This window comes from Cibotium barometz, chromosome 25, assembly GCF_041138505.1.
Source record: "Cibotium barometz isolate CiBa-2024 chromosome 25, ASM4113850v1, whole genome shotgun sequence".
Classification (NCBI taxonomy): Eukaryota; Viridiplantae; Streptophyta; class Polypodiopsida; order Cyatheales; family Cibotiaceae; genus Cibotium; species Cibotium barometz.
Window position 1 is genome coordinate 53932738 of NC_141070.1, and position 127821 is coordinate 54060558.

The 127821-nt window shown below is 42.6% G+C and overlaps 1 protein-coding gene across 1 annotated transcript; it reads left to right on the forward strand.

Annotated features, from left to right (window-relative positions):
* The first annotated feature begins 28357 nt into the window (after positions 1-28357).
* On the forward strand, positions 28358-88846 carry LOC147624734 (uncharacterized). Its single transcript, XM_086819766.1, has 12 exons — positions 28358-28552; positions 28920-29048; positions 29265-29376; positions 65375-65508; positions 65615-65777; positions 65924-66102; positions 86673-86922; positions 87048-87137; positions 87256-87401; positions 87534-87638; positions 87734-87822; positions 87900-88846. Exons 1-12 carry the CDS (start codon positions 28484-28486, stop codon positions 88390-88392), a joined length of 1959 nt encoding a protein of 652 aa, XP_086675892.1. The 5' UTR covers positions 28358-28483; the 3' UTR covers positions 88393-88846.
* The last annotated feature ends 38975 nt before the right edge of the window (positions 88847-127821 follow it).

The following is a 127821-nucleotide window of genomic DNA, read 5'->3' on the forward strand; positions in this document are numbered from 1 at the left end:
TGGCTATGGTGGTAATCTTGTGTGCTTTTATGCTTCCTTGCTTTATTGTGTGTGTGTGTGTGTGTGTGTGTGTGTGTGTGTGTGTGTGTGTGCATGTAGGCGAGGTTCTCATTGCTTGCCTCTTCTTCGTCTTCTTTCTCTCTCTTCCCTTCACTCTTGCACACATAAAGGTATTGAGTAGGAGTTGAGCTCTCCATATTCTCTCTTTACTCCTCACTTGTTGGAAAGCTCCACTTGAGTGACACAATTGGTAGTGGAGTGAACCCATAGCAACCTCACATCAAGGAGTTAACTCTCATTAGGGTTGACTAATTGCTAGTCCCCAAACCAACCCTCGCATTGTCTCCTTTCTCTTATCTTCTCTCACTTGTGCAAGGAATCATGCTCATTTTGGTGAACAATTTGTACATTAAAGAGCTCGGTATTGTGTGGCATTGCAAGTTTTATTGGACTGGTTGCACGAACAATGGATGTATGTGAACAAATGGATGTAAAGCATCATTGAGCTCATGTGAACAATGGATGTATGTGAACAAATGGATGTAAAGCATCATTGAGCTCATGTGATTACATTGGAGTGTTCGAGAAAGTGGAGGACTGTTTTTGGATGTGTTTCTCATAATTTGTGAGCAGTGCCAAGTGATTTTCAACTTGTACAAATAATGGTTTTGAGTCCCAGATTCAACTGCCACATAAAATTATGGAATGTGTGGACCTCATTGGTGATCAAGCACATGTTTGTATGAGTGTTTGAGTTGATTGGTTACTATACTCAATGCATTGTGTTAAGAGATATAATCACGGTGTTGTGTGTGTGTGTAAAAGCACCCTAGAGGTGCAAGATATTGTGGTAAGATAAGAATGCCACATGTAATATTGTATTGTGTGTGAGTGTTGACCAAAAGAGTGAAAAAGGGAGTGCCACATGGATGATGATGTGTAAAGTGGAATAAGGCTGGAAGGCCTATACCATTGTATGGTTCATTGTTGTGAATGCAATAGAAAAGAGATCAAGTGTTGAGAGTGCAATCTCTCTCTCTCTCTCTCTCTCTCTCTCTCTCTAGTCATCATGGAGTTTTTAGTGTGGTATAACCCACCTTAATCTTATGCTTAAGCTTGTGTCTATCACCATGATCAATCCCGTTTTAGGATGGTTAACATGGTGTTAGAGCTTGGGTGGTCTCTTGGTCATGTGGTGAATATCTATGTATAGTTTTTCTTGGTGATGTGTTCATTGATTAAGCATTATTTTTAGTTTATTATGGAAAAAAATTTAGTACACTCATTGTCATTAGCATTTCATTTGGAGAGAGATTATGCTCATGGAGATTTGGACATTATGATGCTACCATGGAAGCTGAAAATGGAGATTTCAGCAAGTATGAAGGCTATGGAGTCTTCGGTGTCAACAAGAAAGCTACCAAGAAGTTTGTGGAGGTAATTTGTGAAGTTTTGCCTAAATGTTTTTTGGTTATTGAGAATGGGATAATGCTCTTGTGGAGGTGCATGCTTGTCAAGATGATGGCAAGTGAGATGGTGGACTCAATGGAGTTCACATGTGTGTGCATCAAGAAGAGGATGCACTTGTGGATGTTGCTCAAGGAGATGAGCAAAGTTGTGAAAGCTATGGGAACTTTCACAATGGTTTATGCACCTTGGTTTCTTGAGAGAAACTTTTAAAGAAGCTTAAAGTTTTGGCATGCAAGAGGAGAGCATGAAAATTGTGAGCCACTTGGGATCTCAATAAGGTCATACTGATGGCTATAGAGATCTCAATATGGAGGTTTGGAGAGGCAAATATTTGTGCATCAAGAAGTGTAAGATTCCTCCCCAGCCCTCATGATGTCCAGTATCTTCCCTTGTAAATCAATCCCCTCTTCAAAATAATAAAAGAACTTGTTTCTACCTATTTGGCTTAGAGAGAGAAAATATTCTAGAGAGAGATTATTCAATTTTTAGATATTTTTGGATTGAAAAATATCTCTTCCTATTAAAATAAATTCCCCCGAAACAGAAGTTCAAAAAGAATTTCAGAAGGTACATTAGAAATAAATTATAATCTGTTCAAAAGGTCTTATCCTAAGGATCCATATTTTTTAAAAAATTTAGATTAAGGTTCTGAGGGGCCAATCAGATTAATTCAAATGTAGGGAGGAGATAAATTGAAGAAATAAAGAACAACCCCCAAAAAATGAGTAAATACTGACATAAGATGAAGAGTGGACTAAGGACCAAAGGAAATACTAAAAAAATACATTTTTGACACCTCAGAGTGGAGATTCCCCCTCATGAAGGAGGCACCTATTTCACATGTTGGAGTTTTAAACTCTCAAATAATGAGATATTTCATCTCTCCTCTCTCTCCTAATTCAAGTCTAGTTCCAAAAAGTAAGCTAAACTGACCCAAAAATGGTCAAAAATTAACCAAACTGATCTGGAAAATTCTAGAATTAGTTTGCTTGGTTAGAGGCTCATTTTTTCCTATAAATAGAAGCCTCCCCCTTTGTAAAAGCTTAATAGTGTTTTATGCATTGTTACTCTACTCCACCCCGTAGCCAAAAACATTGAATTCATTAATAATTCACTTGTTTTTAGTTGTCTTCTCTATAAAGAATTGGTGGCCACTCTTGATCCAAGCAAGAGTAGAACCCTCAATCCCTCAAGCCAAAGGATAGCTCACAAAACTCCATGTAAGTTAGGAATTCTAATTTTTTCTAATTCTATTCTATAGTTTTACGATTTCTTGCTTCTTTTAATTTGAAATTGGATGCTATGCCTTGATGGAAAGGGTTCCCCCTTCTATTCATTGAATTCAGCCCTTCTTTATCCTAGATGTGTAATCAAATAAATAGAGTTGAACTTTTCGTATTGTTTACTCTTAAAAAATTGAGAATTGATTAGATTAGAGTGCTAAACTCATCTTGGGGTAAATTCTAGTAGATTTAGAATGTAAAATTTGAAAAATGGTCAGCCATACAAAGGAGGTTATGGCAAAATTTTTGTAAATTTTGTGGAAATAAGTTTTATCTTTATGTTATTTAAAAAGAGTAATCCCCTCCGTTTGTGTATTCTAAATGTGTTATTTTCATTCTATGCATAGAAAGATGCATATTGAAAATATTTTTATTATAAAAGTGTTACTTTCATCAATATTTATTTTATGCATAAAGTGATGCATAAAAGAATTTATTTTTATTATAAAAGTGTTACTTTCGCCAATACTGATTTTTATGCATAAAGTGATGCATAAAAGAATTTATTTTATTATAAAAGTGTGATTTTCATTAGATTTAATTTCTATGCATATAGAAAGATGCATATCGGATATTTTTTATTATAAAAGCGTGATTTTCATTAGATTTAAATTATATGTATAGAAAGATGCATATTGGATATTTTTTATTATAAAAGTGTGATTTTCATTAGATTTGAATTTTATGCATAGAAAGATGCATATTGGATATTTTTTAATTATAAAAGTGTGATTTTCATTAGATTAAATTTCTATGCATAAATAGATGCATAAAAGGATTTTCTTTTATATAAAAGTGTTATTTCCATTAAAGTTGGATTTTATGCATAAAAAGAGGCATAAAGAATTTTTATATCAAAACTAAAGTTCTCTTTGATTCTATGTTTAATTTCCATGAATAATCAATAAATGAATAAGTAAATACACTGTGAGAGAAAATTCTATTGTTTCATATTCACTCGGATGGTAATGAGAAAATTTAGAAAATCTATCGAAGTCAAAAATTTAGATAAATTGATTAATTTATTCCTCATAGGAATTCGTGATTAGTTTAGAAATCAGTTAAGTGAATATTCAATGAATGAAATTCCGTAAAATAGTGATTGAAATATCACCCCCCCCCCCTTTCGAGAAAGGTAATTCAGGAAGAACCTTACCCGACTCAGACCCAGAATCAGACTTTGACCAAGACCAAACTCTGTCAGTTTCAAGGAAAGACGATGTGACCAGTTCAAGAAAAATACACTCAAATCACCCACCAAATCTGAAACTAAGTTGAGACCCTTTGATTTTGATCTGAGGATCAATGTTACAAAATTCGAGGAATTCTGTTTGGAATTCAGACCTGTGATCTAGAAGTCTTGGATACGGATTTAAGATATACTCATTATATTCAAAGAAAATCAAAATGAAAAACTTGTATAGAAACCCTGTTTTCTTAAAGGATTGTCTTATGCTAGAATGCTAGAGGGAGCATTTGGTATATGTGTTTTTCTAAGGGAAGTTTGGTTGCAATAGCTGGCGGGGGGAGTGTTCAAAAAATGGCTCATGCGACAAAAACCTACCCAAGTCTTGACCAGCTTCGGTATGGTGAAAAATGTTGTGCTTCCAGTACGATGGGTGAGGGTCGATGAAGCAGTCCCTGAGTGAAGTGCTAGGACACCTAAGGAGGATCCTAGAGCGTTCTGACCAAGTGATGCACGGGCTCGCAGTGCTTAGGAAACCCATGCGTATGTTGTGGAAGATATATATGTATGATGATGAAAAAAATTATTGTAATCTGCTGGATCTCATTGTTGACCAGTTGGTTTCGACGGAGAGTCCAGAGTGATACCTGTTTTTGAGAAACAAGGAACTCGATGCAAATTTTAAGTTATGATATATGTTCAATGGATCATTTTATAAGTTCAAGTTTAAAGAGGAGTGTGTGCGTATCTGTTTTCTAAAGCTAAAGTTAAGAAAGGCATTCAATTATGGGTGGGTGAGTACTTGTCTAGTTCTACCAATTCCAATGGTTGGGCGGTGGCTAGGCTAGAATCAGTAGAGTTTTAATAATGAAATTGAGCAATAGAAATACACTTAGAACTCGAATAGTTAAATAATAACCTGAAGACTTCTCAAATGAATAGATCAATGATTGTGCCTGATTCAATCAGGAAAAAAAGTGTTGATTTCTTCCAGTTAAGTTTGTAATAGTTTTCCTTCTATATCTGGCTTAATCAGATGAAGGTTAGTTTAGTCTCTTGACCCCGTTAGAAAATTTGTTAAGAAATTTAAAAAGGTGGAATCATCCCCATTTTTCGGGGTGGAAAATTTTCTCGGTTTCGGTTTTCGGAATGACCACCAGCATAGTCTCGTGCCCGGACCTTCAAGGGTGAGACCCCGAGTGGGAAACCCTGCCCCACGCAAGTGGGAGCTACTTCCACTGCCAGCAATTCGAGAATCTGGTGCGCGAAGGGGGCAGTGGGATCTCACAAAATGGCTCTAGGTAGGATTAGAGTAATAATGCATAAACACCATTAAGCTTTTACAAAAGGGAGAGGCTTCTATTTATAGGAAAAATTGAGCCTCTAACTAGGAAATCTGATTTTAGAAATTTTCAGATCAGTTTGGTCAATTTTTGATCCTTTTTGGGTCAGTTTAGCTTACTTTTTGGATCTAGTTGAAACAGGATAGATGAAAATATCTCATTATTGAAACAGGATAGAGGAGAGATGAAAATATCTCATTATTTTTTAGTTTAAAACTCCTCCACACATGTGAAATAGGTGCCTTCTTCATGAGGGGAGATCCCCACACTGAGGTGTCAAAAATGCATCATTTCCTCTAAATATCTCTTAATTTTTAACTAATAGACCTTGTACTCAGTCAACTCTTCATCTTATGTGAGCATTTATTCATTTTTGGGGATTTTTCTTTTATTCTTCAATTTATCTCCTCCCTACATTTGGATTAATCTTATTGGTCCATAGGAATCTTAATTGGACCATAATCCAAAAATTTCTGAAAATCTGGACCCTTAGGCTAAGGTTCTTTTTACCTATTTTCAATTAATTCCAATTGCACATTGGAAGGTTCTTTTTGAATTTATGTTTCAAGGGAAACCATGTTAGACACTAGGAGGATTTTTATATCCAAAAATATCTCAATTTTGAATTATCTCCCTCTAGACATTTTCTCTCTCCAGGCCAAAATAGGGCAAAACCAGATCTTTCTTTTATTTCAGAGAGGGGAATAATTATAAGATCAGAAGGGGAGGTTCTTACACTTGCACACCTCAAAAGCTGGAAGGAGGAATCCCACATCCCACCCCACTTAAAAAATACGAGATGTCCTCATCTCGCAAAATTAGAGGGCAACTCTTTCCCTTAAGATCCAACTAATTCTGGGGTTTCTTATAGTCTGGTGAACCCAAGAGAATCCTGGGAAAAAGATCCCTTATATAGAACTCATCATCAGATAACACTTCACTCAAATCATATCATTCAAATCCTTATCACAATAATGATCCATCAGACCAAAATTTCCATCTGAACAGTCCTTCATGGGGATTTTCAATTATACAGATTTTTAATTTGACATCCCTTAACTTGATCCACTAGGTCAAGCGTTAACAATATCAATCTGTTAGCACAATCCACTAATCTCATAGTGATTTGCTGAAGTCATTAACGTTATTCCAGTTACGAACATCATCACAGAGACTTGCCCCATTCATCCTCATTGTGGTTTTGCTCAGCTTATTACATTTCAACCAAAACTCAGGAATCATCAATTTTCAATCAAAATCCAAATCAACTCATCAATTCTCAACTAGAATTTTTAAAATCATATCAACCACATTTGAATTCATCATCTAGATAGCATTTTTGCTTATAATTTCAAGTCTTAGATTTACTCGTATATACTGCTAGTAAAGAGCTACAGTTAAACCCTCGGTATATATGGTAGTCACGCGGTCCTTGGAAGTATAAGGTAAATACCATCATGTCTAGGCCTCAAGCAAGTCAATGATTCCATGCAATTGCGGTACTTCCATATGAAGACCCAATTACTAATTTATGAATTTCAGTCTAAATATCAATTTGTATGAATTTCATCACACAATTACAATCTTTTACTGCTACTTCATAAATTTTTGATATTTTTGGCTTCTCGGTTGATACACATTAGCCAATTTGCTCTGATACCAAACTGAAAGATCCCTGTCCCCATCGTGCAACGAATTCAGGGGTGCTAGCAACGGAAGTAGCACTTCTTGTGCGGGGCAGGGTCCCTCCCTTAGGGCCTCGCCCACCACCACACGGATATCAAGACAATAGATTAATCCCTCAATTCTTCCAAAACCAAACCCGAAAAAATTTTCCTCGCCCGGAAAGCACGAGCGATTCCTCCAGGGTATTTTTACTCTAACATAGTCAAAGGCCTTAACTAACTGAACGCTTTACGCATCTATTTATGCATAAAAATCAACTTCAATAGAAATAACACTTTTATAAAAATCCTTTTTTATGTATCTCTTTATGCATAAAAATCAACTTTAATGAGAATAACACTTTTGAAATAAAAATAAATCCTTTATGCATCTTTCTATGCATAAAATCAATTTTAATGAGAATAACACTTTTGAAATAATAATAAATTCTTTATGCATCTTGCTATGCATAAAATCAATTTTAATGAGAATAACACTTTTGAAATAAAAATAAATCCTTTATGCATCTTTCTATGCATAAAATCAATTTTAATGAGAATAACACTTTTGAAATAAAAATAAATCCTTTATGCATCTTTCTATGCATAAAATCAAATTTAATGAAAATAACACTTTTATAATAAAAAATAATAATTTTCATTATGCATTTTTCTATGCATAGAAATTGAATTCAATGAAAACAACACTTTTATAATAAAAATTTTCATTATGCATCTTTCTATGCATAGAAATTAATTTTAATAATTAATATTAATTCATAGGTGAATATGTACATGGAGTAAATTAGAATATTTCTTTTAGAATGCACAAACGGTGGGAATTACTCTTTTGGAATAACATAAAAATAAACTTTATTTTCCACAAAATTCTAGAAAATTTTACCATAACCTCCTTTGTATGGCTGACCATTTCTCATTTTTATCATTCTATTTTCAACTTAAATTAACCCCAATTAGATGTAAAGGACTCTAATTTACACAATTTTCAATTTCCAAGAGAGTAAACAATAAGAAAAGTTTAATTAATCTTTTTGTTAATCATTCTAGGATAAAGAAGGGTTGAATTGTAAAGAAGAGAAGGGGGTGGCCTTTTCATCAAGGCATAGCATTAGAATTTACTTCAATCACTATAAAACAAGAAAATTAAGAAAAACCATAGATTTAAATTTAAAAAGTAAGAAAATTTAGCTTACATGGAGTTGTAAGCTTTCCTTTGGCTTGAGGGATTGAGGGTTCTACTCTTGTTTGAAGCAAGAGTGGCCACCAATTACTTTGGAGAGGATTAAGCCAAAAACAATTGAATTATCAAGACAATTCAATGTAAATGGCTCTCGGTAGTAGAGTAGAGTAACAGTGCATAAACACCATTAAGCTTTTAAAAAAGGAGGAAGCTTCTATTTATAGGAAAAACTGAGCCTCTAACCAAGCAAGCTGATTCTAGAATTTTCCAGATCAGTTTGGTCAATTTTTGACCCCTTTTTGGGTCAGTTTAGCTTACTTTTTGGATCTAGTTGAAACAGGAGAGAGGAGAGATAAAAATATCTCATTATTTTTTAGTTTAAAACTCCTCCACACATGTGAAATAGGTGCCTCCTTCATGAGGGGAGATCTCCACACTGAGGTGTCAAAAATGCATCATTTCCTCTAAATATCTCTCTAATAAACCTTGTACTCAGTCAACTCTTCATCTTATGTGAGCATTTACTTATTTTTGGGGGTTTTTCTTTTATTCTTCAATTTATCTTCTCCCTACATTTGGATTAATCTTATTGGTCCATAGGAACCTTAATTAGACCATAATCTAAAAATTTCTGAAAATCTGGACCCTTAGGCTAAGGTTCTTTTTACCTATTTTCAATTAATTTCAATTGCACATTGGAAGGTTCTTTTTGAATTTTTGTTTCAAGGAAAACCATTTTAGACACTAGGAGGATTTTAATATCCAAAAATATCTCAATTTTGAATTATCTCTCTCTAGACATTTTCTCTCTCCAGGCCAAAATAGGGTAAAACAAGATCTTTCTTTTATTTCAGAGGGGGGAATAATTATAAGATCAGAAGGGGAGGTTCTTACACTTGCACACCTCAAAAGCTGGAGGGAGGAATCTTACACTCTTGAATTTAGAAAATTGTGTAGATTAGAGTTCTAGAATTCTAATTTGGGTTAATCAAGTTAAGTGAACAAGATAAAAATCAGCCATACAAAGGAGGTTATGGCAAAATTTTCCAGAATTCTGTGAAAAAGAAAGTTTGTTTTTATATTATTCCAGTAATTCCCACCATTTTTGCATCTAAAAGAAATATTCTAATTACTCCATGTACATATTCACCTATGAATATGCATGGATATCACTGATATTAATTATTAAATTTGATTTCTATGCATAGAAAGATGCATAAAGGAAATTTTTTTACTATAAAAGTGTTATTCTTATTAAATTTGATTTCTATGCATAGAAATATGCTTAAAGGACTATCTTACGCCAGAACGCTGGAGGGAGCATTTGGTATATGTTTTTCTAGGGAAAGTTCGGTTGCAAGCTGCCGGGGAGTGTTCAAAGGACGGCTCATGCGGCAAAGCCTGTTCAGGTCTTGACCAGCCTCAGTATGGTTGAAAAATGGTGCGCTTCCAGTACGATGGGCGAGGGCCGATAAAGCAGTCCGTGAGTGAAGTGCCAGGACACCTAAGGAGGATCTTGGAGGGTTCTGATTAGGAGATGCACGGGCTCGCGGTGCCTATGACACCCATGCATATGTCGTGGAAGATATGTATGATGGATGAAATGATTATTGTAATATGTTACTGAATCTCGTTGGCTGACCAGTTGGTCTCAACGACGGAGAGTCCAAAGTGGTACTGTTTTTTGAGAAACAAAGGATTGGATGAAATTTTTGAGTTATGACATCTGTAACCAATAATTGTTTGTCAATGGATTATTTTATATGTTAAAGTTTTAAAGAGGAGTGTGTGCGCATCTGTATTCAAAAGCAAAAGTTAAGAAAGGCATTCAATTATGGGTGGGTGAGTGATTGTTTGGTTCTACCGATTCCAGTGGTTGGGTGGTGGCTAACCCATGGGCCGGATGGGGTTAGGCTAAAATCAGTGGAGTTTTAATAATTAAATTGAAATAATAGAAAAACGCTTAGAATTCGAGTAATTAAATGAAAAACTAAAGAATTTCTCAAATGAGTAGATCAATGGCTATGCCTGACTTCGGTTAGGAAAAAAGCATTGATTTTCTCAAATGATTAGATCAACGGCAGTTGTGCCTAATTTTGGTTAGGAAAAAAGCATTGATTTCTTCAAACTAAGTCAGTGATAGTTTTCCTTCTATCTGGTTTAATCAGGTAAAGGATAGTTTAGTCTCTTGACCCTATTAGCGTTAAGAAAATCAAAAAGGTGGAATCGTCCCCGTTTTCCGAGCAAGGAAAATTTTTTCGGTTTTGGTTTCGAAATGACCAACAGATTAGTCTCGTGTCCGGACATTCGAGGGCGAGGCCCCGAGTGGGAAACCTTGCCCCGTGCAAGAGGAAGCTACTTCCGCTGTTACAACACCGCGAATCCCGGTGCGTGGAGGGGGCAGAGGGGTCTCACACATAAAAGAACGAGTCCACCTCAAAGAAAGGAGGCATGGTACACTAAGTGAAAAAGATCTAACCAGTCTCTCGACAAAGGATTTGATCAGGTGAAACTACTGTGAGACTAATGAAAAACAGGTAGAGGGAGAGGAGACACACACACAAGAGCAAACCCTGATGTATTATCAAACCCTAACCATAGAGGGAAGCCATCTCACTTCTCACACAATGCATAAAGCCATAATCCATAATCTACAACACACTACATGTGTTGTGTTCACACACTACTAACCCTAGCTAATGTCCACACACTATGACCAGCTGGACGCAGTCATTTATGTCACACATGTTACTACCTAACATGCCAGCACATAGTGCAACTGGCACAAGCTGACATCGAGTTTGAATCTTAATAGCCCCTCTCAAGCTCATGATGTACTGCCATAGATGAAGATGTAGATGAGCTTGGGCTATCAAAGCTCTCAACACTCCCCCTCAAGCTCATCCCATGTACTCCCAACATAGTACGGCAGTACTCAAACTTCTCCCTACTAAGTGGCTTTGTAAAGATGTCGGCCACTTGCTCTTCAGTCTTCACATACTGCAAATCCACTATACCATCCAACACTTTCTCTCTGACAAAATGATAGTGGACCTCTATATGTTTGGTCCACGTATTTAAAACTGGATTCTTGGCCAACTGTATGCTGCTCATGTATTTAAAACTGGATTCTTGGCCAACTGTATGCTGCTCATGTTGTCACACGTATTTAAAACTGGATTCTTGGCCAACTGTATGCTGCTCATGTTGTCACAATGAATGACAACCTTGCCATCAATAGGCTCACCCAAATCAGCCAAGAGACTCTTTAACCATACTCCTTCACATGTAGCAATGGCTGCACCCCTGTATTCAGTCTTTGTACTAGATAAAGCAACAGTAGGTTGCTTCTTGCTACTCCAACTCACCACTGCACTTCCAAATGTAAAGGCATAACCATTAGTAGACCTCCTGTCATACAAGCTACCTGCCCAATCTACGTCTGTGTAGCCGTGTACATCTAAGCCTTTACCATGTTCATAAAGAAGACCATAATGTGCAATAGTCTTTACATAGCGCATAATGTGTCTCACTGCATCCAAATGAGGTTTTCTGGGGCTTTGCATAAATTGACTTACTAGCCCCACAGCATAACTGAGATCCGGTCATGTGATAGTCATGTAAATAAGATTGTCAACCATCTTTCTATACATAGATGGATCATCCAACTCTTCACCAAAATAAGCCCGCAGCTTCACATTCTGCTCCAAAGGTGTACTCATTGGCTTACACCCTCCTGTCATCCCATATTTTGCCAACATATCCAATGCATATTGGCGTTGCACTAACCATGTCCCTGCATGGTCTTTGATCACTTCAATCCCAAGAAAATATCTCAATTCACCCGTCTTTCATATCAAACTGTCCACTCAATGCCTTCTTGACATGCATAACATCTGTAGCATGATCTCCTGTGACAATCAAGTCATCCACATAGATGACAAGTATAAGACAATCCCATGATCTGTTTTATTCACATAGAGTAAAGAATCTGCTAAAGAAACCTGAAATCCAAGGGAGATAAGATATCGGCTTATCTTATCACTCCAAGCATGAGTTGCTTGCTTCAAACCATATAATGCTTTCTTTAATCTGCATACATGAGTGGGGTACCTCAGGTATATATATCCTTTTGGCTGTGCCATATAAACTTCCTCTTGTAAATCACCATTTAGAAGTGCATTTTTCACATCCATTTGATGTATTTCCCAACCATTTGCTGTAGCCATAGAAATGACTGCTCTCACTATTCCCATCTTTGCAATTGGACTAAATGTTTCATCATAGTCCAAGCCTTGGGTTTGTGCATAACCCTTAGCTACCAACCGCGCTTTTTATGGCACTCAATGGAACCATCTGATTTGCATTTCACCTTATAAACCCATTTGCAACTAATGATATTTTTGCCTTGTGGTAAGGCAACCAAATCCCAAGTTTCATTTTGAACCAATGTGTCCATCTCAACATCCATTGCCTTCTCCCATACATGCTTCCCAATAGCTTCTGTATAGTATGTAGGTTCCACATGCTTCACCAAAGAGGTCATATATACGTAATGCATAGCAAAGTCATGATATGTCAACTTGTCAACTGGATACCTGACCCTTTGGGATCTCCACAATGCACGCAGATCACTCTGAACACCTGTCACTCTAGCATGTGGAGGCACATATCTATCCTGCCTGGTGTGCGTAAAACTAGTATGCCAAGTTCCTCATCCAAACTTTCTAAACAACTTGACGGCTCATAACCTGTAATGCCATTCCTTCAACCTTATTTTTCCCTTTATCCATAGCATTACTCCCACTGCTCACACTCTCATGTCTCAAGCATCTTGACCATGGATGTATAGTGTTACTCTCGGACTCTGCGAGCCCAGACATAGAAATAGAACTTACTTGTGGCAAGTTCACATGCACATCACCATCAACAGAATCAATGACACCCTCATCCTTTGCCTTGTACCAACAACTAGCAAGTTCATCAAACACCACATCTCGTGAGATAACCACTTGCCTAGTTTGTGGATTGTAACATTTATATGCCTTGCGATCCTGTGCATACCCAACAAAAATGCACTTTTCTGCCTTAGGATCCAACTTCTTCCTTCTCTCTTCCAGCACATGTACATAAGCTATGCAACCAAACACTTTGAGGTGTCCAATGTCTGGCCTAAAACCTATAAAATGCATCTCTGGCGTACTTCCATGTATGACTGTTGTGGGTGTCTTATTAAGTACATACACCGCTATGGCACACGCTTCTGCCCAATAATAATCTAGCATGCTCTTTTCATTGAGCATCGCCTTGGCCACATCACAAATGACTCTATTTTTCCTCTCAGCAACACCATTTTGCCGAGGTGTATACCTACAAGTTAATTGCCTTCTTATGCCATGCTTTCTCGAGAAATTCTCAAAAGTATGTGAGGTGTATTCACCACCTCCATCTGTCCTCAAACATTTTATCCAAGAGCTATATTGCTTCTCTACAAAAGCTTTGAAGTCCATAAACTTTCCCAACACTTCACTTTTCTCTCTAAGAAAGTAAATCCAAGTCATTCTACTGAAATCATCAATGAATGTCACATAATACAAGCTGCCTTTAACGGATGGGTTTTGTGTAGGCAGGACCCCATACATCACTATAAACTATCTCAAGTGGCCTGCTACTTAAGTTGCCTTCTTTAGGAAATGTCAACCTTGCTTGCTTTCCAAATTGGCAAGCATCACAGACATGCATATTCCTATCATACTTAAATCTAAGCAACCCACTAACAAATTCTCGTGATTGTATTTTCTTTAACCTTTGTATGTTCACATGTCCAATCCTTTTATGCCGCATGTCAATGTCCTGTACCGCATTTTGGCTTTTAGAGAACATGGCTGATTTCAACTCAGGAATCCCAATATCCAACTTAAATAACCTACCTTCTTTCTTGCCTTTGGCAATGACTCTACATCCATTTTTGAAATCCTCAACGAAGCAACCATGCTCATTGAAACGAACCTGTAAACCCTGTTCCACCATTTGACCAACTGAGGCCAAACTTTTTGTAATAGAACTCACATACAAGACATCTGCCACCATAGACTTTGTTTCACCATTGTGCATAACCAATGGTACACTTCCAACATGTGTGATAGCATGTTGGGTATCATCTCCTGTCTCCGCATAGCCTTTCACATCCATAGGCTTCATATGTTCAAACCATTCACCATGACAAGTCATATGGGTTGATGATCCAGAGTCCATATACCAAGTATCATCACACTATCACCATTTGTCATTATAGATCCCACAACATGTTTCATGGTGGCAAATAAGTGATTTGCGCTGCCATCATTATTGCTTGATGCAAAATTTTCACCATTTGCATAATTTCCACCATGTTGTACGTAATGTCCACCATGTTGTGCTCTTGCCAACGTCCTCTACCACGACGAGGATTACCTCTGCCTCTCTGAGGTGTATATCCACGACCACCTCTAGCACCATATGTAGGCTGAAAATTCTATTGTGGGTGACCTATCTTGCCATCCACGACCATTACCATGACCATGTGATGCAAATCTCCCCCTGCCTCTAAATCCCCTTTGTGAATAGAAAGCCTGATTTATGCCATTATCATCATGGGTGTTATATGTACATTATGTGTGGTATGTTATATACACATTATGTGTGCATATACTAGGAGGCTAACCCACATTAGGCTTGTGAGCATGGGAGCATGGGAACAAGCTCTAGTGGAGCATGGGTTAGGACTAACCTTAAGGTTTAAGGTTAGGGTCAGGCATCCAAGGGTCACACATGAGAAATGGAAAGTCAAGAGTCACTTGAGAGCCCTCCTATATAATAGGGGCATGGGGCACACTTAAGGGAGCTTGGGGGGCTTGGAGACTAGGAAGCTTGAGGCTTATGCTATGGTCTCTTGTGTAGAGATCCATATCTACTCTTCTACCATTTTACACTATAGCTACATGCTATTGGATTGGAGTTATACCTCTTGATGGTATGGGACATCAAGGTAGAGGTATGATGTATTTCATTCATTATTCATGTGTGCATCCCTTGGGCTCGGGGGTGTTGGGTGGTTGAGTTTATGCCTGATTTATGCATGTTTATGCATAACAATTATCTAGAGAGATCTTAGGGTTTTAACAGTGGTATCAGAGCAATCTCTATTTAATTGTTGTTGATTTTTTTTAGTAAATTTTAATATTTACTAATAAAATATTATTTTGTTGATTTGTGTTGATGAAATGCACATGGATCATCGATATGGTGATTGGAACGTGTGTAACTACAATTCAATAGACGAATCGACGTTGCGGGGAAATTCCGTGACTTAATGCTATTTTTCTCTATTTTTTATGGTTAAAATCAAGCATTAATGGAATTTTTTTACAAAAATACCATAAAGTTTATGGTGGATATTTTTGTAGAATGGATTCCCTGAATTTCTAGAAATTAAAGAAATTTTTTTCTAATTTTTTAGGAATTTTTTGAGCATTTTTATGATTAAAAATATATTTTTATACATTTTTGCGGGTTTTTTCCGCAGGAATGCGATCAAATTTCTGTCAATTTGCTACTGAAATTCAGTAGGGGACAGCGTGTTGATGCATAAATTGCTCTCCTGTGTGCGTGGGGTCCTCTCCGCCTCTCAAATCTGATTTTTCTTTCTCTTTTCCGGGTGAAAAATCTCTTTAAAAAGATTTTCAAGCATAAATCATAATTATGATTAAAAGAAAGTTTAATTAAAAATCTTAATCATGGATTAAGTTAATCCTGATTAGCAGAGAGAGAGAAGAGATGGAATTGGAGAGAAAGTTATTGGAGAGGGTGGAGAGGGTGGAGAGGAGAGATGAGATTCTCTCACATCTCTCTCTCACTCTCATTCGCGCAGGCGACGGGAGGGGGGGGGGCTGCGCTGCAGCCGGGCGAAAAAATTCGCCCCCCCCCCTAAAAAAATCAAGTTGGTTATAAGCTAAAAAGCTTATTTTTCATTTTTTTATTTTTAAAAAAATGAGTTTTTTATTAAAAAAAGCTTTTGGATTTAATTCCAAAAAAAAGCTTGGAAAAAGCCTGGAAATTACTGAAAAATATGGGATTTGAGGAAAAAAATCTCTGAAAAATTCCTGAAAATTTCTTATTGAAAATTTTTGGCTTTTCATCTTCCGGAAAACCTTTGGCTTTCCGTTTTCCCGAAACCTTTTGGCTTTCCGAATTCCGAAAAAACTTTTGACCTTCCGTATTTCGGAATCTTTTGATCTTTCACATTCCGAATTTTTTTTTGTCTTTTCATTTTTCCAAAACTTTTGGCTTTCCGTATTCCGGGAAAACCGTTGGAATTCCAAAATTTTTTGACCGTTCGTATTCTAAATGCGTTCGGGGTAATTTAAAAATTTCAAAAAATTCCTGAAAATTAGTGAAAAATTAGACAAAGGTTATTTTAAATTTTGGAAAAATGTGGGGTTGGTGTTTGGCATGTGGTGTGTCCATTCGGGCGCCCGTGACCATTCAAATTCCTTTAAAAATATATTTTTTGATCCAGAAAATTAGAAAAATCCATTAAAATTAAAAATTTTCATTGGATTTGAGAATTGTCGGGCGGAATTGGAAATTTCGTGAACGATGGGATTCTCAGGGAAAATTAGGAATATTCTAGATATTATATTTAGAAATCCTAAAAATTGGTATTTTTAAAATATCAATGGTATTTTGGCAAATTAAATTGCTAAAATTTTTTTAGAAAAATATAGGTTTGGAATGCCATGAGATAGGTTTGGTGGAATTCAAAAATTATTTTTTGAGGCCCTATAAAATTTAGGAAAATTAGAAAAAAAATTATGATAATTCTTTTTCTCGAGAATTTAATATTTTCGAGGGTTATTTAATGTTGAAGTACGTTTCCTCGTGCTGACATTAGATAGATGCGGGTTATTCGCACATTATTAATACGATTATATCTCGTATTAATGGATATTTATGTTTGGATTAATTCTAAACGATCTATTCATGATTTTTTACCATTTTTTAGCCATTCTTTTTGGACATGTTCCTTAATTTCTTTTGATGGCTATAATTTACGTTCAAAGTGTGTTTCACCTTTGACACTTTTCCATGATAATTTATTTTGCACTTATTTAAGTGTGGTTTGTGCTTAATTTCTTAAGCCTCTATCATGGGTTAGTTGATCGGTTTGTTTTGGTGGATTTTATTGGATGTTTTCCAAATTTATATGGACTCATCAGGTGCTGCCTAGATCACTTATGTCTAGGGTTTTTTATTGAGTGCTACACACATGTGTTTTACTTTCTTACTTTGGAGTTTTATTTGAACAACACAATGTTCATATACTCCAGATTGATGAGTTAGCCACCAATTTAAATGCTTCTTTTGGCATGATTTATGTCCAAATTAGATGGTATGCATTGATTTTTATGATCAACTATGGTTTTTATGGATTTAAGGAGCTTCTATGCTTTTATCCATGGTTTTATAAGGATCTTTTGATCTTTTGAATATTTACATGTGCTTTGAAGGTAGCATTTGCCTTCGTTTTTTGCACGTAATTTTGGAGTATATTTTTTGTACTCTTGTACATATTCCAACTCGGATACCTAGTTGCTTATATATCTAGGTGAGTTATTTTTCTACCCTAACTTTATTGTGTTTTGGGTAGTTATCGTTAGAAAGGCGCCAATAATTCAATTTCTTTTCTAATGATGTACTCAGAAGGATTTATTCCTTGATGTAGTCTCAAGTATATATAGACAGGTTTAGTATGTGAAAGTCTCGATAAGGCCATCTTATTCCTTTTATACAGGATTTTATTCATATTTTCCTAGACGACATACTAGGGAGTTTCAAATTGTTAAGGTATGTATGGGTGGTATCATGGTGGTATGGGACGCTAGTGATCCCTCACATATATTATCTTATGGGATAATTTGGGCTCAAGATTGTTGCTTTGCTTACATCACTTAGCATGTTGACCTCAACATTCAAAGACAATCTTATTTTCTAAATTCACTAGAAGTTATAGTGTGGGCATTCTCTAGATAAACATCTTTTATCTATAGCCTACATGTTATGATGAGGGGGTAATCTCATCAGCATTTTCACTTGTTGAAATCTCCTTCTTTAGAGTTCAAACAAGTTTATCTTGTTGTGTTCGGATAAGGAAATTTGGATTCTTCCTTTGTTGGCATTTCTTTCTCTAGTTCCGTACTTTAGGTGATTTACACAATCAACCTGATAGGTTTACGGATGGACATATGTGACTCATCGAGACGTTGATGACTTTCTATGTTGATATGGGTAACTCGAGACGTTGAGTATTCCATATGCAGATGTGGGTATGTCGGGGCGCCGATGAATCCCTGGTTTCTGCTGTTATAATGCCATGTTTTCCTACTTTATTCCGAAAGGTTTACAACGAGGAAGTTACTTTGAATGTGAATTGCTCTGATCATCCGCAGTAGTCTGATGGGCAAACAGAGTGTATGAATCAGATTATAGTGTATATGCTTCGTGCATATGTCTCTAGAAAATCATCATATTGGAAAAAATATCTTCCAATGATGGAATTTGCCTATAACAGTTCTAAATTTACGGCTATCATTTTTTAGTCCGTGCATACTTATGTATGGGTATCAACCCAAGGCACCTATTGATGTCAGTCTTAAGGACATCGAGCTTGATGCATCGAGGGATTTCTTGCGAGATATGCAGGAAATTCTGACCGAAGCTCGGGATTCTATCAGGAGTGCTCATGATAGGGCACGGTTTTATGCTGATAAGGGACGCTCATCTCGGTCTTTTGAACCAGGAGCGTTGGTTTATTTTAATGTTCCTAAAGATTTTTCAGACTTTGTCAATGGGAAAATGCTCGAATTTATCTCCTAGATATTGTGGTCCATTTCGAGTTATATATCGGATTGACACGGTTGCGTATGAACTAAAACTATCTCCAATTGTTAGAGTTCATCCAGTCTTTCATATCGATAGATTGAAAGGGAAACTGGGAGGTGAGGATGACACAGTAACTCCTCAAGAACTCGTTGAAGTCGATGAATTATCCTATGTTCCACATGAACTTGACAAGGTACTTGAATTCAGGGAAAGGAAACTTTGTAGTTGACTAATCCCTGAGGTTAAAATAAGGTGGAAAGATAGCGAAATTGAGAATTCGACTTGGGAGTCGGTTGAGATTGTTCAGCGCAGTTCTCCTTCTTTTCATTGCAAGAGTGCAATGTTTTGAGAGAGGGGAAGTATGTTATATGTACATTATGTGTGGTATGTTATATACACATTATGTGTGCATATACTAGGAGGCTAACCCACATTAGGCTTGTAAGCATGGGAGCATGGGAACAAGCTCTAGTGGAGCATGGGTTAGGACTAACCTTAAGGTTTAAGGTTAGGGTCAGGCATCCAAGGGTCACACATGAGAAATGGAAAGTCAAGAGTCACTTGAGGGCCCTCCTATATAATAGGGGCATGGGGCACACTTAAGGGAGCTTGGGGGGCTTGGAGACTAGGAAGCTTTGAGGCTTATGCTATGGTCTCTTGTGTAGAGATCCATATCTACTCTTCTACCATTTCACACTATAGCTACATGCTATTGGATTGGAGTTATACCTCTTGATGGTATGGGACATCAAGGTAGAGGTATGATGTATTTCATTCATTATTCATGTGTGCATCCCTTGGGCTCGGGGGTGGTTGGGTGGTTGAGTTTATGCCTGATTTATGCATGTTTATGCATAACAATTATCTAAAGAGATCTTAGGGTTTTAACAATGGGGCTAGTAGATGCATCATGAAAAGAGTCACTGAGTTTGATTTCCTCAACAAGCAAGAGTGAAACCAACTCATCAAAATCTGGTAAACCTGTACTCCGAACAGAAATAGATGTGTCAAAAGACTTGTACTCCGAACAGAAATAGATGTATCAAAAGACTTGTACTCCTTGCCAAGACCATGCAAGGTAATGTCTACCAAATCATCATCAAGCATGGGGGCATTGATAGTTGCCAATGTATCTGCATACTTCTTTATCTCTTGAACATAATCAGGGATACTCCTTCCTTTTCGCTTCACATTATGAATTTGTTGTCGCCAACTGAGACTTACAAGCACTAATATCTTATCAAATAGCTTTACCAATGTATCCCATGCATCCTTGGGATTCTTAGCATCATGTATATGTATGAGTATAGCATCCGAGATACATATAGATAAGTAATGCAAAACTTTGTATGCTCTCTCTGACCATTGCTTATGAGCTACAACCTATTGTTGTGTAGGTTGTCGGGGAAGTTCCGACTCTGGCTCTGCACCTATAACAAGGTTCCAAAATCCTTTTCCCTTCAGAAAGCTTTTAATCATGTACTTCCATGCCTGGAATTTCTTTCTATCCAACTTCTCACCCACAATCTGTACTGGGTTGTCTGACATATTTGCTCAATGCAAATGCACCTTCCGCACACATCCAATTTTGTAAACAAGCCTTCCTCAACTCAAACACACTCTAATAAGTGTTCCAAATACTCCAAAGTACTCAACGAACTTCACTGTTTTGATGTAGAAAATCAAACTGATTGCGTTCAAATTGAACTGGCATACGTAATCCAAAGTACCCTGTTTTGACGCGCTTTCCAAGGCTCCAAATTGCAATGTAGTGGTTCAATCAAGTGTGGATAACTTGCATTGATAGCTAAACAAGCTCAATGTTACATATCAACACCAACCAAGGTGTGTACACACCAACCAAGGTGTGTACATACCAAAAATATCAAATCTCCTTCTCTGTTTTAAGAAAAACCAGTAAAAACTAGTAGTAAAAGTGCTCTAATTCCTTTGATTCTTGTCCAAATTGAGCGACCAGGCATTCATTAGCTTAGCAATGATATCTACTAACTCCGTGTAAAAGAAATTAGACCAATTGTTTAAGTTGAGAGAGTAATTAGCCGATTAATGACCCCCTGATTCACTAATCATTGTAGCTTGTTTAATCAGCTCATAATCAGCTCCATAATGCATAATTGCTCCAACCAATCACATAGAAACCTTCTCAAGTATGTGTGTCACAAAATTTCTAAGCAAGTTTTGGGTTTAATCAATCACACAACTAGAATTTGGCCTCCACTTTTCAAACTATGAAAAATCTGCTCTGTTTCTTCAATTCTGTCTGCACCGCCTGCTGTAGGGGTGATTTGAGAGGTTTGTTGTGATAATTGAGGGCATATATAGTTACCCAACACTCCAAGGCATGTTCACAATCCATCAATGGGGTGATTTTTGCAAAAAAATGGCTTTAATTTCATCCACAATGGACATCTCTTCTCTATTTTTGTGAGGACTTCAAACCAATGAATTTCCACTCACTAATATGCATCAACTTTGCTCCAAATTCAATGTAGGGCTTGCACATGAGTTGCCAACACATTCCCATCTGCCAGATATATGATTCTTTGTCAGATTTACGACCATTTGCCTCATACATTCACCACACTCAAGCTTCAATGGAGAGCTTGCAAAATAGAATTTTTCTATGCTTTGGGCAACTCAAATCGGGTGTTGTTTGTGTTTTTGCACCTGCAATCCGCTCAAGAATGTTTAGTAGTCCTTACCCGATAGGCCAAGCCCTCAGATTTGATGAAAATTGGTATGCTCCAAGCTTCACAGCTCCAATGGCAGGCTTCACAGCTTCGTCTCCCTCTTCTCTCACTCACTCATAAACCCTAATAGAGAGCACCAAGCTCTGAAAAACAAGTAGAGGGAGAGGAGACACACACAGATGACACAATTCCCCTTTGTGCTATGAGAGCTCTTGTCTTGTCTTTAGAAAGAGAGAGAGAGACTACGAGGGTACTCTAGTGCATGTTCCTCTTTCATGCATGTGTGTGAGAGAGTGAGAGGTAGATTGCCTTACGTGGTGATGTGAGCGACTCCGCGGTGACAGTGTGGAGGTAGATATTGGTGGTGTGGAGCTTCCAAAGCAAGCTCGAGGAGCCTCAAGGGATGCAAGCTCAAAGAATTGGTATACCCAACGATTGTTGTCTATTGTTTCTCCCATTTGTGGTTGTAAAAAGGAGTTTCCTCTTGGGAGGTGCGGTAGCCCCCATAACATTTTTCGCACCACTGCTTTGTTTCTTCCACCCCCTTAGAGCTTTAGCTCCCACTGTGCAAGATTCACCATTGCCTTTACATTTGGAAGGTGTAATGTGAAGAAACTATGTAGATAATGTTTGAGTGGTGGAGAAGGAATTGCAAAAATTGAGTGTTGAAAGTTTGGGTAAGTACTTGGGAGAACCTAGAGAAAAACTACACTCAGTTTTACATTCAATTTTGTTATTTTTTGTCACCAATTCCTACAACGTGAGCAGGAGGTGGCATGTTTTGTTCCGTTTTTCAAAAATATCACAAAACCTACAAAAATAAGGAGCCATAGGTTGTGCTCCTCACCTGCATTACATTCCTAATCCTTGGCACAACCTCTTTGGAACATTTGGATAAGGAAATCACCCTCTAACTTCATTTTGTCTATGACAATTCACGATGTGAAACATAACTTGCTACTTCATGGTGTGAACTGCTCCTTGCTACTTCACGACGTGAACCATTTTCTACGGTTTCATGGATATCTGCTATTTCACGGCTAGAAAAGAGAGTTTGGAAGAAAACCAGTTGAAATAGTTGGAGGAGTGATCTCGCCTATCGAAATACACTCTCATCATGCACTTGAGGTCTGGTAAACGCATTGGAGACGACAGTGCATCAAACCACCCAGGTTCTTCCTACCAAAGGAGTGTTGGTTCATGTTGCTCAGTGAGCACTCAATTGAGTGTTTCAGCTTGGAAGAATCTAACCACCATAGAAATAAGTAGTGAAGAATGGCAGGAGTAGAATAATAGTGCATAAACACCATTAAGCTTTTACAAAGGGGGAGGCTTCTATTTATAGGAAAAAGTGAGCCTCTAACTAAGCAAATTGATTCTAGAATTTTCCAGATCAGTTTGGTCAATTTTTGACCATTTTTTGGTCAGTTCAGCTAACTTTTTGGATCTAGTTTTGAAATAGGAGAGAGGAGAGAGGAGAGATGAAAATATCTCATTTTATTGATTAAAAATTGAGGATAATGATGAGAAAAAGGCACCTACTTCATGATGGGAGATCCCCACTCTGAGGTGTTAAAATTCAGTATTTTTTAATTCTTTTCTTTGGTCCTTAGTCCACTCTTCATCTTATGTGAGCATTTACTCATTTTTGGGGGGTTTTTCTTTTATTCTTCAATTTGTCTCCTCCCTACATTTGGATTAATCTTATTGGTCCATAGGAACCTTAATCCAAAATTTTCAGAAAATCTTGACCCTTAGGCTAAGGTCTTTTGTGTACATTATAATTTATTTCTAATGCACCTTAGGAATTTCTTTTTAAACTTCTGTTTCAGGGGAATTTATTTTAATAAGAAGGGATATTTTTCCATCCAAAGATATCTAAAAACTGAATTACCTCTCTCTAGGCCAAAACAGGTGGAAACAAGATCTTTTATTATTCTGAAAAGGGGATTGATTACAAGGGAAGAAATTGGACATCTTGAGGGGTTGGGGAGGAATCTTACATCCTCTCCCACTTGAAAAACACGAGATGTCCTCATCTCGTAAACTAGGAGTAATCCCGTATTAGTTCGGCTTCTTTCTCCAGGTGGCGTCTTCAAAAGGATAGAACTTCCATTTGACTAATAATTCTCTCAGAATTCTATTTTTGAGAACCTTCTCTCGAACATCAAGGATTTCTTCAAGTTGGAGTTCCATCTGCCCTTGGATTGAAGAAGTTAAGAGTTCATCATTAAGCACATGATTCGGGCTCGGTACATACTTCTTAAGTAGGCTGACATGAAATACATTATGTGCTTTGAGATGAGGAGGCAGAAGAAGTTTATAGGCTAAGTCACCTACTTTCTTTGTAATCAGATATGGCCCACGGTATATGGGGGATAACTTCTTGTACTTCCTAAGAGATAGAGAACTTCTTTTGGGGCGTACTCAAATGAAGACCATATCTGCTTCTTCAAATTTTTTGTCTGACCTCTTCTTATCTACATACTTCGAAAGAGTCCCAGCTGCCTGTATCCCTCCTTGTTAGTTGCCTGTGACACTACATGACCGGTTATTTCTCCTTGCCTCTTCTCACTTGCATGCCCGTGCATCCATTAGGCCTTTTGTCATTTACTGCTAGACCAAGGAGATGAAAAGGGAGTGGATCCATGAAAGGGAGAGTAGAAAATAAACCAAAAAACTATTAAAAAAAACTACGAAATCATGCAAAAATCAAGGGGCTTTTTAGAGAAAATGCATCCTACACCGAGCTAGAGCAAGGATCTAAGGATTTCTTGAAGATAAGCCCGAGATTTTTGGGGTTTACCAAGCTTGAGATGAAAGTAGGGTTTCAACCAAAAGCCTTGGCAAAAAGAAAGGAATCAAAGCTAGCTCTAATACCACTGTAGTGATGGTGAAAGAGAGAAAGAAAGATGCACTCAATGGAGTACCACATGCACTCAAGGGACTACCACCATAGCAATGGAAAGCTTGAAGCTCCAAGAAAGTATGATTTAATTAGAAAAAATGATTAGCCCCTCCTAATTACAATTATTTCACTTATATACTTGCCCACCTTTTCACACTTTATTAATATTGGGCTCCCACACTTGCCCACGGTCATGTCCATGCCCATGGGCTCCTTTATGTCCAAACTATGCCCAAGGCTCTAGCCCATGCCCAACATTATTAATATTGGGCTCCCACACTTGCCCGTGGTCATGTCCATGCCCATGGGCTCCTTTATGTCCAAACTATGCCCAAGGCTCTAGCCCATGCCCAACATTATTAACACTTTTGGCCAAGCCCACTTCATTACGAAAAGTAATACTTCATGTAATTGATTACTTTTTGACAAATCACTTTTGTAATATTCGAGTACATGGCAATAACTATCCACCTATTTTAAAACATTTCCCTCCATTATGGCTTGCCTTGTACTAAAGATCACCCTATATATGAAGAAAACAAAAAATGAATTTGAGTTTCTTCAAATGATACATGTCTAGTTTCCATGGAGAGTGAGCATTAAGCTCTTTTACAAGATGAAACGGGCTTAAAAACTTTGAAAAGGGCTAAAAAACTTTGAGGTAAGTTACTTAGAATGGTGTATGTGTCATTGAGAGTAAAGATATTCGTGCTTACTTTGAGTTGTAGATTTAGAGGCTTAAAATCCATTTAATATTGGATGACATAAATGATGATATTTCATTTGAAGTGCCTTTTAGATTGAGCAGAAGTACGAGAGAGTTCATTCTTGATGTGCAGTTTGGATACAAATTTAAAGTTACAAGTGCATTGACACCTTGTTCTCTTCAAGAAAGATGTGCAACTTCTCAATTTGTAAGTAAAGAAAAACATCTTTCAATGTGATAGATGTAATTAAAAGATTTCCTTCTAAAAGCATATGTACCTAATCAAATATTGCCTTCGATTGAAAATGTGATAAAGCTCCCAAGCTTGTATGATGAAAATATCCTCTTTGAATTTTCACTAGCACCATCTAGTATGAGGACACAACGGCGGATGGAACTAAAATTTGATGGCCATGTCTAGATTGAGGAGGTCATGAGCCATATTTTAGGATTCAATGGAGTTGTAAGGTCGAGGAGGTGTGGAGGTATACATGTGTCCTTTCTTCATTCAATCGGGTGTGCATGTGTCCTTTCTTCATTCGATCGGTGTGGAAAATAATGGTCAATGGAAGGCTTGTCTTTTTAAGGTGGTTGTGGTAACAAAAAGGGATGGAACTTTATAATGTTACCATTGTGGAAGGAGTCCAAACTATTTATCCTCTTGTAAGGTATAGAAGGGATGGGAAGTTTGTAATGTTACCAACTTCTTATCCCTTGTCAATGCCTCTTTTAAGTGCAAAATGTATGTTTTCTATTGTCATGATATAGAAGGCAAGATGGTTACGCTGTGTATCATATGCATCATGTTGTAGAGGGAACATCCAAAAGGGAAATGGAGGAGTTAAAATCTAAGGTTACTAGGTTTATGAAGAATGTTGGTCAAATGAAGTCAAAATTTATTTAGAAAAGAATGGCTAGGTAGTACTTTCTATTATTGTTGCGCTCTAGAAGCATGACTAATGTGGAGCTTGATAAGGTGTCACCCTTGGACACAAAAAGGTATTCATTCTCCCTTTCTAATGAATGTCTTCCTTTTTCTTAAGCTTGTCAATTTAGTTTTTTTTTATTGCTTTCAATTATGATTTGGTAGGATTTCAAAGTGGAGAAATAGTGCAATGAGTGAAGGTGGAGCCATGGATAAAGGCTTTGACAGTATTTTGTAGTTGAAGATGAAAAGCACTTATGGTTTTTCCCAGAGCTTGGTGTTTCTTGACAGTTGACATGTTCCTCCTTTGTTGATAGGTGTCATGTGTTCAAGATATCCACCCACCCAAGGTTCAAGTTCAAGGGATCTTGGGGGTTCTTGGGTGTACTTTAACTATGTGAAGAGAATCCTTGGTTGGGGAACAATGTCATGTCATGTTTACAATCCATTTATCCAAGAACTAGAGATCCTAACAATCTGTGACTTTAAGGTTGAAGACACTCAAGTGATTTTTTGGACCCTATTGAATAGAGTCATGGAGAGAGAGGGATATATGGGGTAGCAGAGTTCAAGGGCTTCTTGGGTGATGAAGTAGAGGCAAATTGGAGATTGGGGAGCGATTTAGACAGTGTTTGATGGGCTAGAAAATATGATGGATGAGAAGGAAAGGTCTTGTATTTAGCATTGGGATGATAATTTAGATAAAAGTGTATCCCTTCACATGATCAACAAGAGTTGAAGATAAAGGTCTTGCTTTTAGCATTAGATAAAAGTGTATCCCTTCACATGATCAACAAGAGTCAACAAGAGTCGAAGATAAGATGTTGTCGTTGGAAAGACGCTCCTTTAAAACTAATTGTAGATGTGGAATTCAAGTCTTTGTGCATGGTTGGGATCAAGGTCATGCAATAAAGCCTTTAGCATTGCTATTAAATTTGGATTTGAAAGAATGATGAACGACCCTTTCATGTGTTTTTCATTCCAAGTTTCAACAACTATTTGAACATGTTTTGTGTAGGGTATGGAGAAGGATGATAGGTATCTTATTCCCAAAACAAACTTGGTAAAGTCAATCCATGGTAGTGAGTTTGCATGTTAGATTTAACAGCTGCAACCTTACATAGTGCAAAGCTTGCTTCCTACCTAAGAGGCAAGCATATTAGAGGGGGCCCAAGTGTCGAGAGGTTACGGTGCATAGATATGAGAACTATGTATTGTAGTAGCCAAAGGAATGTTATTGACTTAACAAATGATGTTGAAGAGATTGAGGTAGCAAATCTAGGTGGAGATGCTATGGGAGATGAGAAAACCGCTAGAGGGAAGTGACCAGAATCCATGTCTAACATGATCCTTGATGATGACTGCCATCGGCCGAGTTGGAGCTTATATGCTAGTTACCAATGAGAATGTGCTGTAGAGGAGGTGGATTTGCATCAAAATTCGCAAAACAAAAACACTTGAGATACATGAGGTGCCAGTGCTGCAAGATGGAGGTTTTGTAATTGATGTTATCGGAGAATGCATTTCGACAACCTAGAAGCATTGGGGAGACCAACCTATAGGGACGGACAAAAGGTTCGATGGAGGAGGGTGATAACAAAAGAAATGCAAAGTAGGATTGATTTTGCAAGGACCACACACTATGATGTGCTCACTGTCAATGTTGCCAAACCAAGAGATGAATACTTGAGAAAAGCATGTACCTATGATGTCTATTGGACCGGTCCATGGCACAACCAAGAGATGAATACTTGAGAAAAGCATGTACCTATGATGTCTATTGGACCGGTCCATGGCACAACCAAGAGATGAATACTTGAGAAAAGCATGTACCTATGATCTATTGGACCGGCGGTCCATGGCATGCAAGCATCTCTACTACATATACTTGCAACATTTGGGGGTATTGATAAACATCCTTTTGTGTACCAAGCTATTTTTTCAAAGCTAGAGGCACTCTCACTTGTGGAACTACACACTATTTAAATAATCTCCACAAAGCGATTGGGGCAATGATCCTTGGGCGGCATGAGCGTTGGTGGTGCGACCGTGTGTACGCACATCACCATTACCCCGCCCAAACGTTTTGATTTTAAAAAAACCTTAGTACGTACCATCAGAATCTCGGTTTACAGTACGATACACTTGCAGAGCTTCTTCCTCTCCATGGGCCTGCTGTGCTTCGTCCTGGACTTGCCATCTCTTCAACCATTTCTGCTCAACGACATCAAACGGGTAGGGCTTTCTTACTCCTCTTTAGCCAGGGTTTTTGATAGTGTTTTTACCCCAACCTTGCTATGCTGTTAGGATTAGGGTTTGTATTCAACAGATTTTATTGTTAGGGTTTATCGTCAAATGATCTGGCTTGCTCAACGGGTTTAAGGTTAGGTTTTGCGACCTGGCTTGATTTCTACCTACATCTAAACGGGTAGGGTTAGGGTTTGCACTCAACATACAATCTGGCTCATCGATCTCTCAAAATTGAAGTATCATACGATTGTGACCCTGCTTTTGCCATTGAAAATAAGTTTTTTGCATCACGTATCTTGCTTTTGCCATTTGGAAACAGTTTGCGGTATGTAAGGGACATTGTTTTTGGCAGTCTTTACTGCATGTGGCGAATCTGTGTGCGACCAGAAAGCTCAAGCTCCCATCTTCGTCCACCAGAAATGTTTCTATCAACCTTGCTGTTTGCTGCATCGATTGGAGCTCTGTGTCTGGAGCGTATGAGGTAAGTGTTCCAGACTAGTCTGCAAAGGAAAGACTACTACCATCCATGCTTCAAGTCATCATATATCGTCCATAGCATGTGTGCTTTGATTCATCATACTGTATGACATTTTGATTTCTACTATTTGAACAACACCATTCCAACCTGCACTAGTACAGACGTCTTCATCCATGTGCTTTTAGATTTGTCTTTGATTCATTCTGTGCCACCATGCAGCCACACTTCATCTACATGCCAACGGAATCTCTGAATCTCAGAGACTTTCATCATGCTGTGACTAGCTTACTCCCTTCTTCAGCAGTAAGAACATCATCTGGTCATGGCCAAGGCAAGTGCTTATTGCACACCTATGATTCCAAAGCTTCTAAAGGAATGCAAATTTTTACATTTTAGGTTGTGTGCACTAATATCAAAAAAGGTGTTTCGTATGATTCTCTGTACTGTGTCTTTGAGGGACATAAACATAGAAAGTGATATGAGTAGAAACTGCAACGGGTACTATCTTCTCCACATGGAAAGTGATGAGAAGAAACTGTAATGCATACTATCCTCCCACCTAGCAAGCATAGGCAGATCAACATGAACTGGCCCTCCATCCTGTGTAACAATGGAAAACATTGTATGTAGATGATGCCGGATCAAGGCTGCCACACCTCCAGATCCTTGGAGAGGCTTGGACTCCTCCAAAGGTCCAGGTCTTGCCTTTGCAGGCAGACTCCCATGTATAACCTGATACCACAAGCAGTTCTTGTATAGAAAACAATGTCTATTTTTGTATAAGATAAGTCTCTGCCAAGTCTCCGGGATCTGACCACAAAGTATTGTTACAATTTCAGGTGGCCATGTGCAGTGCATCGGTCCATCTGTGTAGGCTGCACTTCCCCTTCTCCATATCTGCCCTGATCTAGACCATACTGGCTTTCTGATGCTCCATCTGTAATGAGGTTAGGTCCTCTCCAAAGTAAATCTGTGTGCCTTGTAAAGCCATGCACTTCTTCAAGAAATCAAGTCATGTTTGGCTGTCCTTGAACTTTGAGAGGAGTAGATGCTCTCTAGTAATGTCCTTTCCAGCTCTTCGTGCATCCACAAAAAAAACCTCTTCAATCCCCATTTTCTTGCGTAAGTGGGTACTATCATCTTTGGGGGAAGTTCCCTCTGGTAGACTTGTAACTTGCACATAAAGAGCTCTAGAAAGTTGTATTAACATCTTCAAAAGGCCAAAATGACCTATCAGACCAAAATGTTACATGTCCATGGAATACATCATCATGGTACTGAAAGTAAAGCTAAAAGAAAATATCCGTGAAAAAAAAACCCACAAAGAGCCTCAAGCTCTCGCATCAACCAAGAATATCTCTTATAGGGTGCTGCAACATGGTACCCAATGTGAAGCATGGCCTCTTATCACATGCGCAGAAGCTCTTTGTGTCTTCTTTCAGACCTAAGCAATTGAATAGGATCCTTGGTGCAAATCACCAACAAAGACAAAGAGTAGAGAGAGCGCTGTGTTATTAGTACAAAAGCTGTCAATATGACTACAAATTTCAAAATTTGTGGCCTTTGGCCTTCCAAAAGGTAAACTAAGACCTTTTAATGGACTTGACTCTTGACCTGCCCCAAAATAGGGTTAGATGATCTGCAAAGAACAATGCCTTGCCTTTTTATAGGCTCTTGGAAACCTTTTTCAATTGGCTGATTGCTGGTCAGCCAATTCCATGGACTCATAAATTTATGTATGCTGCCAACTTGAAGTATGTCACCTCCTATGCTTGGCTGACTGGGTCCTAGTACACAAAGAAGACTTCCGGTGCTTGTCAAGGACTTATTTCCCTAAACTATTGTTTGTCTTTGCCTAATCAAGGATTAGCTTGGAAATCTGCCATGTCCATGTGTGCACATGACATCCCCTCTTGCTAAACTTGATGACGTGATTCCAACCTTTGACCTTGGATGACTGTCATCATCCACTTGTCTCCTCATCGACTCCCAAACTTGTCATCCTTGCCTTCATGCCTTCATGGCAACCTTTTCACTGTAAACCTTGCCATGTCTCTGATTCCACTCCACATCTGGTGGTGAGATCTGTGCATCTGTTCCACTGTGTCCCCTTGCCTTCATGCCCTGTCCTTGAATACTACAATGGGCTCCTTCTCGAGGTTGATCATGGCATCCTTGCTTCACCCCCTTGGAACCATTTTCTTGAGACCCTATTAAAAAGAGTGGTTAGCAAACATCATAAGATAAGCTAATCACAAATATACGACTCCTTGATTATAAGAGAACATAAATGTTAATGTCATGTGAATAAAATGCCATGGACATTCTCAAAGCTAATCCAGAAGGGGTAGCCAAGAAAAAGACCATTAGAACTAGAAATTGGAGCATAAGGTGTTGAAGAGACTAGTTTGGACTTGGAGCAAGGACATGGAAAGCATGGGAAGTGTTGTCGGCTGAGATAGGAGATTGTCGGCCGTACCAATTCAGAGGCGGGCAGCAGGGGCTTCAGTTTATGGAGAAAACGCAGCCCGACCACCAACATTTATTGGAGATCATGCCCAGTCGGCTAGTCCGGCAGTCGGCCAGCGTTTCATTTGTCTAGCATGCCTATAAAAGGGCAAGTTTGCTCATTGTGTAACTCATTCATTCCTTTATGGGATGGGTCCTTAGAGTAGGACTAGATTTTGGTGTTTATCACCTTTTGTATGAGGCAACCTAGGGCTGTAGAAAAGTACCTTTTTGTACTATATGAAATATATTGAATTTCCAGCCATCTCTCTCTCTCTCTCTCTCTCTCTCTCTCTCTCTCTCTCTCTCTCAGCATCGGCGATGTATGATATCTTATATCCCTCTTATGGCACTGGATGGAGTTAGACATAGATCTGCATAGCATGCTTGTACTACCCCTTCAGCATATAGAGATGCATCTTGCCTTAGCACTCCATCCACATCCCCACCCCCCTTATATTGTTTGTATATGGGCTCCACCGATCCATGATGATTCACAGTTGTATCCAGACACATGCACACTTTTTCTTTTGTTTCTTTTCTTCCGATGACCGGAAGAACACAGTTGTATTATTTTTTGTCTCATAGGCCGACTTTGGCCTCTTGTAGACGTTAATATATCTTTCTTCTTTCTTTCTCTCTCTCTCTTCTGTCTGCGTTTTGCATCAACATGTTTCCAGTGGTGTTTAGGGCTGAAAGAAGACTCCTAGAGCTTCCACGTGTTACATTGGTATCAGAGCATCAGGCTCAGCAAAGCTAAACACTGGATGGTGTACATGTCCGAGGTACAGGAAAGTACACGGATACGAAACCCAAGGCAAGGAACATAGAATCGGGAAGAGCTCCCAGGAGGTTTGTCGGTGGTGTTCCACAAAGCCAGAGGGGATGGCAGTCCTGTGAGTCAGATAGGTTCTCAGGCAATGGTCCCAAGGGAGGATTTTCCTCCAAGGGGTGATGTGAGAGTACAGACTCATTTCTCAGGAATGAAGACCAAGATAGTGTTCAGAGTCAGGGCAAGAATGGATTGGGAACTGGAGGGAACAGACGCATAGATCTTATTCAGAGTTAGAGTGGTTTTGGAGACCGGGCCGGATTTTCAGTGAAAAGGGTTGACAGAGTTGGATGGATGACGGAGGGACTTCGGGAATAGAGTGGGATAATGACAGTCATCCAAGAATAGGTTGGAATCCTGTCATCAAGTTTAGTAGAGGGGGATGTCATGTGCATAAAATGCCATGGACATTCTCAGAGCTAATCTAGAAGGGGCAGCCAAGAAAAAGACCATTAGAACCAAAAATTGGAGCATAAAGTGCTGAAGAGACTAGTTTGGACTTGGAGCAAGGGCATGGAAAGCATGGGAAGTGCTGTTGGTTGAGACATGAGATTGTCGGCCTTACCAGTTCAGAGGCGGGCAGCAGGTGCTTCAGTTTATGGAAAAAACGCAGCCGACTAGCATTTATTGGAGATCATGCCCAGTCGGCTGGTCCGATAGCAGTTTGGCCAGCGTTTCATTTGTCCAGCATGCCTATAAAAGGGCAAGTTTGCTCATTATGTAACTCATTCATTTCTTTATGGGATGGGTCCTTAGGGTCCTTAGAGTAGGACTAGATTTTGGTGTTTATCACCTTTTGTATGAGGCAGCCTAGGGCTGTAGAAAAGTACCTTTTTGTACTATATGAAATATATTGAATTTTCAGCCATATCTCTCTCTTTCTACTCTCCCTTGTGTTTGCATTTTGCATCAGCATGTTTCCAGTGGTGTTCAGGGCTGAAAGAAGACTCCCAGAGCTTCCACGTGTAACAAGGAGTATTCCCAATCTATTCACAAGAGAACAAGCATAGAAGGCTTGCCTCTAGAATAGATGACTACTCACAAAGGAGAATGAAGCTTGCATAAGCAAGAGACAAAGACTAGAGTATTGTTGCCACAAAGGCTCACTTCTCTATTGCTTTCCAAAGGAATACACCACAAAGGCTACAACAAAGAAGTGTCATCCCACATAGGGTGGGTGGGTATTTATGCATCAAGCCAAAGGGGGGCGCCTAGATCAAGTGGGCATGCCACTTGCCTCCACAAGATCATCCTTCTCCACATATCGAAAAGGTTCCTAAGATAGCTAAGATCACCTTGGACCACTATGATTAATCATATCATAGTTCCGTAGCTTACAAAGTATTAAAACCACCCACCTAAGGTAATGTGCCTACAACTAATGTAGATCAGATCTTTCAATACCCTCTCTTGATCTACATACATACCTCACAGGGTGTGTAGATCAAGACTCGCACAAAGTGAAAAACACAAAAGTAAATATGCCCACTGGCTATCACATAGATACAATTGTCCAATGACAATAATGAAGATCAAATAGTACACCTTTAGAACGTCATGTCTGCACAGTTTGCTTCATGCTTTGTAGGTTCTTCTTTCTTTAGCTTCATTCGCCTCATCTCTCTTCTTCTTGTAGCAATCCTTGATGACATGGCCTTTCTTTTTGCAGTAGAAACAAGACCTCGCAGTCTTGAATTTTTTCTTTTGACCATCCATCAATAAAGCTGTCTCACTTGAGTGCCGAGGGTTTGTTGTATCACTAGTAGTAGTAGTAGTTGAAGTAGAGGCTTTCCTTCCTTCCAATCTTGTCTCCTCAAGAATGAGTGAAGATGATACAATGACAAGAGTTAGATTAGGTTGATTTGCAATGACACTAACACATTGCTTATATGTTGCATACATACTTGCAAGCAATATAAAAATAACCTCTTCTTCTTGGACTACCACACCAGCTCCAGTAAGCTGGTCTATTAGACACCTTATGTCATTAATGTGAGAAGCCACTTTGGTCTGGTCTTCTCCTCTTTCTCCAACTTGTATAATTTCTTTCTTAAGAAAAGACGAGATGTAGCATTTACTTGACCAAAAATTGCTCTTAATCTTAGCCAAGCATCATTAGAGGTAGGAGCGGAATTGACTTGATGTATTTGGTTATCACTCAAGCCATTGATAATGTATGAGAGAGCCTTTGCATCATTGCTTTCTTGTTTTGTAACCATATCAGGATTCCTGTTTTGTAACCATATCAGGATTCCTTGCATTTGGTTTCCTCTCAGTTCCATTTACAATTCCCCAAAGCTCTCTATCTGTCAAAGCCATTTGCATTTTGATGGCCCAAGTGTGATCCTTAGATCCATCAAACCTATCTCCTCTTTTGAAATACCCATTTTCATTACTCCCCATTGCTAAAAAATGAAAAACTACCCTCTTTGAACCCTTTATAGATGAGGGTTTGTACAAAAGAAGATAAGAGTACTACTACTCTCCTTGCTTCACAAAGAAGTCTCCCTCACCACCATACAACTCCAATTTTTTACTTAAAAAAACAGTGAATCCCCAAGACCTAGCAGCATGTTACTAAGATGGAACTTTCTTCCTCTTAGTGACAAGTCTCTTTAATTTTATTTAAGTGTTTGCTCCTAGATCTCTCTTTTAGTTTTATCACATTGGTGGATTCACATGAAGATGCCATCTTTCCTCTATAAAAAATGAGTGAAAGTCCTTTAAACAAGGAAAACCTTTTACAACGATTTTTTTTTCTTTTACTCACAAAGAGTGTGGACACAAATGTTAAGAAGAATTAGCTTCAGACCACAACAAGAGAATTTATGGTGAAGACTTTAATAGCCAACTAAGACATATTTTCCAAAGTCCGAAAATAGAAGGGAAGTGCCTGGAATCGAGCTGGCTGACTGAGCATTACAGGCGCCGCGTATTTGTTGCCGTGTTTTGTTGCCGCCTTGATGAGGCCACCCAAGAAAGGTAAGTAGCCATTGCTATTGCTTTACTGCATCCACTAGTGTGTACATCTCACCGGCACCATACCTTGTTTGAAGCTGGCCGCCGAGCGTTGATAATTCTACAGTCTTCGATGAGCGCTGAGTTTGCTGGCCGCTGAGCGCACTTACTTTAGACACTGGCTTGTTGACTGATGAGAGCGTTGCCTTCAGCCGGGTTAGCTTGCACCAATCGTGGTTGTTGCCACCAGACGTAGCCACTAGCTGCTGTTTGCCGCCTCTTCCACTTCAAAGGTACACTAGCCACTTCAGAGGTACACCAGCTGCGATTTGGTTCTGCTGCTTTCTTGATCGCCACCACAAGGAGATTTGACTGAGTGTTGCTTAGTCTTCTCATTTCTAGTTTACACAAGTTCTTGTATAAAAGAAAAAAATTTACACACAATCACTCTTTCCCTCTTGCTCTTACTCACAGAGAAATGCTCCCTCTCTCACTCAGATTTGTAGAGGATTCTTAACATACAATGATATGATCACATAGATCTTGAGAGACTTCTCTCTCTCTCTCTCTCTCTCTCTCCTCACAAAAGAGATTGTGAATCTCTCTTCTCAATTGAAAATAACTCTCTCTCACTTCCTCTCTTGATTGCCACCATCATTAAGAGAAAATAACTCTCTCTGACTTCTTCTCTTGATTGCAACCTTCATTAAGAGAGAATAAGATGTAGCTCACCTATGTGAAAAAACCAACACTCACAATGGTGTTACCCACAAACAAACTCTCTCTCTCTCTCTCTCTCTCTCTCTCTCTCATTTCCCTCTTGAATCAAAGGTCTTGAGTTCAAATCTTGTGGGATAGATCAATTTGGTCTCTTGGGATAGTTTCCTACGACGTTAAAAAAGTTCTCTTCTCTCTCTCTCTCTCTCTCTCTCTCTCTCTCAATCTTGTTGATTTGCCACTAATCGATAATTAAGAGGTTAGTTTTATGTAAAATGAGAATTAGTATCACTTTCACAAGATTTTCCTAATCCCAACATGTGCCACTCAAATGGAGATTAGTTAGAGAAATGACATCTAGATTCTATTCTCACAACAAGTTGTCTTGCCAAATCTTTCCACCTCTAATCACATCTTAATTATCGTCTAATCTCTTTGTTAATGATGTTGATTCTAGCATTTGATCCACCATAGCTCATTACATTGCTGTAATGATCATTTTTTAAGTTATTTTCAACTAGTCCTCTGTATCCCTAGCCAGTGGAGGGGCTTGATCTCCCTCCAAGAGAAACATTAGGGGAAATGCTTCTAGCCCAACATAGCTACTTCATTGGTGCTCCAACCAAATAAATCAGCGCAGCAAACCACCGGCGCAATTAGGAGATAATCGCGTTTTTTCCAGCGCTTGTTTTTCTGAAGAAAATGAAGATCTTGTCTGCTCCAGTTGCAATGGGTCTGATTCCTCTTAGCCTCAGGGGTTTTCAAGGGTGCTCTACAAGCTGAAGTCAGAATTTGATTTGATCAAGTTTACAGTGAGATCCAAGCTCTTCATCAAATCTGCAGGTGACTTTGGTAAAACAGAGTAAAACAGAGATTAAGCATTCAATGTTTGGTCAAATCTTGTGTTTCTTGGCTGAATCCTCTTGTAATATGCGGAAGCTTCGGAGAAGGATCGGTACTTCAAAACTCAGAAATCAGCACTCTTTTCGCGACGGAATTACCGTACAAACTGAAAGACGATGTGCAGAAAATAGAGAGAGAAGGGGGAGATGGAGAGGACACAGTATTGGGTCCCAATTACCCTCTGTAGGGCCCCCACCACGGATGGTGTATTTGCTTTATTAGAATGATGTAAATTTGAAAACAAATACAAAGTACTTGACCTTTTCTTGGCTGGAAAACCTGCCTTTGACCTTCAGTCCTTCACCCCTTTGCTTTAGCAAGTTCTTGGCTGTCCTGGCCCTTGTTTGCTTGGAGCACTTGGTGAATTATGAGATAACTTCAATGATTTCTTGGCTGGGCTTTTATACCCCCTTTTGCATCCAGTCGGCCAGCTTCAGGAAGCTCCACCACTGGGTCTTATTTACTAAATGCTTTCACACTATAATAAATGCTGTCCAGCCTGCGCTTATGCTTGTGTGGGACAGTACCATGCTGCGCATGGGTGTGGGCCTGCCCCTACACCTGGCCGACCTGCTGGTTAGGGTTTCTGACCCTGTCGGCTGCCTGTCCAGCAGCAGTAAAGTTGGCCGACAGCCCTCCCAGTCCATGCCATAGCTGGTGGGCACAGCCTGGGCCCTCCTGGCCCCTTGGGGGTGGTTCTACACCTCCCCCATGCCCACACTAAGAGTGCAAGTGCACTGGGGTAGCCCTATGGGTTGGCCCCATCTTTACATGCAAACCTACATGCCCACAGAGGCCCGGCATCCAGTTGCAAACCAGATACACAGAACATCTGACATCATTCCAGAGGGACTCACAGCGCGGACTGGCACTGCTTCATGTGCAGGACAGTGCACACCTGACCTTGGACTCATGTGCAGGACAATGCACACCTGACCTCGGACGACTGAGATGGATCCCTGGTTGACTCGTCCCGGACTGGGCTCACATGGGACCAGCTCACCATCCCAGGTCCTGCACCTTCTGTACAAAAATGTCTACGTGGCATCCAAGTGCGGGATGCACGTGACATCCCCTTCTGCTTAACTTGACGGAAGCTGCATAGCCTCCAAATAATCCGTCAATAATGCCGGATAGTCTTCGAAAAATTCTTTGTCGAGCCATACCGCTTCATGAGTTCCTCGGTCTTGAAACCTCGTGAGAAACTGTCGTAGTCTTCGGCCTGAGCCATGCTTGAAACGGTGCAAAAGGATCTGTTCTGGAACCATTACTTCTGCTTCATCAATGATGTTTGGTTCCGCTTCGTCTTTGACCTCTGAAGGGGGTGGACCTGCATATGGCTTTAACCAACTGACATGAAATACATCGTGCATAGTCCAACTCGGAGGTAGCTTTAACTGCATAGACACCTCATTAATCTTCTTCCGGATGGGAAATGGTCCGAAGCTCCTGAAAGACAACTTTGGGCATCGCTTGCCCACCTGCTTCAATCTTTGCTTCATAATCCGAAGATACACCCAATCCCCTTCCGAAAACTTCATGTCCCTTTGGTCTTTATTGGCCTGTCGAGTGTAGGCTTCTTGCGCTTTAGCCAATCTGTCTTTAACGGACTGTAGGATCTCCTGGTAAGACTCCGTCACTCAGTTCGCCTCCGGTACTGAAGACGAAGTCCTGGTTAACAACGACTGGAAAGGCCTTCCAAACGCTGCCTCATATGGAGTCCTACCAATAGCTGAAGAAAAAGAGTCATTCAAAACAGCTTGAACTAAAGGCAAAAACGATTCCCACTTACCTTGCTGATTGTGGACATAACACTTCAGCACATCAAAGGCCAACTGGTTGTATATCTCTGTTTGGCCATCTGTCTGTGGGTGGAATGCACTGGAAAAATTCAACTTAGTACCAAAATTATCAAACAATGCCCTCCAAAAATGACTGGTAAACTTGGCATCTCGGTCTGACACTATGGTCCTAGTAATCCCACCAATCGGGTACCAATGCCGAATGAATAGCTGGGCAACATCCTCGGCGGTCACATTGGCCCTGCAAGGAATAAGCATAACAAATTTGCTGAACCTGTCAACAATAGTTAAACATTGTGTATTACGCTTACTCGGACTGGGAGGCAGATTTGTGACAAAGTCCATCGAAATGCCCTGGAAAGGACCCTCAGGAATTGGCAAAGGCTGTAACAACCCTATCTTCTTTCCACGAGGAGCTTTCACCTTTTGACAAATGTCACAGCGTTGTACATATGTAAACACATCACGCCTCATCTTTGGCCAATAGTATTGCCGTTCTAATTTCTCCAGAGTCGAATTCATACACCTATGACCACTTGTAATGGCATCATGGGCATCATGGAGAAGAGCTGCCCGGAATGATTTCATGACACATAGTCGGCCTTTGTAGAAAAGCCAACCATCGCGTATCAGAAAATGGCATGGTCCTGTGGCATCCAATGCCTGTTCCCACTGTGTACCGAATTCCTCGGAATCCGAGTACGTGTGCTTCATGTCTTCTAGTCCTGTACCAACAAGGTCAAGTCTAGTGGTCTGAATCGCAGATACTTGTCCCTTCCTGCTCAAAGCATCGGCCACTGGATTGGCCTTTCCTGGAAGGTACTCAATCATTCCACTGAACTGCTGGAATATCTGACTCCAGCGGTGTTGTCGATCACTCCACTGTGCACTTGGCATCGTTTGAATCCAGCGCAATGCTTGATGGTCAGTGCGAACCTCGAAGTCACGGCCATACAGGAAATGTTTCCAATGTTTCAAGGCCTGAATAACTGCTAGGAGTTCACGATCATAGACTGAGTAATTCTTTTCGGCGGGCAGTAACTTACGAGACATGTAAGCTACCGGATGACCATTCTGTTGCAACACACCTCCAATTGCGATGTTACTCGCATCGGTGATCACTTGAAATGGTTCGTCCCACGAGGCAAGGGCTAAACAAGGCGCTTCTGACAAAGCCACCTTGAGGTTCTGGAATGCCTCCAACGCTCGTGGAGTCATTCGAATATTTTGCCTCCTTGTTTTCACTCCCTTTAGCAGATCGGTGAGGTCTGCCGAGAGATCAGAAAACTTGTCAATGTGGGTGGAATATGCCTGGCATATACCCACAAATGATCTAATGTCATAAGCGGTCTGAGGTACTTCCCAGTTAACAATCTCGGCCACTTTAGCCGGATCAAGTCGAATGCCTTCGGCACTAATTATATATCCCAAGTAATGTACCTGGAACAGATAAAATTCTGACTTCTTTTCATTGACATAGAGCTCGTTGCTTTCCAGCAACTTAAGGACTTTCTCCACATCAATGTCATGCTGCTCAACTGTAGCTGAAAATATGAGTATGTCGTCCAGAAATATGAACACACACACTCCAATCAACTCCCGGAAAATACGCATCATCATGCGGTTAAATGTAGCTGGGGCGTTCGTCAAACCAAATGGCATGACCACAAATTCATGGTGGGTCCGTTCTGTACGGAAAGCTGTCTTGGGGATGTCCCCCTCAACAATCCGAACCTGGTGGTACCCACTCTTTAAATCCAGTTTGGAGAACACCTTAGCTCCATTCAGCCTCTCGAGAATATAGTCAATTCGAGGCATCGGGAATTTGCTCTTGATAGTCAGCTTGTTGAGTGCACGATAATCGACACACTGTTGGGGTAAAGGCGTTATGCCCACCCTTATAGTGTGTACAAGCCCATAAGTTATAGTACATAGTACACTTAGTACTTTTAATGTACTAAGTGCACTATGTGTACTAGTGCAATATACATGTGTGATAGGGGAGTCACACACTCATGCTTTTCATGAGTTGACTTATCCCCACAACTCTCTCTCTCTCTCTCCCTTGCTTCTCTGTGTATGTCTCCCATGAATGAACTCTAAACCCTAATTTAGGTTTCTCCCCATCAACTGGTATCAGAGCTGGTTGTTGTTCCTGCTCCCGCCTTCCCTATTGCTGGTGAAGCATTTTCGTCGCGAAGAACCTCTTCTGCTCTGCTGGCCGCCCCCTCTCCCTGCTGATTTCTGTCTTTCCTTGCCCAGCCAGTAGGCGTGGGCTGGCTCAGCTGTTGCCCAGCCAGCAGCGTGGGCTGCCCCAGCTGCCCAGCAGCCAAGCGAAAACTGCCTAGCAGCCAGGCGGGCTGCCCAGCAGCCACGAGCGAGGAGGTCAGCACACGGCGCAGGCAAACGGCGCAGGCGAAGCTGGAGAAGATAGCGTATAGCCATCAGGCACTGTCGACTTCAGGCGTACTAGCTACTATAGCGCTACACGATCGAAGATAGGTTGGCGCCAAGCGTCGAGCGAAGACAGCGTAGGCGAACAGCGTGGAGCTGGTGAAGCGTGGAGTTCTGTCATTGGCGAACGTTGAATCACTCGCATGCGATAAGCCAAGAAGTCGAAGCGTAAGGCAAAATAGGCGTCAGCTAGCGCCAGGCGCTCATCAGCGAGCGAACCAGGCAAAGCTGGCGGAGCAGGTCTCTCCAATTCGCCGCCCCCTCTCTGCCGCCTTCCTTCTAGTCTTCTAGCTGGCGACTCTCCCCAACACGTGTGCAGCTTCATCACCGCCTGCACAGAACAGAAGCAGCCATCAAATCTGCAGCAAAAGTGCCCCCCTTCTCACCTGCACAAAGCAGAAGCAGATTCCTGCAACAAAAATTCAGCCTGCAAATTGGATTGAAATCAAAGGTATTTTGCTTCAATTTTGGATTTTCCTTGTCAAATCAAGCAATTGAGCAGGTACAGGTACCAAATTGCTCAATTTTTGAGCAAAATTGACAAAATTGGGTGACATTGGTCACAATCAGGATAAATTTGCAGGAAATTGGTCAAATCAGGATCAATTTGCAGGAAATTGGTCAAATCAGGATCAATTTGCAGGAAATTGGATGTCAAAATTTGGGGCTTTTGATGTAATTGTGCAATTAAGCACTCATACATGCTGTATGATGTGAAAAATTGCACATTTGGGCAAAATTGCAGCAAATTGCAGCAAATTGCAGTGCAAATCAAGGGGCTTTTGTGCCGATTGGGTTGATTTGCATGCACGCAATCGCATTTGATGCTGTAATTAATGTGCTGATGCCTTACAAGCACTCAATGTGCCTGTAAATCAAGGGGCTTTCATGTATTTGATGTATATGTGGCCAGGGGGAAGCATCGTGAACACTCTGGATGCCTTTACGTGCGTCAATGTACCATGCATGATCAGAAATTGATCTCAAATCAAGGGGCTTTTCAAGTTTGTATGCTTGTTGAGCTTGGCAAAGCAGCAGGCAAGACATTTATGCCTTGAATCCTCAAAAATCAGCTTGCAGTCAAGGGGCTTTTGCCCAATTTCTGTTCGGAACTGTTGTATGCAGTATACAGGACTGTAAAAGTCTGATTTTCACTCATTTGGACAGCCAGGAGAGCATTTATTGCTACTGTACCTGCTGGTACAGATTTGGTACAGATTTGTGCATGTTTTGGCATGGCTGTACATTGTTTTGAGTGATCAAAAGGTTCAAATTCAGCTGCTGAAATTGCCGGTACAGGTTTGGTACATCATTGGAGAGCGCTTAGTACTGCTGTACAGTACTTTGGAAGGGCAAAAGAGCACATTTAAGGTGCTGTCCAAAATCTGCAGCAACCAGATTTTGGTGTTTTCATCACAAAAAGTGGGAGAAAAGTTGCATTCTTGCTTCCGCAGTGGGAGATAAAGCTTGGGAGAACATTTGTAAGCACTTTGTGTGCTTTGGGTGCAGTGTTTGCACATCTTGGGTGCAGTGTTTGCACATTTGCAGGGAGTCAGGCATTACAGGTTGCATTTTGCTATGGCAACCACAGGTGAGAGCTCTTCATTGCTTCACATCAAGAAGCTTGAAGGCTCGCATAATTATGATATTTGGCAAACCCAGTGCTACAATGTGTTGCTCCAGAAAAAGCAGCACAAGCCTATCAAAGAAAGGGGTGTGATGCCCGCTTCTCTTACAGCTGAAGAGTGGGAAGATATGGATGAGCTGGCAAGATCTACTATCATGTTGTCTGTGTCAGACTCATTACTTTTCAGCATTCGTGAAGAGAAGACAGCTTGGGGAATGTGGCAGAGATTGCAGGACTTGTATGCCCAACAAAGTGCCTCAAGCAAAGTGTATTGGTTGAAGAAACTCATAGGCCTTCAGATGAAGGAAGGGGCTTCTATGACAGCCCATCTCAATGAGTTTAATGGTATTGTCAGCCAGGTTATAAATCAAAAGTTGGCAATGGACGATGAGTTCAAAGCCACTTTTTTGTTATGCACTTTGCCAGAGAGTTGGGACACATTCAGGACAGCCACTAGTAATTCGCATGCTATGCTGTCATATGCAGATGTTGAGGGTGCTCTTCTTCAAGAAGAGATGAACAGGAAAAACAACTCTGTGGGAAAGTCCAATGCAATGAATGCACGTGGGAGATCCCAGCAAAGGGGGAAAAGCCAAGAAAGGGGAAGGAGCAAGTCTCGCTCGAAAAAGGATTTGGAATGCCATTATTGTGGCAAGAAGGGACACATTAAAAAGCAATGCTACAAATGGAAAAATGATCAGAAAGAAAAGGGAAAAGGCAAAGACAAAGAGAAGGATGAAGCCAAAGATGTAAAGCCAAAGGGCAAAAGTGGAGTCAAGATCGAAGAAATCAATGTGTCACATGCAGGTGGCAGTGAGGATGAGGTCCTCTTTACGTCTTCACTTGATGCCCATTCACTTCTTACAGGTGGTCATGGTATGCACTCATGGATCATTGATTCAGGTGCCTCCTTTCATGTCACAGGTTGCAGAGACTTGTTTGTCAGGTACACTGCTGGCAATGAAGGAGTGGTTTATTTGGGTGATAACCATGCATGCAAAATTCTTGGCAGAGGTGATGTGAGGCTTGTATTTTCAGATGGCTCACAGCTTATGCTCCATGATGTCAGGCATGTGCTTGAGATCAAGAAGAATCTGCTTTCTACTGGACAGCTTGATGATGCTGATTATGTTACCACATTTGGTAGTGGAAAGTGGAAGATTAGTAAGGGCTCACTGGTTGTTGCCAGAGGCTCTAAGGTGGACACTCTTTATTTCATGCATGCAGGTGTTTGTCACCATGCTAATGTAAATGCAACCGAGCTGCCGGAAATTTCTATGTGGCATAGCCGGTTGGGACACATGAGTGTCAAGGGAATGGAGCAATTGTCTCGTTTGGGTTACTTGCCTTCTCTAAAGTTTTCAAGTTTTCAGTTTTGTGAGCATTGTATATATGGTAGGCAACTACAGTGCCCCCACAAGAAAGCTCTTGGACAGAAAGATGCTCAGTTAGAGCTTGTGCATACAGATGTATGTGAGATGCCTCAGCTTTCTTTGGGAGGGGCAAAATATTTTGTGTCTTTTATTGATGATGCCACACGTAAGGTGTGGGTCTATCCTCTTCGTTTGAAGAGTGATACATTCTCAGTGTTTGAGAAGTTTGTTGCTCTTGTTGAGAATCAAACTGGCAAAACACTGAAGGCTTTGCGTTCCGACAATGGTGGAGAGTATATGTCCAAACAGTTTCAGGACTTTTGTGATGCTAAAGGCATCAAGAGGGAGCTTTCTACTCCTTATGATCCTCCACAAAACGGGACAGCAGAGAGGATGAACAGGACCATACAGGAGAAGGTCCGTTCTATGTTGTCACATGCTGCATTACCTCATGGTTTTTGGGCTGAAGCTGTTATGACAGCCGTACACCTTATAAATAGGTCACCTAACACGAGGCTTGGTGGGAAAGTGCCAGAAGAAGTATGGACAGGGAAGCCTCCGTCATACAAGCACTTGAGAGTGTTTGGTTGCGTTGCGTACGTGCACATACGCAGGGAAATGCGCACCAAACTTGATCCTAAGTCTCATAAATGCATATTCCTAGGATATGGTGACAGAGGTGAAATGGGGTATAGACTTTGGGATCCCATGAATAGAAAGATCATACGCAGCAATGATGTCATTTTTTGATGAAACATGCATGTATAAGGAGCCTGCAAGGCAACAGGAGCCTGGCAGAGTCATCTTTGATGATGATGGACATCATGGACAACAACAAAGGGCTGTAAATCAGCCATTACAGCAGGAAAACCAGCCCTTAAATGGTGCTGAAAATGGTCCAAATGGACAGCCAGAGATGGCAGAAGATATCCCTATGGATATACCACAGTTGGAGGATATACCGGGCATGATTTTTCAGCCTTATGGCATGGAACAGGAGCCACCAATGGGTGATATGCAGGCTGGACAGCAACCTGCAAATGATGGTCATTGGGTACGGAGGTCCACTAGACCCTCCAGAGCCCCTGACAGGTTTGTTCCAGGGGTTGACTATTTGATGCTTACTGACTGTGGGGAGCCCTCATGTTACAAAGAGGCTTTACAGAGGGCAGACAAGGCTCTATGGGAGCGTGCCATGAAGTCAGAGATGGATTCTCTGCATAAAAATGGAACATGGAAATTGGTGCCTTTGCCTGCAGGCAAAAAGGTTTTGCCATGCAAGTGGGTATACAGGCTCAAAGTTGCATCAGATGCAAAGCCAAGATACAAAGCCAGGTTAGTGGCTAAGGGCTTCAAGCAGGAATATGGTGTGGACTTTGATGAGATCTTCTCTCCAGTGGTCAAAATGACCACACTTAGAGCTGTGTTGGCTTTGGTTGCGCATGATGATCTGGACTTGATTCAGATGGATGTGAAGACTGCTTTTCTTCACGGTGATCTCCATGAGGAGATATATATGCAGCAGCCAGAGGGTTATGCAGAGAGTGGAAAGGAGAAGCTTGTATGCAAGCTGAAAAAGAGTCTTTATGGGCTCAAACAGGCACCAAGAGAATGGTATCATAAATTTGATACATTCATGAAATCACAGAAATTCAGGAGAAGTGACATAGATCACTGCTTGTACACCAAGAAAGCTTTGGATGGCAGTCTCTTGATTCTCATTTTGTATGTTGATGATATGTTGATTGCCGGGAAATCTCGTAAAGAGATGGATGCCTTGAAGAAGAGGCTGCACGAGACCTTTGATATGAAGGATTTGGGTGATGCAAATCACATTTTGGGTATGCGGATACTTCGGGACAGAAATCAGCATGTGTTGTATTTGTCTCAGAAGGAATACATTGGCAAAGTCTTGCAGAGGTTCAATATGGATGGGGGGAAGAAAGCTAGTACTCCTTTGCCTCCATATGTGAAACTCAGTGCTATGGACAGCCCACAGTCAGATAGAGACAGGGCTGATATGGCCAAGATTCCGTATGCTTCAGCTTGTGGCAGTCTCATGTATGCCATGGTTGCTACTAGGCCGGACATTGCATTTGCAGTGGGAGTGGTTTCTAGATACATGGCCAACCCTGGCAAGAAGCATTGGGAAGCAGTGAAAGGTGTCATGAGATACCTGAAGGGCACACAGGATTTGTGCATTTGCTTTGGCAAACAGGATGCATTAGTGCATGGTTACACGGATTCGGATTATGCCGGTCATCCAGATAACCGGAAGTCTACTACCGGTTATGTATTTACATTCACAGGAGGTGCTGTGTCATGGATATCCAGGATGCAGAAGTGCACTGCCTTATCTACTACAGAGGCCGAGTATATTGCAGCCACAGAGGCTTGCAAGGAGGCATTATGGCTATCTCGGTTAGTAGTTGATTTGGGTTATACAGGGGATATTCCATTGTTGCATTGTGACAGTCAGAGTGCCATTCAGTTGGCAAAGAACCCTGTTTTTCATGCAAAGACGAAGCATGTGGATGTGAAGTATCACTTCATCAGAGAGGTGATAGAGAACAAGCAAATTCAGCTTGTTAAGATTCACACGGATGACAACCCGGCTGATCTGTTGACGAAGAGTTTGCCTCCGGAGCGGTTTGCTCATTGCAGACACTTGATGGGCATTGGATGAGGCCAGTTTCAGCCTTGATATGGCCTTGTATATTATCATGTACATGCTGATTTTTCTTTTCCTTTACTTAAGGGCACTTTGCCTTTAAGTGGGAGGTTGTTGGGGTAAAGGCGTTATGCCCACCCTTATAGTGTGTACAAGCCCATAAGTTATAGTACATAGTACACTTAGTACTTTTAATGTACTAAGTGCACTATGTGTACTAGTGCAATATACATGTGTGATAGGGGAGTCACACACTCATGCTTTTCATGAGTTGACTTATCCCCACAACTCTCTCTCTCTCTCTCCCTTGCTTCTCTGTGTATGTCTCCCATGAATGAACTCTAAACCCTAATTTAGGTTTCTCCCCATCACACACAACCGAGAAGACTCATCTTTCTTCTTGACAAATAAGATCGGTGCTGCAAATGGCGACACGCTGGGGCGGATGAAGCCAGCTTGCAACAATTCTTGGAGTTGGTGGTCCAACTCCGATTCCATTGCCTTAGAAAGGCGATACGGAAACTTGCTCGGGGGTTCCGAGCCTGGGAGGAGGTCAATCTTGTGATCCTCCGATCTGGACGGGGGAAGCTGGGGAGGGAGATTGTCCCCAAGAAAAATCTTCTGGAACTTTTCATGGAGAACCGAGTACTTCTCGGAAGCACTGGCCACCGTCTGGATGTAAATCATCGCACATTGTGCGCCTTTCCTAACTGCTCGCTTGGCCTGCAAGTGGCTTATGAGCGGAAAGTTTGGAATACCTGGCTCACACTTAATGGTCACCGGGGTGGAACGTGTGCTTGTCCCACTTGACATCAGGAAGAAACTTGTGAAACCATTGGATATCCAAAATTATGTCTCCTCCTACAAGAGGAGCAACCATAAAGTCACACACAAACTCTATGCCCTGAATCACTAACTTAGCACCTAGAGCTTCATACTTGATGCTCGTTGTCATACCTGTGCTAAAACCCTCAACTTGTTTGTCCACCGGAGTCAGCTCGAAACGGGCACGCCTAGCGGCCTCTTCCGTGATCACATCCTCCGTGCTGCCGCTGTCAAACAAGACAACGACTCTCTGGCCACCTATGTAGCCAAAGGACTTGAGCAATTCGTTGCGCTCATACTCCTGGTCATGGGCGCCCTTCTGCTTATCTTCGAGCTCTCGGCTAATAATTGCTCCAACTGAAGCACCGGGGGTTGAAGAACTAGGGGTAGCCGCCGGGGTCTGTGTGGGAGCTGTGCTCACCACGGAAGCTGTGGAGGCGGCGGCGGCCTTTGGAGGCTTCTTCGGACAATCCCGAGAAGTATGTCCTTTTGTGTGACAAAAGTAACATCTACCCTCCTTCTTGTACTGAGAAAGCTCCTCAGCACTCAACTTGCCACCTGTCTTGCCTGCCTCCGCTTTCTGGTCTGGAGTAAGCTTAGATGCATTGTTCGAGTTTTTGGAGCTAGAGGCTCCCGGGCTCTGTCCTGGGGAAGACCCCGTCTGGTTCTGGCTTTTGCCCCCCGAGGCGTTAGCCTTGGGAGATGCTGGTTGGGAAGTCTTGGGCTTGCCACCATTGTGTTTCATTTCTGCACTCTGCGCAAGCGAGAGTGCGTCCTCAAAGGTGGCTGGCCTAAACATACGCACCTCCCATTGGATTTGCGTGTCCAGGCCATACAGAAACTGCCCTTTCTTGTCCGAATCAGATAAGGCTAATTGTAGACACAAGGTCAAAATTTTATTGGCAAACTGAAGGACTGGTTGCGCGTTCTGATGCGCTCCCCTGAACTCGTCTTCGAGTCGCTCAAGGTAGTGGGGCGGTAGAAACCGCTGCTTAAGGTCACGGACGAACTCGTCCCACACATAAGCTGCCATACCTGCTCTGGTGTGGGCATGAGCCCACTGAGTCCACCAAGGAATGGCCTCACCTTCCAAGTACCAACTAGCTAAGATCACTTTGTCAATATCTGTTTTCCTAACTGCGGCAAAGTAAGCTTCAAATTGATGTAACCATGAATACAGAGTAGTGGGATCGAGTTTACCATTATACTTACTGAAATTCATTTTCTCGGGAAAATGATTCGAGGGCGTTGCCGGTGTCAATCTGGCGTCCAAAGCTCTGAGGTAACGCTCGTGTTCCACTCGTCGCATGGCGTCGTCTTCTCGTTGTCGAATCTCCAATGCACGCATCTGCATCTCAAGCAAGGAGCTTGGCTGCGGCTGTGACCCCTCGAGAGGGTCCCTGTGACGAGGATCTGGTATCTGGGGTACGGACGGAGAGGGAGGAGGAGATGGAAAACGCGACGCTGGAGAGCGAGAACGCTCCTTCAGAGCCAAAATCCGCGCCTTTTGCTCATCCAACTTGGTTGTCTGGTCTGCGATTGCTCGCATCATCTGCTGGAACATGTGTGTGACACTCAAGCCGGGTGCCCTAGCTGGGCTGCCTGGTGCACTCTGGTCCCATGGTTCTGGTTCTCTCTCGTCGCCGAAACTCGCCATAGCGGGAAAATGCAATTCCTTTCCGGAACGCAATCTGACCATCCACTATTTGTGTGGGAGACTTCCGGAGGCTTCCGGAGGCTAAAAACCAACCGTCCTTCGAGGGACAGGAGTCACTCTGAAAGGGGTAGTCCACCGGCGTCTAAAAACCAACCACACGAGCGAAAAAATTTTCTGGTTTTCTTTGCTGAATCTTTGTCCTTGAAGTGAGCTCTGATACCACTGTAATATGCGGAAGCTTCGGAGAAGGATCGGTACTTCAAAACTCAAGAATCAGCACTCTTTTCGCGACGGAATTACCGCACAAACTGAAAGACGATGTGCAGAAAATAGAGAGAGAAGGGGGAGATGGAGAGGACACAGTATTGGGTCCCAATTACCCTCTGTAGGGCCCCCACCACGGATGGTGTATTTGCTTTATTAGAATGATGTAAATCTGAAAACAAATACAAAGTACTTGACCTTTTCTTGGCTGGAAAACCTGCCCTTGACCTTCAGTCCTTCACCCCTTTGCTTTAGCAAGTTCTTGGCTGTCCTGGCCCTTGTTTGCTTGGAGCACTTGGTGAATTATGAGATAACTTCAATGATTTCTTGGCTGGGCTTTTATACCCCCTTTTGCATCCAGTCGGCCAGCTTCAGGAAGCTCCACGACTGGGTCTTATTTACTAAATGCTTTCACACTATAATAAATGCTGTCCAGCCTGCGCTTATGCTTGTGTGGGACAGTACCATGCTGCGCATGGGTGTGGGCCTGCCCCTACACCTGGCCGACCTGCTGGTTAGGGTTTCTGACCCTGTCGGCTGCCTGTCCAGCAGCAGTAAAGCTGGCCGACAGCCCTTCCAGCCCATGCCATAGCTGGTGGGCACAGCCTGGGCCCTCCTGGCCCCTTGGGGGTGGTTCTACACCTCCCCCATGCCCACACTAAGAGTGCAAGTGCACTGGGGTAGCCCTATGGGCTGGCCCCATCTTTACATGCAAACCTACATGCCCACAGAGGCCTGGCATCCAGTTGCAAACCAGATACACAGAACATCTGACATCATTCCAGAGGGAGACTCACAGCGCGGACTGGCACTGCTTCATGTGCAGGACAGTGCACACCTGACCTTGGACTCATGTGCAGGACAATGCACACCTGACCTCGGACGACTGAGATGGATCCCTGGCTGACTCGTCCCGGACTGGGCTCACATGGGACCAGTTCACCATCCCAGGTCCTGCACCTTCTGTACAGAAATGTCTACGTGGCATCCAAGTGCGGGATGCACGTGACACCTCTACTAGACTAATTGCTATTGATGGCCTTGGAAGGATTTGAGCTCATTTGAACTCTAAGGCCTCAGATCTGGGCTCCGTGCATACTCTGTTTTCTGCACACAAAACAGAGGATTAATTTGCTAATCAGTGATTAATCAATGCTAATCATTGTTTTTTGGTGTAATTGAGTGTTCAAATTAACCATTAGGTATTTGATACAGATCCCTATAACTTCAGATTGCAATTCGGAGATGTTTTGATACTCCAACCATTCTATACAAATTGGTTATCCTTGATTTAATGGTAAATCTGTTGTGATCATCTCCTAAACACCAGATTGAGTTGTAAAAGGGTAGACACTGCCCTTGAATCTTGAAATTGGATCAAGAGGTAAGACCCCCTTCACATCATCATGAGTACAGCACAAGAGAGCCAAATTTAATGGGGAGAGTTTTACGCATGGCAGACAAAAACCATGTATCTGCTCATGAGGAAAAATCTGTGGGGGCTAGTTGAGGGAAGAGATGAATGTCCAGAGGTGTGAGGGAAAAATGAGTGGAAGAGCAGGAATGAAAAAGCATTGGGACTTATTGCACTCAGTTTAAATGATGAAATCATTCATCACATCACAGGGATACAATGGGCAAAAGATGCATGGGATGAACTCAATAAATTATTTGGCGCACAAGCTAAAAATTCAAAGATAAATCTGTTAATGCAATTCTACAAATTGGATATGAAGGAAAGTGAACCTTTAATCACACACTTGAATAGATATAAAAGCATTAAGCAACAAGTGGCAGCTATTGGCAAAAAGGTAGAAGATGATGAGGCACTAGCAGTGCTTCTGAAGAGTGTGGACAAAGGTGAATATGAAAATATTGTAACAACACTAAAGAATGTACCTGAATTGAAGCTACACGAGATAGAAGGAGCTCTACTAGAGCAAGACAGCAGAGGCAAAGAGAAGAAATGACTCGACTCAAAAGCAGGAGAAGAAAAAGCATTCTTCACCCAAGGAGGAGGAGGAGGAGGAGGAGGACGAGGACGAGGACGAGGTAGAGTAGGAGGAAGGACCTTCACTTGCCACAACTGTGGAAAGCCAGGACACATGGCAAGAGACTGCTACAGCAAACCCAGTGGAGAAGGAACGACATCGGCAAACTTCATGGAGGCTCCTAAAGCAGTGGATTTTCTGAGAGAGAGAGAGAGAGAGAGAGAGAGAGAGAGAGAGAGAGAGAGAAACCCCACAACCCAATGTAACTTGTCCCAGCAAAGTAAAATCACCTTTGAGCCACTGATGATGTAGGCCATGTGGTAGATGTATGTGTGAGCACTTTAGTCAAGGTCACGGGCACTTATAGTAGCCTTGGACACAGAGAGAGAGAGAGTGTCAAGGACTATGAGTTTAGGGACTTGAGGCATTGGTCACAGACTATCAAGTAAGAGGGAAACTTGGTATAGGGTATAGGTGTGCTAGGAGTATTCACTTGAGGAGAGAGGTTGAAATATACAAGTGAATAAGGTGTGTGCGGGAACAAGCCCTTGCCTAGAGGTTGTAAAAGAGAATCTGTAAATGTGAGAACTTGTGAAAAGGTGAGAAGAATCTACTGGGAGAGAATAAAGGGTAACATGAGGAGATTTAGGAGGTGTGGAGATATTCTGGGAGAGGTGGAGAGAATCAAGCAAAAGAGGTGGAGTGAATCAAGGAGAAATCAGTGGGATTAGATGCTTGGATGTAAACTCTATAAATTGAGGCATTGGCCTAATGAGAATTTGTTGGTTTTTGATTATCCATGCCTACACTAAGCTATCAGTTAATTGCTCACTAATCACGTCTTAATTATCGTCTAATCTCTTTGTTAATGATGTTGATTCTAGCATTTGATCCACCATAGCTTATCACATTGCTATAAATTTAACAAGAACAAGCATAGAAGGTTTGCCTCTAGAATAGATGACTACTCACAAAATAGAATGAAGCTTGCATAGGCAAGAGACAAAGCCTAGAGTATTGTTGCCACAAAGGCTCACTTCTCTATTGCTCTCCAAAGGAATACACCACAAAGGCTACAACAAAGAAGTGTCATCCCACATATGGTGTGGGGTTATTTATACATTAAGCCAAAGGGGGGCGCCTAGATCAAGTGGGCATGCCACTTGTCTCCCCACAAGATCCTCCTCCTCCACATATCCAAAAGGTGCCTAAGATAGCTAAGATCACCTTGGACCACTATGATTAATCATATCATAGTCCCATAGCTTACAAAGTATTAAAACCACCCACCTAAGGTAATGTGCCTACAACTAATGTAGATCACATCTTTCAATAGATCCTTCCTTGGTATGCCCCAAATGACATCCAACTCTTAGGGCTGCCATTCCCTTGGGTTTTGTTGACATCGACTAGCCTCATACTCTGGCTGTGGTACTCTCCTTAGACCTGTGCACCATCTTGGGACGCCTTCAGCACTTAGCTTTGCTGAGCCTGATGCTTTGGTACCAATGTCATATGTGCGGAAGCTTTGTGTGTCTTCCTTCAACCCTAAGCAATTGAATAGGAACTTAGATGCAAATTACCAACAAAGACAAAGAGAGGAGAGAGAGAGAGTTGTATTTTTATATACTATTAGTACAAAAGCTTTTAGTATGATTGTACAAAATCTAAGGCCTTTGGCCTTCCACAAGGTAAACTAAGACCTTCTAATGGACTCTTGACTGGCTCCAAAAACCCTTCAGATGATCTACAAAGAACAATGCCTTGCCTTTTTATAGGCTCTTGGAAACCTTTTTGAACTGGCAGACTGTAGTTTCATGCTTTTGCTAGTTTCAAGACTTGGATCGCGATGGTGGAAAATCAATCTGGGGGTAGAGTTTCATTCCTCCAGACTGATAATGGTGGCGAGTTTGTACCATTTGATGACTTCCTTGCTTCGAAGGGCATTCACCGACAAACTACAGTTCCTTGCACTCCTCAGCAGAATTGAGTTGTGGAACGAAAGAACCGAATCGTCAAAGTGATGGCTTGTGCTTTGTTGCACCATGCAGGTCTCCCTCTTGCTTTTTGGGGTGAAGCTATGGCTACCTCAGTTTATCTCATTAATTGCTCTCTCACAAAAGCGGTTGAGGGGATGACTTTGGAGGAGGCTTTTACAGGACACAGCCTTCTGCCTTCTGTTTCTCATCTACGTGTTTTCGGTTGTGTGGCTTATGTGCATGTCCCAGATAAGAAAAGGACCACACTCACACTGAAGTCAAAGAGGATGATCTTTCCAGGCTACAGTTTGAGATCCTAAGGGTACCGTTTTTGGGATTCGGAGGTTGATGACATCATCATTTTTCGTGATGCTCGGTTTGATGAGAGCTTGTTTGGTATTGATTCCTCTCCATCTCATGCATCTTCCGACTTTTTGGATGATTCATTGTCGGCATGCTAGTGATCTTATACCTCTTCCACGTCCAACTCCTCCTCCTCCTCCCCCTGTTGCAATCTTGGTGCCAACTGCTACTTTACAGCCTCATGTTCCTATTGCACTAGCTTCTACATCTCCCAATCCCTCTACAAGTCCTGTTTTTTTTTTCCTTTTCCCTAGAAAGGAGACTTCTATTACGTATGATTTTTTTTTTACAAAATGGAGATTTCACACCAAGAAAGGTGGAGATCTCAACCAATCAAGAGCCCTGTGCTGCCAATAGGGTCCCGAATGAGAGGACATGAAAAAGATACCAATGTCCCACTCTCTCATAAACTGGCCGCGCTTCCTCTCCGCAGCCCTCGAAGATCCTTGGATTCTGGCCCAGGTAGCCATGATGGTGTGAATAATATCACTCCAAATCTTGCAAAGACACTGAGAAACAAGAACGGGAGTACCCTCAATAGCCTCGGTGCATCTAGCCTTCCAGATATTCCAGGCTGAGATGCTAGCAATAATCTCCCAAGAACTGTCTAAACTCTGTGTCGGAGGGACAAAGTGTGAAAGTGGCAAATCCTGAAGACAACACTGCCGAGCAACTCCTTGCCTAACCATAATGGCCAAGCTCCTGTCAGTCTCCTCGAATCTCAGCTGTGGCCCAGACTGTGTCAATCAAATGATAGAACCAAAAGAAATGATAGCATCCCTCTTAATCCTACCAAAGAAATGTGCAATCGCAGACCAAATCCTCTGTGCTTCCCTGCATTCCCATAAACAATGGTAAACTGACTCTGAAACTCCTGCACATCTAGGGCATGCTGTGGGCAAGCACCAGTAACTGACCTCCACTGATTGGTGGCCAGTGATTGGTGGCCAGACCACCATGAAGAGAAACCCAGATAAAGGAGGAAATCTGTGGCTTCCTATAAGAATGCCACAATCTCCGCCAAAAAACCCTCTGAATGTCAGTCGAATGCCGTAAGATTTCCAATGGGGTCTAAGAGTAGGGACACTCTGAATGTGTCCCAAGATAAGATGTCTGGCATTCCGCAACGTATAACTGAAAAAAGGCATGCTTTTCAAGGGGTTACAAGCATTCTTCCACACCCACTCACCGGGGTCCCAATGCAAATGTTTGATAGGGCAGCCACCATACAACCAAAGGCTAACACTCTCTGTGATCATCCTTGGGGGGGGGGGGGGGGGGGAGGGGGGGGTCAACAAAGACGTGCTTCCCTAACCTGCCAACAACTCTGACTGGATGAATCTGGGGGCCCTCAATAAGGTCTTGCACATCACATCTCTCCAACTGCCGTCCATCCTGTATAGAAAAAAAGACCGGTACATCATCCTCCCTAGGCAAGGGGAGACCCATAACCTGAAGAGGAACACCTGTCCTAGAAAAAACCCCAAACCAAGAATGATGACGGTCTTCCAAGAAAGATCCAATAATCCAGTGGTTGGGAATGGCTGCGTCAATCTGTGCAATCCTCCGACTAGAGCCTCTCAAATGCTGCGTGAGATCCAATCTCTGTACCTCGGTGAGGCTCTGACACCTCTTCCAAGCCAACATTGTGGGGCAAAGAGTCTCCCAGCCAGCCCAAAGAATATGCATAGCTGCCCCAAGAGGCCTACCATGCACATCTAAGATCAAATCATTCCACAGAATGGGTTGTCGGTTAACTTCCTCCGCTGAACGCGGGGGGATGTGTACCAAAAAACTCCTCAGGCAGTCCCAGGCCCGTAAGAGGGACCTAACCAAGGGGGATGAAGGGGAGCGGTGAACTGCATCCGAAAAAATAAAGCGTGAGTTGAGAGTCCAGTCACCTCCGGGAACAGGGACACACTTCATGATCTGCTGCATGAGAAAGTCCTTCCATGGCTCAGAGCCTGGAAGAAAGCCCCCAACAACCAGCTTACATAGCAAAGCCTTACATTGCATCTCAGGGTCAATGATATTCAATCCCCCTTCCTGCTTAGGCCTGATAATGGTTTCCCAAGCAACTCTAGCCCTGATGTGTGCATTTCCATCAAGCCCTGACCAAAGAAAGTTTCGAATAAGGTGACGAAGCTATCCAATGCAGCCCTTCTGAAAAATCCAGCATGAAGCGATAAACCAAGTCGTGGCTAGCAAAACTTGGTTAACCACCAAAGCTCTAGAGGCCAAGTCGACACCCACATGACAACCAAGGTATCTAGCAGAGCGTCCTCTCTCAATCCAAGTAAAACCAACATTTGTACCCCAATCTGCAAGAGGAGAATCATTGATCCAAAAACCAATTGACTTATGCCAATTGATAGTAGCTCCTGCTGCCAAACAAAAGGCCTCTAAGGCTGTCCGGAAAGCACATAAACAAGCATGTGAAGCCTCAAGGAACAACGCCGTATCATCTGCTGACTCAGAGTCCAATAACTCTTCCTCCGTACATAAAGGCACCGTGAGACCCACAACACCAGGGGGAGCCCGAAGAAACCTGCTCTTAGCCTCAGCTACAATGAGGTACAGTAAAGGGGCAAGGGGACAGCCCTGCCTAACTGAATGGGAAATCTGAAAACGCTCACCATGCCCCCCACAGGCTAAAACAGTGCTATGAGTCTCCCTGTATAGGTAAGACACACCTTTGATCCAGTTTTGGGAAAACCCCATGTGTGCCATAGTGCCTTCCAAAAAATCTCAATCCACTCTATCATAAGCTTTTTCAAAATCAAGCAAAAGAATGGCAAGAGGTTGTTGACTAGCCTTTGCCCACTCGACAGCTTCCCAGAAAGAAAAGATGCTATCAAATATACTCCTTCCTTGGAGGAACCCATTCTAGGTATCATGGATAGTCCTTTGGAGAATCGGCTGCAACCTTATACTCAAGGCTTTAGCTAAGATTTTATATGCAGATCCAAGGAGGGTGATGGGCCTCCATTGCTTGATGTCAGTCTTGTCCCCACTCTTGGGGATAAGGTGAATCAGCCCCTCCATGAGGTATGGAGGCATCATACCCGACACCGGCGGGAGAAAGACCATCATCCCCGGGGCATAAATCCCTGGAAAGAGCATGCTGTGCGTGAAGGAATTCATCCTTCGAGAAAGGGGCATCCAGGGAAGAACACATAGCATCTATAATGAGCCTGGGCATGCACTCCCAAACTTTCTGCTGTGCCACATCTCTCTGAGGGGAGGGCACCTCTGAAGGCAACAAAGACTGATAAAATTTTGAAGCAATATCCCTCACCTTATCAGGAACCACACCCTGTGAATCCTGAAAGTACCTCACAGAGTCCCTGCTATGGGAAGGCCTGTGTGCTGAAAAAAACTTTTTGTTGCATCTGCCACCCATTTGAGTCCCAAAAGGCCTCGTTCGCATGAAAGGCGAACTCAGCCCTCTTGTCCATGGCCAACTGCAGCTCTGCTCTAACTGTGGTCAAGAGGTCTGTAATCCAAGTCGCATTTGGATGCTTTTCATGTTCCCTCTGAAGAGCAGCAATCCTACGCCTAATAGCTCTCTCCTTGTCCAAAGCCACCTGCTTCTTAGACAAGGCAATGCTATGATAATGATGGCTGGTCGTCTCAAGAGCTAGCGCAATATTATGACGAGGATCAGGACCATCACAAGATCTCCATCTCTCTCTGATCTCAAGGGAAATGTCAGCATCTAGATAAAGAGAGTCAGGGATACGGATACGGGGAGAGGCCGAGCAAGCCCCAGGCTCCCTGAGACACAAAACGACGGGGCAATGATCGGATTTGGTGGTGCGAGGCATAATAGCAATGGTGCCTCCTCTGTCCAAGGACCAATCATCCACATAAAACCTGTCCAGACGTGCAAAGATGCTCTCATCCCCGCTCCTACGGTTATGCCAAGAGAAAGATAAGGAATTTGGCCTTCTCTGGAAGTCATCCTCAGTCCAGCAATCCCTTCCAAAAAAGGAAAGCGTGAACCTCTCCCATGAGGCTCGCTCCAAAGGGTGTAAACCCCCTTCGCGTCCACCCTTCTTGTCAGAAGGTTGCTCAACCATATTAAAATCTCTTCCCACTATCCAATGATCAACTTGGGGAATGACATTTTTAATGGTGTTCCAAAAGGCCACCCTTTCACCTCTCACGTTAGGTGCATAGATATTCAAGATTCCCAATTTCTGACCCTCATGCATGATCAAGATCCACTGCGCTCTAGCAGGGATGATAACACCGTGTCCAATAACATGAGGTATAATAGATGCTGCCACTGAAATACAAACACCCCCTCTAGTCCCAACTGCCGAGGACCAGAAGGTGTGGCCAGAAAGCATCTTACCAGTTTTGCCACACTGAGATCTATCCAATTTGTGTTCCTGCAACAAAAGCACATCCACAGACCCTCCTGTAACAGCAGGGTGAAGTTGGTCCTTCAGAAGGCGCTTCCTACCACGGGTGGAAAGCCCTCCAAGGCCCTGAACATTCCATGAGACGATTCTCATGGAAGAGAAGAGGGTTTGACCCCCGATCTAAGAAGACAATGGACAGCTTGAGGACGCCTCCCATAATGCTGGAGGACGGGAAAATCCACAGGGCAAAGTCCACTGACATGCCTTTGTCCGAGGCCCTGCACCGTGCCTGCATATGTACGAGAAACCTGTTCGCCCTGCGGGGCATCAAGGGCAATGGCATCATGCGGAAAATCCTGCAATACATGATCCCCACTATGCTGAACATCCTGCATATCGCCCCCTCCAAGTAGAGAGGACTCCACAAAGTCATCTTGATCTGAAATATGATCTCTTTGCAAAGATGCATCAGCTGACACATCCCTCTGACCAGAAACATCATCTATCTGTACATGATCCGGGGAAGCCTTCCCATCAATCGCACCAGGGGGGTGGGCGTGAGACAGCACGCCGCACCTGGCGGATTGAAGGACGGGAAGGAACCAAGGGAGGTGGCGCTTGAAGGCACGCTTACGAGGCCTCCGTGACCTCGAGCCCGAGGACAATCTTGAGCAAAGTGACCCTGTTGGTGACAAACCTGGCACTGATTGGGTTTACCTGCAATCTCCATACGTTGCTTCAAAGGGCCACAAGGGCCCGGAAGCAAAACATAGTCCTCAAAGAGCTTAATGTCACGGGCAAGAACCGTGACCTTGGGGACAGCATCCGCCGAGGCAGTGACCACCTGGACAGAAGATGTCGGCAAGGCGTGAAGGGGGGGCACTTGAAGAACAAGCCCAAAGGCAGACCCGATGGCCTCTAACATAGGCCAATATGCGCATGGAAGACCTGGAAATCTGAGAGTAATCGGGAAATGGTTCCGGTCTTCCTCAACAAGGTCAAAGTAGCTGGAGTAGGGAAGAAAGAATATCTTCCTCGGGCCCAATGGCAAAGGGCTGCCCTTCCTGACCATACGGTGCTCGGGCTCTGGGTCGCCTAGGATACCCACACGTGCGTCGAGGAAGATATTGGAACAAGAGTAGAAGTTGTTTTGTGAAATCGGGCATGGATCTGGTTGATTGACCTTGCTGGTCTTCAATGGATGAGTCCACGGCTCTTTATATGGATCTGTTGGTTGATCTTGCTGATCTTCAACGAGAGTCCATCTTGATAAGTGATTATATTGCCGAGTATTATGGGCTAGGAATTAGGAAACGGCCCCTGAGTGGATAGGTGGTGAGCGTCCTAGTTGCCAATGATGCCATAGATACTCTGATGAAGGAATGATGGGAAAATTAAGAATCAACTGGATAAATTAGAAGATGGTGATCAGTGATACTATGGTTTTATTAAAGGATTGTTTTAAACTGGTTGAATCTGTGAAAAGGCAATTTCATATTGGGTGTGTGAGTGGTGTGACTAGTTTTATTTTTGCATGAACATCCGGCTAGGGGGCCTTGGAACTCTTTTCCTTGGTACCCGAGACAAAACCTAACCAAATTCTTAATTGGATCCCATCACTACAGTGGTTGGGCGGTTGGCTAACCCATGGGACTGGTGGATGGGGTTAGGCTGGACTGATGAATCCGTAAATCGAGACTCAAACTTTTGTTTTTACGATAGATAAAATAAATCTCGGACAGTAAACTGTTCTATGGATAGGAATCAACGGCTGTGCCTCTTGAATGGGGAAAGAAGCGTTGATCCCAATGATCCAAGTGCAAGTTTCTTCCTTGATCTGACCAAGTATCTTATAGATGTAATTGGATCAGCTCGATCACAAATGATTTTGACTACGTTAGAATAAAAAGTTATCCCGGTGGAATCGCCCGTGCTGTTTGGTTGCAAACTTCAGATGGCCTGTGTTCCAGATGGATGTCAAATCTGCTTTTTCGAATGGAGATTTAGAGGAGTTTATGTTGAGCAGCCTCTTGGTTTTGTGATTTAGGGACAGGACACCCATGTATATCATCTGCAGAAAGCTCTTTATGGTCTCAAACAGGCACCCGGTGCTTGGTTCAGAAGATTGATGCCTTCTTGTTATCTCTTGGCTTTGAGAGGGCATATGTTGATAGCTATCTCTATGTGCTTCTTTCTGATGGAGATATTTGTGTCATTGTTTTGTATGTTGATGACCTCATTCTTTCTGGCTCAGATACTGGGTTGGTCACATAGGTTTAGTCCAAGCTTTCAGACTCATTTGAGATGCCTGATCTTGGCCTTCTACATTATTTTCTTGGGTTGGAAGTTTGGTAGAAAGATGAATGTATTTCATTTCTCAGCAGAAGTATGTGAAGAAGCTGCTCTCACTTTATGGGTTGTCAGATTGTACATCTCTCTCGTCCCATGGATCCCAATGCCAAGTTATCCAAGGAGGATGATACACCCTTCGTGGATTCCACAAAGTGTCGACAGATTATTGGCTCATTGCTTTACCTTGCCAACACCCGTCCAAACATCTCCTATGCTACGAGTGTTCTTAGCCAGTTCTCATCAGCCGCTCGAAGGTCTCATTGGCAGGAAACTTTGAGAGTTCTTCATTATCTTTGAGGTACTTCAGACTATGGTATCATCTACTCCAGTGGTGTTGATTTGGTTGGCTTCATAGATTCTGATTGGGCAGGCTGTATTGATACTCGGAGGTCTATATCTTGATATTGCTTCATGCTTGGTTCTAGATTGGTTTCTTGGAAGTCTCAAAAGCAGAGGACTGTTTTTGCTTCTTCCACCAAGGTTGAGTATAAATCCTACCTTCTCTCCTCCACGGAGGCACTTTGGATTCACCAAATTCTGGAGCATTTGTGTTGTGCCGACACTTCCCCGGTTACTATCTTCTCGGATTCTTAGAGTGCTATTGCTCTAGCACAGAATCCTGTGATACGAGGACGATTTAAGCATATTGCAGTGCATTATTATTTTGTACGTGATTGGATCGAGTTGGGAATTCTTCGATTGGCCTACTGTTCTACCAAGGACAATGTAGCTGATCTCTTCACTAAACCACTTCGGAGAGCTACTTTGGTGGAGGTGTTACTTCAGCGTGTTGGTATTGGACTGCCCCTCTAGCGTTGAAGACAAGGTGTTGGATTATATCATCTCCAGAGGGTCTACATCATCTTTTCATGCTTGTACTGGTCATTTTATGAGATCCTGCATTGGCATATTTTAGCAGATATTATTCAGCAATTTTCTACCATTTTTAAAGCATTTTATGCTACTCGTTTGTTGTCGGCCTGCTACAGCTAGCCGACCAACACTCTGGGGGAGTATATAAGGGCTGACTCCCCTTTGAACTTTCCCCCATTTCATCTCATTCTTTTGCATCTTGTTAGAGGTCATTAGCAGCTGCTTTTGCTTCTTATCATTGTACAGCACCTATGGGCTTCCCTCGTGCTCAGTTTTAAGCAATAAACATCAGTTTCCAGCATTTACAGGTCTCGTACTTGGGCCTACATCTGTGTTTTCTATTTGCTTGACTTTCTTTCAAGGTCGGCCATCCAAACATAGGAGTTGGTTGGCCATGTCACCTTGAGGCCTACTGCATGGAGTGTGAATTCCGGCATGAGGTTTACCCCAGAACCACCGTCGATGATTGCCCTAGATGGTGGGGTACCATGAATCTCCATAGAGAGGCAGAGGCTACGATAGTCTATCAGGGAGGGATTGGTACGGCTAATACCTATGCAACCGGCAACACCGGAGGGAAGGGGAAACCCACCATACTTCCCACCACTAAAATTGGTGGTCGTACCATTGAATTGTTGCAATAGTGTACTGAGACATTGTAGGACGTTTGGGCTAATCTGGAGTAGATCAAAGAGGTTCACTGACATGGTATTTCCCTTGAGTAGATCCTCCACAGAGAAAGGTGTAAGCTGTGGTTTGGAATGTGGAAGAGAGAGGGTAGGTGGTTTGTCTGACACGGAAGGTTGGTTGTAGAGGTCCTTGAAGGTCTGCAAGAAGGACTGATCTATGACTCTGCGGGGAATAGACATAGCTTTATCATTCGGCTCATCCCCTTGTTGGTTTTGCGCAAGGAGGATTGGTTGGACCAGGAGGGTTGGCTTGGCCTCCCGTGTTGCCGAGGGTGGGGTTACCAAGGTTAGAGCCACCATAGGAAGAGGTGGAGGAGGTTCCTTGAGTAGATCCTCCACAGAGAAAGGTGTAAGCTGTGGTTTGGAATGTGGAAGAGAGGGGGTAGGTGGTTTGTCTGACACGGAAGGTTGGTTGTAGAGGTCCTTGGAGGTCTGCAAGAAGGACTGATCAATGATTGTGCGGGGAACAGACAGAGCTTTATCATCTGGCTCATCCCCTTGTTGGTTTTGCGCGTGGAGGATTGGTTGGACCAGGACGGTTGGCTTGGCCTCCTGTGTTGCCGAGGGTGGGGTTACCAAGGTAAGAGCCACCATAGGAAGAGGTGGAGGAGGTTCCTTGGGTGGCACGTTGCTGAACCTCTTCTGACTGTATAGCAGCATATTGAGAGAGGATTTTTGGATGGGCTAACCAATCTACCACGGGAGCGTGTATTGGGCATGCAGAGAGGACACAATATGGAAAGAGGACGCAACGCATGCAGAGAGGACGCATCACGGAACGAGGACGCAACAGAGAGGAAAGGGTGAGCTATCAGGACTCCCAGTTTTGAGAATCCCACCGGGTGTGCCAAAGTTTAGTGTACCTATAGCAGGGCTGGTTGCCCGGCACACTACGTGGTGGCTCTTCTCTAGATAGTATGCCCGGAGTCCTCGATGCTCACAATGCAACACAACGGACACCAAGTAGCAGAACACAACACAAGAAGAGACATGCGCAATAAGCCATGTCGCACTCTCACTAGTCTCTCCACCACAATAAACATATATGCGAACCGAGTTTTGGAGGGCTTTAGAAGCTCAAGATCATTGTTGGTCCCGTACATGCTTAGAACCTTTGGCCTCTTTGTGACAACGTTCACCATGCAAGATGCAACTGAAAATACATGGCTCACGCAATCAAGCTTCCCCACATCCTCAATCATCAAGTCAAGGCTGTTCGTTGCACAAGGTGTCCACACAATCTTGGGGAACTCCTCCTAACATCTTGTCCATGGATACACAATTGGACCCATTGTCCATGATCACTTGCACAATGTTATCAAGGCCAATTTCATTGATTGCTTGGTGCATGTGGGACATAATGAACTTCCCTATAACCACTGTCCCTACCATCGATGCATCTATGGCATGAATGAACATTGTGCCTTTGCAGGAAGACACAAGAATGTTGTACACATTTCTCTTCCACACATTTGTCCATGCATCACAAACCATACTTTGCCCAAGTGCCCTTGAGAGGCTTCATTTGTTAGAATGCGCAGTGGAGATGATGACCAGATCTGGGAACACGAGAGCAAAACGCAATGCAGAAAATTACAGCACAAGAGAAAGAGAGATAGAGGCGTGTTTCTCTGCTCTATATACACAAAGAAGATCCCTACCCCTCCCGACCCTCGTGTACCCCCTTACTGTGTGTGGGTGTGTGGGGTGAACAGACTCCCATGTCTATCCTCTCACCTCTGGAAGCCGACTCCCCTGGCATTGATGTGTCTCTGTGTATAAGACCAAGTCTCTCCCTCTAAATGTCTCCTCGAACAGGCCTGCATCTGTCCTGAAGACACCAATGCAGTTCTAAACCGCAATCTCTAGCTTGGTCTCATAGGTCTCGTGCCATCATTGAGCACCAGCATATATATAGACGATGCGAGAGAGAGCTGTATTAATGTCTACTAGAGGCCGAACTTGACCTATGAGACAAATCAATGTACAACTGTCAATGTCTTCTGGATGTCCAGAAAAAAAAGGACAAAATGAACATGAAATAAAGTATGAAAGTACTGAACTAGTGGGGGGTGTGATGGATGGACCACTACTGCTAGAGGCTCAATATGCAACCTATATGCCTAGGGTATACAAGAATGCGGTGCAGATCTGTCTAGCTCCAACCAGTACCATAATGGGGGTGTAATATGTGATACATAGGCGATGGCGAGGCAAAAATACCTCGGAGCATGATCTCCGGGTGTGAGTGTTAGTAAGCTAGCCGCTCCTGGATATGGTGCTGATGTCGAGCCTGTATCTCTGTGATCTATCTCTGATGTAGTCTTGGAGTCTGGTAGCCTGGTGCTCATGGTCTCCGTGTAGATCGGAGGTCTGCAGTGCGCTGAAGTGTAACCCCCCCCCTATGTCAGGGTAGGCACTGGGAGAAATCAGTGAGCTGGAAGAAATCAGTGAGCTGGAGCTGGAGCTGTCGCCCACCTCTCCCTGTGGTATGAGTCCGTAGGAGTGTCTCTCTATGGATCTGTCTCTCTAGCAAGAACTGGCCAAATCTGCGCTGGTCTGCGGATTCCATGATCTGGTGGAGTGAGGGATGTCCACTGAAGATGGTGGTGTATCTCTCTCTAATGACACTATATGCTCTGCATCTGTATACATAATGTTCCTCACTCTCAACCTCCACCTGGCATACTCTGCATATCCATTCAGAAAAGGTGTTTGTCTGTCAAGTATTTCAATCCAATGCAAGCTTTATTTGGGAGCAAAAACGTCTCATCTTGTTGCAAACATAGAAGCTTCATTTAGAAGAACAAGGAATTTAGGTAAATACGTTTTAAAAAAAACAATGGAAGCATTGAATATTTTTCAGAAAGTTGATGCAGCTGCATTTTGAAATTACCATGCATATTGTGACTGCAACTATTGACATTGACGTGAGCATCAACTAAATAGTATGCTTGGACACAATGGTCATCATTAGTGCGTTGTTACAATTTACCATGTGTTTGAGCCTTTAGTATGCATCTCCACTTGATATTTCTACACTGGAGCTTTATATTGTGTATTGAAGAGCAAACAAGTTGCATCTTCTTGATAGGCTGATACATGCTGATCTGGTTATCAGTGTCCAGCCTTGGAGCTATACTCCAGTTGAAAGATGGATTACTTTTTTCGGGTTCTCAGCATAGTTGCAAGAAGATAGTTATGTTTAGTGGCCTTCTTATGGAGGAAACTGCTGCATTCAGACAAGTGTTATTGGTGAGTACATAGCCATTTCATTTTGTTATAGGTGAGTATATTCAGACGACTGTTTCCTTTTGTTCACAATTTTTACGTGTTAAAGTGTTTTTGTTCGATATGCCAGGAAGCTGCAGAGCATTGTATTGCTATTGACTTCATCCAAATCTCTCATCAACACGCTGACCAGAGGTCTTTGAAAGACGGTTCACATGAGCAGAGCTCCTTGCCTGATCTTGCCATCAACATTGGAGAATTTGAGAATTGTACTTTCCAGCAAGTAGCATGGGGTTGTTTATCAACTCTGCCTGCTTCTCTTTGTTTCGGTTTATTCAACCAGATGCTTTGCACTCGTTTTGAACACTTATGATTCAACCAATGATCTTTGAGATCATGTACTGACATGTCCAGTTAGCCTTTGGCGAAAATGATATAGATATCTGGCAGTTTGCATCACTTGAAAAGCAATGGATTCAAGACATGGTCAATGATGTTGAAGGTCCCATGGAAGTTACACTTATTTTTCGAGAGAAACTTTACAAACACAGAGATAGAGTCTTTTGCTCCTTGCGTCCCCTGCTGATACGGCTGGCGGATACAATACAGCCATGCCAGGTCCGTGATGAACTCTCCAGTCTCATACAAGCTATGTTCTAAGCTATGTTCTAACGTGTTGTATAAAAGGTGAATTAAAAGAAGTTATCAGTTACAAGTGAATGTCCTAGAATGTTGTTTAAAAGTTGAATGAAAAGGGGTTATCTGCTGGCATGCCCAAGACACTCGAATATAGCTACAAGAGCTTCCAAGTATTAACAAGATTTTATCAGACTATTTTAAGTTTTATTGTGTTCTATTTCTTTTTCATTCATAGAAGCTCAAGCTACATATGAGAAACAATCCTTTGTAAAGTGCATTAAATCTTTCCAATATCTATGAAGCCAATATGGTGGCCTTTTCAGTCAATAACTATGAAGCTAATACGCTGGGCTTAGCAGTCACCAAGGCTTAAAAAAGGATCAAAGATTTATTAATTTATTGAAATTAGTGCACAAGGCTGTTTAAGTGTGAGACCACCTCACGGGTAGGGGCTCCGACATAATTAATGGACTCCATTTGTTGTACTACTGTCTTTGTCATCTTCTTAAAGAAAAGCTATATGTGACAGAATATCCCCTATCACCATTTCTGTAGAATGTACGTTGATAAAGTGGCATGATTTGAAAGGGCTGTTTTTCCTTTAGCCCAGACCCTAAATCCATCCTTCTTTATCTCAATGACATTTGTTGTAATTTTCTCATTGTTTCAACAAGCAACTGGATGAACTTAAGGCCATTGGGATCTTGGACTTTGGTCAAAGCAAGGTTATGATTTTTCACGGCTTGAGAGGGCATGCAAAGTCATTCTTCACATTGAGGAACCGTTGAAGGTGGTCGATTCATACACTTACCTTGAGATTGTCTACAATTATCATGAACCATGTGGCATATTCTGAGCAAGGGATAGGATTCTCTTGGCTGTTTCGATGAGATTGCTAAAAGTCTATAGTTTGTCGTTGACTAGTTTATTGGAGATGAAATCTTGCAAGTAGAGATTGGACCTGATGGATTGGCTACATTTTGTGATGTCTTCGACTGTTTGGGGTAAAGCCCTTGGTATTGTCGGAAACTTTCATTTTCACCCCATTTGAGGCTTCATCACTTAAGAGGTTTATCTTGAATCCCTCTAGCAGGTGCTTTACTAAAAACATGAACTTGAACTGGGCAAACAAGATGTCTAAAAGTGGTGATATGAGATAGTACCTATATAGCAAGGAGCAGCAGATCAGTCCTATTTGATGAAAGAAGGATATTTCTTGATGATGACCAACAGGTTACGTACAGTCATGATGTGTGTGATCATGAAAATACCTATCGTCATTAAGTGAATATGTGGTCCTCTAAAGAGTGCATCTGCTTCTGATATCCCAGGAGTGAACACAATCTGGAAATTAAAGAAGTTTCAGCTACCTGGTCAGATATTGCTTACACTCTAGCAGTATATAGATGCGATGCCTTGATGTGTACCTGGGGTACTGGAATTGTATGTGTAATAAAGTGCACAGATCTGGGAACCACTTAACTATTAATATGATGTTGTTTACACTCTAGCATCCACTTGGAGTAGGATTCGCGAGTATCGATGGGACACCTTGATGTGTTCCTGGGTTCTGGTATTGTATATGTAATAGGGTGCGTAGATATGGAACCACTTAACTATTAATATGATTAAGGGAGGGGGGGATGAGGGCTAAGGAGGGAGCATGGAGGAAGAAGGGATCACCTATGGTGAGGGGGCCGCGTGGGGGGGGGGGGAATCTGGATGAGTAGAGCGGGTCAGAGGGCCTCGTGGTAATCTGGATGCCTAGAGCGGGATCATGACGAGGCAATGGTCTCCAGAAGGGAAGGGGAGGGGGGGGGGTGGTTCCTCGATGGTGTTTTGGGGTGGTGTGGTGTGATGCCCCCCCCCCCCCCCCCCCTCCCCCCCCTTGGGAGTTCTATCCAGCCCACCATGGGCCTTTGGCTTGGGGACCCGAAGGAAAGTGCCTCTTTGTGGGGGACCAAGCAATCACTACCTTCAAGCGCTCAACACTCCCTCTCCCTCCCCTCGAGTCGCGGTTGGATCCACACTTCCTCTCCCTCCCCTCGAGTCGCGGTTGGGGATCCAACCGTGACACGAGGGGAGGGAGAGGGAGTGTTGAGCGCTTGAAGGTGGTGATTGCTTGGTCCCCCACAAAGAGGCACTTTCCTTGGGGTCCCCAAGCAACCCACCAAAGGCCCATGGTGGGCTGGATAGAACTCCTGGGGGGTGGGGGGGCATCACAGGTGGAATTCACAATGCTTTCCGGCTTGCATTGCTCGATCATTGGAGAATTCACAATGCTTTTCATGTGAGTCTATTGTGGAAGTATGTGGGGCTAGAGCGAAAAGAACCTATTGTAGTAGAGCTGCCAGAGGTTGATGAGCTAGAGGAAGTTATTCAACCTGAGCAGATTGTGTTTCACAAGGAGAGAAAGCTACTTGCTGGGTAAGCTTTGCAAGTGATACCTTGTGAAGACTATTTGCCTATTGATGCAAAATGGGTTGATGAAGACTACTCCAAAGATTACCCATAGCTTCTTTAGGTGTATTTGGAGGCTTTTCAGTTGAGGTCAACTCTTTAGAAGCCAAGGGGGAGCCAGGCACCACCAGAGGCCAGCCCAAATCGTGGGTACCTCCGTAGGCCATTTAAGCCCCATGTGGTTCTCTTTAATGGGGGGGGGGGGGGGGGGGGGGGGGGGGGGGTTAGAAAGGTGCCCACCTTCATTAAAGGTGGGCAGTGGCACATGTCAAAGGGGGGTTGGACCTCTTCCACCAACCTCTCCCACGATTGCTTTTCTCTCTCTCTCTCTCTCTCAGAGCTGATGTTGCTCGCATGTTTTTATGTTCTTAGTATTCCATGACGAGTTTCCATGGAGTATCACCCCAGTGAGATAGCTATATTTATGTTTTCATTCTGTTTTATTTTCCATTCCATGATGAGATATGCCATGGACATTATTTTACCGCTTTGGTCTCATAGGCCCATTGGGTCTTTAGTAAACGCTTAATATATCTTTCTTTCTTTCTCTCTCTCTCTCAATGAGATAGCTATATTTATGTTTTCATTCTGTTTTATTTTCCATTCCATGATGAGATATGCCATGGACATTATTGTACCACTTTGGTCTCATAGGCCCATTGGGTCTTTAGTAGACGCTTAATATATCTTTCTTTCTTTCTTTCTAGCACCATTGGTGTGAAGCAAGGATGTCCACTTTCCCCCACGCTATTTGGGTTATACATTGATGAGGTGGCTGACTTCATTACATGGGGAGACAGAGATAGAGTTGATTTAGCAGGTACCTCAGTACATATTATGCTTTATGCTGATGATATTGTATTAGTGTCTGAGTCTCTAGGAGGTCTACAGCAGCATCTACCTGCACTCGATGATTTTTGCACACAGAGGGATCTTACTGTGAACCTTGGGAAAACCAAGGTTATGGTCTTTCATACATCGAGACAGGGCACGAGTCAGCTGACATTCACTCTCGCAGGACGCCAGGTGGTGGTGGTGACATCATACGTGTACCTAGGGGTTACCTTCTCTGCAGCAGCCACACGCTTCACCATGGGTTCAACAGCCAGAGCTAGATTGACACGGGGATATGTAGCATTGGCTATGCTAGAGAGACAGTGCCACCAGGCGCATTTTCAGCAGCCCTGGACGAAGGGGTGGCTATTTGACACATTAGTCACACCGGCATTGATGTATGGAGCAGTGGTATGGGCGCCAAGCCTTGCTACCCATTGGTGGACACAGATAGAGAGACCACAGGGCCTCATGATGGCACGCATGATATGCAGCAAACCGTCAGTACCTCATGACATTATCCGAGCAGAGTTTGTTGTGCCTCCTATGATGGTAGAGGCTATATTTCAGACTATATGCCTGCTAGATAGATTCAGAGAGATGCCACAAGACAAATTGTCATACAGAGCTTTTGAGACATCTAGACAGCTGGCTGAGGCAGGAGACAGAGGATCATGGTATGCACAGGTCACACATTGGTTCTCACAGCATGGCCTAGACATGGATCATCTACCACCATTCCAGTATGTGACAGGGATGCACCACATATCCGTCTCTCTCATAGTGAGAGGAAGAGAGTATTGAGACAGGACCTATGACAGCTCTATACACGAGAGACATGGATATCGCCTACACAACCTCTTCCACCGAAGATGCTATACTACAGAGATCACTTCATGAGTATCACTGATGATGGATTTATAGAGAGGCCTAGATACATGGAGGGCTTTTTACCACACGGCTCCCGAGTGGCTATTGGTCAGCTTAGAGTTTCATCACATCGATTGGAGATTGAGATTGGCAGAGCAGCACGGATCCCCCGAGAGGAGAGGGTATGCAGATTGTGCAGAGAGGAGGTGGAGAGTGAGGAGCATTATGTATGCAGATGCAGAGCATATGCAGCCATCGGAGAGAGATATCCCATTTTATTCAGAGAGCCACATTCCCTACGCCAGATCAAACTAACGCACATTGGGGAGATTCATTCTAGACATACAGCGTCACAGAGAGACATCATTACAGGCTCAGACAGCTCCAGAGGGGGGACGAAAGACACAGATTACTACATTTTTTCAGAAATGCATCCCACTCCCAGCCCCTACACGGCTCGGAATTACTCTCCAGAGAGCAGAGACACTCAGAGCCCGCAGGAGACACAGGACACCTGGCTTTCGGACACCACGCCTATACCAGAGAGAGATGACAGAGATCAGAGCTCAGTTTCACAGAGAGGGTGCGGAGCGACTGGCTCGCTTCAGAGCACACCCTGGCATGTTCTTCATGGAGCTGTGGACACCCCCTTCATTGATGCTTTGCATTCTCCTAGTAGTAGAGCTCCATCCTCTCCCTCACTCATTGTACTTATTGCACACCCAGATTCAGCTTTTTAGTTCAGTACTTTTTCATTTTGTTGGGATGACAGAGGATACCCGATACAGGTACACTGATTTGTCTCATAGGCCGAGTTTGGTCTTTTGGAAGACGTTAATAAAATCTTTCTTTCTTTCTTTCTTTCTCTCTCCAGGCAGAGTTTGCTGTAGCCCCGATGGTAGTGGAGGCACTCTTCCAGACAGTCATGTACCCTCATCGCATCATCAGTCACATGGATCCCCACAGGTACCTGAGGCTTGCCCTGGAGTCCTCCAGACAGCTAGCACTTGAGGGACACTTTGGAGTATGGTATGCACTAGTTTCCACTTGGTTCTCAATATATGGGCTTTGCATGGACCGCCTACACCCCCTTCAGTACAGTTTGGACTCCCCTTTCTTCGGGCTGTCTCACGAAGATACCAACTGGGTTATCCGGTCAGATCTTCTTAGCCTCTACACACAATGCACATGGATCACACCCCCAGAGCTCCCCACGAAGATGCACTTTTATAGAGACCACTTCCTCACACTCACTGAGGATGGATTCATCCAGCAGTCGGGCTACTTGAGTGTTCACATGTCCCATGCCATGCGGATTGCGATTGGCTAGATACGGGTTTCTTCCCACCGCCGGAGACAGGTAGAGTTGAGCGCATGGACCGCCTACACCCCCTTCAGTACAGTTTGGACTCCCCTTTCTTCGGGCTGTCTCACGAAGATACCAACTGGGTTATCCGGTCAGATCTTCTTAGCCTCTACACACAATGCACATGGATCACACCCCCAGAGCTCCCCACGAAGATGCACTTTTACAGAGACCACTTCCTCACACTCACTGAGGATGGATTCATCCAGCAGTCGGGCTACTTGAGTGTTCACATGTCCCATGCCATGCGGATTGCGATTGGCTAGATACGGGTTTCTTCCCACCGCCGGAGACAGGTAGAGTTGAGCGCATCTTCAGAGCCGGGAAGCTCGTACGGATACCCAAAGAGGAGAGGATTTGCCGACTATGCCACACAGAGGTTGAGACGGAGGAGCATTACATATGCCGCTGCCCAGTATAGTATGAGATCCGCGGGAGGTTTCACTGTCTATTTTGTGAGGGATTCGGTCCACTCTCCAAGATCATTGACTTCCAGGACCAGCGTTGCCTGGGTCTCTTCCTGCCTGAGCTCTGGACTAGGGACACCTTCTTGAGACACAGGCCCCAGCCACCCTGCCCCCTCCCTCGGCAGCCAACCATCACCAGTTTCTTCCGGACCCAAGAGGTGGAGGATACGGACATAGTGGATCTCGTGGATCCTCCACGAGTTGCTCTGGACCTACCTCGCTCGAGAGGAGTTACCTCAGACTGAGCCTCTGCACTCCAGCGTGCCCGATGCCCTCAAATCCCCCGTCAGCCACGATCACCTCATCAGCTCCAGATCCAAGACATGCTCCACTGCCATGGAGCTACCTCTCCGCGTGACATAGTTGAGAGAGAGCTCTCGGCCATACTCATGAACCCCATGCTTGACATTTTGGAGAGTGGTATACCATCTACTCGGAGCTGATGTTGCTCCCATGTTTTTATGTTCTTAGTATTCCATGACGAGTTTCCATGGACAGTTTTTTATCACCCCAGTGAGATAGATAAATTTATGTTTTCATTTTATTTTATTTTCCATTCCATGATGAGATATGCCATGGACATTATTGTACCACTTTGGTCTTATAGGCCCATTGGGTCTTTAGCAGATGCTTAATTATATCTTTCTTTCTTTCTTTCTTTCTCTCTCTTTGCTCCGTCCCCTCCCTCTCACTTGCGCTTGCTCTCTCCCGTCACGCGTGCCTGCGTGCTAGCTCGCTGGGTTGGCTCGCTTCGCGCCTCTATGCGTAGCCGCCGCCTTCGCCCACCCTTCCTCACGCCCCCAAAGGAGCAAGATAACTCTCTCTCTCTCTCTCTCTCTCTCTCTCTCAAAGAGCCACGGCCCCCACCCCGATTACTGATCCTCAACGTTGGCAGAGTTATGCAAAAGGTCTTTATGATGTTCTGCACCAGCCACTCATCCCTCGCCCCACTGAGACTCCACCGACCTCATTGGTTTTCTTTACTACCGATATGGTATCTCGAGGTATACATAGATTCCAACATGGGAGAGCTGAGGATCACACCGGCTTACAGGGTGAGCATTTCATTTATGCAGCTGACACACTCTCTCCTTTTATTGCTTACCTCTTTAACATGGCTCTGGTAGAAGGTTGCCCGGCTGAGTGGACGATGCACACTATTGTACCGATCCACAAAGCTGGGGACATGTTGGACCCCGGTAATTACAGGACTATCATGATTGGTCATACCTTGGCCAAACTCTATGGGGCTATCCTGGAGGCAGAATTGAGCACACAGGCTGAGAGGGAGGGGCTTCGTGCCCTCGTCAGGCAGGTTTTTGGGCGAGCCTTCTCTACTATTGATCACATTTTCACCCTGAGATGCTTGATTGACCAAACTCGGGCACGGAGATAGAGACTCTATTGCTGTTTTGTGGACTTCCGCAAAGCCTTCGACATAGTCCCGAGAGAGCGCCTCTTCCACCGCTTACAGACATTGGGCATACCCCCGACATGATGTGGGGGATTTACAGATTATATGAGCAAGTGTTTGGACGAGTTACATGCCCAAGGGGACTATCTGATATGATTGCCAGCACCATTGGTGTGTAGCAAGGCTGCCCTCTCTCCCCGACACTCTTTGGCTTATACATCGACGAGGTAGCATACTACATCATACACGGAGGAGGCTCTGGGATTGACATCTTAGGTACGACTGCACACATTCTATTATGTGCTGATGATATGATTCTTGTGTCGGATACTCGCACAGGGCCACAAAGGCATCTACAGGCCCTGGATACTTTCTGTGCGGAGCGAGGACTCACAGTGAACCTTGGGAAAACCAAGGTTATGGTCTTTCATACATCAGCAGCAGTCAGATGCCAGACTATCCTTACACTAGCCCGGGGACAGGTAGAGGTGGTGGGCTCATATGTATACCTTGGGGTCACATTTACCAGCTACCAGACACCACAGCTACACCACAGAGAGATCGCGGCCATCCGGTCTCGACACCAACATGAGGTCCAGGAGCAGTCAGCACATTTTTGCTCTGATCTAGGACGCATGTTCCAGACATTTACGGCATCCTCAGATCGGATGTATGACATATTGTACCCAGACTATGGGACTGGATGGAGTTAGGAGTAGATAACATATCATACTTGTATCACCCCTTCAGCATATAGAGATGCATTAGTAGCCCTAGTACTCCATCCACACCCTCTCGTTCGTACACCACTATTGAGTCCCCTATGGTCGTGTTGTCATACTTGTACATTTTATTCTCACTCCACATTTTCCTCTTGATGATTGGAGGAACATCATTGTACTACTTGTTTGTCTCATAGGCCAATTTTGGCCTTTTGCAGACGTTAATATATCTTTCTTTCTTTCTTTCTTTCTCTCTCTCGTCCCTGCGTGTGGGAAGCGCTGTAGAGTAAGCTCGAGGAATGGCTCCGAGCCTCCAAGAGAAGCTCGAGGCCCTCGAGACGGCAATGAAGGCAATAATCAAGGAGAACAAGAAGACATCCAATTCCAACCTCAATGAGGTGGAGAACAAACTACACTGGCACAGCATGGCCCTCGAAGCACGGGTCACGGACCTTGAACAAGAGAACACAGCACTCAAGGAGGAGGTGAGTGCATTGAAAGTGGAACTGGTAGCCGTCAAGAACACCGAGAAGGAAGAATGGGAGATCAATGAGAACACTCTCACAGCCATCAAAGAAGAGATCTCCAAGAAGATCACAAAGAACATGGAGGGAAAACTCGAAGCCAAGCAGTCAGGATGGGTTGAGGTGGTGAAGAAGAACATCCGTAAAGAAGTGAGGGAGGAGACTCAAAGGGAAGAACACCAAATCATTCACACCACCATTGAGGAGGAGAAGATGAGGCATTCCCTCCGCCTCAACATTTGAGGCACAGGTATAGCCGAGACACCCGACTCCACTCCCGAAAAAGATGGACAGCTTCTATGCATGAAGCTCGGCTATAGGAAAGAGGACCCTCTCCCCTTCACCAAAGCATGGAGAGCCGGGAAAGACTCAACATGCAAGGGAGCCCTCATCCACAGTTTGCAGGAGAGAGGGAGAGGGTCACCTTCATGAGAAGTGGGTCATCTATTTGGATGACGACCTTACAAGGATGCACATAGAACACATGAAAACATGCATGCCGAGAGTCCTACAGGCCCGGAAAGATGGCAAGAGAGCATTCTATCGCGATGGCCGTGTCATCATCGATGGCAAGGCCACCGATTAGCGCCAGGCGGCCTATGGGACATCGGCTATGGAGGATCGAGATTCACAGATACACATAGCAGTTTGGAAGTGCAATGGAGCACTTTGGACACATCTTGGGAGGATGGAGAAGGTCATGGAGGGACGGGACATCATACTACTTACAGAGACGCACCAAAGCCCAGAGAGGGAGCTACCCAAAGTAGACTGCTATCAGTGGGAGTTTACATACAGGGGGACCACACGGCAGAGCACATCGAGAGGATGTGGAGCGGACGGAGTTTTCTGCACCTCCAATGCTAGTAGAGGCCCTCTTCTAGACGATCTGCTTCATACAGAGGATCAAAGATATGCCATCAGATCGACTCTCACATAGAGCTTTTGAGGAGTCCAGGCAGCTAGCAGAGAGTGGAGATAGGAGATCATAGTATTCACAGATGATACAGTGGCTCACTCAGCATGGTCTTGACATAGATCACCTGCCACCTTTCCAGTATGATATACATGTACCACACATCCAGCTCTCTCACAGTGAGAGGAACAGAGTCCTTCGGCAAGATTTATGGCAGCGATACACTCAAGAGACTTGGATTACACCCAGTCAGCCTCTACCGCCGAAGATGCTATACTATAGGGATCAGTTTATGTGTATCTCAGCGGATGGATTCATACAGAGACTTGGATACATGGATGTGTACATGCCTCACAGTGCCCGAGTGGGGATTGGCCAGCTCAGAGTGTCATCACACCAGCTTGAGATTGAGGCAGGTCGGGTAGCACGGATCCCTAAAGGAGAGAGGATATGCAGACTATGCCAGGAGGAGGTTGAGAGTGAGGAACATTATGTATGCAGATGCACAGGATATAGTGTCATTAGAGAGAGATACACCACCATCTTCAGTGGACATCCCTCACTCCGCCAGATCATGGAGTCCGCAGACCAGCGCAGATTTGGCTAGTTCTTGCTAGAGACACAGGGCCACAGAGAGACATTGCTACGGACTCATACCACAGGGAGAGGTGGGCGACAGCTCCAGCTCACTGATTTCTTTCAGAGATCTATCCCAGTGGCTATCCTGACACACGAGGGGGTTACACTTTAGTGCGATGCGGACCTCCGAGCGCCAGACGAAGACCTAGAGCACCAGGCTACCAGACTCCCAGACTACATCAGAGGGAGATCACAGAGATACAGGCTGGACATCAGCACCATATCCAGGAGTGGCTCGCTCACTTGCACTCACACCGGGAGATCATGCTCCGAAGTATTTTGGCCTCGCCATCGCCTATGTATCACATATTACACCCCCATTATGGTACTGGTTGGAGCTAGACAGATCTGCATTGCATTCTTGTATACCCTGCGCGTATAGGTTGCATATTGAGCCTCTAGCAGTAGTGCTCCATCCATCACACCCCCCCACTACTTTCATAGTTTATTTCATGTTCATTTTGTTCTTTTTTTTTCTAGACATCGAGAAGACATTGACAGTTGTACATTGATTTGTCTCATAGGTGGAGTTCGCGGCCTCTAGTAGACGTTAATACAGCTTGCTTTCTTTCTCTCTCTCTCTTTTTTTTTTGGGTGAAATGGTGTTTTATATTATATGTAAAAATGTACATCAGCTACATGGCTCACACAGAACCTATGGCCCCAAAAAAACCCCCACAAAAGATCCTCTAAAGGATCATGACCATGCAAACTTGGACACTAATAAGAAAGCCTCCTAGCCAAATAAGCATCCCAGATAAAAGCATCAAAGATGAGCCAGCCGAGTTGCCGTAGACCATAACGAAATAACATTTGCATCCAGTAGCTGAGCTGAGAGAAGAGAAGAAAACTGCCAAAGCAGCAAACCGCGGATACGTAGAATGTGTCCATGTATTCCAGACAAGGAATCAAAGATGAACCCATTCCGTGTAGAGCAAATCTGCCAAAGTCCTGTCCATCTAAGGAAATGGAATATCACAAGGTGACTGTCCCCGAAGTAATGACTTGAGGACAAATCCCAAATATCCACTGATGAGCCGAAACAGTAGACCTCTCTACTGCCTCCTAAACGCGAGAGACAAAAGACCAAATCCGACGGGCCACTGGACAACTCATGAACGATGCATAACTATTTCAGTGCATGTCGTGCAGAAGAAGCAAGAGGCCAATGTAATTTTACGACGGCTGAGCTGATCCCGTGTAGGTAACCCTCCCACCAACATCCTCCAAATGAAAACCTTACCTTGGTAAGGGAGTTTAGATTGCCAACCACGCATAAGAGTTTTCTACCACCATGATTTAGACTTGTGCAATCCCCACACCTTATTGGCCTTGGCTGAAACCCAATCTTTCTCTGATACGAGCTTATGATAGACCTGGTTAGCTGAAAGTGATATCAAGTCACCAGATTTACGTAGTGCCTAATCAAGCCAAGGCTGATCTGCAGATGGCCGAGGCAATGGAGTAAAAGGCTCAACTGCATGCATGATGTCAACCCATAGTGGCTGAAATGTCCGAGGAACCCTAAAGTGCTGCCGAATACGACGAAACGAATATGGCCTGTCACGACCAGGTATCACAGCATCTCGGATTCTAACCAAGCCTAACCTGACCATGCGGTTGAGTTGTATGCGTGAAGCATCTCTGTCTGGCCAAACAATGACACGCGACTCCACAAATGTTTCGAACCGCAAAGAGTTCAAAAGTAGTCTTTCATGACCAGGATCCCACCGAGCCAATAGTAGAACTTCATGCCAAGAAAGGAGAATATGCGATAAAATGTGAGATGAGCGAATACGGACAGGATGAGCTGCATTCACAATGTCCCACCATGAAGCCTGCACACGTGTCCGTCCATGTGACAGTCCCTCCAACTCAATCAAGTCACGAGCCATGAATACCCAAGGCTGGTGCTGCAAACACATATCCTGAAAAAGCGCCCACCTACGTGCCACCATATGCAAGCGGACATCCAGTAAAGCAGCCCCACCCATTCTTTTGGGCGTCGTAATGTGATTCCAAGCTATCCATGTTTGACCCATAATATTTCCTTGCCTCTTCCACAACATAAACCGAACGGGAGCAACCAAATGGAGAAGAGATTTGTGCGTCCAAGGTAGCAAAGGCAAAAAATAGGAAATCATGCTAAGCATAATAACCTGAGCTACCTTAATCCTCACGTGCATAGGCCACCCTTGAGCTTTCCAATACACAAATTTATCCGAGATCCGAGCAAAAATCCAAGCAAGAAGCGCTTGGGGGTCCACATCCACACCCACCGGATACCCAAGATGACGAACAATGTCTCCCGTATGCACCACACGGCCTTGCCACCCTAATGCCTCAAGATCAAATTCCGTGCATACAATGAGGGCTGATTTTGTTGAATTTATTTTTAGCCCAGAAGCCAATGCAAAATTATTCCAAGCTTCCATTGTTCGATCTATATTGACTTTTTCGGCCCTGAGAAACATAAAAGTGTCATCCACAAGGGCTTGAGCAACCAATTGCTTGCCATGAGGGAGATGCAAACCAACCACTTCACCATGCGATACCATAGCATCTAGGCGAGATAACATAGGATGAGTGGTAATGGCAAAGAAAAGAGGGCTAAGAGGACATAACTGCTGGAGAGAACATGTGAGAGAAATACCATCCGAAAGTCCTTCATTGAGCATAATCCGCGTGATAGAGCCAGAGCCAAGTAAATGCACCAAATTAGCCATTTTGGGACCAAAGCCCATGACTGTCATTAACTGAGAAAGGAAAGACAAGCTGACATGATCAAAAGCTTTTTCAAGATCCAGCTGCACCATCACAATCTCTTGCTTCTTTGCCTTGGCATAATCCACTCCAATTTGAACATTAAGAATATTATGCAAAATATTCCTGCCATGCACAAATCCATATTGATATGGATGAATAAGAGTAGGAAGCACCTTCTGCAAGCGATTGGCAAAAATATTTGTAAAGATTTTATACATAATACCCATAAGTGAGATCAAGCGCCATTGAGCCAAAGAAGTAGGCGAAGGTGTTGGAAATAAGTGCTCACTAGGAGTACTTTTAGTCTTGGTCATCTCAGTGTATGCCCCGTGGCACTCAGGGATTTATCCCATATGCACTCATGCTCAGCTCTTGTACTCTCATCTATATATTATGGGTGTCACATCAATGAAAGTATCAATCTTGTGTCTTGTCTACACTCATCTCAAGGTATGTCTAAGCTTTGTGTTTCCTTTTAGTCTTGCTCTCAATTCAGTTTCAGTTTTAGCTTTGTCTCTCCCATTTTTCACAACATGGTATCAGAGCAGTGCTACTATGCTGCATTTTTCTTTCCATTTTCTGAACTGCTTCATCACTGCCTCGCCACTGAAACCACTGTGTGTTTTTTATTCTTTCCGCTGACCAAAATAAAGGCACGTCTGCTGCCATCAGATCTTTTAGCGCCACTTGCTGCTGCAGCAGGTCACCCACCTCTTCGTGCCTACTGCTCACCTGCTCGCGCCCCGCTTATTCCTCTCCATCTTCACATGTGGGTTAGCTGTCCATTGGACCAGCCAGACCTGTAGCAGCAAATTTAAAGCAGCAATCAAGTGTATGCTGTGTTCTATTTTCAGTCTACTCTTTATCTCTTGAAAAATTAAAAAAAAAATAAAAAATAAAAAAAAGGTAAAAAATAAAAATCTCAATACTGAATTTCATTGACTTCTCTATCTTGTACGGGATTAGACACTGCCCTTGCATTTCAGCAAGTGGTAAGACCTTCCCATCTCTCTCATATTTGTCTATGCTTTCATGCTATCTACCACCATTGATCACCAATGATGTAGATCATGGGGGTAATATCATGTCTATTTGTCTACATGGACTTATCTTAGTCCCTATCCAAGAGACACCCCTGCATTACCCACTCTAGCAGGAGGATTGACCTTGAGGAGGGATTATCTATCTAGGTCCATCTCTCTGTCTATCTACAATCAGTCAGTCTCTCTGTCTATGTGTCTATCCTGTGTGTCTATCTTGTCACATGTCTTTGACACTCTGTCTATCAGTCTATATGCCTCTCTTTTGTGGATTAGCTACCCACATTCTCTTTGGCATTTTGTCTATGTCCCCATTTATCTTCTATTTTGTCAGTCTCTCTCATGTCTATCTGAAAGTCTCTCTCTCTGTGGGACCACTCTACTGGCTGATTGTCTCTCTCTCTGTCTGTCTATGATCCACTCTTGTCCCTACCCTTGTGGACCCATATGAGGATATCACTTGAGGAGGGGTGTCTCAGGATCTTTTGTCTCTCATGTCTTGTCTCTCAGTCTATCAGTCTTTATGTCTGTCTTCTAGTCTTGTCCATCTTGTCTTCTAGCTTGTCTCTCAACCCTTGTCTAGTCTCTCTGTCTTGGTCTTATCTTTAGTCTTGTCTTTTTGTCTTCCTCCTAGTGTCCACTTAAGGAGGGTGTTGGAAATAAGTGCTCACTAGGAGTACTTTTAGTCTTGGTCATCTCAGTGTATGCCACGTGGCACTCAGGGATTTATCCCATATGCACTCATGCTCAGCTCTTGTACTCTCACCTATATATTATGGGTGTCACATCAATGAAAGTATCAATCTTGTGTCTTGTCTACACTCATCTCAAGGTATGTCTAAGCTTTGTGTTTCCTTTTAGTCTTGCTCTCATTTCAGTTTCAGTTTTAGCTTTGTCTCTCCCATTTTTCACAACAGAAGGGACTTTGGGCAACAAATCTCTCTCTCTCTCTCTCTCTCTCTCTCATATCATGATTGTACACTCCATGCATATAGCTTTGCATTCTCCTAGTAATAGAGCTTCATCCCCTGCACACCCAGATTCAGCTTTTTTATTCAGTACTTTTTTATTTTGTTGGGATGACAGAGGATACCCCATACAGGTACTCCGATTTGTCTCATAGGCCGAGTTCGGTCTTTTGGAAGACGTTAATAAAATCTTTCTTTCTTTCTTTCTCTCTCTCTCTAGAGGGACTACCCGGGAGGACACAGCCGACAGCCCAGCAGCGAGCACCCTGTGGGACTCTAGTTGAGAGAGCTATCCAGTTGGGCAGATCTAGACGCTCGAGGGTTCGCGGATCCTCACATCGGAGACAGTGCCTACACTGGAGGATTCAGAGCATCATTGCGAGGCATCGGGCTCGCCCGACTAGGCATCTCACTATGGCAGATATCCAGGCCATCCGGCAGAGACCCAGACTAGAGCTCCTAGGATGATTACGACTCCAGCCATATACTGTTGTACTCATTGTCACTTTTGTACTCCCCCATATTCATGTATTCATGTATCCATGTACTCGTGTACCCCATTTTGACTAGTAGCATTAGCGTCCCACTCTCCCTAGTTGCTGCTTCCGAATGCCCCCCCTACTGATGTATTGTGGGGCTAGATACTTAGTTCTTTCTTTTCTTTTCCAGACAGTGTATTAGATGTCACATGGTTGTAACTTTGGTCTCATAGGTCACTTTGGCCTTTTGAAGACGTTAATATAACATTTCATTTCATTTCATTTCTCTCTCTCTCTCTCTCTCTCTCTCTCTCTCTCTCTCTCTCGATGTAACCTTTTGGTCTCATAGGTCATTTTGGCCTTTTGAAGACAGATCTGCATTGCATTCTTGTATAGCCTACGCATATAGGTTGCATACTGACCCTTTCATGTTTATTTTGTCCTTTTTTTTCTGGACATGTAGAGGACATTGATAGTTGTACATTGATTCGTCTCATAGGTCGAGTTCGGCCTCTAGTAGACATTAATACAGCTTTCTTTCTTTCTTTCTTTCTCTTTGAGTTTGAAACTTTCACACAATCTGCAGCAAACATTAAAACTCCTCTTGTTCTCTCTGGAGTGTCTCTCCCTCTTTAGTCTCTCCCCCTTATACAGTAGACAAACAAGGGCTCAATTTCTCTCACGCTCTCTCATGGATATCTTTGAAAGGCTGATCAATTTGTTGCTCGAATTTGCTGAAATCATTGCTTCCTTGGGCTCAGCATCAAGAGGAGCAAGCCGTGTGAGAGCACATCTATTATGCCATGTTATGTTAACAATGAAAAAGCGCAAGTGACTAAATGTCGAGGAACAACAGCTCAAATGCATAGAGAGCTTTTGGCAAAGTACCCAAGTGGAGAGGAGAAAGCATGTGCACGAAAGAAACCAGTAATTGATGCATCTTACTTCACTAGACATGGGGATGATGTAAACATGGGAGATGGATTGCAGAATGGGAGACTTGGGAGCTTTGCATTTTCCCATGATTCGCAGCCTATGGGTGCAAGCTCTGGTAAGCAGCAAACCTTGGGAGCAGTTTGGGATCCCCGCAAGAAAGAGAGGGTAGATGTAGCTGTTGCAAGGTTCTTTAGTCATGATCATGTAGCATTCAATGTTGCTAGGTTCTCGTATTTTATTAAAATAGTCCAGGACATTGCACGATATGGTCCAACATACAAGCCTCCTTCCTATGAGACACTATGCACTACCTTGTTGCAAAAGGAGAAAGCAGCAACTGAATGTGCTTTAGAATCTGTGCATGAAAGTTGGACAAAGAATGGCGTGACACAGTTGCTTATTCCCGAGAAAGAATACAATTTATTTCCTCACGTGATGCTTCTGGGACTGGAAAAATTGCAGATTAGCTTGTGGAAGAGTGGGCCCAAGGTATTGAGAAAGTTGGCCCACAGAATGTTATTCAATTCTTAGGTGATGGTGAGGCAACGAATATAACAATTGGTCTAAAGTTTGAAAAAAGGTATCCGCATATCACATTTAGTCCATGCTTTGCTCATTGTTTCAACAACTTACTGAAGAATATTGGCAGCTTGCCGTGGATTGATCCACACATTCAAACAGGCAAGGAGATAATGAGCTTCATTCAAAACCATGATTTTATTTTGAATGATTTCCGCAAGAGATCGCCCAAAAAGGATCTCTTGAAGTACTCGAAGATACGCTTTGGTTATAACTTTCTCATGATGAAGAGGTTATCCAAAGCAAACTTGCCTTTGAAGCACTTGGTTGTATGCAATGAGTGGATGGGATGGGCTCCTTCTCGGTTAAGAGCCGACATAGAGGTTGTGAGAACCATACAAGACTTGACATTTTGGGATGAAAACAACACTATCACTGCTATGATGAAGTCGATCATGCCCTTGATGCGGATTGTAGATGGACGGGAGCCATGCATTGGCAAGGCGTATGAAGGGGTTAACCTAATGATCGAGAAAATAGGAGAAATGGGCTTGTCCGATGAGAAATATGAAGAGGTTCGTGAATTATGTGAAGCACGATGGAATGGTTATCATTCTCCGATGCATGATGTTGCGTATGTCTTGGATCCGGAGTTTCAAGGATGTGGACAAGAGGCCGATGATGAGGCAATGGATGGTTGGGAGACAGTGCTTTCTAGGCAGGTTCATGATGATGATAAACGAAGGTTGGTGAAAGACCAACTTGGATTTTATCGCAACAAGTTGGGAAGGTGTGGATCGGTTGATGCACAAAGAGATAGGTTTAAGATTGGGGATGCTTTATGGTGGAAGGATTATGGCGCTTATACACCAGAGCTTCAATCATTGGTATTAGGATCTTGTCTCAAGGTGCAAGCTCCTCTCCAATCGAGCAACTATGGAGCGTGTCCGGCCATAAGAAGAGGAACAAATTTGGGACAAAACAAGTCAATGACTTGATGATAATTTTGAAGTGCTAATTTGCGCTTGTCTGGTGATATGGCTTCTCCCAAATCAGAGAAGTTTATATTGCTTGATGAGGAGTCCTCGGATGATGAGAAGACACATGTACTTGGAGATCTTGGTCAAGATGGGGTTGAAGCTTTGGATGTTGCAGATGTTGGTCTTGATGATACGGCTTTCTTGGATGACATAGATGATAGTCTCCTTGAAGGCATCACTGGCAATAGCCATGCATGAGATCTCCTTACTATTTGCATGTCACCTTGAGGCTTGGACTCTTAAGTGTGGAGCCCACATTTTGTGTCATTTGCATGTGCCGCTTTGGGCAAGTTTATTGCTTGGGACCTAGGTTGTTTCTTCTATTTAGGCCGCGGGCCATATTTTGTGTCTTTGTTACTTATGTCATGTATGATGTGAGCTAATTTATTTTGAACTCTGAGATCTATTAGTATGTATTCGCAAATTGTGTGGTGCAGTAGACTTTAGTGTATCTCTGATTTGGTTACATCTGAACTTTTGCAAATTCCATACGCATTTCTTTTTGTTTTTAGGTTACGTAATACGGGTTTTAAAATGAGCAATGTATGTTAAGATTTAATGTCATTTCTAGGAATTATCTAGGTCATTCCCTCTTACCATTCCCCCCTCATTCCCATTCCCCCTGTGGCATGTTCCTGTTCCCTTGATGGAGGTTTTGTTCCGTTCCCGTTCTCCTTCTGTTGCTACTACGGTCTAAACTGTAAAGGTCATGTCCTCTTCTGATTTTTGCAACTATAAAGCCAAGTGAGTGACTTATTGGCGAATTGGAGGACTTGATGCGCGTTCTAGCGCAATCTCCTCTACTACTCATCCTCGAGCCGCTCAAGATAGTGAGGCGGTAGAAACCACTTCTTGAGGTCCGTATCCTTGGGGTTTATTCTAGGTGTCCTTGTATCCTGTGGCCATTCCACAGGTGTTTTAACAATAGACTAAACTTTGCTATCAAATGATGCACACATTTAAGGACATCATCTTTCACCAACAAGATTTAAATGCAGTGCACAAGTTGCGTTGGACAGTCTCCCATTCTCGTAAGCTTGTACATTCATCTCAAACACGGGCACCAAGCCCTTGAGTGCCTCTCAAATTTCATCCAACATAATAGTGAGACACAAAAATCCAACAAGGCTTGGGATAAGTTCAGCTGGTGACAGTATGGAGCAGAGATATTTGTGATTGGCTTCTACAGCAGTGATTATGTATCTCATTTTATGCTTAACAGTGGTTCCCAACAAAAGAAGTGTGGTAGGCAGCCTAGTTCTGTTCTGGTGGGCGCATGAAAAGATTATATGCTCAATTTTAATCATAGATTGAAGTGTAATGCATTAACTGTGTGGACTCCTACCTCCTGCACTTGCACTTGCTTACATAAAAACTAATCAATCCACCAAGTATCCAACTTTTTCTTGCTTTCTTTGGTAGAGCTTTCTGCTGGTTCTTAACCTCAGGTCTAACTGTAGTTTTGTGATTGTTTCATTTTATCAATTCTGGACCTCGGTAACGCCGCTGACATGCATTTATATATACACATCTCCTTATACTACCTCTGTAAAAAAAAAGAAGCTTTGGAACTCATAAGGATGCCAGCTTCTTATTTGAGTAGGATTGTTTTGGTCACGTATGTGTTGGTCAAGTTATTTTTTTCAGCCACCTTAATAAATCGATTGAGGATGTGGTTCAGTTAGCGGAGCTGTGGTAGACCCTGGAATTATTATTATATGGAGAGGAATTTTAGATCCCACCATCAATGAATGCAGTTCTGAGATTAGGGATTCTAAGATTTCTAATGCTGAATCCAATGCAAGAATAGACCTTCAAAAGTGTACTACCCCCCTTAAGGCAAAACCGATGACATGTTACTAGTCAAAGGTTACTTTGGGCATTCATCCCATTATTTTGTTTCTTCCTCAATTGTCTCTGGCAGTTTTGAGATAAGGTTTCTTGTCTTTCCTGAAAACTGACTTTGCAGGATGCTTTACGCTCCATCCATAACTGTACAAATGTGCATTTTCACAATGTCACTTGCATGCTTCAGAGAACCTACCAAAACCCATTCAAACAGACTGGAATCTTAGGGCTTGTACATTCTTGCAAATATATGAGCAAGGTAGTACAAGTTGCAAGATCTACCAAGCTAATCTCAAAAATATTATCATACTTTAGTAGCCTTACTCCTTCCAACTCGTTCTTGAAGAGTGTATGTAAGGTTTTTTAAGGATAGCACATGGTGCTAAAAAACTCATCTGCAATTATGGTTTTAAAAATCCTTTATTTCATCTTTCAACGTGTAAGGCTAGCAATGTCCATACGTTTACCACATTTTCAAATATTCTATGCACCTGTTTTATTATTGCATCCGTATGTTCTGTAAATGACAGATTCTAGTCCATTTAACAAATGCATTACGGAAATCTCAAGTGCGTGTCGGCTTGTAGTAAAACGATAAGTTTTTTTAATAACATGGGTTTGGTTAAGAGCATGGGTCGAGGATCATCTTGCAGATAGCTGAAGTATAAAACCAAGGTTCAATAAAAATCTATCAGACCTGCATTGTAATGATTATCAGCTGTAATATATGCTTTTTTTCAGACATGCAGGTGCCATGGAGCAATCCTATATCCTGGTGCCAGAGAGAAAACAGGGATGCTCTGCCCATACACTGGACAGGAGCTTGACAATCATGATTTCACTTCAAATGGCATCAAAATTGGATCTCAGACTGTTCTTTACTTGCCATCTTTTAAAAGCCCACTGGAGCCTGCAAAGTTTCTTATCAGCCCCAGGCCGGCCTTGACTTTTACTGTGCTGAAATGTGTAGCATTGAATACCCTAAGTGAAGGTTTGGAGTCACTGCAATTTATCTGCAAACTTGTCTAATACTTTTGTCAAGGTTGAAGGAACACTAGGAGTCTTCAGAGAATTCAGGTGGACCGTTGATGACAATGTTTCTTGATCAAACCAAAGGTTTGCTGTTTGGAGATCCTTATAATGTGGTGCCGTCCTCGGAAGTCGACTTAGATGACGATGAAGATAACCTGGAAATCAATGATGGTGGTAAGTATGGGACTGTTGTTAATCTTGAAGACGTCTTAAGCTCTCTATGAGATGATCGAAGACTATCAACAGCCAGTTTTATAAGGACAGAATATTCTTACTGTTGTCCCTTCTGCAGTTTTTGCAACTCTCTGCGAGGCTGTTCACTCACAAGACTGTGGTTTACTCTGCACATCCACTTCAGACATTGACATGATGATGGAAAAGTCTTTTCCCTGCTACTACCTATTGCTTCCAGCAGAAAATAGGTCATTTCTTGCAAGAGTAAGCATCATTTGAGACAATTCATTGATTGTCTAGTATATGTTATGCACGTGTATGAGTGAGTTGTTGCATTGCCATAATAATAAGACTGAATATTGCTTTTGCTTGGCACTTCTGTTCCATGTTTTCAAGAGAATAGCAGCGTCAGAAGAGTTTTTGAGACTCTCACCTCCAGAAATAAAAGATTACAACATACCGGTGGAACTGAGAGACTCTGTCAGCTCTTGCGTATCTAAGGTTTGAAAAGCGAATTTTTCATAAAGTCTGCAAGCTCTAGAAGCACATCCATGTTTTAAAGGTTGATTTGTTTGACTCCTTCCTGAAACCTGCAGATTGGTACTGAGACTTACAACCCTCTAAATCATCAGAGAGGCCTCCATGCTAAACTTTATTGGCTTGCCAAAGAAAGCCTGCAGTTTCGGTAAGTTGATTCTTTGTCTGCTGGCATTTATGAATCATATTTTCCATCACTTACCGTGTACTTTTTCTACTTCACAGTCCATTGCCTGGTCAGAGGGCACAGAATGTTAACCCAGGGCAGCTTCCTTTGAGCCAAAAATCGACTTGTATCAACAATTCATCGCAGCTCCAGTCTACTGAGCCAAGCTTTGCCATGGAATCAAGAGGAGAGAGTATAACATGGACCCCTGAAAAATCAACAACGAGCACTACCAACCAATTTTTAAGGGACAGAAGTCCACAAGCTGGAGGGATACGTCAAGAATTATTTCCAGTGCAGGCACCCCCCAGTTCCTTGAGTGCCCCGACTTCACCTCTGTTAGCTGGAGGTAGCAGCACATCCTTCAGTCAGCTATCTATAAAACCTCTGCTCCCATTACAGGCTTGTCGAAAGCCGTCTCACAACCAGACGTTGACCTCAAGGCTGGCTATTCCTCCCCATCAGAAGAAGCAAATAGAGTTGAGAAAGCCAAATCCAGAACCAGCACTGCTGAAGGCAAACTTTCGGAGGATCAAGCAAGGGAAGTTGTGAGAATCTCACTGCATTTTTCAGGGTTTTAGTTTACAACAGAATGAGGTTTTTGATATGATGTTATTCCAGATACTGCTTATATAATGGAAACCTCAGACTTCAAACCAATGCATGCAAGGGGGCATTGAGATGTGGGAAAAAGCCTTGCCTCTGGGTCAAGTTTCCCTAATTCAGTACCCAACACAAGCAAGGGCTTTCCTTAAAGTAAGAAAGCCCGGGCTACCATAGCACAGGCTCCCACACTTGACGAATCAAAACAAGGGTACGTGTTACTAACCTAACTAGAAATAGAAAATATGTTCTACCTTAGACTATATTACACTAGTGTTTCAAAAGTTCCCAATCCAAGATCTCCCCTTGTCCATATGGTCAGTGAGTTGGGTGCTCATCATGTAGAGTTTTCAGTACCGTTTTCCATGCATATAATGAGTGAGGTGGGTACTCTTATACTGTCTACAGCAGGTAGCTTTGTTGCTGGTTTTATCTAGTTTTTTTTTTAAAAGAATTCTTCAATTAACATTTTTAGTTTGAGTTAATAACAATCAGCAATCCTAATTTGGTGTGAGCATTTGAGGATGTAGGGGAACCTTGGTTCATAGCAAACTTTCTGTTAAATAATGGTAGCTGTATTGTTCAATGCAACCACATTACTTTGCAACCTCCCTATCCAAGTAAGACAACCACCACTTTCGGGACCATGGTATTACTCCATTAAACATTTTGTGGTTGTTCACCTAGTTGGACAAGGTGTCATGAGTGATGAGATGAGCTATGTACTAATTGTTCTTTCTCTTGTTCTTTTTTTTGTTAACAAGTGTTAGGCATATTGCTAACCACTTTATAAATTAACATGGTTTGATTTGCTCGAAGTGATTTACTATCTTACTTGCTCAAATGGCCACTTATTTTTGGTAACACCAAATAAAGCAGCCTTTTCCTATGAGCTTTTAATGTCAAATAGGGAAAGTCTTAAGGCTTTTGTGTACATATTTGCTTTAGTAATAGTGTTGGGGATCATTTTTGAGTTTGGTTGGCCTATTGTGAACATTAGTCACTTTGTATATAAGACAATTTTGATAACAAACAATACACATTCATTTTCTTCTAATAGAATATTTGAGTTATTTTGTCCTCTACTTTTCCTTGTATGTTATTGGATTCTTGCATGTTAGATGGTTGCTTGCTTGATTATATTTTCTTGTGGGTTGCTCTCATTAGCTTCTTTTTCTCCAACCATCTTTGGTGACAGAACCATCACGAAGAAAGAGAGCTTTTGTTTTCAACTTCCTTAGTAAAGAAGCATTCCAGTGTGACAACGATGGAGTGAGGATGTGTTGGACAAGTTAGTGTACCCACATGGGGGAGTTGTATTGTGGTTTGAAGGTAAGGCCCAATCAACATATGATTCGACAAGGCTAAGGTTAGTACTTGATTAAAACGTATTTGGTGCTGAAGCACGAAACTGCAATATCTTTGGGCGAAGCTCCAATGAAGGACCGAGTGCGTGACTAGGAATCTCAAGGTTCGCTCTCTCAAGAAGTTCTCAAACCATGTCGGTCATCACCAAAATGTTTTAAACATTTGGTGTCGATCTTGAGCTGGGTTTGCCTCAACTTGGTTGCCAAGTTGTCCCAACAACTTCAGTTTTGTCAATTTAAGGTCCATTTTTTCTTTAATTTGTAAGAGTTATGTTTAGAGAGAGAATGACCATCCGCTAGACTCCCTTTAAGATGACTTTTTAGTTGATCAACACCATATGCAACAAATTCCACACTTTTCTCAAGAGATGAACAAATTTTCTATAAACCTTGCAAGTTACAAGAATTCTTTTATCTCTCCAGTGATTTTGACTTCAACAATAGCTACATTAAGAGTTTTCCTAAATTACTTTAATGCACTTTATCATGGACAGTTTCTTTACAAAAATCAAGGATTTTAAGGAGCAATTGACTAGTGTTGATGAAATATATCATGATAGTTCATTGGTTCTTACTATCTTGAATGCGTTGTCGGACTCATATCAAGGTTTTTCTTCACCATCAAACTCACGATGAAAGGCAATCCAAATGCCTTGAAGTTTGAGGAGTCGGTTATTGTGCTCTTTTGCAAGAAGAGCAATCCAGGAGAAACAGATTTGTCATTCGTACAAGAGATCAGCCCTTTGTTGCTAGTCAACAAAGATACAAAGGTTAATCCTTTCTTTAGGGTAGTTACATGCCGAAATCAAAGTCATCAAGCAAGCCTACAGACAAGGAAGACAAGCCAAAGAAAAAGGACAAATGTAACTATTGTAGAAAACTTGGTCACTACATTATTGAATGCAAAAAACGACTGGAGACTCAGGTATGGTTGTACTTGTTGCATCAACATCCAATGCAAAAAAATAAAGAATTTGTAAATTATACACATGATGATTGGGATTTTATTACGCAATATAGTTATGACCCTTCACATAAGGATGTATGCATGGCTGTTAGAGATATATATGTTTAGTATTTTGACAGTGGTGTTAGTAAGCACATTACTTCTTATCGTAGTTTGTTCTCATCACTTGAATTTACATCACATGAAAATATTATAACATGTACAAACAACTCCTCATATCTTGTAAGGAGTTTAGTAAAATTATTCTCACTGCTGCAAATGGTGAAACAATCATGCTTTCAGATGTATTATATGGACCATGGATCAAGAAAAACTTATTATTTGTCTTTGCCATTACTAAGGTTGGCTTAGTGGTTCAATTTGAGGATGACAGATGTATTGTTTATGATTGTATAATGGCAAGATAATTATTGCTTTTGGTGCTTTTTCTTATGGTCTTTACAGACTATATATATATAAAAAGACAAAGGTATGTTGTATGTACAATGTTTGCCACAAAGATAATGGGTCATGCTAAATTGTGGCATGCATGCTTTGGTCACTTGAACTTTGGCAGTTTGTTGCATTTGTATAAACATGGCATGGTGTGTGAGCTGCCATATCTTGAAGTCCGTATCAAACATGTTTGGGAGGGTTGTATTCTTACAAAAATATAGCGAGCATCATTTTACAAAGATGGTTCAATTAGAGCTATCCAAAAATTGCAGCTTATACACAATGATATATGTGGTCCTATGAGGACACCATCTATTGGGCTATCTCTATTTTGTCACATTCATTGATGATTATTTTAGGTATATCAAGATATATCTATTGAAACAAAAATCAAAGGTTTTTATGTGTTTCAGACACTTTGTTGCTATGATTCAAAATGCTTTTACATGCAAGATTAGTACTCTGCATACTGATCGAGGGGGGGGGGAGTATATGTCTAAGGAGTTTCATGCATATATGACTGATCGTGGGATAAAACACCAATGTAATGTATTCTATATACCTTACCAAAAGAGTGTAGTTGAATGTAAAAACATGTCTCTCATTTGGATGGTACGTTGTTGGATGGTTAAAAGTTAAGAGTTACATCTTGGTTTCTGGCTAGAAGCAGTCATGTGTAAAACATATATTTTGAACGGGTGTCCTACAAAGGCTCTGTATACGATTATGTCTTTTGAAGCTTGGAATAACAAAAAGCTCTCTGTGGCTCACTTACGTATTTTTTGTTGTCTTGCTTGCACACTTGTGCTTGAGTAAATTTTCAGCAAGCTTAATGATAAAGCTATCAATTGTATTTTTGTGGGATATAGCTCGGAGAGTAAGGGTTATCGTCTCTATTATCCAAACCAAGCAGATTCTTGTGAGTAGAGATGTATTTGTGGAAGATACAATTCAACCCTTGCTTTCATGTAAAAAATAGTAAATATATGTTTGCATGACATATTCGACACTCTTCTTTCATTGTTAAATATGCAGGACACATTGCTGTAGATCATTTGGGTAATCAAAGATGTGTTAAAAATCAATCTATATATGTTACAAAAACCAGACCACATAGGTTACAAAATCAATATTTTTTTAAGCCTATAAATTAGTCTGTTAATGAGACAATGTGGATGATACAATTGATGAGGAAAGAAGGGAAATTGAGGAGTCTAAAAGTATGCCAAAATGGTTGGTGCAAACACTACGTGAAAGCAAATTGGCCACTCTTTTGCCTAGCAGAACACCTCTACAGGCTTTCATTATGTATCTCTTGTTGATGTAAGTTATGCTCTTATTGCTAGTTTATGTGATGAAGAGGAACCTGTCTTCTTTGATGAAGCAATGAAATCTGAAAACTTGGATGAGTGCTATGCAATCTGAGTATGTTATGCTCTTATTGCTAGTTTATGTGATGAAGAGGAACCTGTCTTCTTTGATGAAGCAACGAAATTTGAAAACTTGGATGAGTGCTATGCAATCTGAGTATGATTTGATATTAAAAAATGATACATGGGATTTGATAGACTTGCTGCTTGGCAAGAAGGCCATTGGTATGAAAAGGGTTTACAAGCTCAAATGTACATCGGATAGCAATGTTGAGTGATACAAAGCTAGGCTTGCAAAGGATTATACACAAGAGAAAGGCATTGACTATGGTGAAACCTTTCCACCCACACGTCATATACTACCATGCGGACTATCATTGCATTTGCAGTACATAAAGGTTGGAATATATGTCAGTTGGATATCAAACTACTTTTTTGAATGGAGATTTGCATGAGGTCTATGTATCTCATCCTCATGGTTTTGTTTGGAAAAGTTAGGAATCAAAAGTATGCAGATTGAAGAAAGCTTTATATAGTCTTAAACAGGCTTCTTGAGCATGGTACAAAAAGATACATGCATACTTGGTTACACAGGGTTTTTGAGAAGATACATGCATACTTCTCTATATTAAGGGGACTAAGGATATTTTATTTATCATCGTGTTATACATTGATGACATGCTGCTTATTATAGGTCCTATTAATTATCATATTTCAACTTTTATATAGTTGATTTAGAGAAGTCTTTCGAGATGTCAGATCTTGGACTGTTGCACTATTATTTGGGCATTGAGTTTTGGTAGCATAATGATGGCATTGTTATGCTACAGAGGAAACACATAGAGGCATTGTTAAAGAGGTTCAATCTTGAGGAATGTAAACCTATGGCTACACCTATGGAGCTAGGTTTATGACTAAGTCTTGAAGATGCAGGTGGCCCTTTTGATGTAGGCTTGTATTAGGAAGCTGTTGGATGCCTTATCTTTTTGTGTAACACTAGGCTTGACATTCAATATGTGGTCTTAATATTGATCAAATTTATGCATAGCTCAGACAAAACATTGGCAGTCTGTCAAACAGGTGTTTCATTACCTAAAGGGCACCAAGCACTTTGGGTTATTTTATCCCAAGGGGGTAAATCACAGCTCCATGCATTTACAAACTCAAACTGGATTGGATGTTATGACACATGAGTGTCCACGAGTGGTTTTTGCTTTCGACTTGGTCATTCATGTATATCATGGCTCAGTAAGAAGCAACACACTGTGGTAGCTTCGAGTTTTGAAATTGAGTACAGGGTAGTGTTTACAGTTACAATTGAGTGTGTTTGGCTCAACTGCCTTATTTATTTATTTGGGTATTGGCAAGTCATTAGTCACTACCGTCCACTAACAGCTAGAGCACTATGGCAATTGGCGAGAAGTCGAGTTTTTTATGCTTGCAAAGCACATTGAGGTGCACTAGTTATCATTATGTCATGGAGATACTTTGCAGGGAAAATCAGCTTGGCTTATGTGCCAACATAGGACAACTTGGTAAATTTGTTCACAAAGGCTCTCCTATGAGAGAAGTTTGAAGCTTTTTGTAAAGCTTTAAACTTACTTCCCTTTGGGGACTTGTATGGACTCCCTATCATAGTCCAAATATCTTTGTACTTCTAGTGCTAGCTTACCCCTTGTTCACATCATCACTCCGAGGGGGGATTTGTAGCCATATTTGGTGGTGATGTGTGAATGTACTAGGACCAACCGGGGCACTTTTTTCCTCTTTAAGAGGTTTTTTCTCTGTTCTAATATATACGCCCATCTTAGGGTATACTTATTATCTTTTGTACAACACACATTCATTATCTATCTATCATCTCATTGTGTGCTCTTTTGAGCTTCTACACTTTGTGTGTGTGTGTGTGTGTGTGTGTGTGTGTGTGTGTGTGTGTGTGTGTGCGCGTTCCTACAACCCTATTTCCAACAATCACATCTCCTAATACATATCTAAATGAGGTGCAGCAGTATCCTTCACCCCAGAGACGCTAGATCTTTGAATCACATTCTAAGTTGGATACTTACTTGCAGTATCAATTGAAGATTCTTCTTTGAATCTCATTCTAAGTTGAATACTTACTTATAATATTATCTGAAGATTCTTCCTTTGTTATGGTTCGATGGATTGGTTTTGGTAGATAGTGCCTCTTTCTCTTGAAAAGGAAATCAATACTCCTTTTCTTGTTGGTTTTAGGAAATTCTTTTGGTTTTACAAGATGTGGTTCAATGTCAACTCGCAACTTAGTTAAAACCTCGACAATTTGAGCATAGTCTCTTGAGAGTGTTGTTTGTGAGGGCTCTAGACAAGAGTCTTGTTCTCATTTTGGGGTAGTGGGTAGGGTCTTAGTGCTTTGATTTGACTCTTGACTGCACTAGATGAGGTACTAGACCTTGTTTCTTCATTTGATATTTCTTGGATCATTAGCATGTTTCCATTATTCTTTCCCACATGCGGCTCCATTATTCTTTCCAATATGCGACACAGTGGATTGCCATTACTATTGGAGAGGATAGCATTAGCTTCCTTAGCGTTTATGCTCCAAACGATGCTACTACAGGTAGAGCCCTTTTTTGGAGCTCAGTCTGGTAGGCCCTCCCTTAGACTCTGACTTTTGGTGCTCGAGCGGTGACTTTAACATGATAGAGGTAGCAGAGGACAAACTTGGAGGTGGCACAGGACATTTTTAGGAGCATAGTACTCAGCTTGGGAGGAGATGATTCTTGCAGTCATGGGACAAGACCCTTGGCATCTTTCAAAGTTTAGGCATAGCCCTGGGAGCTTTGCGTCTCGAGATCGGATAGGAGGAGCACTAGCCCCAACCTCTCTAGACTAGACAGGTTTTATGTTGATGAGTGGGCTTGCAGTCAAAGGGGTATGATTGGTATTTTGGTAGGTACATTTTTTGATCAACTACCCACTTGAGTTGGGTAGTTGATCAACTACCCAACTTGAGTTGGGTAGGTACATTTTTTGATCAACTACCCACTTGAGTTGGGTAGTTGGGTAGTTGGGTAGTTGATCAAAGCTCTTTGAATGTGTATGTATTAGTATAGATAGGATGGGCACCCACTTGAGTTGGGTAGTTGGGCAAAGCCCTTTGAATGTATATACAAGTTTTGATAATGTGTATATAGGCTATGGGCACTCACTTGAGTTGGGTATTTGGGCAAATCCATTTGAATGTATATACAAGTTTTGATAATGTGAATAGGAAGAATAACTTTTTTCTCTTGTGTAAAGCTTTCTTCTTCCCTTTTGAAGCTCTTACCCTCTTGCTTGCTTCTTGTGATGCTTATGGTGTGTTGAGTGCACATGCTAGATAGCTTGAGAAAGAATGATCGAGCTAGAGTAGTGGAGCGGAGAGTGGTTCAAGATTTCTAGATTAACCAGCACTGCCATTGGTGGAAGTGATTGACCTAGAGTGGAGTGGAGAGTGGTTCAAGCTTTATAGCTTAAGAAAGGGTTAAAGGGGTGTCCATAGGCTATCTCTACTAATTACATATAAGCATTATGGTTGGGCATTTGTTACATCACTGGGTCCCATGGACATACATAATGTGAATTTCTATTAGGCTAGTGTTAATCCTATTTTGGATTAACAAACATGATCCTCCAATTGAGGACATTAATAAGTGTAATGAAACGGCACTATAAAAGTTGTACATTATGAGATATTGGCCACCCAAGGCCTAGTTAAGTAAGTTTGGGTGCCCAAGTGTGAATAAGGACGAAATGTATATAAGGAATTTTCTCATAATAAAAAGAGACAATCTCCTTTTGTGCTATAGAGAGCTCTTCCTTGTGTCTTGAGAGAGATTGAGAGAGAAAGCATTCTAGCATTGTTCCTCTTCTATGCTTGCATGATTCATGCTTATGTGGGAGAGTGATAGAGAGTGATTGCCTTATGTGATGGAGCGAGTGACTCTACGGTGACAGCGTGGAGGTGGAGCTTAACAAGTGAGCTTGGAGACCTCAAGGGACTCGAAGCATTGGTAAGTGCGCTACGATAGTTGTGATCTATTACTCATCCTTTGGGTGAATGCATTGAGTTCCCTCTTGGAGGTGTGGTAGCCCATAACAATTTTGGCATCGCCTGTTAAGGAAACACCTTTGTTTCTTCCTTTCTCTTGGAGTTCCAGCTCCCATTGCATAAGATTCATGATTGCCCCTGCATTCTGGTAGTGATTTGTGTAGAAAATGAATGGATAAGATTTGTGTTGTGGAAGTAAGAAATCATGTGAAATTGGTTGTGTTTGTTGTGTATGTGTGTGGTGGAGGGGTCTTAGAATAGAGGTTCACTATTTTTTCTAGTTAATTTTTTATATTTGCATCATTGGAAGCATCAACGTAAATGAACAGGTTAGTGTTCTGTTTTCTTCTTTTCCAAAAATTCAAAAAAATAAAAAACATAAGGAGCCATTGACTATGCCATAAACTTGTATTCCACTCCTTAGGCGTGGCACAATCATTTTGGGATCCGTTGGATAAGTAATTTACACCCAAAATCATAACATTTAACACGGGAAGTTTTCATATGAAACTGCAGAAAAACGTTCACGTCATGAACTTTTTCTGTAACTTCACATCGCTAATCGCTCCCAACATCAGCGCCACAATTAATGCTGCAAATCATGGGATTTCCTTACCAAAAATAGGTACTCTTATCTTAACACCTCTGACACCACGAAGTCTGACAAGATTTAGAATTGTGAAAGTTTAGAAATTCGTTCACACCGTGAACTTTTTCGGAACTCTTCATGGCGTGAATCAATTTGTTCACGATGTGAGCCCATTAAAAAACCTTCACGGCCTGAATCCTTTTTTGTTCACAATGTGAAACTTTTAGTTAAATTGTATAAATGTGATGAGCTATGGTGGGGATAAAATGCAAGGATCAACATGATTAGCAAAAAGTAATTAAAAGGTGATTAAGATGAGATTAGTGTACAATTAATCTAATAGCTTAATGTAGGCATGGATACTCAAAAACCAGTAATTTCTCATTAGGCCAATGCCTCAATTTATAGATTTTACATCCACAAGATGCCAACCATCTAATCTCACTATTTTCTCCTTGATTTGTGCCACCTCCCCTACATCTAGGGGTACCTTTTCCTAGAATCTTTCCACACCCCTATATTCACTCATGCTACCCTTGATTCTCTCATTTAGTAGATTCTTCTCACCTTTTCACTGCTACCCACTCAATTACAGACTCCCTTTTACAATCTCTTACTAAGGGCTTGTTCCCGAACACACCCATTCACTTGCATATTTCAACACCTCCCCTCAAGTGAATAACTCTAGCACACTTGGACCCTATACCAAGTTTCCCTCTTACTTGGTAGCCTGTGACCAATGCCTTAAGTCCCTAACTCATAGTCCTTGACACTCTCTCTATGTGTCCAAGGATACTACAAGTGCCCATGCCCTTAACTAAAGTGCTCACACATACATCTACCACATGGCCTACATCATCGGTGGCTCAGAGGTGGTTTTACTCTATTGGGGTAGGTTACATTGGGTTGTGGGGTTTCTCTCTCTCTCTCTCAAAAAAGATGACCTGACTCCTCTACCTTAGGAGTCTCCATGAAGTTTGCCGATACTGATCCTTCTTCATTTGGTTTGTCGTCAGTCTCTAGCCATGTGTCCTGGCTTCCCAAATTATGGAAAGTGAAGGTCCTTCCTCCTCCCCTGTCTTTTCCTCATCCTCGTGCTCGTGCGAGGCCTTCTCGGGTGTAGAATGCTTTCTCCTCTCCAATTGTTGGTTCCAATCCTTTCTTCTCTTTGACCTTGTTCTCTTGCTCTAGTAGAGCTCCTTCTATCTCATGCAGCTTCAAATCTGCTACATTCTTTAAGGTTGCCACAATGTTCTCATACTCTCCCTTGTCCACACTTTTTAGAAGCACTGCTAGTGCCTCATCATCTTCTACTTTCTTCCCAATGGTTGCAAGTTATTGTTTGATGCTTTTGTATTTGTTCAAGTGTGTTGTTAGAGGTTCACTTTCCTTCATGTCAAGTTTGTAGAATTGCATTAGTAGATTTATCTTTGAATTTTTTGCTTGAGTGCCAAATAATTTGTTAAGTTCATCCCATACATCTTTAGCTTGTTGTATCCCTGCAATGTGGTGAATGATTTCATCATTTAAGCTAAGTGCAATGAGTCCTAATGCTTTCTCATGTCTGTTTTTTTACTCATTCTCCCTATTCTCTACTGGACATTCATCTCTTCCCTCAATTAGCCCCCATAGATTCTTCCTCATGAGCTAGTACATGGTCTTTGTTTGCCATGTATGGAATTGCTCCCCGTTAAATTTAGCAATTGCTTGTGCAGTGCTCATGATGATGTGAAGGGGGTCTTACCTCTTGATCCAATTAAAGATTCAAGGGCAGTGCCTACCCTTTTATAACTCCAATCTGATGTTTAATGATGATTACAACAAGTTTATCAGCATGAATACACCGAAAATTACATAAAGCTAAGGATAATTGATTTGTACTGGATGGTTGGGATATTAAACCAACTTCAAATTGCAATCTAAAGTGATCAAGATCTATATCAGATACCCAATGGTAAATTTGAACCATCAATTGTACCAAAATACAATGATTAGTGCTAATTAATCATTGATTAGCAATCTAAAGTGATCAAGATCTATATCAGATACCCAATGGTAAATTTGAACCATCAATTGTACCAAAATACAATGATTATTGCTAATTAATCATTGATTAGTAAAATTAATCTCCTAGTTTGTGTGCAAAAAATAGAGTGTACGGGGAGGATAGACTAACGCACGGTCAGGCTAAGCCCACAAAGGTCGGTAAAGGAGGGACTCCTTACAACAAGGAGGACGAGGGATTATGAGCCTAAGAGCAAAAAAAAATTGAACACGTGAAAGTCCAGAAAAATGTTCACGACGTGAATCGTTTTTTGACACTTCACGCCGTGAACTATTCTCTGCAATCTCACAGCCTCAAAAACAAAGCGCCCAAATCGGATCAAAATTAATTGAGTCAACAAAGTAGCTTATCAAATCATACATACATGCACTTAAGATTTGGAAAGCTGATCAGAGACGATCTTACACCTGACGATAGTGCATCAAATCACCCAAGATCTTCCTATCAAAAAAGTGTGGGTTCAGGTCATTCAACAAGCATACACCTGAGTATCTTAAGGAACCTGACCACCGTTGAAACTAGTTAGTGAATAATCCATGAAAGAAGGGCTGAGGTACTCTAGGTTTGGGGAAGAGGAGAAACCACCCTCCTCAACCAGGTCTAGTGGTATCATTGATATCGCCTGAGAATTTTTTGGTCTCCAAACCAGCATGATGACGAAGCACAATTTGCGGGCATGGGTCCGTCAACCAACGCTAAACTCGGTCCAAGACAAGAAGTGCCCATCCAAATGTCAAATTCAAGGCTATCAAACATGGGCACTCTCCGAATGAGACAAGACATGGAAAGTGCAACCAGGACGGGTCCAGTATTATTCCCCACCTCGGAGGAAGTAGAGTTATACCTCAAAAGGAGCGAGGTGGAACGACATCTACGAGAGTTGAGCTTAAGGAAACAAGAACTTGATACTTGACGGGAGAGAGCTGAGCAAAAGGAAACGGGAAGTTTAAACCTACTCCAATCATGGGGTAAGGAACTATAATTTGTCATGGGAAGAAGTGTGGGATAAATTCCAAACTTAGAACCCATAAATGAGGAGCCCAAAGGCGGAGGAAGGGTCTACAACCATAGAAGAAGAGATAACCTAGCAAGAGTGGCGGGCAAAGTGGAGGACCATCCGTACACCAAAAAGGATATTGAGAAGATGAGCAATCATCCTACATTCCTACAAGACATGGAACTTTTAATTCTGCAAAGGCGTACAGAGGCAACTAATAATGAGCCACTCTAAGCTACAGAGGCAGGACCATTCCATGGACCGGAGATACCTAGAAGAGCCAATACAAGAAGAGGACGAGGTCTAGGAAGGGGGGGAGAAATTCCTCAAAGACCAAGTGGCAAGGATGGATCCAACCATTGACCTTAATGCAGCCACAAGGATAGATTTGCTAAATATGGCAGCAGAGATGGGCCAAGGAATGGTCAGAGAACTAGGCACTGCTCTAGAATCCTAATCCTCCCAGATGAACCCCCATATCATTTCCAAACTTGTCCAAAAATTCTCTAGGGGGACGGAGATCCTATCCAACATGTAGAGATTTTTGAATCCACATGTGAAACGCGTGGGCCTATCAGTGATGTGAAAATGATTCATGCCTTCTCACTGACCCTGGGGAAGGGAAAGCGCATCAGTGGTTCCAAACCCCCAAGCCTAAGGATAAGGTTAACTTCACACGACTCAAGAATGTGTTTGTGCCCAGCTTTGCTCGAAGTGGTGACAGATGGACCCCTGTTGCACAGTTACATAATATCAAACAAAAGGAAGTTGAGTCGATGAGAGACTATGTGTCTCAACTTAAGCACTTAAATTTAAGGTGCAAACTATGGGAGAGGTTAACTGACAATCAGTTATTGCCTTGCTTCTGTCGGAAAGGGGTTAGAGACTACAAGATGCATGATTATCTAGTACTAGCCCGACCAGCTACTCTTGATGCATGTTGTAAAATGGCAAATTGAATATAAAGATAATATGCTGGAATTACCACAACTGGAAGATGTCAGAACATCTTCTGCAACAACTACGACTTCGCGTGTCACGAGTCACTAAGAAATTTGAACTCGGAGCAAACAAGTCAGAAACATGACTGTGGACGACGAGGTCAGTAATGCTATACTAGAGAAATTGAAGGTAAAAGAGGGAAGAGAAACAGTTGGGCATGGGCATAATCATCTTTACCCCCCGTAGGGATTTGGTGTGATTCTCTATGTGCAGATTGAATCACACTACCACCGAATGTCCACAATTAAGAGCAAGGCCATTACTCTATTCTACACACTGTGTAAAATTAGGAAATCATGACACTTCAATGTGCAGATATCCAAGATTTCAAAATGTTGCACAGCTACCAGCACTTAGAGCTCCATTGGCTTTACCTGCGCCACTTGGACAGATTACTGCTACTACAGAGGACAACCTAACTCTTCCTACTTACCGGGATGTTCCGGGTACAAGACGCTTCACCCCTACCACCACTAGTTCTACCACCACAACCACTGCAAGCTAAAATCAACCAAGTATTGATTGAAGAGCCATCAGAAGATGTTGATGTGGTATGTGAAGTAGAACTTAGCGGAGAGTACTATGGAAACTACGGAGGTCATGCCTGAATTCTACATCCTACAGAATAACACGCGAGTACTTGTGTTTCGAACCATGGTACAATGAAAGGGCAAGGACATGAACTCAAACATGAGAAGAGGACTGCTACAATGTTTTGGCTGCGAAGCGCTGCATCGAGTCACCGAGTGCCCAAACAAGAATATGGTTCATATGCACCAACCCCAATAAGTGACTGCTATGCCCAATGACATGCCAATACTCACTTGTACTAAATGTGGTATTGATCATTTGATCAAGGATTGTCCATACCGCGCAAGTGGTTCAACTTCTACTACCAATCAGGCCACCATCCGAACCATTAGTGTGCAGCCTAGAAATATCACACCACTCAATGTCCTGACACACGAGCCCAAGCTCAATTAGGAGACAAGGGAAAGAACCAGCAGATGCGACTATTTTCAGAACTAGCCGTAGGAGAAGAGTGAAAAAAGTGGGTAAGGGTAACACAAGGGTCACAATCCAAGATGGATCCGAAGAAGATATAATCGACACCACTGGCTCAACCCAATCGAGAGAAGAGGGGAATCAAAGGATCAACCAAAGGGCTAGACCTAAAGGAGCAAAGGGAGCAACCAACAACTTCTAAAGAAGTCGGTGAGTACCCCAATGATGTCGATGAGGAAATAAGAAAGCTCGAAGACGCCAGGGCCTTAGTCGAAGAATGCCAACAGCTTCATAAAGCCAAGCTAAGGGCTAACCGGGTTAGGGATACAATGTATATGAAACGAGCCAACCAGTGAAAGGGAATTAGACGTACCTATACTCCAATTCCAGAAGAAATAAAAGAGGTATCCCAAGCAAACATAATGTCTAGAATGTTTGAGGAAAATGTGTTGGGTGAATCCATCCATTCTTTCCCTATGGATGAATGTGAGTCACACACCCGGGGGAGAACCCTCAATCTCCAAAGAACCCAGAGACATAGGAAGTCTCGCGGTTGTACTGTCCACACCTGTACAAATGCCATTAGGGCAACTATTACGAAATTCACCAACCCTATGGACAGACATAAAAGAATGGGTAGAAGGCGGACTACACATTGGAAAGAGGAATCTCAAACACTAGTTTAAAGTTTTCATCCAAAATTTGTCTGTTCGATGGTCATCTCCACCACTTAGAGTCCATCACCCTTGCGGAGTCCATGTAGTAAAGGCATGGAGACTTTGCATTGGCCCCTTTGCTTCTGCAAATTAAATAAGCACTTGAGAGTCTTCAAGTCACCTGCAAGATGCCATTGAACTTGAAAGTCCCCCCTTTTCTCTACATGGAGCATCCTGGTTGCATTCATCTGTTCTTTGATGAGATTGGGGATATGTGTATGATGAAATACCTAAAACAAGGATTCATGGTCCTCTTTCTTGACCTCAAATGAACCTAGCCACCAGATGTTTGTCTCAGACGGCATGCTAAAATACTTTGGATCATCAATTAGAAAGAGCCCTACTCATAAGTGTTATTGTGACCCTTTCCATCTTTTTCTCCTTGATAATCTCACTCATCAAGCTTGATGACAAATTAAAGTACACCTCCTGTCTCCTCAAATGTAATATCATAGAACTCCACTATTCTCTTTTTGCAAGAGCTCCAAGTCCATGAATATGTTGTTGTGTTCATTGTAGAATATGTTGCCACCTTCTCCCTTAAGCTCTCCGACAATGTGGTATGAGTGACCAACATAGTGAAGCTGTTTTGTGTTTAATTCCTCCCTATGTCTCCAAACTTTTGTAGGTGTTGGAAGTAGCTTTGCTTTAATGCCTTTGGCCTCAAGGACTGATGACACTGACTTCTGGATGGCACTACAACCCTTACCGGCTGACTCCACTTGAATCCATGGCGGTGAATATCTGCAAAACCGAAACTATATTGTTGGTTACAAATTCATCCACTATATCTCATTGAACCACCTTGAACTTCTTCTCCTTTATCATTTCTCCTGGTCATAGCAAGGTTTATTTACAAGATAAAGGAGAGCTTGATGGTCTACAAAGAAGATGAATTGAGTTTCCAGGAAATAATGTGGTGAAACTTTTTGACTATGTAAACTATTACTAACCCTTCCCTTTTAGTGGTGGTATAGTTGCATTTTGCCTTGTTGAGTTGGTGACTAGCAAAGCTAATAGGGAAATCCCTATTGTGTTCACAGGTTGAGCCAGTACACACCCAATAGCAAAGGAAGAGGCATTGATGTGGACGTGAAATATAATGTGTCCCAATTGGGGGACCTCAAGATGGGAGCATTGCCAAGGCTTTCTTCATGGTGTTAGATGCCTGTTGGCATTCCTCTATCCACTCAAAGATGATTAGAAGTCCATAAAGGGGACAAGCAATGTCGGCGTACATGAAGACGAAACATCGATAGTACCCAACATGTCCCATGAAGCATTGGACTCCTTTGAAGTTGGTCGGTGGTGGCAGCTCAAGGATGAGTCTCACCTTGTTGTCATTTGTGGAGATTCCTTGTTTTGAGACAATGTGTCCCAAGATGACTCCATGTTGAACCCATAATTGGCATTTGAGAGGGTTCAGGGAGATGTGGTAGAGCTGACATCTCTCTAGCACTTTTCGCAAACATTCTAGCTGTGCTTTCTAAGTGGAATTGACATCCATGAAGACTTCAAGTAATTTTCGGATACTCCTTGTAGGCTGTGCACATTAGACACTGAAAGGTGCTTGGTGGGGGCATTGGTTAGCCCAAAGGGCATGACACGATATGCATATGTGCCCCATTCAGTTGCAAAGGCTATTTTGTGTTGATCCTTTAGATCAATCAACACTTCGTAATATCCAGAGAATCCATCAAGAAAGCTGTAGGCTTCCTTCCCTTCGACTCTCTCAAGCACGTGCTCCATTGAAGGGCAAAGGATAGTGATCTCGATTATGGCAGCATTGACCTTTTTTAGGTCTACGCACTCCACTTTTCCATTTTTCTTGGGTACTATCACTATGGGTGAGACGCATTCTATGTGCTCTATCTTGTAGATGAATCCCGTGTCTATGAGTCTTTCGATTTCCCCCCAGACCATCTTGGAGTATTTAGGATTCATGGGGTACGCTCTATTGTTTATTGGTCTTGCTTCATCTACCATAGGGATGGTATGCTTGATGGGTACACGTACTTCTAGGTAAAGAAATCTTGGAATTATATGAGGAGAGCGATGAGATCTTTCTCTTCATTGCCGAGAGGTCATCCCCTACGTAGATAGGCCTCGGATCTTTGCCTGAGCCTACTAGGTTAACTTATTTAACCTTGGTTGAACCATCATAAGAGGTCCTCGATTTCCTGTTTGTGGGTCCTTTGGGCCGAATCATATTGCACAAAACGATCGACCATCTTGAAGGTTCTAAAGTTCTTGGGGACTTGTTTAGTCTCCTCTTCTTTAGCGCTTTCTTCTTCTACCAATTTCTTGGCCTCTTTTTCTACAAGCACTAACTTTTTGTTTCGTGTCTTACGTGCAAAAGAGCAGAAAAGCTTTTAGGGTTCAGGTTGGGGATCAATAAGTTCCTTTTGTTGGGAGGGGATCGTTTGGACCAAGAGGGTAGCCTGGGCGAGCTCCTTTTGCCAAACTTGGTTGAAGTGCTCATGTGCTTCAACTGCCCCTACATATTTTAGCTAGTGCATATCTGGGTCAGTAGTAGAGAAGATGTATGTATGCCTCCCCCCAGGGAACCCATTAGGTTTACGAGTTTTGCGTAGATGTTTCCCCCATGCTGGTTCCTCATTGTTGCCATTTTCAGGCTCATGATTGGTGATTTCGGGTAGACATATGGTGCTTAGCATGTAGAGGGACGTGATCTCTTGCCCGCGGCGGTTGTTGCGAACTAGGTTCTTGTGCATCTTGGAAGTATGTCTAGGGTAGTAAGGATATGTATCCGATTTTCAGAGTTTTCCAGCTCTAGGAGGGGTGCAAATTCCAAGCTATCCCTTTCATCTTCAATTGTTCTATAGCATGTTTGGCATAAGTAGACTGCAGCGGACCGGGTTGCGTTATCAAATCTTCTGTGAAGGGTCAGCCACTCATGGGATGGACCTTCCAAGTGTGCAATTTGATCTTGAATGTTTGGTTTTTTTTGGATACAGATGTGATCCATGTCCCATTCATGGATCATTTTTGTTTCTCTCATAAAGGGACATCCCAGGATGCAATCATATGAAACAGGATGTTGGCCAAAATTCATCACCGCAAAGGTGTGGCGAAAGTTAGTCTCAAGGGTATTTATCTTCAAGTCCCTTAGGAGGCCTATGGGTCTCATGGGTGGTTCCATTAGCAACAAAGCTTCACCAATAAGATTGTGTCATCCATGGTAGGTGCTCCCTCGATTCGGGCACGTTTTAGGCACCACAAGGTTTCTATAAACGTTATGGAGAGGCATCATTTTGGATTGGTTCTGCTCGATTTTGGGTGTTTGGGCGGGAGTATATGTCCAAGGAATTTCATGCATATATGGCTAAAAAAGGCATAAGGCATCAATGTACAGTGCCATACACACCTCAGCAACAAAATGGTGTAGCTGAGAGGAAGAATAGGTCTCTCATTGACATGATGTATGGTGAAAGCCCAAGATTTACCTCATGGTTTTTGGATGTATGCAAACTATGTGTTGAACAAATGCCCTAACAAGGCCTTGTAGTCTAAAACTTATTATGAATTTTGGCATGGCAGGAAGCCTTCTGTGGCTCATTTACGTGTTTTTGGTTGTATTGCTTATGCTCTTGTGCGGATGGTTGTTACTTTCTTGAGTTTGACTTCACCGTCATGGTGTAGAAGGGATCATAGCATCTCTTGGCTGACCACATGTCACGCGAAGCCACTGGTGGGAGTCGATGATGACTTGCCAGATGCCGCCTTGTTCCCAACTGTGCTTAATTCCTGAATGGGGAGCCACTGGTGGGAGTCGATGAAAACTTGCCAGATGCCGCCTTGTTCCCAACTGTGCTTAATTCCTGAATGGGGAGATGAGGTTGCACACTTCCTTGCCAACAGCCTACCCGTTGACCCACTCCTCAACAAATATTGAGCAAGGTGCCTCATTAGAAAGGTATTCCCCTATCAATTGACAGCTCTACAAGAGCAGGGGAAGGATCGAATTGTAAGACAATGTGTCTGCGCAACAAATATGTCTTCCCTTTAGAATAGGCCCACTCTGCCTATGCAAGAGGGCACTTTGCAACAGAAATCACTCCTCACAAAGTCCTCATAGCTAGGCTATGGTGACCCACCTTGATGGTTGACGCAACAGAATATGTCAAACGCTCTACGAGACAAATGCCAACGCGAGTGGCAATTCCATGCGTTAGAACTGTATGCCCCTGACCCCTGTCGTGTCCTTACAAGTGGCAATTCCACGCGTTAGAACTGTATGCCCCATTTGAATAATGGGGCATTGATTTCATAGGACCCATTGGTCTAGAAGCTTGATACACTCAATATTGATACATTATAACAGCCACGGACTATTGCACTAAATGGGTCGAAGCTTATGCGAGATCCATTGCGAAGTTTCTTTTATGAATCAATAATCACTCGCTTTGGATGCCCTCTTGATATCGTGAGTGACACAACTTCATGTCCTATGACACATGGCTCTCCCTCGGGACATTAAAAAACACCCCAGTCCATGGTCACCATATTGGCCTCACAACAATCGGTTCAATGTTTAGGCATAATTACAACTTTGTTCCATATTGCAATAACCCCTTGGAAGGGAATTTTTATGTGATGCTTGCAAGAACCATGAGTGAAGAAATTCTTCTAGGGTGTGGATGGATGGGACACAACCACTACCAAATTGATTGGGATGCAAGGACTACCACCCTACAAAAAATGCTCTCCGGCCAAGTTACTGTCCTAATGAAAGATGAAGAACCCTTACCCTCTGATAATCCACACCAAGTTGATACCCCCACTCCTCTACCCACTACCACTCCACCCTCTGACCAATATAAAACCATGCCACTTAGGAATCTAGGCCTCTCCCCCTGTCACAATAACCAATATAAAACCATGCCACTTAGGAATCTAGGCCTCTCCCCCTGTCACAATAACCAATATAAAACCATGCCACTTAGGAATCTAGGCCTCTCCCCCTGTCACAATAACCAATTACCTCGCACACCCTCATCAACTCCAACTTGGCAGCTACCCAAACCTAACTAAAAAATGCCACTTCTGCTAACCCCATTCATAGGACTACCCCCACTAACAAGCCTAACCCACCCCAAGAACACCTTTAGCCTCAAGGCACACAAAGTCGTCAGAGCTCTTGCCCTTGGATACCCAAGAAGATCCTCGTAGCCCAAGAAGCTCCTCATAGCCCAAGGAGCTCCTCGTAGCCCAGGGATATTATGAAGGTGCTACAACTCTATGGATCCCCCACCGATCCACTCCCCAAACTCACACAACAGCGACAAAACCAACTCCTCATACCTCTCGTCAGCCCCCAATTCACCAACCCCACAAGCCCACAAGGTACAAGAAAACTGCAAGCCAAAACGCTCCCCAAGGCTGACCCACCATTGACCACAAGCCCACCCTTGCCCAGCGACGACTACTTACAGGTGGATCTCAAAGCCTCTACTCCAAGCTCAGAACTTCTATGAAGGCTTAAACAAATTTGGGTCCCCCGACAACCAAGGTACACTATTCCTACCCTGGTCTTCCCAAAGTTACCCACTCTTCAATGGAAGCCCAAGATAGCCTCCACCACTACCACCACTACTACGAGACAAAGGGAAAGAAAAGCTTCAAGAAAGCCTATGGACCATCCAACCACATAGTCCACTGTCCCTGATAGTGATATACCCTCAACGTCAGCTACCCCCCACCCTTTATCATCCAACTCCCTTGGCATAATCCCACTCGACCACTTAAATCTCCAACCCCAGCTGCTCCCTCCATGACAACCTCCATACTTCCAATGGAGCTACCAACCTCACCAAAACCAAATTGGAGCCGCCTTTTCACTCTAGAAAACTAGGCAAGGGTCAGTACAAAACCCACAAATGAGGTGCTGGGTGACTACATAGCCTTAGGGTACAAACCCTGTTTACAAGGTGCCCTCATTAAAAAACATGAATGAATACATGGGCGTACCATATTGAAGCCACGGTCCTACCTTCTTCCTCTCCTTAAGACACAGTCGTTTCCTTGTCAACAATCGAAGACATGGTTGTTACATCGTGAAGACACAGTTATTCCATCCTAAAGACACGGTTGTTTCCTTGTCAACAATCAAAGACACGGTCGTTCCATACTGAAGACATGGATGTTTCCTTGTGAAAAAACAAAACCACACCCATACATTGAAGACAGGGCCATACCCTTCTTAGCACTTGAAGACACAGCCGCTCCATCCTGAAGACATGGCCGCTCCATGAAGACACGGTAGTTTCCCTTGTCAAAAAACGAAGCCACGCCCATACGTTGAAGACACAGCCGTACCCTTCTCCAACACCTGAAGACACGGCTGCTCCATCCTGAAGCCATAACCGTACCCTTCTTAGCAACTCAAGACATGACTGTACCATTGTGAAGCCATGGTTGTGCCACTGTGAAGACACGCTTGTACCATCTTGAAGCCATGGCCATGTCCTTCCTGGAAATCTATGCTTTTATCTCTCCCTAGCCAAAATCTTGCCATTTTTTTTCTCGAGCTCTCATCTTCTTCACCAGCCTCCTCTTCTCAACAGCATGGCCACGCACTCGGACTCCTCGAGGTCCTCCCCCATAGCCCCCAGAAGAAGAAGCGCTCAACAAGCGGACATTTTAAGGAATATGGAAAGCACCCCACCCAGTTGTCACACCTGGGTGAGACTCTCATGCGCTAGGTCAATGGCCGCACAATCCACAGCCTTATGAAGAATAATCACATAAGGTGGATCACAAGCTCCTTTACTATACAGAGCCATTGTAGACCCGATAATTGTGGCCCGCCTAGAGCACATCGGGCTCGACAGCCTACCCACTAGAGGGTACCCTTGCCATACCCACCCCTCTTCCTCCACCTCACCCCTCTAACCTCTCCACCCCCCAAGAGCCACCACCCTGACTCTCAGCACAACAAGAGACTACGCTCCACCTTCCTCGCTGGAATAGATACAGAGGCACATTTTGCTAAAACCCGCCGCTCAAGGCTGTGAGAAGAGGAGTAGTAGCACCGCGATGAGTTTTTTTATTAGAATCTATTTGAGACGCCCTCACCTCATGGGTCCTCTCCGCCGCCTCCTCACTTCCCTAAAGTCGACCCCTCCTTCCCTGCCTCCTCCGAGCACCACACCTTGGAGAACCTATGATCGGCGCACAACAACTTTAGATCACAAGAGGCATATTCAAAGGGCATCCGTTCCACCCACGACACAGTTTCAGATTTTGCCCAGGATTTCTCCAGCTTGGCCTATGAGCTCATGAGCCAAATGATTGACTATATGTATAGACAGCAGGAGCAAGTCACAACACGACATAGCAGCAAAAACGCTACTAGCAAAGGCCAATCAATAACAAAGTCAAGAGGCTCTCCGACGAGGCCACAGTGACCAACCATAACCTCCGAGCGGCCTTATAGGAGGATCCTGAGAGTACCCTCAACAACACAATGGCCTCCATCACATAGCTTTAGCCACCAGGTCGAGGTTGCCCAAGATACCAAACAACAAGCTCTCCATGCCCATGACCTTCAATAACAGAGAGTGGTCCAAGCCAAGGAGGACCACCAACGTCACCTTCCAACAATACAGGGAGGTCACTGAGGAATCCCTCTGCCCACAAGGACTCCTAGCTCCAAGCCACCAAGGCCTGGGCCACCCAGCCCTTCTCACCATGTCCCCAATGCGATCGAGAAAAAAGTCAACGCACTGATGGACACCACCACCAAGCTCCCTGCCCTCGCCATCCCTCCCCAAAACCTTTCCCAACTCCTCGAGCTCAAATTTCGAGCCATGTTCCTTAACCTCCTCCAACAACACATCTTCCTTGATGAACCCATGTTCCCGCCACCTTCTCATACATCCTCACCAAGCTTCCCCCTCCCTCCATCTCCCTTCTGGCCACCCTTTTCTTCCAATGACAAATCTCTTTCACCCAACCCCACACCCTCTTCGATCTCCCCATGCACCCCCTTTATGCCAACCTCATCAACTGGGCACACTTCTCAAGTGTGGCCACCAAAGCACTGATGAAACCATTGACCTTGCCCCCCACGGGCTTTTCCCCTATCCCTAATCTTCTACCCACATAGCCAAGAGCCTTTGGTTCCTCCACCACTTGGGGTGGAACATCGTCTACGCCACCTACAAGGGGCCCTCCACTAGTACGCACTCCCCCCTTACACCCCTGAAGGCCTTCTCATTCTCTATCACAATAGGTGCCACCTCTAGCTTGAAGTTATCCAAGCCACGCAGATCATGCAGTTTGATGACTCCAACGTGGCCTTCCCCATGGATTTCTCCCCCCAAGAAGCCCATTGCTTCTTCCACTCCAAGTGCCCAAACAACAACTCCTTCGACAACGACGGCAATGATGATAATCACGATGAAGGAGTGGCACCTGCTCTGGCAACCCCCCAAACGAGCCACCCCCACCCTCATCTCCTCTACATCAACCTCCTCCTAACCCATCTTACCCTAGCACAAGCTCCCAACCACCACCACCCTCTGTCTCGTCCCCTCACAATCCTCCATACCCCCTCACATACCCACTCCGCCTCCATCACCAACACTCCCTTCACCCCCCACCCTAAATCTCCATTTGGGCCTCCCCCTTCACCTAAAAGACATACCTTTGACATCGACAAGGCCCCCACCTCTCTTCACCACAACCCCCTCCACCATACCTTCTATGTCGATAACCCCTCCCCCCTCATAGCAACCTCACCTCCGCATCCCTTCCCCCACACCTCTAGAGGAAGGCAAAATCCTCCCATTTCCACCGCAAGAGAATGAAGAGGTGGACCGCCCACCAACTCCCCTCAACTGGCATGATTCCTTGTGGATTGCACGGAGTTCGAGGCGACAATCAACATCCTGCTCGGTCGACAACTCCAAGAAGCCCCCATCATCAAGGTGACCAACCGTATGGACAGCCATGTCCTTTGAAACTACTTGGATGCCAAACACAACACATGGAAATGTCATCACCTCCATCGTCAGCGAGGCAATTACCACCAGTGACCCCCCTCCACTGCTCACCCCATCATGTTCAAAATTATGGGCGAGCAGTTTACCTGGCCCTTTCTTCTCAAGCCCTTTATTTTTGGGACCAGTACTACAAGGTGCCACGACAACTCTGGATCGATCCCGCCTATCTGTCCATCCACCGACGTTGGTCTTGGGACTTCTTCCACAAAGACCAAGCAAAGAACCCTAAACTTCGCTACAATTTTCCATGGTTCCCCCCACCCATCCCAAAGCCCCTGCACCGAGGCCACCATGCTCAACAAGATCCACGCTTTCATCAACAGATATGATCAAGAGCCCGATCCATCCATAGTGGCTACCATCCGCTTCTTCCACCTCATCATTACACTATTAGAAGCTTTCGCGGACTAGAACCACTACCACTAGGGCAACCAAGGCCTTGCCTTTGACCTTAACAAAGGCCCCACTCTGAAACAACTATTTAACTACTACAAGCGCATCCAATGGATGCCCGCCTGCACCTAAAGACATGATGCCACTTTTTGGACAAGCTACAAGGTCTTCCACGATCCCCCCCACATCCCAAGTCGTGGCTCACGCACCTACTCCATCTACTATCGCTAAGCCCTCTCGCCAGCTCTGAGGATGAATCTGAATAAGGGAGGGGGGTATGTTAATCACACTGATTAATATCAATTTTTCAAGCATGGTTACGCTTCTTGTAATCCATTTTTATGTAACCGCGCTAAGCGCTTAATGAAAAATATATATGGGATGATCGAGCTTATGACTTGTGTAATGCCAGTCTCCCAAGAATGAGCCTAGATGTAGATAGAGCTATAAAGCCAATTTTGGGCCCTCAATTGTAAATGGGCGACCGGACATTGTAAAAAGTGAGCTCATTTATATAAGTGATTTATAAAATATGAAAAGGGACAATCCCATTATCACAATTGAGTCTTGCCTTCTCTCTCACACACACTCTCTTGTGGCTATGGTGGTAAGCTTGTATTGGTGAATGCTTGCTTCCTTGATTGTGGTGTGTGCATGGAGTGGATGATCCTTGTCTTGTCTTCTCTTCTCTATTCCCCCTTCTTCTCTCCTTCTCAAGATCCCTCTTGCATACACATTGGCATTGAGTTTAGGTAAATCTCTCCATATCTCCCTTCCTCTTTGCTCACTACCTAGCTTGTGGATCTCCATTTGAGTGACACAAGTGGAGGCGGAGTGAGTCCCTAGCGGCCTCACATCGGGGAGTTAACCCTCATTAGGGTTGGCTAAGTGCTAGTCTCCAAACCGACCCTTGCATGGCATCTTTCTCTTCTTCTCTCCTCTCGTGTAAGGTAGTATGTTGACTTGGTTAACAAATAAGGCTATGAGAGATTACATCTCACGTCTAAAATACCTAAACTCAATGTGTAAGCCTAGGGAGAGGTCGACAAATGAGCAATTGCTACCATAGAATAGTAAGGGATACAAAGATGCATGACTTTTGCTGTTGGCCAAGCTAGCATTTGTTTGATTATTGTTGCAAGCTAGCATGCTTGAGTTATCACCACCTAATGACACTAAATTTGTCACTAAAGTAGCTATGTTGCATGCGTCACACCAAACGAACACGACAAGCTTAGAGAGATGAATCAAGGATATGACTTTAGATAAGCTAAGCACTGTGCTTCTAGAGAAGATAAAACTAAAAGAGGTAAGGGATATACCCACAAACAAACATCTATATCCCCGAACGAGAGTTGGTATATGGTGCTCAATATATCAATAAAATCACACAAGCATGGAAGTGTCCTTAGTCTAGGCCTCACCCGTTAATGTACTACATGCATTGTATACGCCTTGGGAACCATGATACGAGTATGTGTAGGTACCCATGTAAGACACAACTACAAGTATCTCAAGTGCCTCAGTTGGCCTTCAGCATGGCAATAATCAGCTTTACCTGCCCACCTAAGCAAGGACATGCATCAGGGGAAAATTTGTCAAATGTGCATAACTAGATAAGGGGCATGAATTGAGTACCGAAAATTGCCTATACCACCACCTATCCTACCACCATAATGAGCAGCACCTCACATAACTTCATTTAATCAAATGATCATTCAAAGGAAGGAGAATATACATGGGAGCCTTGGCCAGCCATGGAAGATATAAATGACAATTGGGAGGTAGCCCCATAGTATTTTCTAATGCAAGGTAACATGTCAATGCTAGTGTTCCAAGCTACATGGAAGGGTCAGGAGATTAATGCCACAACAAGGAGAGCCCCATTACAATTATATCACCACTAAGTGTCCTCACAAGGCTAATGCAATGGGTCCGTAACTATCCAAGCTAACACACACCCAAGATTGAGTTGTTTAACATGCCGAATTGACCATCTAATCAAAGATTATTTTTTAAAGACACTCGAGCCTTCCACATCCACTAATCCAACCATGGGACTCCAAATGATTGGGATGCAATCAACCACTAGCTAAATCTTTTAATGTGTATGATGGGAAGGATAAGAAGAGAAAAGAAGGTGGAATGAGGAGACTTTGTAGTGGTGGCTATTCAGGATGGTTCAGATGAGGGGGAACAATCGATACTGCTACTATCACCACTGAGTCAAATCAGGAAATTCTACCAACAAGGAAAAAAGAAGAGGTGATGCAGGAAAGGGCTGAACCAGTTAAGGAACCCCAAACACCAAATGCTCATAAAGAGATCAAAAAGCTAGAGGTTACACAAGCCCTAGTCCAAGAAAGCCAAAAAAAGGTTTGAGGAATGACTGTAAGGTAGTAGGGCTATCTACCTTGGGCAAAACACCACAAGGAAAGCCAAATAGTGGAATGTGCCAGAGCTTGTATGAGAACACAATGAGGGTGAGACCGACTGAGAAGAAGGAGGAAAGAATGACCTATTCTCAAGGATTTTTATGAAGAACAAGGATATCCTCTATATGACTTAGAAAATCCTAATTCTAGAATCATGCATTAATGATGTTGGTGGTCGAGATCGAGTGCTTAGAGAGATGTGAGTAGCTAATTAAGCACCCGGGGGGAGATATCCCATGTTCAAGTCCAAATGTCAATCCACCTACCACCTCCATTAAGGGGGGTGGGTGAAGTATTTGTAAACCTCATATCTGACCACCTTCTAGTAGCCTAAGAATATGGCACCAATGGAGGGTGTTGAGAAATGTGGTGCCATTGAGCACAAGAGTTGGTAGGGAGTGAGTATGAGTAGCCCAACAGAAGTACAAGCCTAGTAAGTAGCCACACAATCAAACAAAGGATTGTCCCATAGGTCAGACCAAGCAAATTCATGTACCTAACCATATAAAAAGGTTCATTTTTCAAGCAATGAAATATGAAGCAAGCTCTCAAGCCTCTAATAAGTACAAGTCTCAATCTTGTAACCTAATTGTGCTTGAATCCTCTACTTAATTAGTTTAGTAGTTAATCATCATGTTTATACTTAGGTATCACCCACCTTAGCTTAGCACTAATCACATTATAATTAATGTAGGATTATTGCACCATCACCATACCTATGCACATAACCGCGATACCCATATTTCTCAACAAAAACACTTGTCAAGACATGTTCACATAAGAACTTGCTACAGATTCTATGGGCTGGCTAATTCAATGGATAGAGCAAGAATTGTTGTGTTCCATAGAAGAACTGCAAATGTTCCACCAACACACCCCTTCTACATGAAGAGCTTCATCCATATATGCTTGGGCCTATCCTATGGAGCATCAAGCCAGTAAATCATGATAATCCTACAGAACATGCCCTAGAGGACTAACTTGCTAACAAACTAACAATACTAATACCCCTCTTAATCATGTCGTATAACATTTGCTCAAAACCTCGAATTATCCACCATGGCCATGATTCTGCATAATCATGTCGTATAACATTTGCTCAAAGCCATCCTAGAAGTTTAAAATCACTCCTACATTACATCACCCATGATCCAATCTAGACCTTTACATGGTCATAACCCCACAATCCTGTCATCGTGATTCTGGTTGAATCACGACTGAGATTTTTACACCTACAGAATCACACCACAGAATATGCCAAAACTAATCTTTTATGAGCCCTAGGAATGGATAGTGACTAGAAAGGATGGGATCACATGCTTTTTAATCTTCTCACCTAACGTGATTGTACCATTGTTGACGGCCATCGACCATTGTTAACATGATCATGCCAACGAATCATGGCACACATTCCAAGACCAGTAATATGATGCCACATGTCACATGCATTTAACATCTCCCTTGACTATAAATATGTAGGTAAGCTTCTCTTTACATTGTTTTCTCTATTTTTTGAGTTTCATCTTCGATTTTGATTGTGCCTACGCTTGTGTTGCATGTTGTCTACACATCATCTCAGTACCCCGGCTAGAGCTTTTCATTGGATAGGATGTCATGTCCCTTATTCCTTTTCTTATTTACTGTTAATTGATTCCTATAAATGTTGTTAAATGGGTAAGCCATAAGGTTTATCATGCGCAATTATCTTTCTTTTCATCTTCTATTTCAACACCTCTCCTTCCATAAATGCACACATGAATCGTGGTTTTCCATAAACCTCTCTAAATACTCTTCTCACCCCTCCATCTAAAATATTCAATCCGCTGCATAATCATGCCTCCATATAATGTAGCTGCATAATCATGGTCCACTAACCAAACACAAATTAACCCTTCCTAGTAGTGACATTCAAGTTGCCAATGGCACTTATTCACAATCCTAAAATCAATGTGTAACCGTGATTCAACAGTCTGCGAAATCATGGTGCGTGTTTGTTGTGTCGTCAATCACAGTGTCATGTCACCAAATCATGCCCCTCAATCACAGTACCACATCACTAATCACGCCACTCAATCATGGTGTCATGTCACCAATCACATCGTGATTTGCCACATCACCAATCACACCCCAACTTCCATGTCACCAATCATAGTTGCTTAATCATGAGCGTGATTGCCATGTCATCTCTACACAATCACATCATCGCCGTGATTGTGATTACACAATCACAATTTTTTTTTAATACACATATCCAATACTTCACCCATGATCCTTCCCTAGTGTTCTGTTACCAAAATAGATTAAAATCATGGAAGCTATTAGACTCTGATTCTACAATTTGTTGAATCATGGCCCTGATTGTGAAAACAGAGAGTTGTAGTTCATATCTCCCTCCTCTCACAGCTTTGTGCTAACAAATCATTCTAACATGTAACTCTAACACAAGGGACCATAAAATATTCTCTGTTTCAGCACATGGCAGGCATAGATCCCAACCCAAATCCATTGTACAAAGACCTAGGGTCACCCGATTCCTTGGGAGGGGATGATAGAACCCTTAAAAGGGGGTCTAAGGGAAAGGCAAAGTAGGTCCACCAACAAAAACCAAGCTATCTCCGACTACTCATGGACCAGTGCCACGACGCCATTCTCAACCACACTAAGATGGTGGACAACAAAAAGGTCTACTTTGAGTATCATTCACCCTAACACATGCAATTGGTAATTGACACTGAGGTAAAGGAGAACCTTGTAGAGGTCATGCAATGTAGGGTCAACACAAAGCTCTGTGCCAAGTTTCTAGCCTCGTATCAATAGGGCACAAAGAGGGGCATGGTCCCACAGTGTGAATGGATCTAAGAAGCCCATTTTGATCATTGAAAAGCTTATTAGGGATGCCCTCTAATTTCCTATCCACACCCTTGAAAAGATGCAGGGAAGAAGAGAGCTTGAACTCTTGCAAGCACAGACACACACTCACAAATTCTAGAAGAGAACCCACAAGATGAGAGGCTGAAAATTTTTCTGCTACTTCTTCACAACAAAAAGGGTTCTAACAAAAGATAAGGAAAAATACAACATAAGTACTAAAGTATTATGTACATGCGGTCCATAATGTGAACATGCTAAGTGGAGTGGGTAGGTGTAGACTAGTCAATGTAGTCTACATGCTAAGTGGAGCGGATAGGTGTAGACTAGTCGGTGTAGTCTAGTTGTAGAATCTCTAGCAAAGAAATGTTGGTGCCAGCTATCAAACCTGCAAAGTGATGTAAATGTTGAACAGTCATGCAAGCACCTCATCATGTTGAGCGTGACACCTTAACACTCCCCCTCAAGCTCAACTCTAGCTCATGAACTCCAATCATATCTCAAACCCGCAAGTGATGTAAATGTTGAACAGTCATGCAAGCGCCTCATCATGTTGAGCGTGACACCTTAACACTGCCCCTCAAGCTCAACTCTAGCTCATGAACTCCAATCATATCTCAAAATATGTGGAGCTTCCCAACTCCCAAGGCCTTCGTGAAGATGTCAGCGACTTGATCCTGTGTGCTAATGTTGGCCAAGACGATGTCGCCTACCAAGACTCTTTCCTTGATGAAGTGGTAGTGTACCTCAATGTGTTTCGTCCGCACATGGAAAACTGGGTTCCTGGCCAACTGTATACTGCTAAGATTCTCACAATATATGACAAACTTTCTCTCCACATGCAATCCCAAATGAGCAAGTAGCTTGCGTAATCAAGCTACCTCACATGCTGCCACGTAGGCTTCTTTGTACTCTACCTCTGTACACTCGACAAGGCAACTATGGGCTGCTTTTTGCTACTCCATGTCATAACAGCACTCCCCCATGAAAACATAAATTCATTGGTAGATCTCTTGTCTGAGATGCTACATGCCCGATTTGCATATGTGTACCCATATAGATCCAATATGGTACACCTGCTACATAAAACAATGCATAATCAACAGTGGCCCTCAAATATTGAAGTGTGCATCGCACACTGTCAAGATGTGGTTTGCGCGAAACTTGCATAAATTGGCTCTCTAAGCCAATAGTGTAACTCAAATATGGCCTGTTGATTGCGACATAGATCAAAATCCCCAGAATCTTCCTATACATAGTGGGGTCCTCTAACACATAACCTGAATCCGCACACTGAGCTTGCCATTTTGATCTAATGGCATCGAGATTGGCTTGACCTCAATACCCAAAAAGTAGCATAGATCTCCCAAATCCTTCATGTCAAACTTCCTTTTGAGATGACTTTTCACATGCTCAATCTCTTCCAAGTTGTCACCCCCAACAATAAGATCATCTACATAGATGGTGACGATCACAATACCCTTATCAGTCTTGCGCACATACAAAGAGCGATCTACATCCGCCATATGAAAAATAAGAGAGTGACAAGATACTCAACAATCTTGTCATCCCATGCTCGTGGAGCTTGCTTCAGTCCATACAAGGCCTTACAAAGCTTACATACATACTTTAGGTGACTTGTATCCTCAAAATCATAGGTGGGTTGATCCATATACACTTCTTTTTGCAAGTAACCATACAAGAACGCATTTTTTACATCCATGTAAAAAAACAGCCTTTAGTTGCAGCCAATGCAATCACAGCTCTCACAGTTGCCATCTTTGCAGCCGGGGCAAACCTCTCCTCATAATCAATCCCATGTGTCTACCAATCTAAATTCTCAACAGCTTCTTCAAAACATGTGGGTTCAACATCTTGCACAACTTTAGCCATACATGCATAATGATGATTAACATAACCATCATATGTCAACCTATCAAATAGGTTTTCTAAATCTCCTCGACTTGCATTGTCCATGATCACTACCTAGCATTTTTGTAGCTTCTCTTGTGTTTCTTACACTAGGTGTTCTAATAGCTGGAATCCCAAGCTCATCATCAAGGCTCTGCTCCGAGCCACTAGAATCTGCATCAACATAAGAATGCCTTGCAGAAATGTTGGGCATACCAAGAGGCTCACCAACCTTCTCTTTACCTTTCCATGATGTACCAATTGCATTTTCAAGATTGGTATTTTGACGCAGCCTGCCACTCCATGGTCTATCAACAAACCCAACACAAGAGGACTCTCCAGATCCACTCAATGACTATGATTTGCTGACTTTCATTCTATGCAATCACATTTCCAGTTACATCAACCCCAACAACATCTTTTGCAACAGCATACTAGCTACTCATTTCATCAAACACATCATCTCTACTTACCTTCAACTCACGTGTGGTAGGGTTATAGCATCTATATCTCTTTGCTCAAGGGAGTATCTAATAAACACACATTTTTCAGCCTTTGGATCCAACTTCGTATGCAACTCATCTACATGCATATAGGAAATACATCTAAAAACTTTCAAGTGAGGCAAATCAGGTTTCTTGCTCCAGTAAACTTCTCCTCTAGTGTTACATCATGTATGGCTGTAGTAGGAGTCATGTTCATGATATAAACTGATGTAGAAATAGCTTCAGCCTAATAGCTATGTCGCATATTCTTCTATGTCATCAATGCTCGTGATATCTCTTCAATGTGCCTGTTTTTTCGCTCAACAACTCCATTTTGATGGGAGAGTGTATCTACATGTAAACTGTCTCTGAATGCCATTCTTTCGTAAGAAATCAGAGAACTCATTTGGAGAAGTTCTCTCCCCCTCCATCTGACCTTAGGCACTTCACATGCTTCCCATCTGACCTTAGGCACTTCACATGCTTCCCTGTCTGCTTTTCAGCCATCTCTTTAGTTTGCATAGACTTCATTCTTTGCATATTTACATGCCCAATTCTCTTATGCCAAATGTATGTATCTGTAACAACTCCTGATCCATTTGCAAACATTCAGCACTCACTTCAGGCATATTTACATTCAATGTAAACATTATGCCCACTCTATTGCCTTTTGCAAACCAAGGTTAAAGTCTTCTACATAATAACCATCAAGGTTAAACCGCACTTTCAAAACCTGCTCAATCATTTGGCCAACAGAAACCAAATTCTTTGTAATGTTCAAAACATGAAGCACATTTGCAACGTACTTCACCTTACCATCCTACATAGACAATGGCACATCTCCAACATGGGCAATTTGATAAGCAGTATCATCCCCCTATTTCAACAAAATTTGGCTTTTCAGGATATTTTATATCCTTGAACCACTCGCCATGACTGCTCATATGGTTTGAAGCACTAAATCCACATATCTTACATCATCATTTCATGTGGATACATCATTTTTCGACATAGCATTAAGCACATGTCGCAATAACAAACAACCTTTCATTGTCCTCATTACTTTGACTAGAGGATGCATAATTATTTTCCTGCACTTTTCCACTTCTCATGTCATTTTGCTTCTTATAGTAATCTACCTGCACATGCCTAGATTTGCCTGCACATGTCATTTTTGCTTCTCATAGTAATCTACCTGCACATGCCTAGATTTGCCATAGTAAAAATAGCCTCGTGTATCATTTTGCTGCCTTTGCCAATTTTCACGACCTCTTTAACTCCCCTTGTCTCTAAATTGGCCTCTTCCACCTGTGTGTTGTTGTTGTGATTCATGGGACTGTTGTTGCCGACCATAATTTTGATTACCTGGTCGGCCACCACCTTGGCCACTGCATCAGCCTCTACCTCATCCTCTACTTGCACTTGTGTAGAAGGTATGTTGCTCTGAACTTCCTTTGTTTATGAAGATTGGTCTTCACCCAAACTCTTTTCTTCAATGATGACACCAAATATGTAAAGTTGGGAATGTTCTCTTGAGTCTGAAAAGACGTCTTGAATGCCTTGTATTGTGGCTCGAGACCACGTAAACATACTTACACCTTATCATCATCATCAACAAAAACATCAATATATGCAAGGGATTCCATAATGCCCTTGATCTTCAAGCATAATCATTCACATACATGTTTTTCTTCTCCACAGTATGAAGCTCATTCTTCAATTGAATCTTTCGTGCCTTGGTGTTAGTTTCATACAACTTCACCATGGTGTCCCATGCCTCCTTGGGTGACGTAGCATCCTGTATATGCCCAATCATAGTGTCTTGTATACTAATAGAAAGCCAATACATGACTTTTCTTACTCCTTGATTCCAATCCTTGTATTCTTTTACATCTACAGTAGTTGGATTAATCTCCGGTATCTTTGGTGCCTTCTCATGTTCACCTTCAATGTAGTTGGATTAATCTCCGATATCTTTGGTGCCTTCTCATGTTCACCTTCAATGTAGTCCCAATATCCTTTTCCCATTAGGAAATTTGTTAATCTAAAACTCCAAGCATGGAATTTGCTCTTGTCAAGGTTTTCTACAACAATCTAGTTAATTCCATCATTCTACAACAATCTAGTTAATTCCATCATTCTACAACAGTCTAGTTAATTCCATCATTCTACATCTTGTCTGCAACACCAACTCACCAAAAATAGCATTTTGCTTGACCTGCACAGCAGCGATACCATACTGCACCCAAACTATCACAACCAGTGATCTCAATTCGCATACATACACCCAATGGCAACTATAAGACCTCTTTGCAATACACACAATGCTGCACAACCAATTTTCCTTTTTTTTGCAATTCCAAAAACAAAAATCTACTAAGAATCGAAACTTACATACAGTGCACGCAAATGCGAATTGAAAAACGGAGGTCAAGACGTGCCCAAAATGTGTTTTCGATATGAAAAATGACGTCCAAAGGACAATATAGTTGCCTTGCAGCTGTGCTCCCGCAGACAGCTCCTCAATCAGAGTTCGTTTGCCAATGCCTCCCAAAAGCTCCCGACAAGGGTGTAGCAGCCAACACAAAGTGGAAAGAGTAGACGAAGCTCTTACCCTCGTAACGCTTCTTGTGTTTGTCTTGCTTGCCACTCAACTCTCAGACTCTAATACCATGAAAAGATGCAGAGAGGAAGAGAGCTTGAGCTCTTGCAAGCACACACACACACACTCTCCCGAACCCTAGAAGAGAACACACAAGATGAGAGGCTGAAAAGTGTTCTACTTCTTCACAACAAAAAGGGTTCTAACAAACGATAAGAAAAAATACAACATAAGTACTAAAGTACTATGTACATGCGGTCCATAATGTGAACACGCTACTAGTCAGTGTAGTCCAACTATAGAATCTCTAACAAAGATATGTCGGTGCCAACTACCAAACCCACCAGTGATGTAAATGTCGAACAGTCACGCAAGCGCCTCGTGAGTGTCAGCTCATGTTGAGTTTGACATCTCAACAAACCTTTCTCCAAAAAACTAGATTTCTTCAACATATGCCCATGCCATAAGGGCAACAAGAATAGTGCTGAGGTCACTGCCCTCAAAGATCCCAAGCTAAAGAAGGCCTATAGGGTTGCCTTCGTAATCATGCAAGTGAAGCCCGCAAATAGGTATAATAGAGTGGATATACACAAGGTTTACCAACTACACAAGGGTGAGCAAAACGATTGGGCAAGCATGCTCCACAAGGATTTCACACATTACCTTAGCAAACATGGCAACAAGTGGTGAATCCCTATATCCTTACATAAGTGTTGAGCCATGCTACGAGGATTCCATTGCCGAAAGGTCAACCCAAAGAGCATACACTAAATTAGGCAACAATAAGAAGAGAACTTGTCGGAGAATACATTGGTCATAGCAGAGACCAAGAATTTGGTGGCACAGCTTGGCTTAAGCTCTCCAAAATAGGCTACAAAGAAAAGAATAAAGATCACTCCTAACATACCCCTTTTGATTTCCAACTAAGAGAGACGTTCCATCTTGTTCCTTTGATTTTCCCACTAACACTCTCAACCCCAAGAAACCACTAGACTTCCCATATTCTTCCTTCGATTTTCCCACTAACACTCTCAACTTAGCTAGAGGTCGAGGCCTCCATCACCATCATAATCATCCTTTCACCCCATACTTGATCTCTCGGCTTCATAAAATATGAGAAAATCATCATGAGCAAGAATCCCCTACTAAAGTCTCATCTAATGTGCCAAGCTCTCTTACAGAACACTCCATTCAACCCCACCACTCCAATCCAAGTAAAAGCCTATGCAATAAGGACCCTATAGTGGGAGACAGGTTGGAGGCAAGAGAGCTGGGGAAAATGGATCACATAGAATCATTATGATCCAATTTAGCAAAAGGATCAAGGCTTGCCAACCTGTGGTGGTTGGTTGACTTACTCGAGATATAAATCATCACATTCATGATCGCCCACACCTACAAATGGTGGCAGCACAAGCATTCATCAAGTCACGGGATGGGTATGAAGAGATACTTGATGATTCCGCCGGCCAAGTTGTGATCAACAACTTTGGTATCCAACTAGCTTGGAGATTACCCTTCAGCACAACCTCTTTAATATTCTAAACAACTAAAGACAGTTCATGCTTACTACCGTCCATGCATGGCAATCAATCCCTAATCTCGCTTTAGTAGCTACTGTCGAGTTCTTCATGCTAATCATTCTTCTTATTGAAATTCAAGAAAGAAATCATGTACTACTATCATCGGCTGCACTGCGTGCCATTGTACATGCACACCACCTTTGAAGACATCATTGATACTAACTTCTAGATGTCACTATACTTTCTTCACTAAACCCTTCATGTCCTCTAGACAAGGAAAAGCTGCTATAAAGAATATTTGGGGCAACAGGCCCTATGGCAATAGATTTCAAGGACAGAATCTCCATCGGGGGTGGGGGGATGTTAACCCCATTTTGGGTTAACTTAGCATCTCTCCATTACATAAGAGAGATAGCACAATAACTATCATGAAAATGTACTATAAATTATGAGAATGGCTAGCAATGCCACAAACTATGTATCTTATAAGCTTTCAGTTCATCTTTCATTAAGTTTTGGGCGCCCAAGTGTGAATAAGGGCTAGTTGTATAAATAACAACATGAAAGACACGATCCCCCTTTTGTTCTCACTGGCTAGGCTATTCAAGAGGACAACCTTCTTGTCATCATTGTCCGATGGAGATATCAAGGTAGTCAGTTGCTAAAATATGAGGCTAAGGGAGTCCGAGTGTTGTTTGAGAGTGTCAAAGACTTTATAGCTCATGCTATACAGTTGCATTTTCAAGAAGAGTTTGGAATTATTTAGGTTTGCACCAAAAATAGCTTGTAGATTATCCCATACCTCTTTGGTAGTTTTGGTCAAGTCAAGATGATGTAGGAGATTATCTAATAAGCCAAGGCCTATTATCACCAATGCACTCTCATTATTTTCCATCCAAGCTCCATGATGAGTGGAATTGCTACGGACTTGCTCAAGCTCTTCGGTGGTAAAAGTCTTCCACACACCTTCATGCATGAGAAGAAGCTGCATCTTTGTTTTTCATAGGGCGAATGTGATGCTAGAGAACTTCTCGATGGAGATGTTGTATTTGCTAATGCCAATCAAAGCCATTGGTTTGCTTTCTACTATAAACTCAATATCCGACAGCTGATTCAAACAGTTGACTAACGGTGGCTGACTCTAACAATTGAGTCAGAGAGCTTATTTTGACTCTTACAAAACTAAATTAGCCAGCTGACTTCGATAACAACTAACTCCGTAGGTCAGAAGATGACATGGCATCAGCAGGTCAGAAGCTAATCTGGCATCAGCAAATCGAAAGCTAACGTGGCATCAGTTGACGTGGATTCGCAGGTCAAAATCGACTAACACGGATTCAAGCGACAGAATTTGAAGGCGAAATCAGTAGTGCATTAACAGTTAGCAGCCTTGATGTGGCACAGACGGTAGGTCGTAGTCGTGGTTGCTTTGCTCTCTCTTGAAGCGGCGGTGGAGAAGCTTGATAGTGTGCATATGTTGGACATGACATCGACGAGGCATAAATAGATGGTCAATGATCGGGTGCCACTAGTGGCAGCTGCATGAGCTTTATGAACTTTGGTGGCGCAAAATGAGGTGGCTCAAACACTAGGAAAATACTCCCTTGTTATATCATCATAGACCTTTGGTCTGGTGTGAATGTATGTCATACTTTTGTGCTTTTTCCTTTTCATTGGATATACTGAACAAGCCATTAATAGGTTAAAAGTCAGAGGAATAACTGCAGGGCCATGGAGAAGGTTTGCTAATGAGATGCAAGGGGTCATTAGGGCTGTAGGGAAGTTAAGAGTTGAGGACAAGAGACAGGAAAGGAGAAACTGGACTAGACAATTGGAATATCTTCAAAAGAAAAGACAAGTGGATTGTCTTACTAAAGAGGAAATCACTGAATTTTTTAGGTGTCAGAATGCTGAAACAAGAGGATGAGATGACTGTTAGAAAGGAAGTGAATTGGATTATAAGGAAAACTTTTAACAATAGTAGAAAGCCTGAAAACTTTATGTTTAAGCTTGTAGGGGGGAAGAATAGTAGTAAAGGAGTAGGGGAGATTTTAGATGATAAAGGGCAAAAGATAGAGGGCATTGGTCTTATTGCAAAGAAATGGGTAGAGTTTGTTGGCTCCACTCTTAGTCTTAAAGAGGACTACTCTCATAAAAGGCATTGGTCTTATTGCAAAGAAATGGGTAGAGTTTGTTGGCTCCACTCTTAGTCTTAAAGGGGACTACTCTCATAAAAGGCTTCAAGCTGAGAATAAGCTTATTGGGATGGTCAATCATAGTGTGGAGGCTGATAAAGCCAGATGGCTAGAGAGAGATGTGGACATTGAGGAGTGTTGGGCGGCACTTTTGAAACTGGGAAGGGAGAAAGCTCATGGGTGGGATGGTTTGATTGTAAGAGTTTTTTATTGCTTTCTGGCCCTCTTTGAAGGACATTATTTGGGAAGTTTGTAACAAGGACTTCAAGACTGGCTGCTTAGATAAAGACTTCAAGGAAGGGCTGATGAAATTGATACCTAAGAAGCAAGTTGCTTGCAATAGGTTTGGGCATTGGAGACCAATCACTTTGTTAACAGTGATATACAAAATTTTAGCCAAGACAACATGGGTTCATCAAAGGGAAGTCAATATATGATAATATATTTGCAACCATGGGTTCATCAAAGGGAGGTCAATATATGATAATATATTTGCAACCATGCTAGGTAGAGATATTGCTCTAAAAACCCAGCAGAAATGTGTCATGCTACAACTAGATTTGGAAAAAGCCTATGATAGAGTGCATTGGTCCTTTGTGGGCTAGAGTGAGGGAGAAGTTAGGTTTTGGACCCAAAATGGCCACTTGTATCTATACTCTCACTTGGGGAAGTTGTGGAGAGTCTACATGTGGGCTTTACCTATTGGAGTGAAACTAGTATAGAAGAACTTCACCAGTGGATGTTGTCCCATATGTAGATTTGCATTAGAAGATGGTAAACATGCTTTTTGGAACTGCCCATCGATCATCAGAGGAGCATGGGGAAAAATAATGAAATGGGTGGAGCATGGTTAAGGGTTTCATACACACTTGGGGAACTAGATTTTAGCAAATGGGTTGCTAATGCTGAGGGAGCAGATGTGCTATTTAGTATAATCAGGGCTTGCTGTCAATGGGAAATCTAGATTTCTAGGAATTGTATTGTGTTCCAGAATGCATTGGATGTTGGTTTGGATGTGACATGAATGATGCATAAGTGTATGTATATGTGTAGATCTGTGATTTGTGTGAACACGATAGAGATTGATGGTCTGGAATTGATGTTACATAGAATGCATAATGGCATCAACTGACTATTGTACTGGCTTGGAACCCCTCTTGCATACTAGGGAAACCTAATTTGTAGTTGAAATGCTGCAGGTCTCTGTGGATGTGAAGCCTAAACAAATGAAGCTTGGTCCCCATACTTTTGTGGCCTTCATAGAGAACCCAGTGGTGGGGACAAGGCCCACTATTAAGATTTGGTCAAGGAAGGGAGATGTTGGAAAAACAGACCCCTAGTGTACCACTGAA

What these genes read in the sequence shown, in the direction of transcription:
- LOC147624734 (XM_086819766.1), top strand. Translation starts at nt 28,484, where the DNA reads ATGGGCCTGCTGTGCTTCGTCCTGGACTTGCCATCTCTTCAACCATTT. An exon ending in TGCTCAACGACATCAAACGG is followed by an intron (nt 28,553 to 28,919) that starts GTAGGGCTTTCT and finishes TGTTTTTGGCAG; the next exon opens with TCTTTACTGCATGTGGCGAA. An exon ending in ATAGGTCATTTCTTGCAAGA is followed by an intron (nt 87,402 to 87,533) that starts GTAAGCATCATT and finishes CATGTTTTCAAG; the next exon opens with AGAATAGCAGCGTCAGAAGA.